This window comes from Argopecten irradians, chromosome 2 (assembly GCF_041381155.1).
Source record: "Argopecten irradians isolate NY chromosome 2, Ai_NY, whole genome shotgun sequence".
NCBI lineage: Eukaryota > Metazoa > Mollusca > Bivalvia > Pectinida > Pectinidae > Argopecten > Argopecten irradians.
In genome coordinates, this window is record NC_091135.1 from 51,214,061 (window position 1) to 51,358,239 (window position 144,179).

The following is a 144,179-nucleotide window of genomic DNA, read 5'->3' on the forward strand; positions in this document are numbered from 1 at the left end:
AAATTATTTAGATATCATTGCAAGATTTATAAAACGTTTTATAAATTCAAGTAACTATATAATGAAACCAACAGGTTTTTTCATACATACGACCCATTTGTGAATGGTCCACTCATCGATCCAGTCGGTCAGAAAAGCTTCGAAGGAAGGAGGCCCACAAATTTACTGGGAACCTGCGAAAAACCATCAATTTCCAAGACCGTCTTCTGGTCATTCTTTTTATTATTTCCAAAAACCAAAAATACCGTTTTGTTCAGAATTACTTTTGCTAATAATATGTAGAATCTCAGTTTGTCAACTATGAGCGTTTGTTCGCTAGGACGAATTAAACAGAAACTAGCGATGAAAATGTCGATTTTTGCCTGTTTGACTCAAAATATCTTACTCAAATGGATTTTTGAACAGTCAACATTTATCTCAGTCGATAGATCACGCCAGGATTTACCTAACTGTAAAATACCGTTTAAAAGTATCGGTCAATTTCCTTATTACTCAACTTGCGGTTATAAGCGTGTTGATAAGTAAAAGTTGTCGTGTTAACATTCGTTCCGAGGGAACGATAACTCTGTTATCGCACCTTACGTCTCTCATTTCATATATCATATGAAAGACCTTTATGTCATACTCTGTCAAAAGCTTTGCTTATATCACAAAAAATAAATCAAGTTCATTTCCCTAGTCCATATTGCTATCATTTTCATTATAGATAAACAATAGTTGATTAACAGTGGATCACCTGGTATGAAACCAGACTGATGCTTAGATAGTATAGAGGTGTCGATAAGATAAGATATTTGAATACTATTTTCTCCATTATTTTACTACAACAAGAGGTTATCGAGATAGGTCTATAATTTTGAACATCATTAGATGATCCATTCCCTTTATATATAGCATTTACATGTGATTGTTTCCAACTATTTGGAATTATTCCTGAATCCAGAGTTTTATTAAATAGAAGACTGAGAGGTAGAATAAGTGAGTTACACAGAAGACTGAGAGGTAGAATAAGTGAGTTACACAATTGTTTTACTATTTTAGTAATTATACCGTCTGGACCAGGGGGTTTATTTACATTAAGATTACTGATTTGGTCAGATACATCTTGTTGAGTGATTTGAAATTTAGTAACTGAGTGAAGTATATAGGGCTGTGCTAGCTGAGGTAATTCAAGGTTTGGTGAAGATGTAGAAATATTACTAAAATGATTATTCAGGATTTCTGCTTTATCAATAGGATTGTTAATGCTTTGGTTATCAGATTCAAGAGGTGAAATATAAGAGGATTTATTAGTGAAGTTAGTAATAGATTTTGCCATCTTCCACCATTTGTCTTGAGGAACTGAGTTTTCGTTTAGACAATTTTCAAGCATTTAATGTAGTTTTTTGGCCACACGAATCAAGTCAATTGTTTCATTCCTAAGATAACGAAATCGTTCCCAGTAGTGGGGGTATTAATTATTTTTAGCTTTTCTATGTATTCTATTGCGTTGTGTAATTTTTAATCTGATGGTATTATTCATCCAGGGCTTATCACTTGGGGTCACAGTAATAATTTTGGTAGGAATGAAACTGTTGACTTGTTCGGTGATTGAATCTATAAAAAACGAGTTAAATGTGTCAGGGTCTTGAAGTCATTATTAGGGAGAGCATTATTCATACTTTCAAAATCAGCTTCATCATATTTTAATAAAGTTTTTTTCATAAGTCACCTGTTTAAAAACAGTAAGAGAAATTTGAGCATGAACTGATGAATGGTCACTACAGAATGGTGGTGATACAAAAGGATTAGTTATAAGGTTGGGGTTGTTAGTAATATCGATGGAAGTGGCACTATTAGGTGTTATTCTTGTAGGTTTATTGATAATACTAGCAAAGTTTTGTTAAATAAGGAGTCTTGATAAATGATCATTTAGTGGTAAATTTAGCATATCAACATTGATATCACCTGTAAGTATAACATCTAGTGAAGTATCGGTAGCTCTCTAGTTAATGTATCATCAAGTTTACCCCAGTATTCAATATTACTATCAGGTCTATATAATTTATCAGAACCTCTTACCAGTGTAACTCTACATCATCTCCTTCCAAATCCCTTCTTCTCTTCAACACGACTGTATTTTTATAATAGACAATACATATATGTAACCCCACCCCCAGGCCAGTTGTTCTCTCCTTTCTGTAAGGAGCGACATTAAATGGTTCCATTTAAATGTCATTATCAAATATCATAGGATTTAAGTGAGATTCAGTTATACATACATTGTCATTATCTTCAAGCTCTTCTTCAATCAGAGAAACACTTTCTTTCTTTTCCCGCCTTACTATATTTCCTTTCTTCACTTCTAATTTGGATTCTCAATAGACAAGACGATCATCTTTGCCCTGTCGTCGTTTCAAAGCATATTGTTATAAACGTCCCTTGTGCCATACACGTGGTAAGTGAATAATAATTTTACTTTGCAAATACGTTAATTAGGCTAATGTAAATCATTGGAATATGTAATTCAATCTTTCTTGATAAGTGAATTATCTATTTTTCGTATAGTTTCCTCAATCGATCATTGTCGATCGAGTATCATAAGTTTGTATTATTTGGACGTGGTATGTAGTGTATAATAAATGTATTTGATATTAATATCAAACACCCCTTTAGTTTTACTCACCGTAACTTGATATTTGTATATGTTGTGGAGATGTGTGAAATGGTTCGATAATATGTAAACCTTTCCAATCTAAAAAAGAGTTTTGTAAGTGTGAGTGTAATCACTTTGAGTGCGTTCGATTGTGTATTAATTAGTGTTATTTGTATATTTCATAAGGACTGACTAGATTCTAAAACCCGGCAATAAAAAGATGTAAATGAAACCACTATTTCCTTGTCGTATGTCGGTGTCGGCTCTCCAAGAGAAACCCACTAAAAGCTCAATTTTACTAATATTTGCCTAAGGGTACCCTCTGAACATGCAAGCAATAACAAAACATACCTCACCATGTTATTTTGAAAGTTATGACCTTTTAAAAATTGGAAAACTGAAATTTGAAAAAAAAAAAAAAATACGTAAAAATGTTAGGATTTCTAAAATATTTATGCACGTTAATACACATACATATAGCTGGCCACGTTTAACAGTGCATTAGCAAACAGTTTTGGATAATAACAACCATTTTGCCTAAAGCATATGGTCATTTCAAAGCGAAAAAGGGAATTATTCTGAAATATTGTAACGGGGCAAGATTAGTGTGCCGCCAGCCTGGCTCCAACCGGCTAGCTGGACTTACTGGTCCGCCGTTCTCCCGACCGAGCTAAAGGGAACTTTCTCTAGCGCGAACATAGAAGGCGATCGTATCGCTGTTTACAATTAAACCCTGCTACAATATAGATATATATTATAATAAAAGATGCATTTACTTAAATGCTTTTTTTAGACATTGCTTAACCGGGAGCTTTGACATAAATCTTTCCGTAATATTGATGATTTGAAATAATAGGAGGGTAAACTGATCACATTCAATGTCATGGTAACATAATATCACCTAATATGCAAACATCTACAATCACGTGAGGCGCAATCCGATGATTTCAAAACCTGTTAGTCGTGTCGTGTTGTAATGACAACGAATCTAACACAACAGTATGCAAAATGTATCATTCATTTGACCCCACGGTCTGCCAACGGTTGTGCAATGAAGGCAAGTATAACAAAATAATCGGTAACAATGAAAAATGAATAATGCACCCTATAATAATATGTCCGGGATACCATAAAACTTGTTAATGAACACACCTAACATCATAACCTAATTCCCACTGGAGGTATTCATTACCATTTATAAGCAATTTAATGCATTCGTTTGGAATTGCTCTGACAAATATGGCAATCGTTGCACTGATAGACACGGTCACACGGTTGGGTGATGCGCACGGTTGACAAAGATCAATAATATTGTCGGTACCTTTCTCTTCGGCATCAGATCAGGTGGAAGAAGCTTAACAAGAAAGATGCGTGGTTCAACCTGATACCATCGGAAAGAAAAAAGCAGAAGAGTGTAAAGATGAGGCTGGAAGTGCCATTATCGGGTAAATATGTATATTTTATCTTCCTTATCGGAATATTCCTTGTCTAATTTATATTGATATGTGACTATATGGGAATAATCTGGCAAACATTATTACGTTAAACGTCGTATTGACAGCTACATGTAGAAAGAAGAGAAAGTGTAATATCCTTCTTCCAGTTGTCTTTCACGATCGTATAATATGGGCAGCAAGTACGATGATACCTGCACGGCAAGCTCATAGTGAACTAGATGACGTATTCTCTGAAACATGAAAAATATGTTAACCATACAAAAAGACAATTTCAGGAATTATTTGAAGTCGCACCAACATGTTTATACCAATTATTATCTAAAGTTACAATGCAGTTATCAGTATAAATGCTTTCCGCAGATTTGTTTTTTTTTATTTCGTACGATCAACATTTAAGAAACTCAGCAACTTCGATAAAATTCAAAGGTGCAGTGGTGTGATTGTACTACGTGTGCACATCGTGCTTCCACCACCCGCGCCCCGCACATAGGGTAACGAAAATGTTTTTCATTTCTCATCTCATGAACTATATGAACATAGGGTAACGAAAATGTTTTTCATTTCTCATGAACTATAAACAGCTAGCTATTGATTAATCAAACTCCAGAACATCATCTTGTTACTATATATTATTGATATAAAAGTCTGACTAAAACGTAGTGTAATTATGGAAAAACATGTCAGGTTTACGCTTACAGGTCTTGTCTTGTATGAGACCGATTAAGAACCTATGACGATCATGTACCAAATGATAGTACACATCTGGTACGATGCAGGTTAACAGATTCTACACTGGTATCGTGAGAGAAACCATGTAAATATCAGATGTAAAATAAACCAGTTCCATATCAACTACCGAAAACAATATCTAGGTGCAGAACCCTGCGCATTAGAAGAACTGATTATCACAACTGAAAACATAAGAAAAACATCATAATCTGAAATACAGGAACCAGTAACCAAAATCAGAAACACAAGAACAAATATTCATAACCAGAACTTCATAATCAGAAACGTAAGAAATAAATACTCAGAGCTAGTAATAGAGGGACCAGTTACGGGATCGGAAACATAGTAACCAGCAATCAAAACTAGAGATACAGGAATCAATATTCATTACCAAAACACCATAATCAGGAACATAAAAAACAAATATTTAGAACTAGAGACATAAGAACCAATAATTAGAAACAGAAAGATAATGACAACATAATGATATATAAAGAAAAATATGATAATCAACGTTTTAACATGATGTTTAACATAACATATTATTCACATATAAAGAAGCATAAACACCAAAAACAGCAAACACGACTTCTGCGACTTCAAAGCATTTTTGACTGTGATTTGATTCCGCGACTAATGTGATTTCTTCTCTGTTACACAATACGAATTATCATAACCTCGAGCGTCATAAAACGTACAAACATCGGTATAGCCTCTCAAAGCGTACAGAAACACAGCCTCTCAAAACAAACAAATATCCGCATAGCCTCTCAAAGCATGCAGACATTAATATAACTTCTCAAAACATACAGATATCCACACAACCTCTCATAAGATACAGACATTCCCACAGCCTCTCAAAACATACAGATATCCACATAGCCTCTCAAAGCATGCAGACATCCACAAAGCCTCAAATAACATACAGACATCTACACACCCTCCATAGCATACAGACATCCACACTGCCTTAAAAACATGCAGACATCTACACAGCCTCTCAAAGCATACAGATATCCAAACAACCTCTCATTAGATACAGACATTCCTACATCCTCTAAAAACATGCAGACATCCACACAGCCTCCCCATAACATACAGACATCCACACAGCCTTTCATAACATAGACATCCAAACAGCCCCTCATAACATATATACATCTACACAGCCTCTCAAAGCATACAGATATCCAAACAACCTCTCATTAGATACAGACATTCCTACATCCTCTAAAAACATACAGACATCCACAGGGCCTTTCATAATGTGGACATCCACACAGCCTCTTTCATACAGATATCTACACAGCCTTTCATAACATAGACATCTACACAGCCTCCTATAACATACAGACATCCACACAGCCTCTCAAATCATACAGACATCCACACAGCCTCCTATAACATACAGACATCTACACAGCCTCTCATAACATACAGACATCCACACAGCCTCCTATAACATACAGACATCTACACAGCCTCTCATAACATACAGACATCTACACAGCCTCCTTTAACATACAGACATCTACTCAGCCTCTCATAACATACAGACATCTACACAGCCTCCTATAACATACAGACATCTACACAGCCTCTCAAAACATATATACATCTACACCGCCTCTCAAAAACAGACAGACATCCACACAGCCTCCTATAACATACAGACATCCACACAGCCTCCTATAACATACAGACTTCTACACAGCCTCTCATAACATACAGACATCTACACAGCCTCTCATAACATACATACATCTACACAGCCTCCTATAACATACAGACATCTACACCGCCTCTCAAAACATTCAGACATCCACACAGCCTCTCAAAACATACATACATCTAAAAAGCCTCCTATAACATACAGACATCTACACCGCCTCTCAAAACATTCAGACATCTACACAGCCTCTCATAACATACAGACATCTACACAGCCTCCTATAACATACAGACATCTACACAGCCTCTCAAAACATATATACATCTACACAGCCTCCTATAACAAACAGACATCCACAGAGCCTCCTATAACATACAGACATCTACACAGCCTCACATAACATACAGACAACCACAAAGCCTCTCAAAACATACAGACATCCACACAGCCTCTCAAAACATTCAGACACCCACAAAACCTCCCACAACATTCAGACACCCACACTGCCATACATAACATACAGACAACCACAAAGCCTCTCAAAACATACAGACATCCACACAGCCTCTCAAAACATACAGACATCCACAAAACCTCCCAAAACATTCAGACACCCACACTGCCACACATAACATACAGACAACCACAAAGCCTCCTATAACATACAGACATCTACACAGCCTCTCATAACATACAGACATCTACACAGCCTCCTATAACATACAGACATCTACACAGCCTCCTATAACATACAGACATCTACACAGCCTCCTATAACATACAGACATCTACACCGCCTCTCAAAACATACAGACATCCACACAGCCTCCTATAACATACAGACATCTAGACAGCCTCTCATAACATACAGACATCTACACGTCCTCAAAAAACATACTGACATCCACACAGCCTTTCAAAATATGCAAACATCCACACAGCCTCCTATAACATACAGACATCTACACAGCCTCCATATCATACTGACATCCACACAGCCTCCTATAACATACAGATATCCACACAGCCTTTCAAATCATACAGACATCCACACAGCCTCTCATAACATACAGACATCCACAAAATCTCCCAAAACATTCAGACACCCACACTGCCACACATAACATGCAGACAACCACAAAGCCTCTCAAAACATACAGACATCCACACAGCTTCTCAAAACATAAATATACAGAAATTTAGAACGAATATGCATTGCCTTCTATACCTTTTGGTCGGGAACAAAATGGTCCCTATATGTCGTAGTGGAGTACTGCCTCAGAAAATCACTCAGGCACAGTTTTTTTTATATTTGTAGTTGTTTTCCAATTACATTTAGCGTATACATGCATTTTTATATTATATTTGTTCCAAGAGAAATATAACGACCACTTTTAATATATATTTGACAGTCGAATTCCTAATTTGTAGACTTGTCGAATACTTTTCCTTCGAAATGACCATCATATTTATATGTAAAAATGTCTCGCTGTGAATTTGATATTTTGTATGGTTTATTTTTATTGACTTGTAGCTATAGGTAGATGGTATCAAATAAGTAAGATAAAATGCATGCAGACATTTTAATAATGGTTTACACAATGATTTTTATGCTCCATTATTAGTAAAAGGCACGAATTGTAGCTCTAAAGACGACACCATCATCGGTGTTAACGTCTTTTGAGCTACGATATTACAGCTAACATACATCCCCACAGACTCAAAAAACACACAGTCATCCATACAGTCTCTCGAAACATAAAGACATCAACATAGCCTCTCAAATCATACAAACATCCACACATCCTCTCAAAACATACAGACACCCTCACAGCCCCTCAAAACATACAGATATCCACGCAGTCTCTCTTAACATACAGACATCCACACAGCCTCTCAAAACATAAAGACATCCACTCATAACATACAGATATCCACACAGTCCCTCATAACATACAGACATCCACACAGCCTCTCAAAACATATATACATCCACACAGTCTCTCAAAACTATCAAACATCCTCACAGTCTCTCAAAACATACATACATCCACACAGTCTCTCTTAACATACAGATATTCACACAGCCTCTCAAAATATACAGACATCGACATAGCCTCTCATAGCATATATATATCCACACAGCCTCTCAAAACAAAGACACCCACAAAACCTCTTAAAATGTTCAGATATTCACACAGCCTTTCTTATATACACACATCCACGCAATCTCTTATTACTTACAGACATCCTCATAGCCTTTTAAAATATACAGACATTCACACCGACCCTCAAAATATACAGATATTCTCACACAGCCTCTCATAACATACAGACATCCACAAAACCTCCCAAAACATTCAGACACCCACACTACCACACATAACATACAGACAACCACAAAGCCTCTCAAAACATACAGATATCCACACAGCCTCTCAAAACATTCAGACACCCACAAAACCTCCCACAACATTCAGACACCCACACTGCCATACATAACATACAGACAACCACAAAGCCTCAAAAAATACAGACATCCACACAGCCTCTCAAAACATACAGACATCCACAAAACCTCCCAAAACATTCAGACACCCACACTACCACACATAACATACAGACAACCACAAAGCCTCTCAAAACATACAGACATCCACACAGCTTCTCAAAATATAAATATACAGACATTTAGAAACGAATATGCATTGCCTTCTATACCTTTTCGGTCGGGAACAAAATGGTCCCTATATGTCGTAGTGGAGCACTGCCTCAGAAAATCACTCAGGCACAGTTTTTTTTTATGTTTGTATTTGGTTTTCCAATTACATTTAGCGTATACATGCATTTTTATATTATATTTGTTCCAAGAGAAATATAACGACCACTCTTAATATATATTTGACCGTCGAATTCCTAATTTGTAGACTTGTCGAATACTTTTCCTTCGAAAAGACCATCATATTTATATGTGAAAATGTCTCGCTTTGAATTTGATATTTTGTATGGTTTATTTTTATTGACTAGTAGCTATAGGTAGATGGTATCAAATAAGTAAGATAAAATGCATGCAGACATTTTAATAATGGTTTACACAATGATTTCTATGCTCCATTATTAGTAAAAGGCACGAATTGTAGCTCTAAAGACGACACCATCATCGGTGTTAACGTCTTTTGAGCTACGATATTACAGCTAACATACATCCCCACAGACTCAAAAAACACACAGTCATCCATACAGTCTCTCGAAACATAAAGACATCCACATAGCCTCTCAAATCATACAAACATCCACACATCCTCTCAAAACATACAGACACCCTCACAGCCCCTCAAAACATACAGATATCCACGCAGTCTCTCATAACATACAGACATCCACACAGCCTCTCAAAACATATATACATCCACACAGTCTCTCAAAACTATCAAACATCCTCACAGTCTCTCAAAACATACATACATCCACACAGTCTCTCTTAACATACAGATATTCACACAGCCTCTCAAAATATACAGATATTCACACAGCCTCTCAAAATATACAGACATCGACATAGCCTCTCATAGCATATATATATCCACACAGCCTCTCAAAACAAAGACACCCACAAAACCTCTTAAAATGTTCAGATATTCACACAGCCTTTCTTATATACACACATCCACGCAATCTCTTATTACTTACAGACATCCTCATAGCCTTTTAAAATATACAGACATTCACACCGACCCTCAAAATATACAGATATTCTCACAGCCTCTCATAACATACAGACATCCACAAAACCTCCAAAACATTCAGACACCCACACTACCACACATAACATACAGACAACCACAAAGCCTCCTATAACATACAGACATCCACACAGCCTCTCAAAACATTCAGACACCCACAAAACCTCCCACAACATTCAGACACCCACACTGCCATACATAACATACAGACAACCACAAAGCCTCTCAAAAAATACAGACATCCACACAGCCTCTCAAAACATACAGACATCCACAAAACCTCCCAAAACATTCAGACACCCACACTGCCACACATAACATACAGACAACCACAAAGCCTCTCAAAACATACAGACATCCACACAGCTTCTCAAAATATAAATATACAGACATTTAGAACGAATATGCATTGCCTTCTATACCTTCGGTCGGGAACAAAATGGTCCCTATATGTCGCAGTGGAGCACTGCCTCAGAAAATCACTCAGGCACAGTTTTTTTTTATGTTTGTATTTGGTTTCCAATTAAATTTAGCGTATACATGCATTTTTATATTCTATTTGTTCCAAGAGAAATATAACGGCCACTCTTAATATATATTTGACCGTCGAATTCCTAATTTGTAGACTTGTCGAATACTTTTCCTTCGAAAAGACCATCATATTTATATGTGAAAATGTCTCGCTTTGAATTTGATATTTTGTATGGTTTATTTTTATTGACTAGTAGCTATAGGTAGATGGTATCAAATAAGTAAGATAAAATGCATGCAGACATTTTAATAATGGTTTACACAATGATTTCTATGCTCCATTATTAGTAAAAGGCACGAATATTAGCTCTAAAGACGACACCATCATCGGTGTTAAATTCTTTTGAGCTACAATATTACAGCTTACATACATTTCCACAGACTCCAAAAACACACAGTCATCCATACACCTCTTAAAACATACAGACATCCACACAGCCTCTCAAAACATACAGACATCCTCACAGCCTCTCAAAACATACAGACATCCTCACAGCATCTCAAAACATTCAGACATCCACACAGTCTCTCAAAACATAAAGACATCCACACTGCCTCTCAAATCATACAGACATACACACAGCCTCTCAAATCATATAGACATACACACGGCCTCTCAAAACAGACAGACATCCACACAGCCCCCATAACATACAGACATCCACACAGCCTATCAAAACATTCAGACATCCACACAGTCTCTCAAAACTATCAGACATACACACAGCGTCTCAAATCATATAGACTTACACACAGCCTCTCAAATCATATAGACATTCACACACAGCAACACAGTGCACACAAGTGAGGTCTAAAATGGACATGGCTGTTTAAAGGACGCTTATCTTGTGAATCAAACCGAATCAAAAAGCTTGTACACGAAATCGTTAGTCAGTATATGACTTCACGTAGACATGTTAGTTTATTAATTATAACAGTTTGGGCGAAGAGAAATGATTTTTCCTCAGTGGAAAATGGTAATGACACTTTGTTATATATTATATTGGTCGGCACGAAGCTACTCATAACATGCAGATATCCACACAGCCTCCCCTAACATACAGACATCCACACAACCTCTCAAAACATACATACATCTACACCGTCTCTCAAAACATACAGACATCCTCACAGCCTCTCAAAACATTCAGACATCCACATAGTCTCTCAAAACATAAAGACATCCACACAGGCTCTTAAATCATACAGACATTCACACACCCTCTCAAAACATTCACACATCGTCACAGCCTATTAAAACATTGACATCCGCACGGTCTCAAAACATACAGCCATCCACACTGCATATCATAACATAAGACATCCACAAAGCCTCTCAAAACATACAGACATCCACACAGCCTCTCAAAACATACAGACATCCATACAACCACTCATAACATACAGACATCCACACGGCCACTCAAAGCATTCAGATATCCACATAATCTTTAAAACAATAAAGACATCCATACAGCCACTCAAAACATTAAGATATCCACACAGTCTCTCAAAACATACAGACATCCACACAGCCACTCAAAGCATTAAGATATCCATACAGTCTCTCAAAACAAAAATACATCTACACATTCTTTCAAATCATACAAACATTTACACAGTCTCCCAAAACATACAGTCATCCACACAGCCTATCAAAACATTCAGACATCCACACAGTCTCTAAAAACATACAGAAATCCACAGTGCCTCTCAAATCATACTGACTTCCACACAGCCTCTCAAATCATACAGACTTCCACAGAGCCTCTCAAATCATAAAGTCATCCACACAGGCTCTTAAATCATACAGACATTCACACATCCTTTCAAAACATACAGACATCCACACTGCCTCTCAAATCATACAGACTTCCACACAGCCTCCCAAATCATATAGACATACACACAGCCTCTCAAAACATACAGCCATTCACACACAGCAACATAGTGCACACAAGTGAGGTCTAAAATGGACATGGCTGTTTATAGGACGCTTATCTTGTGAATCAAACCGAATCAAAAATCTTGTACACGAAATCGTTAGTCAGTATATGACTTCACGTAGACATATAAGTTTATTAGTTATAACAGTCTGGATGCAAGAAAATGTTTCCTCGTCAATAGAAAATGGAAATGACACTTTGCTATGTATTTTATGACACTTTGCTATGTATTTTAAGATACTTCCATATATCAAGTAATATGCGTTTAACGTTGATAATGACATTTATTGTATAGCTACCCTTTAATGATGTCTCTGTTTGAGCTTTGTTTTACGTGTTACGTTGTCATTCGCAATAACCAGTTGTTTTTTTCTTCGATATTTTCTTCTGTGTTTTTAAAAAATATAATTATCACGTGTATAATTCACTATCCACAGTCGGTTGGCTGTCAATGCCAGTTGGTAATACATATGCTATAGGAATGGCGTTTTTTGGTTAACATTATCATCTGCTTGTTCAGTTCTTAGACCGACATCACGGACACCCTTACTGAAATTTTGGTGATTTGCAGTACTTTTTGACAGAATTTTACTAGATAAAGCCGTACTATGTATCAATATTGATTTATATCTTTACGTCTGACTGATATAAAACAAAATTGAAATTGAGCGAAATTCTCCCTTGTTCAAAATACATTATTTTTTTATTTACTCTGAAAGTCAGAGTATTCATGACTAATTAATGAAAGAACAAATCAATAACACAACTTCTCTTTTATGTCTTCGAGTATTGTAAAGTTCAATCCAGACGAATAGTTATGAATCTACCAATAAACAGGGATATTTACATTTTGCCATAGCGACTCCTATTACTCTAAGATTAATCGTGATCTGCATTATGAGCCAATAAATGCAGCCTAGACTTGGTGTAGTAATAACTACATAAATGGATGTGTTTACTAATACCATGTTAGTCCGCGCTGGAAAATTGACATTGTAGTTGACTGAACCAGTTTGGTTATAAAAAAAAATCTTTAAAATGTCTGGATAATTAAAAGTAAACTGAATAGCTATTAAAAAACATTGAAATTTTGTTATCTTTTCAATTTTTTATAAGGACTATTTTTTATTACGTTGAACTCGGCTGTTGAGGTTAAATGGATGAAGCTGGAAATTCAAATGTTCACTTGCATTTAAATTATGATTTACTTTGAACTAGAAAATCAAATGTAAATATAAAATAACGGGCGCTATGAATATTTATCTGCCACCCAGATATGCAAAAAGACAGGGATAAATGGTCATTATCAAATTAAAATATGTGATTGTCTAACATACTAGGTTTATCAATATAGAACAAAAGATAATATGTCAGCGGAGATAGATGTTCTTTACGATTAGATTATGATGATTATGGTGGTGGTGGTCGTGGTTGTCTACTAGTATAACAGTCATATGATATTCAACATTAAAAATATATATAAGCGATACATTCTAGATTACAGTGTTTAACCGATAATTCATATAAGGTCTGGTTTCACTACATTACGCAATGAATAAGGCTAACATATTATTGCTTATCGAGACAAACATGCTATATCTATATTTTCCTTTCCACTCGTATTTCTAGTCATAAAATACACACATGCCATATTAAATGAAATGGACAATTTTATAAGATAGTAAGATATCAAAAGATTAATGTATGTAAATGGTTGGTAATGGTAATTTTCTTTCAAAGTAATTCGTATCCATCCTGTCAATCATTAGGTAATGCAATACTAACACAGTTGATGAGTAAACACGTTATACAGCGACTAATTGAAATTCTACGGGTTGCAACAAACGAATGTCCTTAAAAAACACTAGAAAATCGTACTCGGTTAGATTGTCACTCTTTGTATGGTCAATGTCTATATAATATCATTGATTGAAATTAACATTTGAAATAATATTGACTTGAGTAATGTTTCAAATCGTCCTCACATCAAGGTTACTTTCCACGCATGGCTAATGAAGTTCTATCGTTTTCTCCTAGAGAAGAATCTTTTCACGAATCAATATATATGTAAATAAATGAAACCTTTATCGATTTATTTTGCGCAACTATAACATTAAATCACACCATTACTCTGCTTCTGTTTAATTCCCTGACAGAACATATACAGTATCAGAAATAGATATTGAAAAAATACATAAAACTGTGGATTGTGCAACTTTTATGACGTTAGACATTGTTCTTACTTAAATCGCATTTTTTAAATGATACTTTCTGTCTCAATGTTCTGGGATGGTGCGTTTATAGTTTCATTATTTAAACAATGCTTGTTATTATGTTGCTATAACAACTGTGAGTTGTAAGGTTTGAATATGTATAATACATGTGGATATTTTCCCATACGTCATCCAAGTGTTAAGCTGGTCTTAAATACATTCTGATATTTTTGCTCCAACCGTCATTTGTGTGCTCCAACCGTCACTTTTGTGTCAAGGCCATCAAACACGAACATGTAGTAGTATAATTTTATAATGCAGGTGAACCACTTGGTTCCATCCCGAGTGATAAAACGATAAAAATACAAACCACATACATATCGAGTACCAAAACCTTTATCATGATTTAGTCTATACACATTTTGTTTGTTTGTGTGATTAACATCCCATTAACAACCAGGGTCATTTAAGCACAGCCTCCCATATATGCGATGTGTAGCGTGTATGTAGTGTGCGTTGTGTGTTTTGGGAGGCTGCGGTATATTAGTTTGACTTCTTGCATAGTGGAACTCCTTAATATACTCTTTTATAGTGCTATATCACTGAAGCAAACTGCCAAAAACACCTTTCAACACACACCAGCCGGTCACATTATACTGACAACGGGCGAACCAGTCGTCCCACTTCCTGTATGTTTAGCACTAAGCAGGAAAGAAATGAATGCATATGTGGATATGAAGGTTAGGGATATTCTACCCGAAGTCACAAAATTCTACCCGAGGCTTGCCTGTGATCCCGAGAGTATAATATCACTACGAGGGATGTTCCGAAATTAATGTTACTTGTGCAATATTTCGTGGAAATCGTGCTAAATAGGCTTAAAACTACCTCGTGGCGATAGCGTGATATCTGAAGCGTGATATAGGTAAATGTCTCGCTCACAATAACACTGACCTTGGTGCAGTGTTCATTGTTTTGTAGCGCACTCATTACACTCTATACAAATATGGTTGGCAAGAGAGTTGAAAACGTAATTGAAATTAGGGCCTATATCAAAGGTAGGTCTCTACTTGGCTTAAAGTCGGTGGATATTCATCGTGAGGTGTGTGATATATATGGGAAGGGTCAAATGTCATATATGACTATTTGTAGGTGGGTTGCTCGATTTAAGTCGGGACACCAGCAGCTTAAAGATGCTGCCCACACAGGTCGCCCTGCAACAACAACAACAAAGCATAACATTGAACTAATTCGGCAAATCCTTGAAAAAGATGCAAGGTACACTGTCCGGCAGTTAGCTAAAATGACAGGCTTGTCTTTAGCACGTATTCATTGCATTTTAAAGAAACATCTTACGCTGGGCATGATCAATGTCAGGTGGATACCCCATTTACCGACTAACAACCAAAAGAGGTCCCGGGTTGACAAGGCCAAATCCTTATTGAAGAAATACCCATAATACAGCAAAAAGGCTATTGATAATTTGGTCACAGGTAATGAAACATGGGTGTATTTTTTTCGAATTTTTTGCTCTAATCGAATCTGGGCAAACAAAAACGCCAGGCGCCCTAGCATTGCTCAAAGAATATGCACCGTGAGGAAGGTTTTGTATGTCACATTATTTGATAACAAGGGTCCAATCATTCAAATCCCTGTTCCAAAAGGCAAAAATGTCACAGCGAAGTATTGTAGAGACGTTGTACTTCGAAAACTTAAGAAAGTCTACAAACGCCGCCGCCCACAGACAGGTTTGAAGTACCTCAGGCTCTTACATGGAAATGCGCCAGCGCACAAGGCGCGCATTGTAACGGAGTTTTTGAAGGCAGAAAAGGTTACTGTCCTCCCCCATCCTGCATATTCACCAGACTTGGCCCCCTGTGACTTTTTCTTGTTCCCCAAACTAAAATTTCACCTGTCTGGAACAAAATATAAATCAAGAAATGCCCTTTGCTCTGCCATTTACCAGTATCTTATGAGTATACCAATTCAAGAGTACGAAAACTGTTCCCAAAAGTGGATCGATCGGTTGAAACGATGCATAAATGCAGAGGGGGAGTACTTCGAGGGACAGGGCAAAGTAAAATGATCAGAATTACCTATATCAAAGAGAAATCAACAAAGTAACAATAATTTTGGAACACCCCTCGTATTCTTCATATCCACACATACAAGGTTTTTTTTCTACCTTGACAATATATTGTAATTTTGCAATTATGATATTCCGCTATTTTGAAATAAAATCGACAAAAACCGTCACTACGAATCAATATATGAAAATTGCGTGACATTTTCAACGCAAATCCCGTTGTTTGCATCTTTTAAAGTAAAACTGGCCTAGTTTCTGAAAAATATGTTCAAACTATGCCGGTAAAATAGTAACTTCGTTGACGCTTTGATGTCACGAGGCTGTATCATAGCCACGCAAAACCACCTCGGGCGACATGAGTGTATTGTCGGATACCAGCCAGTGTTGCACCTGTAGGTATGAAAGAAAAAAATAAAACCAGAAGTAGACATTGTTAACACAAGAGATACAGATCGTGGCGCGTTGATGTAGCCGAAGTCCTTACTAAATATATCTAATAAGCATGCCATACACATATTTCGAATGTATCAAGCACTCACACAGTTAATCAAAAATCCAAGGTAACTAACGCTTAAAAACAACTGATTTCGGTGTCGACTTTTTTCGTATTGTTTAAACTATTTCATTGTTATTTATATCCGTGATGGATATCTATATGGTTCTGTGTTAACCATGCTTCAACCAGTTTCATTACGATTTATTTATAAGAAAAAAATAATCGAGGACTTAATACGCAAAATAGTAATGGCGTGGACAATTCAAAACTACGCAAGTACATGTAGATACATATTTACAGGCACGTTATACACAGGTGTTTGAATTACTTATATGCCCCACATTGTTAATATTTATTAGATGGATTTTGTGAAACATATTCTATATACATATATTTAACTAGATAAACCAGTACAATCAAAGTCTTACTATCAATGAAATTATCAAATAATATAGTTTTATTATCAGTATAAGGATAATGATTAAATCGTTGGTTAATAATGACACTTTGTTTTGGTTCCAGGTTTACCATTCCCATCGATCAATTTTTTTAAACACAAAAACATTTAATACCCCAGACATGTTATACATCTTAAGGCTGCCATTGTTTGGGCCTTGGGGTCATCCTACAAAAATATAAACAAATGTCCCAAATTCACCCACCACTTACATGCATCTAATAAATCATTACATTCATATCATAAACATAGACATTTATCACAAAATAACATCATTTTCACTCAATCTTTCAAAGTCTATTGATAATTAACAGATAGATAAACAAATTGTTTAGCAACTGTTCTAGAATATCAGATCAGCAGATAAATGTAGTCTATATAAAAATCATCTAATGTTTCTCATTATATCAACAGTTTGTATATATCAGTAGAAGATATATTTATTAATTCTGTTTTAAACATTAAAATATTTGTTGGATGCCATGCCATGGTAAAGTTAATTCCTGCATGTTGTTTTGTTTTTTGGATACTTGTTTTATGTATTTTGTGCATTTTAATAGGTATTTTTTCAATGCGGTTATGTTTAAGTTTGTCTTCTTTTTTGACATCAAACATACACAGTATTTTGAGTAAATTATAGTAAAATTGATAGTCAAATTTTCTTTTATTTCCACATCTGCAAAACAAAATTATACCCTTTTTATGTCTAAATGCAAAGCTGACTGTGATGTATCAAAACCCCACTGTGTAATATTATCCCATATTGGTTCAACTTTTAGGCAATTCCAAAACATATGTTCAATTGTCTCTATCTCTTCATTACAAAGGTTGCATGTGTCATTTGGTAGTCTTTTTATCATTTTTAGTATGAGGTTGTTGAAAGTATTTTTTTTTTTTACAACAGTTAAATATAGATGTATATTCATCTATAAATTTTCATCTGAAACGGATCCCTTTTTCTCAAAGATCACTTAACTGTCACGTTGTTCTGGTATCCATTGTGTTATATTTATTTTAATGATCCTTTAGATCAAGGCCATTTTCAAAACATAACCTGATGTTGTGTTCCTTCTACGCATGGACAGGTCTCCCGTTCGATCAATACCTCAGATTGAAATACCCTGCCACGAACGTGTCTGTTTATAGAAAGACTAGAGTATATATTGTTAATATTTAATTCCTGTCATCAGTACCTTAGATACGAAATACACAACACTAGATAAATATTGTGTGACTGCGGATGATTTTAACGTAAAAAAAACATTTGTACTCACTTGAACGTAGATACATATACTTTAGGTATGATTTAAAGAGAAAACGTAGGTACGTCAACCTAGTGCTATGGCCATGATAATGCTTATTGCAGTGTGCGTCATTTGTTCAATGTCTCTTTAACACTGCATGCGTACGAAAATAGGGGAATTTCACATCACTCTACTGAACATCTATAAACTAAGTCAATCTCCTCTAATATTACAAATAATGCAATTATAATTCGTTATTTTCGTAAATGAGTGTGGTGTGTTCCAATCCGACCACATTTAAGTGAAAAGTACACCAATTATTTCCCATTGCTTTGTTTAAGTCGCTAGGCAGTATCAGGAATTTGATTTCATTCTCAGTCTTATTACTGGGACGAGGAGGCTGACTAAAGCTTAACATTGTGTCACATGACACATGTGTAAAACGATTTTATTTTAATTCAAATGTTACACCAATATTTTCATGGTATATTAGAAACATTTGTTGCAAGTATAAAGGTAAGATTTGTTTACATATTTTGCGAAAAAAAAATTCAAGGTTTACAGAGATCTTATTTCTTCATTTAATTAAATTTAGGTAAGGTAAATGAAAATAGCAAATAATCACAAAAAACAACAATAAAAAGTTAATTTTCACGTTTGTGTGGCTGATTCACATCTTATTATGGTTTGCAGCATTCCTTATCTTGCTAATGAATGCGACACTGGGAACGGCAATAGCTGACGACGAACAATGTGCAGAAAATGAAGTAAGTGATACAATATAATACCTCTTGTTAAGTAACTTTAACAATACTGTCCAAACCATCATGGATCACATTAGCACTATTGAACCCATCTCTTAATACTTATTACGTTTACTAACAAAACAAAAGTGATTATAATAAAAATACAATATTCTAGGACAAAATAAAAACAACAAAAACACTTGATATGATTATTGTGACCCACAAAAAATAATGAAACTAGGCATTCCCGTCATACTAGTTCGAGTTATCGAGGTTTAACTGTATTTAAAATCGCACTTAATCTAAACCAAAGGGAATAGCTAATATATAATATAAGATAAACCTGCTATAACAAATTCATAAACCTGTTATGATATGGTGCAATATAACAGAGTCAGTTTAACGATAGAAGGAAACTCACTATGGGTAGAGAAGTTAGGAGAGCATTTCTTATTCGAATCCCCCAATGACAAATTCACTGTTAATTTCAGTCCCTAAAACCAGTGTGGCGTACACTACAAAGAAGACGCATGTTTATTTTATAAATTGATGGTAAAGGGAAATGAACATTTGAAGGTCCTGTCAGAAGCTATTATACACATAATATGATCTAGATTTATTCCAATTAGGTCTATAGTTCAGACAAAGCGGTACGGTAGTATAATAACAATGTACACTACAATAGCCCTCACTTTGATAATGCTTAACCGCCGCGGGAGTATCAATAGACCGGAAACAGGTCACGGTCTAGATACTATTAAGCTGTTTAAAATGTGATATGTAATTATTTGACAAATACGTATACACAATTAAAAATATTAACTTCGAGAACCATCAGTTTAAATTTTAATATCTAGATAAATGTAAAACTTTCTAGATTTTGTTTCATAATACTAATTTTTAAAGAAAGTTTAACTTAATATTGTAACGGATTTATAATTCAGGCATACTGAAATATTAAGATTTTACATAAGGTTTTCGTTTACCTCTTTTAAAAATATTTTTTTCATATAATGCCTGTGATTTATATAGTAATCCATACTATTTACAGCCAGTTGTTTCATAGACCGCTTCGTGGCCCCTTCCAAATATCGATACTCACCTATGCACCAGAAAGTAACTATTAATTAATCTTAGTTATGATATTTTATGATTTATAATATTATTGTGAATGATCATTTTATTTTTACAGAAACTGTGTTTAACGACTGGAAAATGTGGAAATTGCGGTGAGTTCATATCTGTGTTTGCATATGTGCTAGTTTCCGTATACCATCATCGAAGTCATTATATCAGTTGCACATGGTATGCAGGCATGCTGATATTCAAATCTGAAGTTCTGCAGATGTAATATCTTAATGCTTTAAACAGTGTTGTCGTATGTAGCCATAATTTGAGAGATGTACATCAAGTTATATGTGCCTTAATTGTCCTACTGACGTATAAAGAAGAGCATTTGATATTTAATTCACCACAAAAATACCACCATTTGGGGAATTGCAATATTTTCAATGTATAGGTTTTACTTTTACAAGTACAAATAAGAGGTGAAAATGATTTATGGCAGTATTGCCGCAAATCATTGTACATCTATCTAAAGTGGAGTGAGATTAGCACTAATGGTCAGACCATGATGCCAAGTTGTCATCTACAATTTCGTTTCAACACTGTAATTGTAAATTTATTTCTGCAGGTGTGTTTCCATCAAAACACGAAATAAGAATTTTACATATTTTTCGGTTCATTTGAATGATTGTCAAAGCCTTATTTATTAAATTGATAGTTTTGAAAAGTTTATTGAAGAAAAAATAATCCGTCAAGATTTCCCCCAGTTATCGCACATATGACTTTAATGCGTTTAGTGTTTATTTCTCATTACTGTCAGTATGCTGATAGTTTACATATAGTTATTTACTGGTACTTATCGATGCTGGTGGTTCAAAATAGAAAGTGTTATTGATATTGTCCAATTTTGCCACTTGAAATATTCCTAGCCAAATTTTGCAATGATTAAAGTTAGTCACCTTTTTTCGTTTTATTTAAGGATAGAATCTTGCTTTGGTCGATTTCATGGGGTGATGAATTGAGTTCCTCTTGAAAAAAATGATTGTAGAAGTCCGTAATATTTGCTGGTTTTTTAACACCACTGTTTACATCTGGGTCTACTGAAGGTCTAGAAGGAAGCTATACCTCCTTTGGCAAAAGAAGGTCCAAAATATTTTCTTGCGCGAGGACCGGTGTTAAAAGATAACCAAGTTCATGAGCAAATGAAACAGGATTCTTAAATAGTTTCATTAAGACCAACTTCAGTGAGAAATGAAATATTAGTAAATGGTAACAAAAAGATGACATTAGCTTGATGTTTATTCCTGATACCATTATCTAATAAAGATGCGACTGATTGTTAACGATCTTGATCAATGACATATCTTTTATTTTTACTTGCAACAACAAAGGTATAAAGATACAGAATCGACAAATCTATGCCTTATCGGAGTTTTTCTCTTAAAAGTGATGACATTTTTAAATAAAATACATCTACTGACTTCTTATTGATTGATTTTATATTTTCATCAAATGGGTATACATTTTACTACATATGTGGATTATTTTTTCGAAGATATTGATGAAGTACGCCAACGACGCGAAGCCCGAGAGCCTGGAGGTAAGTTGTTTAATGGTTATGGAAAATTCTATGTCTAGGTTTTTAAATAATTTTTGCTATGGTCTAATTGTCCATCTATATTTGTATATCCTTTTTTGTCATTTTGCGTGAGAGAAAAGGAATCTATGTCCCGTCATATTTGATTTTTGTGACTGTTTATATGCAAAGAAAATGATAAAACATAAATGGAAAAGTTCATATATACATGTGTTTATAAGAGCTAAGTTCTTCTTTGTATTGAAATATATATGTATATATATATATATCATTAGTATTCTTGTCATGACACTGACGAATATATCATTATATATACTATTTTACTGATATATATATATATATATATTTAAATGTTAATTAATCACTGATTGATTCACGACGATTTACAGTTAAACGACCAGTGTTCGTCTCCTTTCCTGGACCGATGTTAGGGGAGGATTGACAACAGCATATCATATCAAGAAATAAATGTTATGTAAAGGAGAAACCATATTGGACTATGTCCGTTATCTAGTTTGCTAGACCACAATATCCTTACAAAGTCATACTTAGCCAAATATAATGCCTATTCCGACTGTTGCAGATGGAGGGATGCAACCTCTTATCGTACCGAGTTTGGTGTCTCAAAGGAATCCAGCAAAATTCAAACTCAATGATTTGATGACTGCCGTGGCCGAAACAGGTTTGACTGTTAAGTTAGATTGTCCACCGGACCGCACATTCGAAAGGAAGGTTACAATTGGTAAGTTGTCTTATATCATATCACTACTTTAAAGGGACAATTCAGACTAAGAGTAAATTAAAATTTCAATATATATCGGAAATACACCTGTACTAATGGAAATTAGATTCGTTGATTTTACTGTGATATGCCAGAAAAGCCCACTGTAGTGGGAAATGTTTAGCTTGTTGTCCGCCATTACACATTGTGGTCTGACGTATGCCGAGCCATGACCCCTTGCTTTAATTGTGTAGTAAAGATTTTTTTGTCTAGAACTACTCAAATCACTCTTACAGTAGTGTGATTACATTATTAGTTGCATGTTCTTGTCTAAACATAATTATCTTATCTTGAAGAATTTCACTACGACGGAAAAGCTGTCATTACCAGGGTCACGTTAATAGTTTGAGGTCACATATATCACACATATATCACACATTCAATAAGATCAAGAGCAAAATCTTGGGATGTTTTGTAAGAAATATTTATCAATAAATACATTGAAAATGTTAAAAGTCAATTTTGAAAATTCATTTTTTTCTAGATGGTCAAACCATTCCTCTGACACCGGATACATTGATAAATTTCGACCACACCATCGAGTTTGCATTAACGCAGGAAAGGCTTCTAACGCTATCTCCAATTTACATATGCAGAGGAATAACCGTACCTGGTAGTGTATTAGATTGAATGGCCCATCAAACTCGTTTATACTGATATGTGTATTTTGAAGTGAGTTTGTTGTATCTTAAGTTATAGATTGCGTTTATTCAGATATAAAGTAAATCAGCTAATTGCTCCGGCTGCACTGTAGACGAAATCAAATTTAAAATATTTGAAAATCTACAATCTTTTCGACAAATGAAATAGTATGACTCTTAACGAAAAAAACCCCAAGTAAAGTAATAGAAACTACCATTTCCCTCTACCGTAACCTGACATGACAATGGGACATCAGATTCTATAGGTCATAAACCCAATGTTTACTCATGTTATCTGCAGCCAAAAAGGAAAAAAAAGAGTAGGAAGGAATGAAGCTGAAAGACAGAACAGAGATAATTTCCTTGTCAAATGTGTAATAGTGCGTTACATTTGGCTTTAAAACAATAAAATTTAACGTAAACTTCATTTCTTGACGGTATACTCTTTCTTTTTGTTAGATGATAGAACATCACCCCAGAATTTTATGGTAGCTGTCGTCATTGTACCTTATTTGGCAAACGCAGCTTTCAGCGCAAATAATATAACTGTGGCACTAACGAAAATGGGAGAATCCTTCACCGTCAGAGTGGGCGATTTATTCAGGATTGACAAGCCAAAAATGCCGATCATCAGAGGTAAGATTTTAAAAAAATGTTGAAAAATGATACCATGGTGCCGGGTAACAACACATATATGTAATGTAAAATGTGTCCAATAATCAATATACGGTAAACCAACTATGTTCCTAGTTCTCGGAAATAAGTTTGTTTACAGTCCATTTGTTACTTTTGCTTTAAAATAACACAATATAATTTCCTACATATATATTTTTAGTTGACTCCATATATTCAATTTGAATATTTATGGTACAATTTGGACATTGCATGTGTTTTGAATAGTAAAACTTAACATATAGTTTCTGATATTGCTTTGTAATTAGTATTAAACATTTCCCCCAATCTTGATAAATCCGTTCCATAAGGATATTTTTCCACGTCGCGCTTAGAAATCATCTTTGTTTGAAAATTACAACTTGGTACATTTTGTACTGCGTATTTTTGGCAACAAGATAAACAGATTAATATGGAATAGAAATACGTATGTATACTTGTTACATGTTCATTGTTATGCAATCTGATATCTTATATTTTTCCCGTTATCGATATGTATTGGATGTCTGTTGTTTAGTTGGTTGATTAATGAACGTCTTATTAGTAGCAAGGGTCAAATAAGGACGTTCTTCCATGTATGCATTTTGTAGAGTGTAGGTAGTGTGCTGGTGCGTGTTTTGGAAGACTGTGGTATGTTCTTGTTGGTTTTTCTTGTATAGTAGAGTTCTTGCCCTTTTTATAGTGCTATATCATTGACACCAAGCACCACTCCTCGGAATGTCTACATTGTATGTGATGTTGACTATGAAAGGCATTGCAATCATATAAACATCATCATATTGTGATAAGTAATATTTGAGGTGTGCGGGTCTTTACCGAGTCCTTCGAATAAGTTTAATGGTTTAGTTTCCGTTAACTTTTGCCATATACATTTTGATATTCAATTGCAGTGGTATGCTTCCTATTATTGTAGAAATTGAAAATCAAATCAATGCAGAAATCAGTGAAATCAAGGAACTCATAGGCTCCACAGTACTGCGAGCTGTCGTGGAAAAATTATTCAACAGAGTCCGTGCCTATTTAGACGTCATGATCAATATCCCAGTAATCATTTCAACATCAGAGACGACAGGTGGTTTTGATATCCAAACATTCGTTGATGGTCAGCGGAAGTCGGTACTGGGGCGGACAATTAATTTAGGTCGGCTTAAAAGTCTGCTTGTCTTTAGAAAAAGTGATTTTACTGGGCTGATTGTACTAGAAGTAGCTGCCGGCTCTCCGGACATCAACGTTGTTGCGACGACAATAGTCATCGAGGTAATATCCATTGTTTTAAGTTATTTCTTTGGTCGTTACGTTATCCATATTAATCGTCGACTACTTTTTTCGGTTTTGCTTCTTAACTTTATCTAAATATAATACAAATATAATATAATCTATATATAGATATAAATTTGTATTAGGTATCAACGATCAGAACAGCTGTATATGTCAGAGATATAGTTTCCCCTGTTTTGATTAAAACAAACAACAGCTTAAGGAGATACATGACGAAATGACACCTTGGAATTATTATTAGCAATTCACTTCGATGACAACTGAATCAAGTCTGAGTCAGCTGAAACTGCTGATGTGTTTTTTATTCTTGTTGTACATATATATGCTTCCCTTTTAGAGGCTGGCTGCACAGCAAACAAAAATAGCAGGAACGACGTATAATGATCCAAGTCACAAACCCTGGTCAATCATATTATCACTAATTAATATGTTTCCAAAAGATGTCTTTCTTCTAAAATAAATTTATTAAACTTTGTTTTTCCTAGATAATATTTTCTTTTATGAAATACTTTAACAGTTACATTATCAATCACAAACGATAATTGATCCATGTCTTTAAAGGCATATTAGCTGCGATATAATCCCTTTCATATAAACTGTGACCAACAAACGAATTGTAATGTTGCTCTTCATTATCAGTAGTCACGTACCATTCTGGTATATTAAAGTTTAAAACATAACGAAAAAAAGTCAGATTTTTTCCGAAAAAACAATTATGAAAAACAATAGCATATGTAGCCTTCCATCATAATTTTTCATAATTACGACTGTCTGCAAAGGTTTTTTTTCAATGTTATTTTTTAATCCTGCAGCTTGACTACATCAATTACCCTCCATATTTCCAAGGAAAGAATCCAGTTTCACTTCGTCCACCCGCGGTCAATGTTTTTGAATTTACGGCAAGTGATGTTACGAGATTGTTTGAGGACAAAAACGGCGATGAGGTGTTTGCTGCCATATTGTACGCTGTGAATTCTAATGCAGGTGGGTTTTTGTAAGAGTTTTTTGTTAAATCGATCATAGCTTCAATATCGTAACGGACGAATTATATGGTATTTTAACATTCTTATCATTTTTAAAGGAGTTTGGCAGTTTCAAAATTTGGATGGATCCTGGGAGGACGTCCCAAAGCGAGATGTTCAACCAAAACACTCCGTGGACCTGAATGCTGTGATACTTCAACGTAATGGCAAGTTCAGGTTTACAGCTGCAGAAAAGTACGTGAAGACCGAAGTTTTAAATGACTATAGATGGATTGTTTGGCGTACAATACTATAAGGCTTTAGTGTAAGGTTCGCGTACAAAAAGGTCACAGAGTATAGAGTATAATACTCTTTCATATGTGGATATGAAGGATAGGGATAGTCTACCCGATGGTCACAAAATGTAATAAAACCCGAAGCTTGCCGAGGGTTTTGCAACATTTTGTGATCCCGAGGGTAGAATATCCTTATCCTTCATATCCACTTATGAAAGAGTATTTTTCTTTCATACCTCGACGTTTTATTGCAATTTTACAACTATAGTATCCCGCCATTTTAATTAAATAAATTCGAAGAAAATCACGACTGCAAGTCAATTTTCCATATATGAAAAATTACGTGTTATTTTCAACACAAATTTCGTGGTTTGCATCTTTTATAGTAAGACCAGTCACGTTTGTGAAAAAAAAATGTGTAAATTTTACTGAGGAATATAAATTTTGTTGACGCCGTGACGTCACGAGGCTTTATTGCATGGGTAGCCATGTAATACAGCCTCAGGCGACATGAGTGTATTGCCCTAGACCAGCCAGTATTACACCCGTAGGTATGAAAGAAAATGTGTCGAATGAATAAGAATATGCATGGTATATGCCTAAAACATGTAGCATTTGATTATTCCTTCAATAGAAATGATGGAATGCATATAAAAATGCATAAATATCATAATTATGCATAGATTCCCAACATGGTAGTATTTTAAATTTCAAACATATATCATTTATTTGAATTAACATAAATAATTTGAAATACAAACTTAATCAGTGAGTATAACATATAAATAGGTTTTGCCGTATTTGAATGCTTTTTTTGTTTTACCAATATTTTTCGTACATAAACCATACAATACAAAAAATCTTATTAAAAGTCGCATATTTCATACAAATAACATTAGCTGTTGTGAACTATTATCGCGACAAACAGAAAACATATTTTTTTTAATAATTAAAGTAAGGAAGTTTTAGAATTGTTTGTTTGATCGTTGTATATGCAACTATTATTATATTTACAAACAACTGCTGAAGTCATTATATTGTAAGGTATGACAATTATGTTTCATAATCAAAATAGAGGTACTGAATTGTTTACTACATTTTAAAATCGTTATAAGTATACTGCGAGTGACAGACATTCATAAATACTTTGTTTTTCAGCCTTACTCTAGAACAAGTGAAAGAGAACACCAACATATATTTCCTGGCTACTGACCTGTACATGTACAATCAACGGAAACCTGTCCTTCCGTTCCGGCAGACAATATCGATAAAACCATGCGATGAAACACAGGATAAAGCCACCGTATCGAACTCACCATCGGTAAAAATTTCTTACTAACCATGATAATAAACGGAACGTTTAGTATTGAAAACATAAATAGTTTATTTGTTGTAAGTTATATTTCACTGAAACCTTTAATAGAAGACGAAGCAGTTTCGTTCTAAAAGGAAATTAGACAAAATACAAACAGATAGAAATTAAAACTACTTACATGTTCATTGTAATTAAGACAATTTTCTCTCTTGTCTGACAGGAACTGTGTAATAACGGTCCACCTTCGGATCAGAGAGTTGCCGCATTGTCCATCTTCATCAGATGCCCAATAGATTGCAGTGGCAACTTGGGTTGTGGAAAGCCTTTGTCAATGGAACCATGTCCGGTCTGTCCAAATGGTAATCAAATATTTGTGTTGGCAATTTAATAGAGGTTAATGATGAACTTAGCTGCACGTTAAATCTACGATAGGTTTGATGTTTTATGAAGGACGCATGTTTTACCATACATGTATTCGAGATGAGAATATATTGGCAATATAATGTAATTATTGTTATGTTATTATAGAAATATGCCATTATGGGTTACTGTGTTCTAGTCTACACTACTTAACCCCGACTGATACATGATATTGCAAACTGTTTAAAGCCGAGTGCAGTATAATGCATGCTGTATACCACAATCGAGGGATCACGTTATTGTGTATATACTGGTAGCATTTCCCAACCTGAAATTCACTTGAAGATGATCCATATTTCATATTAAAAACGATAATTTCTTGTGTGTTGTTTATGTAACGTTCTATAATCTTTTATGGGAGCTTTTGTAACCTGAAACGAAGGATATCAGACAGTTTGTCTGTTTATTCTACATAATGTACCAACATGTTTATAAGAATAAAATACTTATTCTAATTATATAAGTATATCTATGTTTTTGACTCTATAAAACTCTTAGTTTTGGCAAAGCAATATAGCTATTTTTTATTCTAATTTTGTTTATATGTATATTACAGTGTATATGCAACTTTATCTAATTTATGTAAAATATTGCCTCCCGCACTCATTAGAAGTGTACATTATTCTTGTGAGTCTACTTGTTGTAAGAAATGTATTTTCAATCTCAGGGGAACTACAGAACAAATGCACTAAGAAGTGTTACCAGCCCGGAGATACTGTGTCTCGTGACGAAGGGAAAGACTGCGCCGGATATTGTAAAGATTTAGGAATGTACATGAATTACCCAGCACCTGACGGCCAGAAAATCTGTCTACGGTACGTCAATCCAGGATAACTGATTACTTTAGCTGTGGCATTCCTTTTTTTACAGTTCATTAGTTTTAACCGAAATATGTGTGCCATTAATATTTGGATTTGTAGCTTTCCATGTAATGTTAGAGTATTACTTTCAAAGTAAATAAACCAATAAATAATAATATATATATATATATATAAGTCAATATTAACCAAACTATATGCAAATATTAAATATTTAAATTAGTTAAAACACATTTTGAGTATAATTCTTTCAACATGTTTAAATAACTGTTATATTTTTTCAGGGCCAATCTGACTCCCGAGTTGGTGAGCCAATATGTCTGTCAAAAACTTTCGAACGGAGATATTAACAAGTGAGATTATATATGTTTACTATCACCATTGTGTAACATCCATTTTGTGTCTATTTAATTGACATATCAAAGGGACAATATAGAATATTACAAGTTATTATTTATACATAGCCACACAACAAAATAATGTTTCGATGTTTCTGTAATTTTTAATGATAAACAAAGAAAACTAAACCTTTATTGTGGGTCGTTTTAATAAAAAAATGTACACCAGATATATTGTATCTTGGAATCCATCAGAAGTTCAAGCTCTCTTAGCTATTGATTATATAAGAATATCTAGTATTGCAAGATGTATTCTAAATCGTCTACCATGTCGTTCATTTATCAATGAATAAAATACTTGAATGCAGCATAGTAACAGGTATTTTATCGTCTGTAAAAGATGTGGTATATGCTATGGTGGGAGTACTAGCAACACAGAAACAAAGGGAATGGATGTCTGTGGCGTTTGTAATGGTGACGATAGTTGTGACGTCAGTTGTGCGGGCGTTCCTAATGGACCAGAAATTACGGACAGCTGTGGCCAGTGTATGAACCCAACATCTGTGAATGTCGATACCAATTCTGGTAAAGAATACAGTTTTTTGTTATCCCAAAACGACAAGGGTAAATTACGCTTTTTCAATTTCATTTTCCAAATGTTTTATTGATAAAAATAATTTGAAATGTCAATAGGATAAGACATCCGTCTTCGCCTATCTTAGTTTATTGCCTGATATTGGTGATACAAGCAAATAAAGTAAATATGAAACATATACACCTGGTAATTTTTTATGATGATAGTGGGAGGTAACACCTTGATGAAGAAATATACAATGTTTTATTATATTTATTTCAGCTCTATGAATTGGTATTAATCTTTATCAATTAATGAAACAGCCGAATTTATTGTGATTCTAAATATATTTGATAGTATGTTTATTTGGTGATATTGGTTCTATTCGCCACAGCAGATACAGGCTATAATAATATTTGTAACACATTATCCAACCACTGAAGGGAATCAGGAACCAATCTCACAGAATAGACATTTATTTGGTTTGTGGAGTTACAACTATCTTCATAATTCAAGTGTTTATCCATAATCAATGTATTGGTATTTACTTCACTCATTTAGTTATTGATATTATGATAAGAACAAAAATGTATATATACACAGAGATACAATTAAAAATAAGGCTGAATATGTATCATATTAGTTGAATGTATGATAAAATGTAAGCACATAAAGTCTCATTTAGGCTGCCCATATCACAATCTTATTGTGGGTTTCGATCTGTTTCTTTACATATTTGATATATGCATGAAAAATGCAAGAAAATAGGACTTATTAGAAAAAAATGACAAGGGTTTTCCCAAACGTAAGGAGCTACCTTAATCGTTCTTGATCAACGCCTCTATTGTTTTCAAAACCTCCGTATTGCCTTTATATGCAGCTAGTATTTTACTTTTAAGTTTGCCCTGCTTTGATTACTTCACATAGGGGCACGCTTTCAGATTAACAAACAAATCAAGGCAACAGTATGAATAATGGCACGCTTTCAGATTAACAAACAAATCAAGGCAACAGTATGAATAATTTTAACGTTTCTATCTAGTCTAAGCCACTTCTAAGTCAATTTAATAATCTGTACGGCATTCAGTAACATATTTACCCTTTAACACTTTAACCTTTTTAATGTACGTAGTTACCTTAATTTTTTGGTATAAAAACAATAGCGAAAAACAAAATGTTGAACCAATTTGTTAGTAATGAATAATTCGGTACCTTAATGGGATCTATTTTATCAATCTCTATTTTTTGTTTAGATCTCGCCCTAAAAATCGGGAAATTGAAGCCTGAGAATGTTGTTGCGATTGGGGAAAGGATGTTCAAGATATCTGTATGCAACTTTGACTTAATGACAGAGCCGCCAATTTGCATGCTTAAATCAACAGATCATCAGGTACGGAAATTAATAGCTTTGTCTTTAAAGGTTATTTATACAAAAATGTAAAACATTTTAATTGTCACTGTTATTTAATGATCGTCTTTGGTTAATGTATTGTTGTATTGTCTCGCACTCTACTTGATTTATTTGATTAAATTTTTTTCAGCTTCAGTTACAAATAGAAATGACAAAACCTTCATTAAAGGCAGTGGCAGACTTGACTGGAGTGACACCTGGTACGTATAGGCTGGAATGTAGATTACTTGCCTCCAAATCACCTATAACATCATCAGAACAAAATGCCGTTAGAGTGTTTGCTCCGCCAACCGGATTATCCGTCACTCCGACAACAGCCAATACCAACACGAATGTTAATGTAAGTTAATAAGTTTGCTTTCTATCATATCACTTATGAAAGTATGCATTTGCTTTTTTTGGTTCAATACTGAAAATTACTAAAATTTGAATGACTGTTTTGACGGATAATAGTATCAGTTATATAATTTTCTTCAGGGGTGATACAGAGATATATTGGGTCAGTGGGAAATGTTGTTTTTGACAAGGCGAATCCAAGATCAATTTCAGCTTTTTAATTGATCCAAACGCTTGGCATATATAACGCATTTATCCTGCTGATGGCTGTTTTTAACTATTTAACCGATAGTCTAAAAGGCTGACAATTCTTCGTTCAACTTACAATTGTGTTGTGATTTGGAGTCAAACATTTGAAAGTGACATTCTAAGCTTTCAGTTAAGTACTAATAAATGACAGACTTCACAAAGCTCGAATTATCTCTCGCCTTGATTGTATTCGCTTTGCGAACACTACGCGCGCCTCTCAAACATATTTGTTGCGGCATCACGTTTGCTACGAGTGACGTAACAATCCACCGTGACTTCACAAAAACTAAAAAATTGTCGATAGTTTTCAAATTCAAAAATGTCATGTCCTTCTCGACCAATCAAAATAGACAAAAAAATGTTAATACTAAGAGAGAACCGGTATACACTAGGTTTGTGGTTATAATATAAAATAGACAGACTTAGTACAGTTAAGTGATTGGTATTGATTAGGTAACATTGTGTGGATCCAATCTGCAGTCCAACACCGGAACACTCAAATGTGCAGTGACATGCCTATTTGCTAAAGGTTCGAAGTTAGCCCACGTGCATTGTGCACGATATAACAGTATCGAGTTGCTGGTTATGGATGCTAGCTTTACCCAGGATGGATGTGTTAAATGCCATACCGCTTCCCACTTCAAGCGAGTAGTTGATCCTGGCAAACACAAATTAACGGCGGTGTTTGATAGACAGATGTTGTCATCATTTATTGCGTAAGTTTCATTGTTTTCTTTTTTAAACTTTTAACAATTACTGCAATAATACAAGAACAATGATTATTGATAATCATCACATGATATAATTATGTATAACTATTTAACGTGCCTCTCTTAATATGATCATTAATTGTGCGATTGGACTTCAGTCAATACATTTTGGAGGTTTATTCACGACTGTTTCATCGTCATACAGAAGACCACTAATTTGACTCGTCGCGGATCTGCTTGCTTTAAGGGAACGATATCAGATCCCCAAATTAGGGTGACTTTAATTTAATGATCCAGTGAGCGAGCTATTCAAATAATTGTATAGCTAAATGGAATTATGTTTTCATGAAACATTATATTATTTTGAATATTACGAACTGAAAATTAGATGCTATGCTAATAGGGACATACGCATTACATAAATGAAATGAAGGGATATCACTTTATGTAAATCCAATTTCAAAGGGAATTACTTTTCAGAAATATTCTGAATATTTGCATATTACAGAGTTATCTGCCCGCAAGATAGACATGTGGCTGTCTCTGTAATATGCAAAGACATAATAGGAGGGGGCGGTTTTACGTTTAATAAATAACTATAATTTAGATCATATGTTTCAATGGAATTTCACAATTTTTTTGTGTTTCTTTGGTCATTTTTTATACAGTTTGTAATATTTGAGAACTTTTTTTTGAGAATGTATATGTGCCATATATTAAGATATCATTTATTGTGCATCATAACTTTATTTTGAACGCCGTTATCCTTTTTAAAACTTATTTAACAATAAATGCATACCGACAGAGCATAAATGACATTCATTATTTGAACAATAAGTGGTGTTTAATCGTGTATATCTATGCCTAATTAACACAAAATTACATTAAATAATTTATTTCGCATTTGGTGCATGCGCAATTATTACTTCATTTCATATAAGATATTGTGCCACGGAATTTTTTCAGGATGCAATTAATTATTTTTCATTTTTAAAAACTTTAAGTGAAATTAATAGCTCAAACTTTTCAATGGTGGTAACGGTGTAAATTAAGTAACTTTTGTAAGTGAAGAAAATTACTATATCGTCTGCTCCTGTTTTTGATAGTGAAAAAAAACCATTTGTCCTTTTTAAAACTTATTTAACAATAAATGCATACAGGAAGTATTATGCAATTTTACTTCGTTTAAAATGTATCTGTGTTTTATAATAGCTTATCAACGGCAGAAATAATGTTGATCACACCTCCACCTGTAATTAGACAAGTGGTTGTCGAAGGATTTTGCAAACTAATACTGCATCTCGATCGATACGTTTTGGGATCTACTAATTCAGCTAAAGTGTTCAGTCCTGAAATAGGTTAGATTTTTTCCTACTATTTACCGCCCAAAGTTCGGTTAACAGCTAGTATTCAGCTCAACACAAGCTGACAATATTGATGGCATATAAGGACTTTTAAATTTTTTTAATGTATAATATTCACGCGTTATGATGTAGTAATGAAAAGTATAGTTCTAGAAAATGGTAAATTTTAGCATTTTTCTTTGATATTACCAATAGTGTATTTTTTAGACTGGAAAATGTAAAATGCAAAATTATAGTTGTCGCAATATGTTTATGTTGCATGCATAGATGTTACAGTAATATGGCAAAGCAAAGCGAAAACATCTAACGATGCTTCATCTTCTTTTTATTGAATAGAAAACAATCTGTATAGCAAATTTGAAGTGTTTTTGTCACACTTTTTTAGAAGGAAGGATTGAGTATCGGCGGAAAAAAGTAATTGTCCACCTCAAGGACAGTGTACTAAATATACTGGGGAATTCCGTTGATGTCCTTGCCGGTGCATTTAAACAGAAGACAAAGGAGACAGATAGTGCCACCGTCAATGAAGCTCAACAAATCACGATTCCATCACCACAGGTATATATGTTAAAGTTATATTTCATGCTAATTTCACTGTAACGATATGTCACTTAAACATTTGATATTTGAACATTGACATGCAACTTGATGATTTGGCTCCCCAAAAGTATATATCGGCCTATAAGAGAGCCGAAATCAAGGGATCATATATTCCTGGTTTTGGAAAAGGCGCCTTCAATCACCGCCATGTTCAGTAACTTCGTGTTTCGTCGTATTCCGAATCGTATCACGTGACTGACGTCGACACGACCTGCATGTGGTGAGCCAGGTAACTAGCGTAATCGCACATGTGTTTTTTTTATGTTTTCCTTCTGGCTAAAATGAGCAAATCATGCTGGTATATATACCACAGAATGAGTATTTGAAACATCCAATTCACACATTGCCGTAAAATACTGTGTGTATCAAACTTGTAATGTTCGTGCATTATTTTCTTTGTAGATACAGTCTTCTAAGGTCGACCACGTGTTTTGTTTATGAAACATTGTTGATATTTTCTCTTTGATTCATAACTCTCGTGTTATTTCGAGATTATCGCGACGATGTTCGGAAGAGTTCGAAATGATTCGGCATCTTTCGAGCCATTTTTTCACGTTTACACGAAAAAAAAAACATTTTTTTTTACTTTTATGATTAAAATTACTTTCAGTGCTACAAATTTATAAAAAGCGGTAAAATTGGAATGTTTAAAACTTAGACAGACGGAGAAAATTATATATAACACTTAAATAGTCTTTTCTTTGACAAAAATTCAAAAGATGTCAAGGCATACATTACAATATCTGTGTAATAAACTCAATCTATATCAAAACGCACCTGCGTTTTTTCGGTTTATTCACAATCGATCAATCTGTTATATTTTCACATTTTTTGTTAAAAGGATATGATTATATTTTATAATATTTAAGGATATTTTGATCACTTCAATCATATTCGTAGATATCGCTTGTAAGAAGGTCAAAATCCAATTTGCCCGCTATGACCTCACTTTCGGTTTTAACTAAACTTATACCAGTATTTCGTTCACTATTTGACCGATTTCTTTCATTTTTTTTATATGTTCTGTAGGATCAGAATTCGAAAGTGCAATGTTTGAACGAAAATTATTACAAAATAGTCCCCTTAAGTTCCAAAAAGCCTAGATATCGTTTATTAGGCATTTATCATGCTGAGATGAATGACTACCCAGTCTATTAATAAGAATGATCTTGACCTATATTCCTTTTGGTGAAAATGCCATCAAATTGTTCTAGACAATTTCTAGTTTATTTGTTTTCTTTTAGTCGGGGAGGGGATTGATTTAAAAGAAATGATTCAAACTCAAAATACATACTTGGATCACTGTTTCATTGATCTATTGATTATCCCTTTTGCAGAAACTACCAAGTCTTAAATTAGTGCCAAGCAAGCGAGGAAATCTAACGACTTGTGAAACAATGAGAATGATAGCTGTTATCAAGGGCGATGTGAGGTGTATGAACAACGATTTTAAATGGAATGTTACTGTAACAGGTATGAATAAAATACAATAGAATAACGCATATATTTTTGGAAGATATCAACGATCCCAAGTTGTAGATGATCAAGTTCATGAAATATGTTATCGAGTTGATTCTAATCATTAACTCATTAAATATCTTATTTATCTTACATGTATCTTATTTCACCTTTTCGTATTTCCGTCGGGTTACATTTGTTGTAAGTTTTCTGTTGAACAGTTTGTATCTTATGATTCAAATAAATCATTGTATGTACTGCTGAGCAAAATATCAGCTAAAATATAGCTTGAATGAATTACTGGATCGTCGGAATTAATTAGAATATGTAGGCGTGCAATTATCCCAACAGTCTATCATAACTTATTACGGATACCATAAGGATGTGGGACTTCCACCAAAGAACAAAAACTGGAAAAGGAAAAAAGAATAAACCAATTTAGAGTATCATTTTTTTAAATCCCACATTTTCGTTTGAACAAAATGATATTTCGTATGTTTGTTCGTTTGTTCCACACCATTCAGGACCTGGTGATCCAGGATTTACTTCAAAAGTCAGATTACTCACCGGATCCATCCTAAAAATAACAGCAAACGATGTAAGTTGAAAGTATCATATTTTTTAAATTTTGATTTACAACCTATTGATTCAATCAAGCATGTATATAGAATATGAGACATCGTCCACTCAACCTTACGAAATAGATTATAATGGACGTTATGTATTACAATCCGTGTGAGGATATGATAAACATGTGCAATAGACCAGACTCTTGGAATGCAGTTTTGCACGCTAACATGACTTTCAATCGACACCAATTGCACATGATAGATTGTAATATACTATCTTTAAACAATCACTACAGAGAAGTCAATGCTAATATTTACGGTCGAAAGAGTACTACCTAGAAATAGTAGATTAAGAGAAAGTTAGACAGGTAGAAGATTTATTAACCATGACATTTTGTTTGTCTTTCTCATAGCTGCAACCTGGGAGTGTCTACAAAATAATTGTCAGTGTTCCAAACTTGCCAGAAGTCGCTGATACTATTTTTCTCAGTCGCATTTCCGAACCAAAGGCTTTCTCTGTTAAACTAGTTTTACGTCGGAAACCAGATCCATTAAAGGGACTGGTATTAAAAGCAAAGGTGAAGACACTGTCATGTGATGTATCTATTCAACCTGTGGTAAGTATCAGTAATAACTTGCATTAAAATGCTTGGAATATAGTATTACCAATGTACATTATAATTCGCTCCAACACACCCAATCCCACTTCGGTGTAGGGAGGCGAAGGCGTTTGTCTAACAGACATTGATTTAAATCCCCCCCCATTTCTTATTTTAGACTTTAACCTGCATAGTTGTGTTTATTTGTGGTCAAGATAATTTCCACTGATATGAACACTCGCGAAGATTGATCTGTATAACCAGCGTATTGACGTTAAAAATAGACAATGCGCGAAAAATCTACTGGCAAATAAGAATAACAGAGAAAATCAATAGATCTTTTCCCCAGAAAATTTAGAACCTAACATACATGTAAGGTTGTCATATAAGTGTTTTGCATGGTTAATATATATGTTGATTTCCATAGGATTTATTCCAGTCATTGAGCTATTTAAAATTGTAGCAATTGTTTCCTCTAGACTTTTAGAATGACGGGATACGTTTGTTTAAATTGTGAAGGAGAAAAACAATTTGTTTATATGCCTACATACAAGACATTATTTTTTCAAAATAAATCGTCCTGTCAAAATAAAATTGCTAGTGAATTTGCGACTCGCATTGGGGTCATATTCTTACTGCAAATTGTGCTGTCTATCTTTTCTTTTCACCATGAGATTTTGTAGAATTAGCAGTTAGAATAGAACCAAATTGCGGATCGCTAAATTCATTCAGCAATTTTACTTTGGCAAGATGTGTTATACATCTTTGAAATGCTCGTGTATTTTCTTATTTGTTGCTGACACTTGCATTTGCTGCAGGGATAATGTTACGCTGTGACGATATTGCGAAGACAATTTTAGATATCTTGCACCATGTTCAAATTCATACACGTTATGTGCACTGATGGTAACAGGCGATACGACTCTTCATATGAACAATAATAATGCTTTAGCTGAGGAATGAAAAGAGTTGTGATACCTACTGAGGTTTGACTCTCTTAAGAATACATTGATTGTCTTCAAAGCGATACATAAACTAATTTGTAAATTCTGTGTAGGACCCGAGAGAAACAAAGTACGTGTTTACAGTATCCGATGCGGTGACTAAACGGGAAATTAAAAGCAGCACAGACGACAGTTCATCACAATTCACCATACCGAGACAAACCCTAGTTGGAGGACGAACATACATTTTTGCTATAAGAGGTAATTTTCTTTGCTTGTGTCATTTCCTATATCATAATAATCCTTCTACACACATTTGTATATTAACCGTCGAGTCAATATTTCAGTAAAATGTTCTGAATTCTTGGTTTTGTCGTAATATCATTATGCTATCTTTAACAAAGCGTAAGTAATTAAAATATCCAATAAAATATTTTGACAAAATATAGATTCACTAGATCACACTAAGATCCTACATTGAACATGACACCTAGGATCGTATAATTATCAGAGTAGTTAAAATCCTGTTTTCAGCCTTTCGTCTGATGTCCTATGTGTTTGTTTATATTTACCACATGTTTGATGTCATTTGTGATTTAGCATATAACGAAGATTCGGAAGCAACTGATAGCGTAGAAATAACAATACCTAAAGCGGAACTTAGACTGACTTTGAGCTACGACGCAATGGTAAAAAAGGGTAATCCATTTCAAATAGAAGCCAATTTAGATGATCCAAACAACAGTCCAAACGCTCCCACATTTATTTGGGAATGCACAACGGTACGTTATTATTCGACTAAATGGTGATTTAAAGATGCAATGGCGATATAAAGATGTCATGGTGATTAATAGTGTTTATGTATTATTATGCTTGTTGTACATCTGGCAGACATGTTGTTCTGCATTTGAAATGGAGCCTGTTAAGCCTAATTCAATTTAGCTGTAATGTGTCCTCCCAAATGAGTTGAAACACCAATTACCTTCCAAATATTGTCACAAAAACAACAAAGAATATACGTTTGATGAATGTAAGGATGATGTACTCCGTTATATTTAGTCCTTTTCCTATTTGCAAATGTCATGATATAAAACCTTACAACATAAAGTCATGTCAGCTTTGATGTCTCAGGAGAAAAATCGCCGTATTGTACTTTGCATCAAACGTGTTGTGAAACAATTGGAGCTTGGTAACTATAGTCATAATGCCGCGGAATGTTCTTATAGTAAATAAAATATAGTTGTACTTTAAAGTGGCCTAAAATGGATGTCGTCGAAACTGTCATAGAAAACCATATAACAATCGTTACGACGAACATCATTTACGTTACAGTCTACAGGAGGCTATAGATTTAGAATATTTTGAATGCGCTTAATTTTTATGTCAAAATGCAATCCCTTTAGGACAATACCAGCATAGCTTACCACTAGAATAGTTCTAGCAATGTATGCAACATGAATGAATATTTGTATAGATAAAAGGTCCATATATACAACATTATTTCGATTTCAGGTTCAAGGCCTACTGTGTCGGTCGAGTCTTTCTGATATTTTCGATAATGCCAATAACGTGGCAGTTGTTGCTGGAGATATCATGCCACTTGGGAAGTACGTATCAAATTGTTATTTCACTCCTAAAAGATCACCTTAAACAAGGCGTATTATATGAGCAAATATTTCAAAATCACATACAATTACAGTTGATTGTAAGCAAACATTTACATCCTAGTGTAATAGGGGTGCACTACATTTAAATTACTTTACCATTCAGGTGTGACCACTAAAACCCTATCCAGGTATCGGGCAAAGCCATTGGACACCTTAGTTAGATAGATACCTGTATCTGTAATTTTTCGTACTGGTATTGATATACCTTGTCTCACCAATAGTAGCTGTTGCTTTGCAGTCTTATTCAAACTTCAAATTCGTCTGATTTTTTTTTCATACATTATTAAGATTTAGTTAATATTTATATCTACGAGTAATAGTTCAGTTATTACTATATATTTCAATATTATAATTGAATTCCCTATTGCTAATTACTTTAATAAATGTCGAAGTGGGGAAAGAAAGACTAGAGACAATGTTCTTTAGATGGATGTTTATTATCAGGACGATAAAAAAGCTACAAAGACAGGCTGTTATTCACATTGTCTTTTGAATCGAAAACACTCAACCAACTCGAATGCGAATTTCACACACCATTCACCATTACCAGACTTCTATGGCGACAGTGTTGACTGGTTTTGCAACCGCCATACACCAGTTCCATCTAAAATGATTTGTTGGACCGCTTGCACTGACGTCCAGCGATAGCATGATAGAAAGGGTGAGATAGAAAGCCAGATGTGAGATGATGTTGACAGGTGTGAAAACATGTTCATGGAAATAAAACATAAAATCATCATTACACTTTCAACAATTTACAGATATTATTGCGAAAAACATAGACCAATTGGGGTTTTCATTCCGGTATCACGCAAGTAAGCAGAAACAAATGTTCATTGCGTCATTACGTCATGACGTTGGTCAGAACGACGTTATAATATATGCTTAACATATCCCTACACACGGTAGTTTAGTGTCAGTCCCGTGCAAATGGAAATATATAAATAAAGCACATAGGCTCCATATAATTAAATTGTTCAATAAGATTAGCATAGTTAATAATCTGATAAGCTTTAAATATAAATGTTTTCTAATTGGCATGTGCTGTCATTTTAATAATATTTATACCGGAGACTTTATCTCTGTTTAAACATATAGTTCTACACAAATATATATAATTAAATCATTATATACATTGTAATGTCATTTTGGGTAATCCATATAAAACAATTTATTTATATATATTGAAATCAAGCAAAAGCTGTATATATGTATACGTAGTATGTGCATATGGAGAGTCACATATAATTAATATTGTAAAGACATTTTAATCATAGATCTGTGTCATTATTCATTATTTTTGTTCAAGCAGTAATTTTAGATTATACACTTTATACGAGACTTCCTCTATGTCCTTGATCTACATGTACATGTAGTTGTAGAATATTCCCAAAGCAGTTGGTACAGTGATATACACATTATGGGGAAACAGGTATACCTGCATAAATGACATGTGTACTGTAAACTCGTCATGACCACCAGGCCTAGGGCCTTTTCTCCCTCTTTCCCCATCCTACCACCAAAGCTGACACTTTACCTGAGATGACATCCCAAGTGTCCATAATAGCATTAAAATAATTTGGTAGCATGCATTGGCAACCTCTGTACCTGTGTAACATAATAAGTACGGTAAAGACAACAAGTCCACTTGACCCCATGTGGTTTTGTTTCAAATAATAATTATAGTAAAAACCTTGTATATCTTATCAAAATACGCTTATTCTTTCAGTTGAAAATTAATGTCCTAATATTGATTTTTTTGTGTTTACATATTGTACTGTATCTTGGTTTTTTTCAAAACATGTATTTTATTTGATTAAGGAGGGGGAGAAGGGGTTATTTATATATTATTTTGTAACCCTTCATTTTTATGTACAGTAGGTGTGTTCCAAACAGGCTTCAAAACAATACTCCTGAACTACCTCTCTTATCCTCCACCCCAAGCCTACCTGTAGTATGTGTGTTTCGCCACACTAATTTTGGCCACAATCATTTATCATTTAACTAACACCCCGACTTAGGTATACGTACTAGTCCAACAGATGTGATATAGAAATGTTTTTTATACATATTATTTAGTATTACTATTTCTAGGTTTTGTTGTATGATAGCCCCGAAATATAAATTGTTCAAGCTTAAAATTTGAAGATGTTTATCAAATATGTCAAAATTGTAAATACTAAAATCAAATGAAAGACACTTGCTAAATAAAGGTATTAATGCTTAACTAGTGAAATCAGAGTGATAATAAAACTTTATGAACAAAATGAAAAGTAATTGTGAAAATATGAATTACTTATTTACTTATTTATTTATTTATTTAATTAATTGATTAAGTTTGTTTTTGTTAACTTTCTCTATTTAATAATTAATTTCACATATAGAGTACGCAATATACAAATGTAAGAACAGTAGGTAGCTTCTTAAAATAATAATTTCCAACACTCTCGCTGGTCTTGAGTAATAGCAGTTACCAAATACAATCTAAATTCTAGGCTACATGAAGCTACCAGAAATCCCCAGGTGAGAATTTCGGGTAGCCTTGGGTACTGCCCATTACCTATCTGGATGTAGTGCACTGCTAGTTTACCTGTAGCTTAATTGTAGTGCACTCTTAATTAACACTTATGGACTAACGCGATTTATGAAAACGGTCATACAAAAAGAACAATAGGAAAAAATGTAAAACCAGAATTATGAACATAGTAGTGGAAGTATACGAAAACGCATCAAAACAATATAATGTCGTCTTATACGTCAAATACCAAATTCAAGCCATATCCCTTGTGCCTATTCAAAATTATAGTTTGTTAGTGGCTTAGCCCTCAGTCCTAGCTTTAGATCCTACCAGGGTGATACAACGGCATACCAACCTCCCACCGACAGAAGTTTGTAACTAATAAATATCTTATTCATTTTGGTTACCTTTAATGTTTAATTTTGTTAAGATCCTGCTAGCAGTCGGGTGGATCTTTAAGAATTGCATACGTTCCATCGACCACAACAAGGGTATATATAACAGAATACTTTTCTTTAAACCCATCTTCCATTCGAACGATACGCATTACTTTCGTTTTACAGAATCATCGTAAGTGTTAAAGTTCGACTCGATGATCAACTGGCCACTGCCAACGCAACTGTGACTTGTGTACAGGGGAAACCACCAAAACTACGAATGCATGTCAAAGGTCGCCCCTTTGTTGGTGAAAATCTCCTCCTCGTCGCTATAATAAATAGTCAGGGTCCTGTCGATGTTGTTTACTCGTGCAGCGTTTCTGGTAAGTTATATGTAATCATCCGTCAATAACCCTAAGCTGCAATAAATAATTACAATGTAAGTTAGTTTATCTAACCTAAAACCATTTGAATGTTCAATGTCACTTATTTGTAAACTTTCTGTAAATAGTGCACTAAACATCAATTAAACAATTTCAAACATCTATAAGATATTGATATGCCAAGTGGGTCGTAATTTCTTTCCCAAATAGGTAGTGAAGTACTTGACAATACTAGAACACAACTGATTATAGCAGCGACATAACAAATCAAGTATAGTGTTTTCAAGACAGACCAGTTTTATTGAAACTTCTACTACTTTTATTTGTCGTTTAAACAAACATATACGTATTATCAAAATCCAGTTTGTTAGTGACAGTATGTGTAAGTATATTTTAATGATCATACCTACAGTAGTTTAAGATCATAGTCTCCGATTTGACTGAAAACACATTTATAATGACAACTGCTGGTGCGAAAAATAATTGCTACTTAACTAGAATGATTGCATCTATCACAAATTTGAGGCATGGAATTAGGGAATATTTAATTCTTTTCAGATTTAAGCACAAATTGTCCCCTGATTGGTCACAATTAACATTGTGGTCTGTATAATGTGTTATTACATCTCGCTCAATGTTTTGAAAACCTTAAATTGTTTAATTTTATTTACATATCAATGAAAGAAAATCTTTTTTTTGTATTTTGTCATGTTGAACTATAGGTGAATACTTGTTTCTTCAATTTTTTATCTTATGTGTGACATTGATAAGAAAAAAAATATATTTTAACGTCGTTGTTACTTTGGGTTTTACTAGCTCATCTGGGCCCGGTTGTTCAAAACTATCGTTAAGCTAACGTCATCGTTCAATTTTAATGACTCGCTAAGGTAGCAGTTCAAAGTTAGACCGAATGGCCATTAGTGAGATTTTTATTAAACAGAAAGACCCTGTTTTATTATATGCATAAAATATTAAAAAAATGTATATGTCCTAAAATTGGTGAATTCAATCTAGAGACTTATATGCAGACATCACATTTGCATGAAGAAATTCAACAAAATAGGTTCGAAATCAATGGTTTAATGGGTATCCGATGTGCGTCTAAGACGGAAAAACTCAATACTGTAGCAGCAGAAATTGAAAGCAACGTTACGAGGTAGGATTGCTCAAACCTTTAATGTTATACCTATGTCGAAATAGGCTCAGTTCTTCTATCACGACAACGATGCTTGGTTTTTAACTGTTTTCAAGAAAAATTTTTTTAGAGGGGAGTGTGTAAATTTGGGTTAAAGATGCTCCACCGCCGAAAAAGGATAAATGATATTCATCATTTGAACAATAATTTGTGTTTAATCGTGTATATATAGCCCAATTAACACAAACAATAACTTCAAATAATTTATTTCGCCTTTGGTACATGCGCAATAATTACTTCATTCCATATAATATATAGTGCCACGGAATTTTTTCGGGATGCAATTAATTATTTTTCATATTTTTAACTTGAAGTAAAATTAGAAGCTCAAACTTTTCAATGTTAGTAATGGTGTACAGTAAATTACTTTTGTAACTGAAGAAAAATACTTAATCGTCTGCTCTTGTTTTTGATAGTGAAAAAATACCATTTGTCAGCGGTGGAGCATCTTTAAAAATTCCAATATTTAACAATATAAAAAAAAACAATTTGGTTTTTACAAACTCACAAAACTACAAAAAACAGACCTGTCCAAAAATGTTATTCAAGGTTAAATAGCTATGTGTACATAATTAAACCGTGCACTTTATTTTGCTGTATTTTTCAAATCTACTGTACACTGCTATCTAACTATAGTGTAACGATGTCATTAGCTTAACGATAGTTTTCAACAAACGTGCCCGCGTCCGAAGGACCCGAGGTGAGCTTATGCCTTACCTCTGCGTACGGCGTCCGTCTATCGATCAGCAATTTACAAAATCCACTTCTTCATAAGTGCTAGTCGGAATTTAAAAAAAATAACTGGTAGCATCCGTATGGGATACTGAGTGCAAATCATACAAATGGGCTGATCCCCTTGGAGCCTGAAGGGCGGGGCCAAAAGTGTCATTTTGGCTATTTCCATATAAATTATTTCCGTGAAACTAACCATGAGATAATACTCATAATGCAATGGAAACATCCTTAAAGAGTGGGGATTTATAATTGTACTAATTATGGGGCTGACCCCCGGGGATAAAGGGTGGGGCCAAAAGAGTCAACTGGACAGAGGTAAATTCCATGAAGCGCGCTAGTGCTTCCTGTTGAAATTGCATCTTTTCAGTTGGTATTCACATGGTAACATTCTATGAATAACTTCTTTGAAAACTAGCATCGAATAACACTCATAGTCACAGGGACCTGGCACGAATTTTTTAACCAATATTATACATACATATATTATAGTATCAAGGGTATGAACTCGGCGGTCGAGAAAAACGGACCTATTTTTTTCAAACCGTTATTATTCTAATAAATGGGTTCTATACAACATTGACGGATAACTTATTTTAAAGAGAAATAATTTATCTTTCCATTGAATGCTTGATGAAGAAAATTGGCCAAGTATTGACGAAGTTATGGCTTGATGAATCGGGAAATTTACGAAAAATATGCTAGGTAGACATTTCCCTGTCCGGTCGAAATGTCGTCTCGGCTCTAATGGGTACCTCAAAAACCAAGCCAAAATCACAAAATCTACGCTTGTGGCGCTAAACACTACCCATAACTGTGTTCATCCACAATCTCCTTTGGAGGGTCCATGGCCCGTACGTTGTTGAAACTCCATTTAAACATCGTGTAGCTCACTTACTTTAACCGTCACCGCCATGTTCATTTGTTCTTCGGAACGCTTCTCGAGTTTACCGACAAGCACAACATAACATAATTTGCATAATGTAGTCACGATTGGAAAGTCGAGAAGCGTTCCGAGAGAAAAATGAACATGGCGGTGACGGTTAAAGTACGTGAGCTACACGATGTTTAAATGGAGTTTCAGCAGAGTACGGGCCATGACACCTCCAAAGGAGATTGTGGATGAACACAGTTATGGGTAGTGTTTAGCGCCACAAGCGTAGATTTTGTGATTTTGGCTTGGTTTTTGAGGTACCCATTAGAGCCGAGACGACATTTCGACCGGACAGGGAAATGTCTACCTAGCATATTTTTCGTAAATTTCCCGATTCATCAAGCCATAACTTCGTCAATACTTGGCCAATTTTGTTCATCAAGCACTCAATGGAAAGATAAATTATTTTTCTTTAGGGTAAGATATCAGTCAATGTTGTATAGAACCCATTTATTAAAATAATCATGGTTTTAAAAAAATAGGTCCGTTTTTCTCGACCGCCGAGTTCATACCCTTGATACTATAATATATATACATGTATACTGTTAGTTTAAAAAAAGTCGTGCCAGGTCCCTGTGGTTAAAACAGGGTCATATAGCAAAGATAGCATCATTATCTGGTTGGGTTTCAAATTTGAATAAACTGGGATTAATTTTGCTATTTTGATTGTAAGAGATTTTTTTACTTAAATACCAGGTGAGCGATACAGTCCTTCTGTGCCTCTTGTATGTATTTCACTGTAAGGGAAAACTCAAGATATGAATAACTGCATTTTGGTGTATGTATGATAGTTAACAAATAGTTATTGTTTTAGTCAAAGTTTTATCTATAGCCGTAGAAAGAATGCTAATTTAAGGTGGTTCGATACATTTAGGTCGAAGAAATTCCCCTCGTTTAATTTTCTTTGAAATTTGCTCACTGAAAGATTGGCCAATAAACTGTTTATTTAGGCTTTTATTTGAAATTTGACCGAGCGGTTTTGGAAATATTTTATTTTCAATAACCCTACTTTACCGTCTGTTTTTCTCAATACAATGTTACACACATATTTTCAAAGCTTTGTTATTGACTGAAATATTACAAACAACAACATTTACTATCTTTAATATGTAAATTTATACGGCTATCAATGACTAAATGAGGCCTTAAAAGGGCCAATTTTTGCATTTGAATTCAACTTTAATACCCAATTTCAAAAAAAATATGTCGTTTAATTTTCTTTATTTTTTGTCAGCGTAAGTAGACAGCTGTTTGGGTAACCATGAAAGAATATAAAAAAATTGACTGCGGGATTTTTGAGTAATTAGCCTTTCTGTACCCCTTACCCCTTAAATGTGACTTTTTTCACAATTGTATTAAAATAAAACCGATTGTTTGTATGCATGTTAAGGAAACAGAAACAAAAACAAAACTGCTTCAAAATAAAAGAAAAGTTCGTATGCATTCTTTCACATTTATTTTTATATTTCAGGAATATGTAATCGCTTTAGAAAGCCACTTTATGTAGATGACACATAAGGCATGTCCCTGTTTAAACATTAAAAGAAATAATACGAAAATGCACTTATTGTCAGTTTGTTGTTATACTGTTTTAATGTTTATTCATGGAACCCAATAACCTACTCACTGGTATGCTGTTCTTGGGTAACGTTACAAATGAAATCAACACGCATTCATTAGGCTCACAGATGATATTGTCATTATATCAGATTTTCAAAAGGAAGTCGCAAAGTGAATGAAAATGAAATTTTCCCGGTGGTCATAATGTTAATAATTGAATGATAGAATTTAAAGTATTTATCTCAATAACCATGGGATCGAACTGCACTGTTTGGATTGCGAAAATAGCGATCGACGAACTGAAAGATTTGAAATCAGTGACCTAGTTTGATGAAAGAGGTTGTTTGCGGCATACAACTACTATAACGAAAAAAATATGCATCATAAGACCAACGTGCCATACCAGAAACATATATACATCGAGATTGGTAACTTCGCCATTTTTACGATAGGCAGATGTACCTCTGTATGTCCCAGGGGCTTTTAGATAAACTCTTAAAAAGTTAAATGCAGCAGAATAACTTTGATATGTTACAACAGTTTAGTAATTTTCAGATGGTTTGAGTACGATTTTGGAAAGAAAAAATAATATTTTAACTTATATAACAAAATGCACTTCCGGTTTTGAATGCCCGATTTTCGAAAAACCAGGTAAAATTGCTCCTTTTCATACTTTCAAAAATCATATTAAATAACATCAATTGGCAAAACTGATCACATCAAACCATGATATAATGTTTAAACTTTGTGTTGATGCAAAAATATCATGTTTAAAAGAATACACATAAAAGTAGTTAGCCAAGGGAAAATGCCTATAAACTGGAGGTCCCTCTGCTTGTCAACATTGACGAAGAAGGAGTTTCCAATCTCTATGTATATATGTTTCTGGCCATACGAACTGAAAATATTGTAGCATTTTTTCTTATTTCTTCAAATTGATCTATTTGCAAGGTAAACCGTGATAACCGTTTGATGTCACTATAAGATTTATCATTAATAAAATATATGTTAAATGTTCATATAGACGAAGGGGTAAAAGGTGATTGTGAAGATTTCGATATGTCGGAAATCAGCCTGCGATTAGCCTTCGGTACAAGGATCAGACGGAGTATAGTGTTTAGGAATCCTGGTAACTACACTATAGACGCAATTGCAACATCGTCAAAAGACACTAGCCTTTGGGCGCTGGCAAGTGTTACAGTGAGAATACAGGATCGTCCAATAGCCAATGAATTTACGGTAGGTAAATCAATAGAATATTTTGCAGTTCTGTAACAAACATGTAAATAAATTAACGATCAATTAATCTTACTTTGTTACTCTTACAATATATTAAATAGATTAAACCGCCCACCGGTGACGCCATAACCACAGAGTTTATCATCTCCATGCTACCCAGCGATTCAGAGAATGAAGTTATGTATCAAATACGTTATAGACCGATCAGTGAGGACATGTGGAGGTCTGGAGGAATTGCTGTAGCAGATCCAATTGATCTCATGACTATTTTGCCTCATGGTAAACAAATAAATTTTTCGGTATCATAACATAGTATTAAGTGTTGAAAGTTGCGTTATGCACAATATGCTGAATTAGACATAATATATACTGCCGTTGAACCCTATTTGTGAACGGCGAAAGTACTATACCACTGTAACGAGTGTACATTGTATTGAATTGAAAAAGATAGTCGCGTCCCGTCATCATAAGGGGGCGATGAATGGTTGAACTTGAAGAAGGCGGAGTTAAAAAAATGATTGAAGTCTCGCTTGCTAAAGATCGAACTTCAGCTGTACGTTGTGAGTAAATTTCTAACCCGCCTACCTTTAGCGGCTATAAAAAACACATTTCTAACACATCTTCATAAAACGGCTACTTCCGCTGGAAAGAGCGATAATGTCCCTTTCAAAATCATCCCACACATCTATACAATAAATTCCTGTCACTAAGAATTACCAGCCCCTTTTTCAAAAACATTTCTCTAGATTTTTGACGATCATCTACCTAAAATTAGTAGTGTCTCCTGCTCGTAGAATATGCATGAGCAAAGCTAAAACTATGATTAAACGTATTGATCATAAACCTCAGTGATAACATATTTCATGTGTAATTCGGCTTATCTGCTTATTGAATTGAGAGTTTGAAATCATAACAACTTTATTTCATTTACATTAAACATAAATCTTTTAATCAATTTTGTAGCGCTAGACTTTCGTTGACAAAATTGTCCTATTTCATTTTAACAAATTAATTAATTATATATGTCATGATCATACAGATTCGTTTCATTCACAAAATAATATGTCACAAAACAAAATTATCGGCAATATATAAAGCTTATAAAACATTAAAATTTCATGACTAGTATAGCCCGGAATATAGTTCATGTGGATTTTACCTAATTGCGTTTAAATCATTATATTTCTTGGTCTATTTATCATGTAAAATATTTGGAGATGATAACATGCTGGCATTTCATAAAACATTCCATTTTTTTCCCCAAGTAAATGTTCGCGGTTTATCCGACTAATTAGTATTAAATATTATTTGATGAAGTTAAATACTTTCAAGACCTAGGCATGTGACAAAATTATAACCTTTCAGTATGATAGGCAAACCACCAGAGATGTAAGATTAAGTTTTCTATATATATACAGTACTACGAGTCGTTGATTATATGTATGTGTATCAGAACTTGAACTGCATGTAGGGGTATTTATCATGAGTTTCCTAACCTTCCCGAATTCATATTGTCGATAATGAAAACTCAGCCGAGTACTAGTTAAAGGGTTTGTGACTCAAAAACATTTTTATAAATTTTCTGATAGTTTGACCCCATTTTTTTAAATATCTGCAGTGGAAAACAATGACAGTGATATCCCTGCTTTGGGTTTTGCTCTGGACATGATCCCATACCAGTTTGACCCTTTGATAAACACTGATAATTCTCTTTCCACGGAGAAGGGGGATAACATCGCCAGATGTTTCAGATGCTGATCAAGAAAACCAAGAATGTAATCAAGAGGATCTGTTGACAAACACAGCATGGTTTGAAATACACCTATTATTATATTAATTCATTGGCATTAAAAGTAGATGTGGATGCCTTCATGGGTATTCATCACATAATTTCTTTTTAATAAGTGAATATATTCTGTAATGTATCTTACATAATTATTTTTTACATTAAAATCATCCATTGAGAACAATTTATTTCTCCTTTTATTACATTATAAATGCATTAACCAAAATGCATTTGTATGATTGATATCAGTGACTTACGACTTATATAATTATTACACTAATTTTACATACCTACATATTACAAATATGCATGTACCTCAATAAAATCTCTTTTCTTAATCAAAATAAATGAGAACAATGTGTAATACACTTAATTACTATGTCAATAAACAATTGAAGAATTCAGTAATTGAGGATTATATTCTTAACAACAGAGGAATGTATAATAATGACATTGGTTACAATTGTGAGACAAAGCTAATTACATGATTCAATTACCAAAAGTTATTTTTTCCATTTTATGTTGTGGATACATATTAAGTTATATTTTTTTTATCTTCAAAAGGTGTTCATTGTTCATGTGGTTTTTGTGATCAAATGGTTACGAAATCGGAATCTACGGTCTGCTGTCATGAGATAAATGATATCAATTCCATAGTTTTAAAAAAAACCATCTCTGTAAATTGTTTATATTGTTATTAATTTTTACCTATTGTTATATTTATTATTAACGAAATGTTATTTTTGTTGCAATATTTATATACGTTACATCAATCCTCTCCTCGATATAATGTATTTATATGACTACATGTATACAGCCAGATACTATTACTGATATTATTCAATTATCTATTTAATAATGTGTACTGTAGCATTCGTATGAGTAATTAAGTAGCAGACAATGGTGATGATAAATTGTCCTGAGGTTGTTACAAGCAAACACAGATTTGAAACAGGTCACCTTTTCAAACATAAATTAAATTGGCCGTGAAGTAATTTATTGCCTTCATAAAAAACTCCATTCACACAAATGATGATTTTCTGTCAGCTCAAACTTGACACTCATGTAATGCAACAATGTATTTTGAATACTCTTCTTTTCTGGAAAACGAAAGAACTTGTTTTTAAAAACTTATTTTATTTTAACTTATTTTATTTCTGTATTTGTTATAGCAGTTATAAGCTGCACATTGCACCAAACTGAATTTATAATGACAGTCTGTAATTATTTCAAGTGAAACACAGGATAAGATAACTGTAAGTTTAGATGTTTAGCTCTATTCGTGAACCAGTGACGTGTGCTTGCTGACAGCCTCGTTATCGCAATAATTTTTTGCATATCGGTCAGCTGCCCAGATGGTCCTATGTCTAGCCTGGTATCTCAGTGTGTGTATTTTCCATCCCCACGGAGTGGGGTGTTTCGGTGAACTTAAAGGGGGCCCAATATATAGACAACTTATCACGTTTTGTGTCACAAACCTTTTAATAAAGAAAATAACACCAACGATAATTTGATCAATCTTAGAATATTAAAATTGTTTATGTTGACATATAATCGGTTATCGCTTATACATGTATACATATGAAGGCCCGTCCATCTTCGGCACAAACACCAAATTGTAACAACCAAACCCACGTGTCCTTATATGTGGTCCCGCCCACCTAGTAAACGAACCAGCCAATGAGAAAACGTTTTGATTATCGACGCCGCGGAGTACTTGTCTTTGGTCATGTAAATTTGATACTTGTCGTAAATGTATTACACTTTCGGCGTCCACAGATGGGGTTCAACGGCAGTAATAGGTGTATTTTGTGTAGTCTATTACATTAAATCAGAGGGTATGCCTGTAATACGAGAGACATATTGACAATCCCTTCTTTCCATTTGTTTCTTGCATGATAATTGTTTCAAATCTGCATGTCTTCATTTGTCCTTCGACAACCTTTATTGTATTGGAAGGTTCCACTAGATAAGCTTAGTTTGATGTTTCAATAATGGCGAATACTTTTTGTTTGTTAATTTCTTCATGGTTTAAATAATATTTTGTACAGATAATTGTTTTCTGTGAAAATGATGTATTATGTTGATAATGTTGCATTGATTTTTTTAACATTTTAGGAGAATATCTTATCAATGTAAAGGTCTGTGTGGGTCAGATCTGCGCGGACAGGACATCTCAAGAATCTGTGATTGTAAATCCAATTGCATATCAAGAAGTAGAAGATTTATTATCAGACTTGGTAGACGAAGGTAAACGTTAAAGATGCTCCACCGTCAAAAGAGCATAAACGATACTCAAACGAACAGCGATCGTTGTTTACTCATGTAAATGTATGTCTAAATAAAATAGAAATAACTAAATATAAAATATCATTTGGCTGCCTCGGCAATCAGTAATTCATTCCATATAGGGCATAGTTTCATGTATTTATTTCGGGGCGTAATTAATTATTTTTAATATTTCTATCTTGAATAAAAGCTCAAACTTTTTTTTTCATTTTTTAAAATTCATTAATACATGTAAATAACAATACATTTCCCATTCGGGTATCTAGAACTCTCATTCAATTCCAATTTTTGTTTTCTTTTAGATCAAATTTACCTTACTCTTCTCTCTTACCTAATTACAGATGAATTAAGAATTTTGAGAACTAGCATGCATTTCAATCATTCGTCGCATCCACTCAATAAATATAGAAGGACACATACAATTATTCTTTGAAGGATATTTTATTATAATAATGATAATAAATATAGAAGGACACATAAAATCATTCTTTGAAGGATATTTTGGGAAATATATATTCAAACTTGTCAAATACGGTAATGATGTAAAGTAAAAAATATCTTTCGTCAGCAATGAGTCATCTTCAGATATATTGATTGGTCCTTTAATGTTACTCGTTTCTGACATTAATTTTGTTGGACCCATAGGGTGGCGTTTTTCTCCGGGTATATCCTTGTTTATTTCGTTCTTTTTATTTGTAATCTCCTACATTTGTAAATGAGCTTAGCCTAGCTTGCAAAAAATTCAAAAAAACAAAATGTCTATACAAGCTCTGTTCCCCTTCTCCAAATGGTCAAGCTGGCGAAATCTGTTTACATTTATACATCTCGTATACGCTTTAAAGAAATATATCTGTTGCTGACACTGGACCACGCCATTCCTGTCTATTACGGATTCTTTATAACATTGTGACAAACACGAAATACCGTTTTGTTCAGAATTACTTGAACTGTTAATATGTAAAGCCTCAGTTGTTCAGAATTATTACTTAATTCAGTAGGGTGAATTAATAAGAAGTCGACGATGAAAATAATAATTTTGGCACATATTTCCAAATATCTCCGTAACCAGATTGTTCCCAAATATACCACATAGTCAGGGACGTACAGAAGATCTCAAAGAGGTTTGCAAATGTTTCAAATTTCAGATTATGTGCTGGTTTTCTTCGTTCCCAAATCACTGTTATATGCTGCTAACTAAGAGTTCTTTAGCGTGTATTACATTAATAAGAGTTATCATTTCTTACTTCATTTCATTCCATATTCAGCCCTTCCAATTTTTGAGACATATGAAAATAGTTTATGAACAAATCGATTTGGCGGATGGCGACAATGTAAAACTATAGCCCCTCCTCCATCAGTTGGACTTATAATCGAAATGTCTTTCTTTAAGATATTTCCTTGACAAGACTACCTTTTTTCTATGCTCTATCTCTCTATAATCATGCATCCATTGCTTATTTTTAGATCTAGTTGAAACGGCCATTTTAGTATCGGAGACTGGTACAGAAATAAGCGCAGCAACGAATGTAAAAATGAACGAGGCAGTCTCTAAAATTAGCGGCAGTGCGTCTTTGTAAGTACATAATGCGTTCACAGTGTTGTTTTTGATATACATCACATATATAGTCCAGGAAAACTAAGGTTTGACCTCAAACAAATTGCAACAGAATTTTTTTTGCAACCATGCATTTACCTGAGGCATGAAAATCAACATATTAAAAGTATAGAAAAATCTCAGTGGTGGAAATATGCCGAATTTGCATATTTCAAAATGGCCACAAATATGAATAAAACACAAACAATTCACATAATGTTTTTAATTATAAGCAAGATTCTGTGGCAATATGAAAGGCTTTTTTTATTTTTTCTTGTCCAATAAACCTTAATAAAGTAAAAAAAAAATATTTCATCTGACCCCAGACTCATTTACATAAATCCAATATGGCGACCAAAATGGCTGCCTTTAACAGCTAAATTGCTAATTATGAAATAGACAGTTCTAAAAATGCACGTCATCTTCTAGTTGAATTATATACATCACAAATGCAGTACCACTGCTCAGAACTACTGACTGCATGTTCACTCATCAAGGTTTAAATCAATTGGAGTAGAATTTCCACAACTAGTGACCCTGCATTCCCCACAAATGTCTGAGCACAGAAGTCTGTGCTTTCGGCATGTGCATCTATTTGTACTGCATTGTTTTTTGGAGTTACATCTGAAGATTTCAAGGAGCTCCTGAGGTGCTGGTGGCTGATCTGTTTGTCTAGGAAGATACTGTCCCTCATCAATGCGCCATCCCCATTCGATAGGAGTCATGGTTTCCCCTAAAAGCCCTTTCCATTCCATAATTTGATAATATACCCGTAGACTGTGGTATTTCGCTGCTGCAGAAGTTGGTGGTAGGACATGTGGCTGTACGTGTGTCGTGCTTGAAGATATTTTCTCACAGAAACGCCTGTATCGAAGTGTATCCAAACTGATATCCGTATCGGCACCATACAAACACACCAAAGCCTTCTCGCCCGCTAGTTCTATCTGCCTCTTTTCAACTTGATCTGTTTGGTTGAAAACACTAGCCTGTTCCCGGAATAGCTGTTTGTCTTTTACATTCTTCAACGCAAGGCAAAGGCCTTTTCCGTCTGAGGTGGATCGCATCCTTTGTATCACAGCCTAATACAGCGTGCACAAACAAGATGAAGTGGCATACAACCATTCCCAGAGCACGCTTTGTCTTCTGGATGTTCCAAACTCGGTTTTTTCGAGAGTTTGCTTTACATTCAGGTGCAAAAATCACCATGTGGGATTGAAGGTCAACATGGTGAATGAGCAGGATCAACAAGTCGGTATCATCACCAACAAGAACGGTGTCTTTTGTTCCAGCAGACTCCACGACAGTTTGTACAATTAGTACATCGGCATCACCTTTGGCGTGATAGACAGTGCACCCAGCGTCTTGCAGCTTTTCACTAAGCAGATGAATGAACCGTTGTTTATTGTCCTGATTGGCGAGGAACTCCTCCTTTCTTGAGGTGATAACCATGTCACTAGAGAAGTTAACCTTCGGACCAACACTAGCTCCTGTCCGTCTGAGGTGGGTCGCATCCTTTGTTGATGGACCGTCTTCATATCCATCAAACACAACAACAGCATTTCTGTATTTTCGATTTACATAGTCAACATACAATGCACAAACACTGCTGTAGGTTGTCGCTCGTGGCCATGGAATACGGTGCAATAATGCACCCCCATCTAAAACATACTGAACATCATCCGGTGGTTCCTGTTGATCGAGCTTTGCCAGTTTCCATATTGCATCAGCCAGTGCTGGTTTATTCGCTTGCAGAGGAAGGGATGAGGACTCGAACAATGCTGCTGGATAGCTACACATTTCGTAGCTGAAGAGCGAAGGGAGTTCACCAATGCGGTCCCAGCAGTTACCAATCTCTGAAAAAGTAGTTGCGGGTCGACCTGAACAGATTCGTCACTTATCTTGATGGAAGATCTTGCTCCAAGTGTGATCGCCTGCTTTGACTTTTTAAATACATTGTCCTGCACATCCTTTCCAACCATGGATTCCAAGATCTCAGTACCCACACTATGTGATCTGTCTACATTAACTGAAGCTTCTGCTACAACACTATGTGCAACACTACGCAACGTCTGGTCTGAACTGAAGGGATTTCGATCTTGAAGGTAACCGAGGGGCCCGAGAGTATCCTTGACATCCCTCACCTGCCTAGCATTCGACATTTCTTTGTGCTGCTCGCTGGTTTCATATTTTATACCTGTGAGTTGCATGGCATCATTCATATCCACACGAGCAGGCATTGACATAAGCCACACGAGGCGTTGGGTTTCTGTCATACCTCTACCTCTGGTAAGCCCTCCACTGGTTTTTACACTCCTCATCAGGACCTGTTCTATGATAAGATCGGTCGACAAGCCAGCCCAATAACGATCGCTTCGACGAACAACATGAAATCCTTGTGTGAACTTGTCATAGAGCCCAGAGGCAGCAAAGTATGGTAACATGTCGTGAACCGATTGGAGATGCAACACCCAGTTTCCTGTTCTCTCGGCTTTCAAAAAACGTCGCAAAATGTCCACCATTTCCATATACTGCAGCCAGAGGGTAGCCGTGCGGCTTGACATTGAATTCTGCTCAGTTTTCATTTTATTCACAACTCTCTCCAGGACTTCTGAGGAACAAACTTCTTCCTTTGTTGTACTGCCAGACATCAAACCATCATAAAGTGCCCGTATCTCGCTTAGGTCTGGTTCTGCAATAGTTGAACAAGTTTCCTCATTCTCAGCAGTCTGGTTAAAGTATATCACAAGGTAGACATTTAGTCGCTCAATTTGGAAAAGGTAGTCAGAAAAGAACCCAATTTGTCAAATACATTTGCCACGGGAAGTACGTATCATATTTTTGAATTATCAATTGGTAAATGCAAAAGTTTTGTTCGATATCAATGAAACAAGTGCCATTCTGTTGGCCATTTTGTCTGCCATCCTGGAAATATGCTAATTAAGAAACCAAACAGATTACCTTAGTTAGCTGAAATAAAGATTTCATTAGTTATTGATGTATTTAATTCAATTGGACTGCAATAAAATTGCTAGACATCAAATAAAATACCAATGAATATAATATGATTGATTTTTAAGCACAGTTGGCGGCCATATTGGATTTATGCAAATTATATATACTTCCACCACTTGCACCTTTCTATACTTTTGATATGTTGTTCTAAGGACCTTAGAGAAATGCATAGCAGTGAAAAAAATTCTGTTGCAATTTGTTTGAGGTTGAGCCTATTTTTTGCTTAGATTTCCTGGACTAATATGATGTAATATCATAGAGAGGTATGATTATAGGCCGTTTATTAGCTTGTACATCATGATGGCAGTAATTGCAATTTGTAAGATTAAATGAAAAAATGTCCAAGTAAGTAAGTTTGCTTACGAAACGCGTTCTTGCGTCTTAATGTGCAAAATGTTATGGTCGTTGAATTTGTTAATCTTTTTCACATGGATCATTTATCATATAACTGGACCTGGAATTTTCTTTTTCGTTTCTTCTTATCCACAGTCAAACTTTGTACATAAGATAATATATTATCATATTTTATAAGATATATTATAAGATGATAGCATTACATACCTGATTATGGAATATTCAGATACAGAAATCTGAAATAAATTAGTTCTCTTTTGGCTGTTTCAATGAGCAGAGTACAATAGGTTAAAACTGTTAGTAGTATTAATAAGGTAGTGTTTTTGATGGTTTAACGCATTTACAATTGATTTTTCACAATAGACAACCATCAATTTTGATTAAAACCCAATTTACAACCGAGAAATCCCCCAACAACAGTAATGACAATCAGTATAGACATGTTTTCTTAGGTCAGGATGATATATTGTCATCATGCATCGTCCGTCGTCGTGCGCCGTGCTCCGTGCGACATCATCCGTGGGAAAACTTTTCATTTCAACGATATCTTCTCACAAACCAAAAGACCCAGGGTACTGATATTTGGCCTGCATCCTGTTTCGATGAAGGGCTACCGAGTTTGTTTAAATGAATGACTTTGACCTACATTCAAGGTAATCTTTAAATGATTTATCGTGAATAAATACGAGACCTAGAGACCTGATATTTGACTTTTGGCATGTTTACCTGACAGGCTACCACGTATATAAAGAATATTGAGCTTCAAGGTCAAATTCATAAAATATATCCAAAACTGGACTTCTTCTATTAAAGAGTATTGCCTTGTTTTTCACCACCTTCTTTAAGGTGTTGTATTTTGCCAATAGTCAGATGACCATTAAGGCCCTTGTGTCTCTTGGTTTTATTATAATCATTATTATTATTCATATGTCAAAGCTAGCTGAGAAACAAATGTAAAACGGTAACACGCCACATTTAAACAAATCTGCTCTATTTTCGTTTATACAATCTATCATTATTGTATCTGCGTGTCTTGTTGTTGAACATCCAACAAATCGTTGTTGTTAATAAATAGTTTATATGCAAAATAGAAAAAAAATCATATGTTTATGCTTGTTGTAGAGAGGCTTTCGAGGAATTTATGGAGGAAATAAAAGCGAGACTTATTCCTGCTATAAAGGTCATGAAACTAGAACAAACAACGAAGAAAATGGTGAAGAGGTCATTGCGCCTTATGGTTAAAAATAAGAGTCAGCAGACCGGAGAGAGTATGTATATTAAACTCACGAGTACTTAAACTAATCGATTGATACAAAACATGTAAGATAGCTTTTAGTTTCTTTCACAACATATACATTTTGAAGGTGAAATGTGATATTATATAATTCTTGATTATTGTTATATGATCATATACATCGATATTGCAATTACTTATCGTTAGGTTCATTTATACGGAAGCGTATAAAGCTCACGTAGGAAAACACTTTTCAGGATAACCGAAATGTTTTATTTACTATCTGGCGGCCGCCAAATAATTATATGACGGCCGCCACTTCATTTATCTGTCAACCGCCAAATAATTATATGGCGGCCGCCAATTAATTTATTGTTCAACCACCAAATAACTATATGGCGGTCGCCACTTAATTTATCTGTCAACCGCCAAATAATTATATCTCGGCTGCCACTTAAAATTCTGGTTTATAGTTATCTAGCGGCCGCCACTTTATTATTCCGGCCGCCGCCAAATAATTATTTGTCGGCTGCTAGATAATTTAGTGGCGGCCGCCAGATAACTAATATAGATGGAATTTCTAGATCTGAAAATATGCGTTCGGTCCTCTATTAAAAAATACACTGCAACGTCGGAATTTCTTTATAGATTCTAGGAGACGAAAAAGATCTACCGAGGATAACAATGTAATCGAAGCGCTCTCCGTGGCGGATGTAAGTGTAGTTTTGTAGATGAAGTATGCTTTCTATTTAAAATATCATAATACAAGAGGGGCATTCCCGAAATAGTTTTAATGAAAAGCTTTTATATTTTGCAGGCTAAAGAAAATGTACGTAATAGATTTGTTTTGTTATCATAATTTGTTTTAAATGAAAATCAATATTTGCATTTGTAATATTATTTATCTAATTTAGGGACGTATTGCAAATACTGTTTTGTCCTTATATGTCTTAGAATGCAATTTTAACTTTCAAAAGAATACATTTGGTCTTCAGGAAGAAATATGTCAAATCAAATCGTCAAGAACTTAACCTACAAAGTTTACTTCATATAAATACAGTATATTACATTAATCATATAACCCGCTTTTACTTCTGTGTCATAGACATTCACACTTTAGTCAAATATATATACAGGTGATACCTTCTTTTTAGGCTCAAACATTGTTAGATGGCCTAGTGACAGTATACAGTAATGATACTGCAGAGACTTTATCAAGAGAGGACAGTGATGATTTCGTAGATACACTCGAAACAATCTCAGCTAGGACATGTGCCAACGAGGCCATTTTCCCTGGTAATGACCCAATCTATCTTAATACAAATGATGTGCTTCTGATGGTCAATGAACTTGAAGCTGACAGTCGGGAGTTCAATATAACTACTCACAATATGACATGCACTGATTGTCCAGAGTTTACTCATCACAGCGCACAGGTTGGTAACATTATTTTTATTGTATTTTTACATGTTAACTTGAAGAGTATTTGATTTTATTGATTTAAAGAAAAATAAGAAAGCGGCATTATCATATTTACTTCATAACAATAAGACCGACCTTTTTAAGATTGAAAATATAAAAAGTCTTATTCCTTTAGTTTTCGCCATTTCGGTGTTTATATCCATTAGAGTTATACAATTATTTAACCTTAATACCATCTTTCCGTTTTACCTTTGTTTTGTTTTCCATATACGCATAATAATGTATTGGTAGTCTGCGATATCGATGTTGTGTTTTACCCATTATTTGTTTATAAATCTAGCTCAGCGGATTTTTTTACAAATACATATGAAATGTGCTATTTTGGTTACAAGCATGACACTTGGTATGCTTCTAGATAAATATATTATAGGTAAATTAAGATTAGGAGCTACATGAAATAATGTCTATTTTTAGCTTAAGGCGCCATTTAAGAATTTTCGCTAAAATAGAAAAATCGATATAACAGTTAGGATTGTCAAATTTCAGTTAAATGCTGCAAAAGAGGTTCCAAAATGCAGGAAATGATGCGTGTGATACGATAAATCCCAAATGATTAAATTTCAATCCAACCAGAATTCAAAATACCACCAAAAAGGTCAAATTAATTGCATTTCCCAAACTCAGTGTCCAACATTCAACATAACCTATTTTTCAATTCTTTAGTGGTTTATTGTTTTCGACATGGTCCCAGTACCATTCCACAATAAGCAAGAATTTTTTCGAATATTGGACGCATTTCCGGTTGTGCCATAGTCAAAATCGACGCCATATTGAATTTCCGCCAAAACTTAAAAAATACCATAGTCATTTATCGATTTTTTTATTAAGTTTTTATTTGGAATCGTTTTTATCACGCATAACGAGCATTATCTTAAAAATAACGAAGGTGGTCATTATTATATATATGTATACTTAGAAACATATGCGCCATTTTAAATTCATGGGTACACAACATCTGAAATAACCACGATTTCTTTAATATTATGTTTCACGAAACTGGCTACATCGTTTTTTAGTCTAGATCACACAAACTGTGCGATATGGTTACCTGCACATATTATTAATATGGCTGTACTGTGAAAATGCATCCAGAAATAATAAAGGAAACTTCGCAGTGCACAAAACGGTCATTTTCGTCCATTGCAATTGACCAGACTCATTAGCAAACCAATGCTATAATCAAGAGTGAACGAGGTGGTATTGAATTTGTACCAAATCCCTAATCTTTGAGGCTTTTGATTGTTGCAGGACCAGAATTAGTCATAATCACAACGGAATTCGGAACATCCATTAAGAACCACAACAAACATAAATAAACACAAATAACAAAAAAAGTCATCATAAAACTCGTTCATAGGTCGTGATCTTGTAAGACTCGACACAGGGACATAGCCGACTCGCTAATAGTAACACATTTCAGAATTCAGAATAATGACAATGGAAATTTAAAGGCAACCAACATTTTAGGCCTTCACTAAAGATCACCTCGTGGACACATCAAACGCAAATGCAGAGCCAGTAAGCCAAACTGGCTAAATTCAGTCAACCATCCGCAAGAGAGACATCTTCAACAAATTTGCAAATACATATGTATCCTGATTGAAGAAATAATCACTTTTCTTAAGACTTTATATCGCTTGCCGGTCAAACCTAGCTGAGAACCACGCCTGCCCACCATCACTCTCTCAACTTAAGTAAGGTTTGAAATCTGATCTTACTACCTCGAGACGTATGTGGAACCTATAGAAACAGATGATTTGACGGAGCAGTTATAGTAAACATTCTCAGATAAATTTGTGTCATAACTTTTCAAAACTACGCAGAATATGTTTTTCCAGTCCAGTCTTATCTGTACAAGAATTGCTCTCGCCCTGCAATCATATGGAAGGCAACGCGAGGATGATCCTCCATATGACAGACGTTGTTAACGAAGGGTATGAAAAATTCCCATTAAAAAAGTGGACATAGATGCTGTTGCCTTAGCAGTAGCAGTTATTACCAAATTCCGCTAGTGACCCTGATAAATCATTAACCTTTCCATTATTCTATGCCTACATCTGATGTGACGCTGTATCAGCCTTTAGTACACAAGGCACGAACACAGCTTGGGATACATGGAAGATATACTGAGAAGCAAATCAAATATTTCTAATTACATTATAACGGAGACAAGAGTTACCAAGTGAGGTTTTTAGTACATTAGAGAATTTTGCACTGCTCATGTATGCTAAAACTTATGCTAAAACCATAGGTGAGGCAATACTTGAAATTTTCATAAAGAAAGGCAGAACACTGGACACGATCCCGCCAAATACAGGTGCTTTTGAGCAGCACACGAAAAGTGCAACATATCAGGGAGTACGTTGTTGAGAAAATGCAATCAAAGCGACCATGGATTTACTGAGCCCTGACAAATGGGGATGGTCATTGAGATAGTTTGAAGCCGCTATGGACGACGGTACCGGTTTCATGCCAGAGTAAGGGTGTTAACTGTAATGTGTGAAACTGTGGACGAACTGAAGTATCATCATGTCGACATAATGTTAAATCGAATTAGGTCTTGTTGAATGTGAAACCTGCGAGTGGACTCCAGAGTAAGTGAAGAGAGATATATATCAACATTTAACACATAGACTGACAGAAAATGTTTGCATTGTAGTATTTGGAAGCGTGGTTGGTATTCTGCGGTCGCCTTTCACCCTTCAAATTCCACAAGGATTCGTATTTCTGTGACAGGACTGCTTAAAATCCTTACCCCAATAACAAACCCAAACGCAAACCCTTTTACGACCGTTAGTTTTTGTTCGTGAAGTCGAATTAAGTTGAATTAAGCCTCATTACTACAATCAGATTCCAACTATACATTTTTTTTAAAATGTGGAACATGCAACTTGTGAAGTCAGCTTAGTTTTAACAGACAGACTGGCATTAAATGCTTAAATTATTGTATTTGGATACTTACTTGGTGATCTGCTGTCGCCTTTTACCCTTCATATACCACAATGATTCCCGTAAATTTCTATGAAAAATCTGCTAAAAATCCTTACTACCGTCATGCATATGAAATAATATCTGATATATTTCCGTCGAAAATTGAAACCAGGAGTTTCTTTGGTGAGGTTGATGACCCTAACTGAGTGTCTTAGTCCACCCTTTGTTTAAACTCGGACATGATCCATATCGGTCAATGATATTTGATGAATATTCCAATCAAAATTAAAGATATAATTCTTGTGAATATATTATACAATCGGTCTTTATCAATTCATAAATTGAAATGTAAATTGGTCCTATATTGCGTTTTGCTGACTCAGCATTTTGTTGTTTTGGTGGCAATTATGCAAATTGTTACTTGATAACATATTTTCGGTTTAAACTAATACGTTATTCTACCATTGTTTGGTATTTTTAGTGAAAATGAAAATAAGAAGGTTCATATATAAAAAGGAAATTGATATTTTTAGTTTTTGTAGCGAACATTCTGAAAAATGGCCACCATACTTGTCAAGTAATTTTTTTAAGTGGCTCCTTATCAGAAATCACTTAGAACATGTTTCTTGACATATATGCCAAGTTTCATGTTTTTAACCATAATAGCACAATTGTGTCACCAAACCGCCAGGCTAATCATCTGCACTTTGTTTTTTTCAGATAAATTACAGTCCTATTGCACATTACTTGTCGGAATGGAACTGCACCGATTCTCTGACATGTAATTCTGCATGCTTTGTAACCGGCGTAATGTACAAAGACTTTTTGTTTGGTGGAATGGATACCATAGATCAACTTATATATGACAGCTCGGATCATGTCAGCGACATATATTTTGCGAAAGCATACAATCCCGTTGAATTTACCGAGGTTAACCCACCATCTTCCGAAAATGGCGTGAATTTCTTAATCCCGCTGTATGTAAACTCCACTGAACTGACGATGTATGCGTTTGAGGTAATACCAGCTTAGCACTACTGTTGTGCATTTTATAAAATGGTTATGTATAATGTTAAAAGGAGCTATACTATACACTATTACATCCCGTCTATGTCTCAACATTAACGGGAAGTGCAACCAGTAATAACAGGAGATCACTCAGCTGAGGCGACTAAAACCTTTATTACTAGATATAACAATCTTTCAAAATGATCTTGTAATTGGTCTAAAATTATATTTGTTTTGAAAAGTTTTAAACCAATGCTAATATCTTGTGTCGGAAGACCACAGTTTACTAACAAAGATAGATATCCAATTATTTCTTTCGCCTTTGATTTGCATTATTAGCAGGGTGATAATTCATTTATTGTCAGAATGTTTATGATTTCCGTGTTTTGTTTTTTGTTTGTTTGTTTGTTTGTTTGTTTTATTTGTTTAGCTTTTCAGGTCATGTTTATATGTATTGATTTGATTGCTAATCAGTGTGATCATATTAGAGTAATCGATTTTAGTTTCGTTTAGATAGTTGTTTGCTAACAATAGTATTGGAGTGTATATAAAAACCATATAAAATGGGTGCATAGTATGCCATTTACATCTAGGTATCATGGGTACTGCATTTTTGAACAGAACATTGATATCCTAAACCCCTAATAATATGTTTATAGATAGCATGCAAGACAGTTTGTTTCAAAATTTCCCGTACATTGATTAGTAGAGATAGCAACATTACCTATATCACCTGTCTCTGTCACCATGTAGACATTTTGTTTTGACTGCGCATCCAATAGAGTGTGTTTTAGCAGAAACACATATTAGAGACATTGCCAACCCCAACATGTTAACGAAGTCTCAAGTGACCTATTCTCATTGCCTTTTGTCCGTCGTCGTCCGTCGTGCGTCATGCGTCATATATCTGTAAACAATTTACGAGTTTGACTTATTCTCCAAAACTGCTGAAGCGATTTCAATGAAATTGAGCACAAACCTTCTAAGGCATAAGGCCAATCAAAGTTGTGAATTATATGATCCACATCCCCCAGGGGACTGTGGGTGGGGCCAAAAGGGGCAAAATCGACTAAAATTTCTAAAACACTTCTTCTCCGTTCAGATGAGGTAGAATCAATGACTCATCATAGAAAGAAAAGTTTTGATGTTCTTTACACAAATTGTGAATATTATGGCCCTAGGGTCTCTCGTTTCCCCCTAGGGAGGGGGTTAAATTTACTATAATTTATATTGGGAAAACGCATATTTGAGCATTATTTGGTCATTTTTAATAGGAATTGAGTTAAATGTTGCCACACTTATCAGTATAAGATGACCATTGGATCCTTTTAACAAATTGTCCATGACTGACCCCCAGGGGCCTTAGGGGCGGGCTCAAAAGGTGTCAAATAGGTTTAGAAAATCTTCTTCTGAAATTCTGGAAATTGTAGAATCAAATACTCTTCATAGATGGAGAGGTCCTAAGGTCCTTTTCAACAACTGTGAATTATATGACCCTGGGGTCTCACGTTTCCCCCTGGGGAGGGGGTGAAGTTTAAATAATATCTTAATTCAAATACTAATAAATCAAAATGCACTTCCGGCTTTGAATGTCTGAATTACCAAAGACCAGGTAAAGTTGCTTGAAAGAATACGCTTAGAATAGTTAACAAAGGGAAAATGTCTATTAACCGGAGATATATCTGCCGTCAACAAAGACAAAAAAGGAGTCTCCAATATATGTGTATATCTTTTCAGTGGCTTTTGTTCCTAAATAGATGTAATGAGACAATCAAACATATACAACAACGTATAACTATTGTAACTCGAAATGAACTTTATATTACCAGTATTTCCACTATAATATCGGTGTAATACTCAAAAGGATAGGGATTAAAAAAAGACATTTATTTATTTTAATATCAAATATGTAAGACACTGTTTTCTTTATTTAGTGCAACATGTGGACGAATAGAACTTGGTCTCCGGATCCTTGTATGCTGAACGGAGCATATCTGATCGAGAGTGTCCCTTACGTATTATGTTTGTGTTCCCAGTTTGGATATGTCAGGTAAGAACGATGTCCATCCAATTGACACAAATAACAAATTACTGCATCATCCGTATATGCAGTTTCGGATGTTTAATCATCTTCTCAGCGCAGATGTTCCGAAACAGATTGCAGAGCTTGATAATCATCTAATTGGTAACTTGATGCTTATGCACACATCCTTAACCTGTCTAGGGGCCGCTTAATGAATGTTGAAGTTAAAACAATGATACAAAAGGTTTTAAACAACATTAAATAGAGATTGATAAAAAGGGAATACACAATATAGACAATACAATGTTAGTATCTTATACAAGGCCCACAATATAGAAAATACAGGGTTAGTATCTTATAATATATATAATACAGGAATAGTATCTTGGCAAGTATCTTAAACTGGGTTGGTATTTCACAATATAGAGAATACAGCGTTAGTATCTTACAACATAGAAAATGCATAGTTGGTGTCTTACAATAAAGAAAATACAGGGGTTTTATCTTACAATATATGGAATATATTAGTAGTATATCTCTAAATGGAATATAAAGGTTTGGTATCTTATAATATAGAGAGCACAGGGTTGATATCTTACAATAGAGAAAAAAACATGATTAATATCTTACAATATAAACATAGCAGGGTTAGTATCTTATACTTTAGAGGCCACAAGGTTAATATCTTATACTTTAGAGGCCACAAGGTTAGTATCTTATGCTATAGAGAACACATGGTTAGTATCTTATAATATTAAGAATACAGGGTAAGTATATGATACTCTAGAGAACACAGGGTTAGTATCTTATACTATAGAGAACGCAGAGTAAGTATCGTATACTATAGAAACCACAGGTTTAATATCTTATACTACATAGAACACATGGTTAGTATCTTATACTACATAGAACACAGGGTTAATATCTTATACTATAGATAACACAGGGTAAGTATCTTATACTACAGATAACATAGGATTAGTATCTTATACTATAGATAACACAGGGTTAGTATCTTATACTATAGAGAACACAGGGTTAGTATCTTATACTATAGAGAACACAGGGTTAGTATCTTACACTATAGAGAACACAGGGTTAGTATCTTATACTATAGAGAACACAGGGTTAGTTTATTATACTATAGAGAACACAGGGTTAGTATCTTATACTATAGTACTATAGAGAACGCAGGGTTAGTATCCTATACTATAGAGAACACAGGGTTAGTATTTTATACTATAGATAACACAGGGTTAGTATCTTATACTATAGAGAACACAGGGTTAGTATCTTATACTATAGAGAACACAGGGTTAGTATCTTATATCATAGAGAACACAGTGTTAGTATCTTATACTATAGAGAATACGGGGTTAGTATCTTACACTATAGAGACCACAGGGTTAGAATCTTATACTATAGAGACCACAGGGTTAGTATCTTATACTATAGAGAACACAGTGTTAGTATATTATACTATAGAGAACACAGGGTTAGTATATTACACTATAGAGAACACAGGAGTAGTGTCTTACACTATAGAGAACACCGGGTTAGTATCTTACACTATAGAGAACAAAGGTTTAGTATCTTATGCTAAATAGAAAACAGGGTTAGTTTCTTATACTATAGAAACCACAGGGTTAGTATCTTATACTATAGAGACCACAGGGTTATTATCTTATACTATAGAGAACACAGGGTTAGTTTATTATAATATATAGAACACAGGGTAAGTATATTATTCTATAAAAAACACAGGGTTAGTATCTTATACTATAGATAACACAGGGTTACTATTTTATACTATACAAAACACAGGGTTAGTATCTTATACTACAGATAACACAGGGTTAGTATTTTATACTATACAAAACACAGGGTTAGGATCTTATACTATATAGAACACAGGGTTAGTATCTTATACTATAGATAACACATGGTTAGTATTTTATACTATAGAGAACAAAGGGTTAGTATCTTATACTATATATAACACAGGGTTAGTATCTTATACTATAGAGACCACTGGGTTAGTATCTTATACTATAGAGAACACAGGGTTAGTATCGTATACTATAGAGAACACAGGGTTAGTATCTTATACTATAGAGAACACGGGGTTAGTATATTATACTATAGAGAACACAGGGTTAGTATCTTATACTATAGTACTATAGAGAACACAGGGTTAGTATCTTATACTATAGAGTTTGGTTTGATTAGTTTTACGTCCTATTAACAGCCAGGGTCATTTAAGGACGTGCCAGGTTTGTTGGTGGAGGAAAGCCGGAGTACCCGGAGAAAAACCACCGACCAGCGGTCAGTACCTGGCAACTGCCCCACATGGGATTCGAACTCGCGACCCAGAGGTGGAGGGCATGTGGTAATATGTCGGTACATCTTAACCACTCGGCCACCGCGGACCCATACTATAGAGAACGCAGGGTTAGTATCCTATACTATAGAGAACACAGGGTTAGTATTTTATACTATAGAGAACACAGTGTTAGTTTATCATACTATAGAGAACACAGGGTCAATATCTTATACTATAGTACTATAGAGAACACAGGGTTAATATCTTATATTATAGGGAATACAGGGTTAGTATCTTAAACTATAGGGATCACAGAGTTAGTATCTGATAACAAATGTTTGTTTTTGTGCGTGGGATAACTATGTTTTGTCAAGTCATCTCAGCTTTCCGTACACCAATATAAGCTCGGGTGTCAAATTAGAAAAGATTCTGCATGCTGTGGAACAAATCACGTGAACCGTATTGGATAAAAAAACTTCGTATTGACGGAAGTCCTTTTTGGTCAGTAAGACAACTGAAACATTTTTTTTGGTATTTTTGCATGGTTAGTTAAGCGAGCGTTGAGAGTAAGCTACTAACTGTCAAGGCTGTTGCAGTTATTGTGTTTATACAGGTTGATAAACAAAAACAAAAATTTGTCTTGCTTTCAAATATCCTCGCATAAAAGCTAGCCGCTCGAGAACGAAGAAGGGAAAAAATAATGAACATACCGCAACAAAACGTAGAACATGTATCCTAGGTATGACTTCTTATTTGTAACCGAACTGGCCAAGAATTACTACATTGGTTTTTAGTAATAAATGAACGTAAAGTTAATCATGAAAATGTTTATTTTATTCATTATATGGATAATAAGTAATAAGATATATTGACACATTTGTTTTAAACTAAATACATTATTCAAGTATATTCACCACATTATATTTGTTTTCCTACTCAAGTATTACAATGAATCATCTTGAAGAAAGTACAACCACTGCGGATAGTGTCACCACAGAAAACGAAACATCTACTTACGGAAGTGTAAGTACCACCGTAGGAATAGAACGCTCTACTTCAGGGAGTGAAAGTTCCACCTCCGGAAGTGAAAGCTCTACCTCAAGGAGTGAAACTGCATCCTCGGGAAGCGGGAGCGAGAGTGCTACCTCGGAAAGTGTAAGCTTTACTTCGGGGAGTGACAGTGCCACCTCGGGAAGTGAAAGCTCTACTTCAGTGAGTAAAAGTTCTACCTCAGAAAGTGAAAGCTCTACTTCAAGAAGCGAACGTGCCACCTCGGGAAGTGAAAGCTCTACTTCAGGGAGTGAAAGTGTCACCTCGGGAAGTGAAAGCTCTACTTCAGGAAGCGAGAGTGCTACCTCGAGAAGTGAAAGCTCTACTTCAGAAAGTGAAAGTGCCACCTCGGGAAGTGAAAGCTCTACTTCAGGGAGTGAAAGTGCCACCTCAGGAAGTGAAAGCTCTACTTCAGGGAGTGAAAGTGCCACCTCAGAAAGTGAAAGCTCGACTTCAAGAAGCGAACGTGCCACCTCGGGAAGCGTAAGCTCTACTTCAAGGAGTGAAAGTGTCACCTCGGGAAGTGAAAGCTCTACTTCAGGGAGTGAAAGTGCCACCTCGGGAAGTGAAAGCTCTACTTCAGGGAGTGAAAGTGCCACCTCGGGAAGTGAAAGCTCTACTTCAGGGAGTGAAAGTGCCACTTCTGGTAGTTACAATTCTACTTCGGGGAATGACGATGCCACCCCTACGAGTAGCTCAACTGTTCCAACAACAACAACAACAACTGCACCACCTGTTTCAACGCAATCTAAAGGTAAACTAAATCTTTACTGTTTACTGGTATGTTCGCCAAGGTATTTGCTGTTCATCCTTGGAAAAGTCTTTTATGACAATTATAAATATAGATAAAATTTGATTGTTTTAAATGATAATTTACTTTCTAAAAATCAATATAGCAGTTTAAGCACAGATTGGTTTCTTTCGTTGTATAATTGTGTTCTCTCCAGACGGCCTGGAACATTTAAATAGTGTTATGTCTCAATATAAACACGATAACATGATTTGGAATTAATATATTTTAAAATCAAATGTAAAATAATAACTAAACATTTATTGCAAATAAGTAACCTAAATTTAATGTCCTTTATTTTGACATATATTTTAGTAACACATTAATTAGTAGAAGTTATTGTGTTTTTTATTGAAAATATTAAAATGCCTATCGCATCGATAAGATAACAGAATTATTTCAAAAGAAGTTAATTTCGTCTAATAAGTTATACTATCAATCATTTTCAAATGTGAATTGGAAGAGGAGGGGTATATTCTACCCGAGGGTCACAAACTGTAGTAATACCCGAGGATTGACGAGGGTTTTGCAACGTTTTGTGATCCACAAATGAAAGGGTATTTTTCCTATCGTACATCGATGTTATTATTAAAGATTTCCCCCGTTTTGATGTTTTTGAAGAAAATCACATAGGGCTGGAAAGTCTCGTAATGGAGTCACTTCCGATACACGCGCTGGATAGAAACAACCCCACGTGTTTCATTGCCACAACATTAAAACGATGTAAATGTGCTCGATTTCATCGATTATTTTGACGATCAGAGTGCGGTAAACATTATTTTCATTTGATATTCTCTATATTATTTAGAGACCAGCTTGACATCATACAAGTGATTAATAAATAATTTCATAAACGCATCCATATCGGGTTTTTTGGCCTTGCTCACATCTGCACCACAGGTGCTCGATTGCGAAAAGTTTTATGAAAAAATGGGTATTTTCATAAATATTTTCGCAATCGGGCCCCGATGATTTGTACTGTGCATATTCAATCCGATGTAGACAATAGTAATATATCATTTGTGTGCCATATCTTACAATTTACACATTTAATTCAATTTTATCAGATACATGTATTACTTTTACTTTAATATCTTACCATATAAACACGTAATTTTTTGTGATTGTACTTTGTACTGGGGGCTGCTGCTATGGTTTACATTCGTGTGTGAAGCAAATAACATGTGATTATACTATGTACTGGGGGCTGCTGCTATGGGTTACATTCGTGTGTGAAGCAAATTACATGTGATTGATGATAGTTTCAATCTTTATATAAGTAGGTTTTCATGTATATATTCATACTTTGCTATTCCCAGTTGTTGTAACTACCATCTTGCAGACATTTCAAATATCCTATAAATAAAAGAAGGTAAAAATATAGAATTCTTTAATAATATGGAAACTGAATGTACACATATCCTTATGCATTTTTGCATATTACCTTTCATTTCAAAATAATATATAGTGAATAACTTAAGATTGTATCTAACGGACATAGATACTAAGTTAAATGTATTTGCTATAATAATATTTACAACAACCCAGAGCAGGGAGAAAATAACATTTAAGCATAGATAACATAATGCTAATATAAATAACAAGTTGCACAGATTAAGAAGACGAGAATAAGGGAGAAAATACAAAAACGAAAGACATAAAAAAGAAAGAAGAAAAGAGTAACTTGCAAGATGAGTGAAAGAAAGAGAAAAAAACAATAAGAGCAGAAAAAACAAAGAAAAAACCCGAAAAAATTAAGCACAGAACATTTTATACCTGGTACTCTCTCATATATACCGGATATACATTATTATTCATACACTTTTTTTCTGAAGTTTCATGTGTTCAGGTTTATATATATACATATATTTCTGTCATTTACATGTTTCGATAAAATGTCCTCTTTGACAGGCCCCATGGCAATGCCATAAGAACCAGAAACCATGAATTTATTCTCTACCTTGGTTTAACTGCTTTATTTTCTAAGTAACAGCAAGAATTTTCTCTTCATTTACTGGCTACATTTTGTTTACTTTTCCATCAAGTCCTTAATCAAGTTTTAATGATGTTGAAAACAATTTTACTACAAAAATATGACTAATTATGGTAAAGACATCTTTGAAAGTATGATTTCATTTTAATAAATCACTTAATGTATCAATTATGATGGATATTAGACATACATGTGTCTTTTAAGACTAAATATATTATCATTGGCGATTCAATGCTGCAATATTGAAATTCATTCTTTCAAATATTGCTGTCATGAACATTATTTTATTGTTTCATTAATCAATGTTGAAGGATTTGTTATAAGCTTCAGAAATTCATTTTTATCTGTCCATATTTTGTGATCTGACAATGTCTTTTTTAAATTAGCTTTAAGATTTATTCTTCAAAACAAATAACGAATGTTGTCTCACAGGAGTTTGAAAAGTTGTATATAAAATGTTATGGTGCTTTAACATACATATATACATATACAGCTAAGCTTATTTCCGCAATATTTAGTATACATGTACGTAAATGTACAGGGATGTATACTTGATAGCAAAATATGGGCTTGTAACTTTCAACAATCTGTTGATTTTTACACCACTGTATGTATGTATACCAGTAGGTTCCATTCATGGGGTAGGCCTAGGTTAATAGACTCATACACTGAAAACACCAGAAAGAAATTTACTCCAGTGATATTGAAAATATTATTAAGTAATAGATTTTTCAAATAGTAAATTTATAATGGGTATTTGTTTTCAAGGGCATTTGAAATTTCTAGATTAATTTCTTTGATGAGAGCAAAGGCAAAATAATTTTTAAATAATAACAGAATTACTATAATTTTTCAACTTTAATATTCACTTTAAGTATATTGTTTGTGCTGTGATTTTTTTCTAAATTAACCTGAAATGCACTAAAGTATTATAACTGTATATACAATATAGTAAAGGAAATACAACAAAAACCTGTAGATGCAAATATATATGGTGCATTATTTGTTTGGGCCTGCAGGTAGGGCGTTAGAATTGTACCTGCTGCCCCTATTGCATGATCGTAACAGGCGACTAAATTTAGGATCTTATCTTTTCTTTTCTTCCTAACGGACTTTATCTTTCCTAATGCCTCCCTTGGCACCGCCTTACTTTTGGCCTTGAGTTGAGCGTTCGCCCCTGTCAGGAAGGCTCTGGGTTCTGTCCCCTGGCCGAGACACATCAAAGTCTATAAAAGTGGTAATTTCTGCTCCTGCTTAGCGCTCAGTATACAGGGAGTGGGACGACTGGTTCGCCCGTTGTCAGTCTAATGTGACCGGATGGAGTGTGTTGCTTGGTGTCTTCGGCGGCATGCTTCAGTGATATAGCACTATAAAAAGGGCAACAGTTCCACTATACAAGAAGACACAACATAAATATACCGCAGTCTCCCAAAACACGCACCTCGCACAACATACACGCAACACACCGCATGCATGGGAGGCCGTCCTTACATGACCATAGCTGTTAATAGGACGTTAATTAATCAAACAAACAAACAAAACAGCATTATTTCTTATACATAAATTATGAAGTAATTCGTACGTGCACAACTAGCAAGGAATTAGGAAATGACTAGCGAAATGTAGAAATCCCTTTTCTCCTCAGTTTTTTATGTGTTATTCAGAAACTCTTAATAAATTTATTTTTAGCTCTTGGCTTTATAGTTCAGTAATAATAAACATGTTATTTTCAATGTGATGCTATGTAAGATATAAATGGATTAGAAATACATATACTTCAGTATCTTAAGTCATCTATTCTACATAAATATTATGTCATATTTACACAACACAGTTAATACAATTTCAATGTATATGAAGGTTAATTAACATAATACAAACAATTTATTTAAGCTTTAAAACACTTTTTTGGCAGTGTCATGATCTCTAATATTTGTATATGATGTTGATATTTTATAGCGAGTTTACCAATATTATATATATATAAATTATTTGATTATTTTCATTATACCATTTTACTGATTCCATTCTATGGAAAATATCACATACAGTTGAGAGAAATTATTTTTAGTAGCTGGCACACAAATGTACACTGTACATGATTGTATGTCTCCAGATGTAAAATATCCCGAAAACCCAAGACAATTAAGGAAAAGGGATCGTTCTTTTCGTGCAAAAGCGTATATTGTATCCAAATTCTTATTAGAAAAAATGATTTCAAAGTTCATGGATCAAACTTAAACTGACGCAGGCATAAGCATTATAATGTGCTGCCCGAGCCATGTGGGGTTTTTTTGTATCGAAAATCACGTCATATCTTGGATAATCTCGTGTCCGGCTTTCCAATCCTATTGCAAATCAATTCTCCAAATTTAAATTGAACGTAAATCACACATTTTAATGCCCTTAACAATAACGCTATCATGATTTATGAAATCGGCGTACATTTTATAGAGAAAGCCTTCTTAAGTGTTGTGACGTCACGTGGTTGTATTGCATGAGTAGCCATGTAACAAAGGTTCAGACAACGAGTAAACGGCGGGAGATAAGCCTATATTTATAGTACAACCATAGGTATGAGAGAATAAATTTAGGTCAATAGAATAACATATAAAATCAAACTAAATCCAAAGTATAAATTATCATTGATAGTGATATTTATTTTATTTCATTAACATATTTGTATCGTCACCAAATGTTAAAGACATTAATAATTGCTATTAATTTGCAGAAGTGAGATTTGTAGTCCAAGGAGATCTAAACACGCATATTCAAAACAGTTCCAAGTCGGAGTTTGAGGCCATGTTGTTGGAACAAATAGCCACCAATCTAGGAATACCACTTAGCCGGATAAAGAATTTTGAAGTAATCCAAGGTAATATTCCATGAGTCTATTTATCTAGAATGCAAAAGGAAAAATAGTTTATATTAAGCATAGTAGTTATATGATAACGAACACATCATATTCGTCGCTTTACAATATGGACGAAGTGGAATAACTTTTTGACCTTCGGAATAATTCTATGATAGGATAGTCTACATGAACACACATGTGCCTAATGTTAGGAAAATTCTGGAGTCAAAGTGCAAAAGATAATTAGTATAACTATTGAAAGTGAGAAATAAACAAATGTAATTGATACATATCATTATAAAATTTCAAAATTGCAGCATATTCAAACGGGTTGCATATACATGAAAAAACCTTCGTGTATCTTATAATAAATGTTTTTGCATTAAAGCATGACAAAACATACCAATATAGAATCATACATGTAATGATATACATATATTATTTAGATAGCGTTTGAAGACGTCTGACCTACATTTGAACACGTAGTCATAAGTGATCTTACCCTTGTTTCGTTTTAATGCAATCTCAGGGAAGCATCATAGATGTGATATATGATGATGTGGATAGATGATTATATCACGAATAACCATTGCTCTGGTAATACTTCAATATAACTCAAATATATTTCGATACTTCATGAATAATTACTAGTACTCGCATTAAGCAAGACGTCTTTGAAACTAAGATGCTGTTATTTTAATTTTAAAAGGCTTTTGTGTAACCATATTTTCATTGTTTATTTTGAACAGTAAACTCTGCAAGACGAAAAAGATCTACTCGTAAGTTCACAAGACGAAAACTTATAACGCACAATCATTACAAATGGTGTATAACCTCAGTTTGACTTTGAGTAAATGTTACAATCATATATCAGTGCAAACAGGTGATATTATTATTTTAGCACCGTACATTATTGTTCTAACAAGTACAAGCGACACGTTATTATTTCTTGTTATTGCAAAATTAAATTGCAATCAATTTTCTAAGAAAATTATACTGAATATATCGATAATCGACTGACTTAGCCAATACTGTTTCGGATACAGAATATATTAATTAGCGACATTGTGTTACACTGTTTTGTTGTAATATTTCAGCCTCTTTCGTCGTGAGGTTCGTTATCACAGCCCCCACAGAGAGTTCAGTCATTTCTATAGACGATCTGGTATCTCAATTGGAAAATGAAATACTTGCCACTAACTTCACTTTGACTGATGCGAACGGAAACCCACTCACTTTAGATTCAACATCATTCAGTTCAAGAGTATACGTTGAATCCGAACCAGGTATGTCATAACAATACCAACGCTTTATTAATACAGGGTGTTTCAGAAAAAATGTTCCGAATATAAACTATCGTTACTTTTTCATAAAAAAATCATAAATTCACGAATTAAGACATTATAGACCGCAAATGATACCACCATTTGCTGGAATACAATCATTTACAGCCAGGATATAATAATAAAACATTATGACGTAATTAATGACATTACCTAAAACAATGATAAATGGTTTTCATCAAGGTACATTCGATCATAAATTGTACATTATTGCGGTAAAATAATCATTTTACGATGGAACTGCATCAGAGGTGAATTCAGAGCAGATAAATGTACCTAAATGTAACTCAGAAACAAACAAAAGTTTTTGAGACCAATAAAGGCAACATTCAGGCAAATTACTGACCAATGTCCAGATGACGTTATTCATACAAATGACGTTATTTACAAAAACTTTTGAAATTACTTTAGTTTGTTTAATGTGGCATTTAAACTGCATGTGTAACAATATACACATACCATTCAAATTGTATGGATATCCATGTTTAAATGGTTTACAATTTTTTTCAGGATCATTCTGGGTTTGGGTTTTATTAGGCCTCGTTTTCAGACGATAACTTGAGAAAAAATTTCTTCAAAGGATGTTGATCCAGTTTCCAGAGAATAACTTGAGAAACATTAACGAATTTTAATCAAATTTTACACAGTGGTAGCGTATGAGAACAAACATCTTGGGATTGAATTTGGGGTCAAAATGTCAACTGGAATATTCACTGTTACTAAAAATAGATTTTTTCACAAAATATTAGTTTCCAGACAATAATTTGAGAAAACATCAACGTATTCTTAATACAGCTTAGGATTGGATTTGGGATCAAAAAGTCAACTACAAAGGTCACTGTTACTAAAAATAGATTGTTTCACAAATTTTAGTTTCCGGATGATCAGTTGAGAACACATCAGCGGAGTATTTGTTCAAACTTCATACAATGGTTACATAGGGGATAACATAGTTTTGGATTGCATTGGGGGTCAAAATGTCAACTAGAAAGGTCACTGTTTCTAAAAATAGATTTTTTTTACAAAGTAATAGTTTCCAGACAATAACTTGAGAAAACTGCAACGTATTTTGATCAAATTTCACACAATGAAAGTATAGCAGAAAATACAGCATATGATTTAATTTTGGATCAAAAGGTCAACTACACACAAAGGTCACTGTTACTAAAAATAGATTGTTTCACAAATTTTAGTTTCCGAATGATAAGTTGAGAACACATCAACGGAATATTTTCAAACTTCATACAAAAAGCAAAATAGGGATAACATAGTTTGTGTATGAATTTGGGGTCAAAGTGTTACTGTTGCTAAAATATAGTTTGTTTCACAAATGTTCGTTTCCGGAGGATAACTTGATAACAGAATTTGTTAAAACTTCATACAATATTAGCATAACTAAGCAATAATAACTGGCCTTAGATTGGGAAAATGTAATTGACGGCAGGGGACGTGTGTTGCTTGTAACATTTGCTGTAAGCTTGTTAAACATTACAATCGGGACATGTGTTCTGAAACACCTTGTATGTAGCATAGATTCAAAATTCAATATAGAAATCTAATCTTTGTCGAAGCTTTGGGTAAATACTGTAAACCAACTTGTTTTCACGGCAACCTTATTGCGCGTTTTCATGCTCAATGACATTTCCATGGCTATCGAATTTTCACGACTTAACTGTATGTCTCACAATTGTAGTTATTTTTTTGCAGCAAGTGATAAAACCAATGATCAACATTTCAAAACATAGACTGTTTTAAGTAGGCAATATGTTAAAGGCGTCTTAGTCTATCAAAGTTATCATAATTGGTTTTTGTCTATACTTGATTTGATCTGTTCACTTTCCACAGAAAAAACAGATAAACACGACATAGTGATTATTGTGGTGGGGACAGTAGTTGGTATCCTGTGTCTGATTTTTATCATCGTCCTCATCCTGGTGGTGATGAAAAAGAAGAAGAGGGGCCTTGTATATGACGAACCTAGTCCATCCATCACACCAACGCCTTCGTATAGCGATGACAAACACGCAATGAAATCCTGTAAGTTTAAATAAATAAATCTGTGTAACAATCCGTGTTTTTTTTAGTTATGTTACATTTAACGTTATATAAAATAATAATAACTCTTGCGTATGTCTGCCTGCTAATAGATTCGATATGAAAGCGTAAGTGTACTGTCACTAGGTTACGTGATACAGTTTGCGCTTGTACGTGAGGGCAAACATAGCACACAAAACTCACACATCAAACATTAAACATGATAAGCAGAAGTGAATTACACCAATTTTGCTTGGAACCGAATTTCACCTGTAAACACACACTTTATTATTTGCTAAGTAAATATAATATACAATGTTGGCGCAAATACAATGGACAAACTAATACTTATAAAACCGCTTACAGAAATATTATAATAAAGCCTTTCATCTTCTTTATAGATATCCATGGCGTCTCGGCTAGTCCTCTTCCAGAGAAACCCGGAGCAGCGGGAAGCAGAAGCCCGGCTATTTCTGATCGGGCATCAACTAGCTCAAGTACAAACAAGCCAAGGTCTGATGCATCACTTTCTCGGGAAGGCAAGTTATTCAAATTATACAGGTCGTGGTTAAACCTCGTTTGACTAGAATTCATAACAGTTGAAGACTTGTTTTGGCCGCTTAGATAGAATAATTAATTGAATGATTTAATGTCATATCAGCAGCTAAAGTAATTTAAAGGAAAGTGATGTTAATTAGTAGAGAAAAGCTGGAGTACAGGATAACAAAATACCGACCAGTGGTCAGTACCGGAAAACGGTGACACAATAAACAAATACCCGGATTGATTCAACCTGTCGAGAACAACAGTCATTTCTATTCCGTTTTACACCTGATGGTATGCTGATCAATGTGAATTATATGTCACCAGTATATCATCGCGAATAATCGAGGCTGTGAATGTATGATACCATTGCAAGGTATTCAAGAACATTTCATGTGTAAACAAGTATTTTATTGATCAACTCTCATGTACTTGTTCCTTTTTAGGTTCCGCAGTGTCGCATGGAAACCGCAATGGCGCTCCAAGTAAAGACATGCCTCCTATTGGATAGCGATACTAGGGAACCGAAAGCGGAAACGGATGTTGTTTGAAGTCAACAACGATTAACAATTTTAAATGCATCTTCAAATATTCTAAACTACTGGTTGTATAAATGTGAAATCCAATCGAAGTAAACTATCGTTATAATAAACGGATTATAATTTGTTATTTGAAATTAAGATAAGGTTTTCATTGAGTGTAAAATGCGAATATTTGATTTGTAGCCTGAAGAAGGAAATATATCAATCTGAATAATTTGAAAAAATACAAACAACCAAAACAAAAGCATTTAATAATGTATTTGTTACAAAAGTATGTTGACTTAAAACAAAGAAAACAACTTGTAAACAAAAAAGCAACGAACATGGACTTGATAATCAAAAACTAAGTTTGTAATTCAGAAATTGTTACTGGACGAAACTCGGCTTTGGAATTCATCAAACGAGAAACTCATGCTTATACTATAAGTTAGTCTTAGCACAATATGATTATTGATAGAAGTCTAGTACTGTGATACTTATACCAGCAATGTTTTAGCAATATGATGTTTTTAAAGAAAAAATTTAGCTGTCGGCTAAGACCACTTAAAGCTTTTGTTTTAAGATCTTTTTCTCGCACGATTCCAGTCAGCAAGAATTTTTTAATTACATGCGTAGTAATTAAAGATGCTACACTGCCGATGAATGGTAATTATTTATATATTGAAAACAGGACCAGGTAAATTAGTATTTTTTCTACAGTTGCAAAAGTCACTTGCATTACACCATTACCACTAATCAAAAGTTAGAGCTTCTTATTTTATTTCAATATGAAAGTATTTAAACCAATCAATATCATCCCGAAGATAATCCATGACAATGTACCCTATATGGAATAAGCTACTGATTGCTCAGACAACAAAACCAAAACAAATTATTTTTGTTAATTAGACATATATATACACGATTAAACATCAATTATGCTCCGTCGGCGGTGGAACATCTTTAAATTACTTTTTTTCATTTTCTTTGGAACTTATATCATTAGTGATCATATATTTCATTCATAGTGTATTTTTAATCAATTATAATTTAAGGCAACTATTTTAATACTATGTAATTCCATATTTCTTTTTATATTGAGACATCCGCTAGATATTGGTATATGGAAAAGATGTACTTTGAAAAAAATCACTTTCACGAATAAAATAGAAAACAGCGAAATATTGAAAAACAATACCTGCAAAGCATTAACGGATCTTTTTTATTAAGAACTGCCGCTTATCATACTAAAGCATTTTCATTTATTGTTGAAAAAGTACTGATTGTTAGATTTTCTTTTAGTTGTACTGTTAATCTATACTGTTCTTCTAGCTCCTTATGCTCAGCTACAAAACTGAAACATTCGTAGTATCGACTGATTTTAATACTTATTTGAAATAAAGAATTTGTATAACAAAATAAAAATATATACGTATTTTATAAAAAAAATAACTTAGTATTTATTCTGAAATCATAGAAAGGTGCATTTCATTTCGGCTGATTTGTAACTGACACATATGTAGATAAACCAAATAGATGGTGGTAACCCTGCAACAATTGTAACCATTTATATTTCACAATTACATGTCACAACTGTGTGAATTTCAAGTAAGAAATGTCACAAAAATTGGTGGTTTTTTCGTTAATAATATTTTAACGTAATATCAAAAGGGAACATGGGTGAATAAATGCTTCATTTTTCTGCAATTTGGTGTTTGTCTCCTATGTTATATTTAATGAAAGCTCGCCAAGAGGTTTAAATACTACTTTGAAATCGGATTTGTTTATTTAGCAGTAATTGGAAAGATAAATTATTTCCCTTTAAGGTAAGATATGCGTCATTGGTGTGTGAAGCCTGTTTATTAAGAAGATCACAAACTTAAAAAAAAATCCGTCGTGTTCATACCCTTCAAACTAAAATAGATGTATATAAATGTATATGCTGTTGATTAAAAAATTCGTGCCATGTCAAGTTAATGAACTGTTTGTCGAAAGTCAATCAAAACTTATTTGCATGCTTGCGAGTGCGATTTGTCTCCCCTTAGACTTGCAAGCACCAGGCACAAGCTTTTAAAGTTATAAATAAAGTTGCATTGTATCTTATCTTAATTGACACTAGTTTCGACTGAAATTAAGCTGTGAGAATAATAGTAACGAAATAATATTGATTTGACCAATAGAACAAACAAAACTGTTTACATAAATCAAAGTCATTATCAAAATTTAAACGTAGCAGGTAATTTCAGTTTTTTTCTTTACATGGCTTTATATTTTTTCCGGATTGTTTTGAATGTGTGGCATTTCAGTAAAGATGGCCTGACGTCATAGAACGTGAACATTCTGGTTGGGCCGAAAAGATACAAACACAGTATGGCGATTGATAATACCATGTATATGTTGTTTGAATACTTTTGTATCTTGCACGTACAATAGTGAAATCGTTTAATTCATACTGTAGATTGTTTTATTATTTTTTTTAATTTTCAGTTGTTTTTAATCCATGGGCTGCTATATGAAGTCTCAAATTGAAGTGATATTACTTTTGAATAATTTGAATACATTTTAGGTAGACTACATTTAGATTTATAATTACCTTTCGTAGCTCTGTAAATGCCGAGCACGACACATTGCGCGCGGTTTCGAGAATCCTAAAATACCCAAAGATTTGTTTTAAAGTATGATAAAAAGTAACTATCAACTGACTCATTTGTATGTCATAAACTCAATTTCATATTTTTGACGAAAAAATTATCCAGAATGCGTACATTTGTGACTCTGAAAAAAGACGAAATTCGGGATCTCAGCAGTACTGTACATTTGATATTGGCTGCCGTGCGCTTGGGGAAATCAATCACACATCGTAAGGTTTTTTTACCAAGAGAGACTTAGAAAACAGTAATCGCTTATTAAAATATCAGTATGGTATTTAAGGGAACTTGCTGTTGAATTTGTAATTTCAAGCTGATATTAGCAATATTTTGTCAGTATCCTTTACCAAGGTTAACGTATTGTCGCTGGCTTGTTTTGCACGACAGAGTCAGACCGCACGTCGTCGACATCGTTACTGACTTTCTGCTACAGAATAACGTCTATATACTCCCTTGGCCTACACCACTCCCTGGCATAAAAGTATCATCTGTAGAACACGTTTGAAACGAATTGGAACGCAGTCTTCATCTTGTAAAACTGCAAACGGTGGTCACACACGCTATTGATCGTGTACAGTCACATTTGACACTGATGAAATTAACGACGCTCTTTTGGTTTTTATCCTTTACAAAATATGTTCTGAATTTTTATTTCATGCAACATTATCAACATTTTCTCTTAATATACATTCCAAGGCAATAAAATACAGGTTTATCTTTCTTTACATAGAGATGAACATATTTTGATAATCAACGTCATTTCGGAATATCGATTGATGATGGGCATCTAGGTCGTTTTTGCGCTTAAAACAAATACATTTTTTTTTGTCAGACAAGCGCTTTTTATTCACCATCACTGTAAGTTCCTCTGATAAGATAATTTTATACAAATTGAATGCATTACATATAAACGGGCACATTTAAACGGTTTTCTTGGCATTGAATCAAAATTCTAAACTGTTATCCCGTGAAAGCGTACTAAAATGTATATCCGGGTTTGGTGATAGTTTATCTCGAATGCATTGGGGAATCTTAATCATCTTAAAGGTCTTCTCGAGTGCCTTTTAATGGAAGCCCCTTGGTAGAGTTGGATTTAATTTGTTTTTGATGAATTATGAAGAGCTCATACCCCCCGAAAAATGATAACCGAATTTTAATTTTTGATGAAATTCGAATGAATTTTGAACTGATACAATCATACCATCCGTGTATGATTTCACTATCAAGTAAGTTTATGCAAAGAATTGATTCCTGGTTCAATGGCTACATTGTGTGTAAATATGTATAACTTGTATACTTGTTTTGAGTTCAAAGATAAACTTTGGTGCTTTCTGTTTGTGCCGTCAGCCGGGATCGAATTCGCGACCTCCGACTTACTGGTCTGCCGCTCTTCTGACCGCGTTAAAATGAAAATATCCCCCTAGCAAGAACTCATCCATATTCATCATATACAACTGAATCCTTCTACATATTAGATTATTTTTGTTAAATGACATCATCATGAAGATTTTTTTCTTCCCATTATTAATTATAATAAACACAATTCAAGAATACAAAATCACAATATATTAAGTGGTTTCAATTCGAACAAAGCGTAACTAGAGCGGACTCGTACAACACACAACAAGAATTACTACGAAACCCGATAAAAATTACTATATGATAATCTTAACTGATCACCAAGCCATTGATTGGCTGGCTTAACTTCATTGATGAACATTTTTAATACCAATTCAGTAGATTACATTCCATGCTATTCGCCGAAATATAAATATATAAATACCCAAAGTACATGTTTTATGTATATTTAAAGTACTGTTAGGATAGGTAGGCTTAACCGACATTTGGTTTATCGAAAAGTTAATGATAATATTTAGTAGGATTCTCAGTTTAAAATGTTCTTGTTTCTATGAAGGATAGTGGAATTCTACCCGAGGGTCCCGAAATGTTTTACATTTTGTGATTCCGAAGGTAGAATATCCGTATCTTCCTCTCTTACCTCGACGTTTTGTTACAATTTTACAACTATGATATTCCGCCATTTTGAAATAAATGAAAATGCAAGTGCAAGTTTATTTTCCATACATGAAAATTGCGTAATACCATTGGTTGCATATTTTATAGTAAAACTAGCATACTTTATGAAAAACCATTACCGAGATAGTAGGTATTTTGTTAACGCCATGACGTCACGAAGTTGCATTGCATGGGGCCATCAAGTATTACACCCGTAGTTATAAGAGAATGATACTTTCACCACACTTCCATCCAATTGCATACATTTAATTTTACGTAGACCTACATTATTTCATGACCAGCTCAGTCATGTTCACTTAGTGTATTTCGTTGACTTTTATGAATAGGTAGACTGTTACAGACAAACTTCAATTAAAGTATTTTAAAGTCTGGTTTTTAATTATCTTAATGGACGACTAATTTATTATTGATGACAGATCCATCATAAAACATAAAGATAAAGTATAAATACGTGTGTGGCTTTCCTTCATTTCTCTATGGTCATACTGTACAAATGAATCTCTTCTTGTTTGTGGTATGCTATAGCTATAACATTTAGCACGTTTGGTAGATTTCTGATTGTAAAACCAAACTCAGATTATGCAACATTTTGACAAGCTATTGCATATTACCTTGGTTTATAGTTATATATAGCACAGACTGAGCGATCGACGCACTGTTTAAGGTTGGAGAATTTATGTAATCTGACATTTATACGGCTAGATCAAAAACAATATCAGACCTGCAGTTTTATTGGTTTTGTTAGTTTATAAATACATCAGCTTAACTCTCAGTTTTTATTCATCTCATTCTAGCTGCACGTGTCAGTGATAGGTTATATTTTTACTTTTTCTCCCTCTTCTCCAGTAGTCACCTGGAAGTATATACACTATTCCCTACTGTCTCCCTCGTTTCCAGTAGTCAACTGGACGTAAATACACTATTTACTACTGTCTCCCTATTCTCCAGTAGTCACCTGGAAGTTAATACACTATTCCCTATTGTCTCCCTTTTCTGCAGTAGTCACCTGAAGTAAATACACTATTCCCTACTGTCTCCCTTTTCTCCAGTAGCCGACTAGAAGTATATACACTATTCCCCACGCTCTCCCTCTTCTCCAGTAGACGACTGGAAGAAAGTACACTATTCACTACTGTCTCCTTCTTCTCCAGTAGTAGACTGGAAGTATATACACTATTCCCTACTGTCTCCCTCGTTTCCAGTAGTCAACTGGACGTAAAAACACTATTTCCTACTGTCTCCCTATTCTCCAGTAGTCACCTGGAAGTATATACACTATTCCCTATTGTCTCCCTTTTCTGCAGTAGTCACCTGAAGTAAATACACTATTCCCTACTGTCTCCCTTTTCTCCAGTAGCCGACTGGAAGTATATACACTATTCCCTACGGTCTCCCTCTTCTCCAGTAGACGACTGGAAGAAAGTACACTATTCCCTACTGTCTCCCTCTTCTCCAGTAGTCGACTGGAAGTATATACACTATTCCCTACTGTCTCCCTTTTCTGCAGTAGTCACCTAGAAGTAAATACACTATTCCCTACTGTCTCCCTCTTCTCCAGTAGCCGACTGGAAGTAAATACACTATTCCCTACTGTCTCCCTCTTCTCCAGTAGTCACCTGGAAGTATATACACTATTCCCTACTGTCTCCCTCTTCTCCAGTAGCCGACTGGAAGTATATACACTATTCCCTACTGTCTCCCTCTTCTCCAGTAGCCGACTGGAAGTATATACACTATTCCCTACTGTCTCCCTCTTCTCCAGTAGCCGACTGGAAGTACATGTATATACACTATTCCCTACTGCCTCCCTCTTCTCCAGTAGTCACCTGGAAGTATATACACTATTCCCTACTGTTTCCCTCTTCTCCAGTAGCCGACTGGAAGTATATACACTATTCCCTACTGTCTCCCTCTTCTCCAGTAGCCGACTGGAAGTACATGTATATACACTATTCCCTACTGCCTCCCTCTTCTCCAGTAGTCACCTGGAAGTATATACACTATTCCCTACTGTCTCCCTCTTCTCCAGTAGCCGACTGGAAGTATATACACTATTCCCTACTGCCTCCCTCTTCTCCAGTAGTCACCTTGAAGTAAATACACTATTCCCTACTGTCTCCCTCTTCTCCAGTAGTCACCTTGAAGTAAATACACTATTCCCTACTGTTAAATACACTATTCCCTACTGTCTCCCTCTTCTCCAGTAGTCACCTTGAAGTATATACACTATTCCCTACTGTCTCCCTCTTCTCCAGTAGCCGACTGGAAGTAAATACACTATTTCCTACTGCCTCCCTCTTCTCCAGTAGCCGACTGGAAGTAAATACACCCGACTGTCTCCCTCTTCTCCAGTAGCCGACTGCAAGTATATACACTATTCCCTACTGTCTCCCTCTTCTCCAATAGTCACCTTGAAGTAAATACACTATTCCCTACTGTCTCCCTCTTCTCCAGTAGTCACCTTGAAGTAAATACACTATTCCCTACTGCCTCCCTCTTCTCCAGTAGTCACCTAGAAGTAAATACACTATTCCCTACTGTCTCCCTCTTCTCCAGTAGTCACCTGAGAGTAAATACACTATTCCCTACTGTCTCCCTCTTCTCCAATAGCCGACGTGAAGTAAATACACTATTCCCTACTGCCCCCCTCTTCTCTAGTAGCCGACTTGAAGTAAATACACTATTCCCTACTGTCTCCCTCTTCTCCAGTAGCCGACTGGAAGTAAATACACTATTTCCTACTGCCTCCCTCTTCTCCAGTAGCCGACTGGAAGTAAATACACCCGACTGTCTCCCTCTTCTCCAGTAGCCGACTGCAAGTATATACACTATTCCCTACTGTCTCCCTCTTCTCCAATAGTCACCTTGAAGTAAATACACTATTCCCTACTGTCTCCCTCTTCTCCAGTAGTCACCTTGAAGTAAATACACTATTCCCTACTGCCTCCCTCTTCTCCAGTAGTCACCTAGAAGTAAATACACTATTCCCTACTGTCTCCCTCTTCTCCAGTAGTCACCTGAGAGTAAATACACTATTCCCTACTGTCTCCCTCTTCTCCAATAGCCGACGTGAAGTAAATACACTATTCCCTACTGCCCCCCTCTTCTCCAGTAGTCACCTAGAAGTAAATACACTATTCCCTACTGCCTCCCTCTTCTCCAGTAGTCACCTTGAAGTAAATACACTAGTCCTTACTGTCTCCCTCTTCTCTAGTAGCCGACTTGAAGTAAATACACTATTCCCTACTGTCTCCCTCTTCTCCAGTAGCCGACTGGAAGTAAATACACTATTTCCTACTGTCTCCCTCTTCTCCAGTAGCCGACTGGAAGTAAATACACCCGACTGTCTCCCTCCTCTCCAGTAGCCGACTGGAAGTATATACACTACTGTCTCCCTCTTCTACAGTAGTCACCTTGAAGTAAATACACTATTCCCTACTGTCTCCCTCTTCTCCAGTAGTCACCTTGAAGTAAATACACTATTCCCTACTGCCTCCCTCTTCTCCAGTAGTCACCTTGAAGTAAATACACTATTCCCTACTGTCTCCCTCTTCTGCAGTAGTCGATGAATGAATACCCATAATTGTTATGTTGATGCCAATTCGTCCTTTAGTATTAGTTATATTCTGGTCACACGAAATCCTATTCAACTTGCCTTATCTTCATGATAATATAAACACACATAGTTAGAAAACTTAATGTTGCCGGTTGATATCTGATAGTATAACGGATTGCCTTAGGATATCTGCCTAACTTGTTCAACTTAATATGACCTGTAAATTGATTATATCTTCTATAAATTGTTATTTTAGGATAACGTGTTAATACAAAATACACTAAAATAGACAAAACATTTGAGGATCGCCAACCAGATTCCACTTATGTGTAAACAAACTGCCGAATGCTTGTATTTCACTTTTCGCAAGGGGTGTTAGTACAACAAAACCATAATCAGGTTCAACAGGAAGTTTACTTTGAAAGATCTGTGTCTGTTTAATGCTTGAAGGATTACAAAAAGGAATATGCGATCAGTTCCAACTTCCGCTAATATAAATATGGCGAAAGGTCGCGAATGGGATACGTTCATCAGATAAATTATATCAATGCCCTAACCGGCTTGTAAACTATCTAGCAAGTAAAGACATTTCTACAACTATATTGGCTGAGATATTAAGGGTTCAATACAAATCTAAACACTGGAACATATGGCAACGAAAATCTTGTAGGCGGTTACGTGTACAATATAGTTAGGTTCGACCGGGCAAGAATCACATTTCAAGCGGTGCGATATTCGAAAAGATAAGATGATCAAATAGAATGAGATGGGAACAACGGTTGACTAGAGTTAAGATCTGTTCGCTATTTCCTATTTTCAACTTAAAACGTTATTGCTATGGTCAACTGTAACTTTTCTCATTCAAAAGCCTCGCAGATAAATGGACAAACGCAATTTCAGCCATGCCAAATGAACACTGCTATCCTAAGACGACCGTTGAACACCTGGCAATGCTATACCGGGTATTAGGAGCACGTGTCTGAATACACTTTGTAGTGATACTTCACGAATATTTGCTATCAGGATAGTTTTACAGAAAGCGAAATGTTCATTATTGTGTTTAGTTGTAATCTTGTAATCAAGGAAAGCATTTATTACTTTATAGTAATTAACCAGATACACATATATGTACTATATTTTACACGAATTTATAATAGTTACTACTCTCGCATAATATGTATTATGCAGGTGCAATTCACTGTCCTTGTTATATTTGATTATGTTGACGTAACATGCTTTTTTTAATGAAGGGTATTAAAATGACATTACAGAATTGTTTAAATCGTTATACTCTTTGTGTAGCCCATGCACGTGCATTTTTGATAAAAAAAGTTGTTGCGAATGTTAAAGGTAGGTTTCGCCCAATGAAATATAAAGTTTACGAAATTGAAATTTAACCTGTACATAGATATAATCTTCAGATCATGTTCGATGCATACAGTGAAGAATATGGGTGGTTAGTTACCTAGTTTGACCAGGAAAATGCTCCTCTAAAAATAGAGCGAAGTTAAGCTTAAGATAGAACATGACGATTTTTTTCCAAAACGAGGCCGTATCATAGAAGTGACAACAACAACAAATCGAAATACGATGGATTGTTTATACATGTCATATACACTTCAAGTTACTTACATACGTTCGCTAGCTTAGCACATCAAACATATATGTAGTTAGTCTGCCGCTGTATGTGCGCTGGCACATGTGTACCACGTGCAACACAGTCCAAACAGAATCCGGGCTAGTTCCGCTTTTGATGTGGCTTCTGTTTCTTTTATTGCTACATGCCATCTCTGAGTTTCATTCCCTACATATATATCCTAGGGTGCTACCGATTCCATTCTAATATCCTACTCTTTGATGCCGATTCTGTTACATTTTTTTCTCACACGCTTTCGTTCAGCCAATTTGTTTACTTTTAGTGCGTAACAATACGCATGCGCGAAACTTCGACAACCCATTCCATCGCAGCTTCATTTGCATACAATCCTGTCAGCCTGACGATCGTAATAAATCAAGGATTTCCTTCAATTTTGTATTCAAGACACATTTGTTCCATCTCATACACACTAAGAAATTAAATTGAGGTATTTTTGATGTTTTTTTCACATTTTCTTCCGTTTATCGGATTTTACAAAAAAATCTTTATTTGGTTGGGCGAAACCTACCTTTAATAGAGAGATGTACATAATAATAAAGGTCAATATTTATATTTAGATTAAATGATTAAAAGTCTGGCGTGATTGTTACAGTAATGCAGGTGCAGGATCGCACTAATTATGTGACGCCATTGCAACTTGTAATCCATGGATTTTTGAATCCTTTACATACACGTCAATTTTAAGATAATGTGATTTGAAACACGAAATATATATGATTCTTAAACTTCGTTGCGTTAGATTTGATTATTTATACTAGAATTTGAACGATTCTAAACTGCCATTTACCATTTATCAGTACTTTTAGATTCTCGATAACTAGAATAGGCAGATACAATCATTTAACAGGAAACACTTAGGATTTAAAACATTTTTCGTATCCTATGATTGCCTCCTAATTAGTGTTCCTGTCAGAATAATGTCCCTGCCACAAAATCTGCGTGTAAAATTAGACACACGAATGTTGGCATATCTACGGATGGTGATGAGTGACGAGAAGATAGTTAGATTCGACTATAGTTCACCCTAGTGACGACTTGTCAAGGTCATGTCGACAATTATATTGCAGCTATATACTATTGTAAGAAAATTTCTTCTATCAGATAATGCTGATACAGTTGTGTCGACAACATTGCGATCAATGCTTATCGTTATAACAACCAATGCTAATCGATATGGATTAGAAAATCAGTTTGTACCTGCATGTTGTGCCTATTACGGCGTGTGAAGGTTCCAACGGCTTGGATGTAATTTTTTTTTATCTTTGATCGAAACCCCCTATTGATTGGCAAAGTCTTTATCTGTTTTATCTTGTTATTTTTCCGTTTTTGTGTGTATTAGCATATCTGAATGGTAAAGAAATCAGTTTTGTTGTGCATGTGCTTTTAAATTTCATTTATATAGAGATGGAACAGTGTTTTGATTGCGTTAAAGGTGGTATGAACGCAATGGGATACAGACATATTCAATGTAGCGCGTTAGCGCTACATGTAGAATATGTCTGTATCCCATTGCGTTCATACCACCTTTAACGCAATCAAAACACTGTTCAATCTTTATATTTACATAAATAAGTCTACTTTTACGTCAAATTTAAAACGGCGATGGTTGCTAAGTTGGGTAACTACGGTAGTCAGGATGACCGAAGATATAGTTCCGATTGTTGAATGTTATAGGTGCAGTTTGATTTGAAATATAACAATGACACCTTGAATTATTTTTTAATTATTTTTTTTTTCAATTTGATAATGTATCAACAATGTTCATTTCGAATAAAAATTGAGATAACCGAGGCGGAACAACTACCGGTATCGTTGTCAGGGTAGTGATGCGGCTCGAAGTGGAGCGAGCCGCCATATTTGATTTTTAACCGAGGACAGTATCTGTGAAATAGCCTGTTGATCAAATGGTATGACTGTAATGTATGTATCGGTCTACGTACGCGATATAGACTAAAATCTTCATAGTCACGACTTTTATTTTATAGTACGGAACGGATGACAGACAAGTGTTTGCATGGTGTGTGACTGACGTAACTATGGATTTCCTCGAACATTCCTGAGGAAAGCCCCCGGTTGTAGCCTCGACCAGCGATTCATTTTGTTGTTTATTACCGTTACAATGCTTGAACACATTTATTCTGTTTTGATGTCAAATACATTTTAATTGGATCTAATAACAACTCTTTAATATTATTTTGAATCCGACAACGAGGAAACTTTGTTTACACTTCATGCAGTAGGCCAACCGAGTAGGCTAATGACGAGCATGATATTGTCTGTGCCGCCTAAGGATCAGTCTTGAGACAAATAGAAGACCGAAATCGTTTTTTAGTTTATTATTATTTCAAAGCAAATCTGTCATCTATGAAAAGGTAAAATGTACATTAAGTAATTAAAGTTTATTTAGATTACCATATGACGCAAAATCTTACCGAAGCGTGAACTAGAAGTAGTCCGATCCTACTCTGGGTTTGTATTCATACGTCGTTGCGTTTACGCTAATTTGAACGCAACTCCCCTCCCATTGACATATAGGGGCATATGTAAATATAAAATCATAACCAACAAAACATTGACTCTGTATTTAGGTGTTACTAACAGTATATTTTTGGGCGGAGAGATATTACGATGTGTTATGTGGCGGCTAGCTTCCCTGAATGTGACGAGGAACAACCGATCACCAATAAATATAAATATTGAGTTAAATTTATAAAATAAACAAGTTCACCAGAACCTGTATTGCTATATTTTTTTATGTTTATCTAAATTCCCGTCAATTATATGTTGAAAATTCAAATGACATTCACTAATGCTCGCGTCTTTTCAAAATTTGAAAATGAACTATTTTGAGCTTGACTTGTTGGGGAACCTCTATGTAATATATGACTCACGAACACGTTGGTGTTTACGGCCTCCATACCTACCAGATTAGACCTAACTGCGAAACTACTATCATCGAATATTCATTTTAGTGTAGATTTAATTCGTATCTCAAGTCATACGCCCGCTTAACTACATGTATTCGTCTGATTGTCAGTGATTTTGATAATAAGTGTCAAATCAATATACAAAATTTTTAAATAGTTACACAAATTCAGTTTTATTTTATTTCTTTGGCATTACAAATAGGTAGGAGTGTATGGATGCGTGAATATTTTTTTTCCTTTTGCTAGGTAATTGATATTTTCGACTGTTACCAATTGCAAGTGTTATAACAAAAAGACAATTTTATTACATCGATACAGCCAATTTAATTATTAATCATTTTGTGTAAACCACACAAACATACCAAAATTGTAGCTATAGTAAGTTGTGAGACGATCTATTATTTGTGACAGAATTATTTCATAATTTTAGAAACTTGAACATAAGTGTACATTTGAAAATACTATTGTGAGTTATCTGCTGACAGTAAAAATCAAAGAGTTTTCAAACACGTGATCGATTACGATAACACCATACACTTTTAATTATATAACATAAAATGCTATTTTTGTAATTAATGTGCCATTATTGGCTTATTTATCTCGTGTTTGCCTCATTGTATGTTAAGAGCGGACGTTTTTTATAGATTATCTAACTTTCACCCGATCCTTTTGTCTTTTTGACAAGACAATATGATGATAATTTCTAAACATCATACAGAAAATTTGGTTTTATTATTTATTATCTTGATAAACAAAATGGCCAACTTACTTTTTTGATATCTTTATTAACATTTGTATGTCACAAAACTAAATGAATCCATCTTAACATCCACACATTTATACCTGACATGACATTCAGTTTAAATGTGATTGTATTGCAATCATTTAGTGTCAACATCGTATTCTATTGTATAGTATTTTGAATACATAAATAATATATCTAAGCTACTTAATTCAAAGAAAAACCATCGTCATAACACAAACTCACGAGTGAAGAACATCCACAAGTATGGTTTTAGAGAGGTAAGAAAATGGAAAATAATGCATTCATTCACTGGATGCGTTTGAAGACGATGATTATTCAGCAAGCTAACTTGATTACATATCAGAGGAAAACGGGTGGCCTACGCTTCAGTCCATTATGTAAGTAGTGTTAATAAACCATATGAAATGCCTGAAAACGTACTAAGCGAGAACAATGTTACACACGAATAGACATGTATGTTAGCGTTTATGTGACCCAACAATAATAGCGCTTAATACAATGTAAGTTTAATCTGAAGCTGTTGCTTATTATCATTGATCATTAGAGTGTGATCGCATTGCAGGGTGATTGGTAAGTTTCATATATATACTGAGCGCCGATGAAAACGCAACACTTTTTAATTGAATATTTTTCAATTAAAATTTTTGTTCATATCAAACAAATTAATAATGTAAAACTTTGAGCGCCTTACCTATGTATACAATAATGATTCGCATGACTGAACTTGCTCTCGGGCCGTGAAGCGGTCGATTGTTGAAAAAGAACCTGCACGTGCACTCTGTATCAATGTGCGCTTGGTCTACTCATTACACGTGTACAGTCCTTGTGGATTGGAAGACTTTTTTTTCTCCACATTCAGATTTTGAAAATGACGTTTAGTTTGGAAAACGATGCCACGACTTTCGGATACCCAGCGTCACGAAGTTAGGGGTATGTTGGCAGGCGGACTTCTGCGGCGTGACATTGCGCGTATAATTGGATGTTTACCTTCTACTATTGTGAGACTTCATCAGTGGTATGTTCAAACGGATTCCCTCAATGATAGACAGCGCCCTGGAAGGCAACGACTGACGTCGGATCGACAGGACCGTTACATCCGGGTCACCCATCTCCGTGACCGCTTTCAAACTGTCTCCCAAACGGCCAGCACAACAATAGGTATCAATGTAAGACGAATTTCGGTTTCTACTGTCCGCCGACGTTTGCGTAGCGCCGGTTTGAAAGCCTGTAGACCCTTCCGTGGGAACATGTTGACACAACGTCGACGTCAAAATCGCCTGACGTGGACTCGGAGTCATTGACGTTGGTTCATGCGCCAATGGAGACGCGTACTGTTTACGGATGAATCCCGATTCCATCTCCGTAATAGTGACAGTAGTATTTGGCGTGTGGAGACGACAGGGAGAGCGTCCGCGAATGTAACCGTTGGGGTGGTGGCCTGACAGTGTCATGGTGTGGGGAGGGATATCCTTCGACCGCAGGACGCCGCCCCTTGTTATCGTGGACGGTAATCTGACGGCCTGGCGTTACATCGACGAAGTCCTACAAACTATCGTTGTACCGTTCTTTCGTAATATTCCCGACGTCGACATTCTACAGCAAGACAATGCTTGTGCGCACTCAGCAAGGCTGACCACAGACTTCCTTAATCAACAGAACATTCAAACACTGCTCTGGACTGCCTTCTCCCCTGACCTCGGTCCGATTGAACACTTGTGGGACCAGTTAGGTCAAACTGTGAAAAACTGTCAGCCACAACCGCAAAATCGACGTGAACTTTAAATTCAGCCAGTTAGAATTCAGCTTCTGTTTCGGTCCATGCCACGTAGGCGTCGTGCTTGTGCGGAGCCAAATGGTAGCCACATCAGATATTGAAAGTGTGAAAATGAATTTGGGTGGTAGCGTTGAAACGTTTGTCTCATACCAATTCACGGGCAATCTTTGACTAACTCACTGGTAGGAAACGACTCTCGAAATGTATACCTTTGTAATGAAATAAAAAAAAAAATCTGTGAAATTTTTGTTACCATTAAATTTTGCATATTTTAACAGTGTTGCGTTTTCATCGGCGCTCAATATAGTACCATAATATCGCCCTGTTAACTTAAGTCGACAACGCGTGATCGTGACAGAGCAAGATCGCAGGTATCTCTGCGTCTATCACGGGTATGTAGTGGTATAAATGATCAATATGCAGAACTCTAAGCAGTGCTGCAACTTGATCTAATAATATACACACAGTAACCGATGAAAGAGTCAATAAAAATGCTAAGAAATAAAAAGCAATATGTCAAATTATATTATTGGGTTTATACAAAGTGTCTTCTTTTCATCATGAAAAGACATATGTTCACTTATAGCAATGCACTCTAAGAATTTATTTTCATTATACGACTGGCAAATTTTATTAGGGGTGTTTAACGCAAGTAAACACCATAATTAGCCGCTAACGATTTACACATTAGAGTGTACCTTCGCTTTCCATACATCAATCATTCAACTTCTGTGTAAGACGAAGCAATTCAGCGGTTGTTGTGTAAGCCGTGTAGAAAGAAATCAGATACATTAAAGCCATATGGCTGTATTCTACAAAGAAACATAAACAGTATCTGGTTAAAATGTTCAGAAAAAAATTTGTTTGATAATCTATTACCTGTCAAAATCGTCTCCAAAAGAAATTACTGGAATTCAGCTAACGTGTTTTTTTTGAAAACAAGCATAGGTAAGAGAAAATGATGTAGGTTACCATTTTCTTTTGACTTCATGAATCCATATCCCAAATACTGACACTTGTTAAATGCAACACATTATATTATGATAATGTGGTGAAGGCAGATATCGAATCATCTTGATTAACGGATGTGTCTATGAAGAATAAACGTTCTAATTACGTTTGGATAAATTGCAGATACAATACACGTATTAATGTGCAAAATGGAGTTTGTGTTTCACATCTCAGAGCTATTTGGCTTCCCATCCACAAAATTTATCGTAACCCGAAACTATCATTGCAGCATTTTGATGTATAGCATTGGTTATCAAGGCAAATTCAATCTCTTATGGAAACATTATATCTGGCAAAACTTCTACAAGATTAATTATTTCTTTAAAATGTTTTCAACATAAAACTGGACATCTTTAATAAATGTATCGTCATTATTGTGCTATGCATTTTCGAACCTTAAATACAATCTGTCTGCATACAATTTAATCTTCAATTTATTTAAAAACAAAGATCGATTCCAAGACATACACAGGTGGCGGGATTCAGGGCAGCATTAAGTATGTCAGGAATTCTAGGAATGTTTAGAAGGCAAGTGTCATTGCGGTAGTTTGAGTGTTTACCATTACCATGGTAATGCGGTCACACTCCCTGTGCTATAACGGGGGTGTAATCTCTACACACCTCCCGACCTGTAATTGCTGCTCGACCGGGGTCAATCTACATCCTAATTGATTTCTTATTTTAGACAAGTACTTGGCAGGCGACCTATAGCGCAATACTTCAATGTTCTGTACGATAGCATTCTTTTCCGTGGTATCGGAAATTACTTGTGTATATGAAGAAAACAATTGCTTCTATGATGTTGGAAATATTACAAGGCATATTATAATATAATAAATCGATAACTTCAGTCTGAATGGAAACCAAAATACTTTTATACTACAATACAATACACAACATATGAAAACAACATAATATTATCATCATTCATCTTAAACAAACTTTTTGACAGCCCTTTGCCCTGCAGGTAGGGCGTTAGAATTGTACCTGCTGCCCCTATTGCATGATCGTAAAAGGCGACTAAATTTAGGATCTTATATTTTTTCTTCTTCCTAGCTGACTTTGTTTCCTAATGCCTCCCTTGGCACTGCCTCACTTTTGGCTTTGATTTGAGCGTTCGCCCCTGTGAGGAAGGCTCTGGGTTCTTCCCGCTGGCCGAGACACACAAAAGTCTATAAAAGTTGTAGTTTCTGCTTCTGCTAAGCGCTGAGCATGCAGGAAGTGGGATGACTGGTTTGCCCGTTGTCAGTATAATGTGACCGGGTTGGGTGTGTTGCTTGGTGTCTTCGGCAGCATGCTTCAGTGATATAGCACTATAAAAGGGGCAACAGTTCCACTATACAAGAAGACACAACATGAACATACCACAGTCTCCAACAACACGCACCTCGCACTTCACAAACGCTACACACTGCATACAAGGGAGTCCGTCCTTACATGACCCTGGCGTTATTTTGGACGCTAAAATAATCAGACTAACACAACCTTTTTTCCAATGGCAGTGTTTAACTAAGTTAGCAGTTACGACGTAACTTCAATTATATTTTTCTCCATTTTCGATACCAAACAAATGCTAATAAGTTTATATTCTAATTGAAAGCAACATTTTCTTCAACAATTATTTCGACGGCAAATTAAAAACTGAAAATAAAAACACGTGTCTCAAAATGTCCTGTGTAATGACATTAAAATGTGTTTCCCTTTCTTTTTTTAGTCTTGCTGACTTCTAAATATGTGGGGGTCTTTGAATGGAAATGCTATTACATAGTGTAGATATACTCATATCATATAACACCACCAATGCATAATTATTGGAACAAATCCCAAGTTAAATTTATAAAGGCCTATTGTATCTGCTCTATAGTGTCAATATCGTAATAGACAGCGAGTATGGTGCAGTAACTACAGAACAATAGCATGATGCAAACAAGACGAGAAACAACACCTACAATGTGACCATAAAACGAACAACGAGGACAAAATAATAGTATCATGTACTAAAACAACAAATACATGTCTATTAGGACAACAAACAAAATAATAACAACCACATTGGCTACTATTCTACACTTTATCTCATACATCGAGTATTGTTTCCAAATCATATAGTGTCAATGTATTTAAGGATTGATTGTCAATTTTGTTGCTTGCATTGACTGATGAAGAAAGTTAATCTCGTGCAAATGAAGTGAACTGCGAAGCAGTTCATGTAACATTTGCACGAGATTAACTTTCTTCATCAGTCAATGCAAGCAACAAAATTGATAATCAATCCTTATATTTACATTAACCAATTTAAAAATTCCGCTGTTGAAAAAAGTCAAATTATATGTGTTCGGTATAAGATTATTATACAATTTTGCAACATTGTACCAGTTATCGTACATGTATGTACAGCTACGGAACAGCCGCCAGTCAGTTCTTCTCGTCACCAAGGCAACACAAAATGTAGTTCCGAAAATAACTTCATTCTTTGTGCGTTGTTACGATAAAAAACGGCGATTTTGAAATATTGTTTTTATATTCAAGAACTAATGGCTTAAATTTTATCATAAAACATTATTATGTAGCTTCAAATACAAAAACTGCTGCGCAGTACTAGCAGTGCAGTCAATGTGTAATCCGGTCGCTCGATTGAGCAGGGGTCCGGTTTCGAAGAAAATGACGATTGTGGTGAAAATGCTGAATGGTTGGTATCTAAACATAATCAAACCTTTTAAAACTCAATTATAATTGTTATGGAATTAACTGAATGTTGTATTTCCGTCTGATAATTATTTGTAGCTGACATTTAAATATGTATTAACTAAACCTGTTGTGAAATCCAACCCCTGTGTCTATAGTATGTGATGCAGTCCAATAATCATGCTTCCGGGGCTCAATAAAACGTGTTAAAATGCGGGACTTAGTCGCAGATCACTGGAAGACTTCTGTGTTATTCTTGAAATGTGATAACTTCTCTGTCTACTGGAGTTTGGGGATTAAAATTCGGTATAAAGTAAGTAGAGAAACATCGATTTGAAATGTTGGCGGTTTCCAACGACCCTCCAATGCCGTGGATTTTGACACTCACAGAATCGTTTCGTTAGGCTTAATGTCACTGAAATTAGCCTGTTTGCTATTTGAGCGTATTTTCATGGAATCTATCATTTCTAAGCTTACATGTATGACACCGTTTCACATATATTGTACACATTAAACTATTTGCGTTCGATTATGCCTACTAGGCTATGCGATGAGTGGTGAACCTCACTGCGTTCGGTCCTAACGTGACGCTAACCCAAATTACACTTTTTGAAGATAACATTGTTAAAATTTTCTTACGTGTGCTTGAATTAAGATATTTCTCTAAACATTAAACAAATAAATGCTTTTAGTTTTAATTTCATGCTTTGTTTACTTGTCAGCAGTGCATATATTTATAGGCCTAAATAGAGAGCTTTGAAGCATCCCCGGTTCAGGCTATGCTCAGCATTTTTTTACCTGGGCTTGAGCCTAATTCAGTGTTTCATCAAAATACGTGTAAAATATCTCTAGGCGACTATAATATTATATTACTGACAATTTCTAATATCACTTTATCAAGCATTCCTGTCTGTGTTTCTAAATGTACAACGATAGGCCACATCGCAGAAAGTCCGTTCAAAACTGAAGCGGCGTAAAACTACAATGTAGGTCAAAATGTAAACAATGTCAAAATGTATTCTCACGCCGGTCAGAGGTCAGCACGTGACCAAGCATCTTCATTGGGAAATGAAGTGATCGGAGTTTACTAGTTTCATTGAGGCGGAGCGAAGTGAAAATGTAAATATTGATTGTTTAACACTCCCCCCGCAAGTAAAACACAATATCGAGTGCAATGTCAATGGTAATAACCGTTTCTATACCTCAATCATATACCAAACTAGTACCAGACGTAGATGTTGGTGTCCATGTGGTAATTACTTCCCCAGTGTCGGCCTCCACTACTAGTGCGGTATGCCATTCATACATATACTAATACTTACATCTAAACAATTAACAGGAGCTATGTAGGTCGGTTCATAATTCACATCCATTCACGTGGTCAGTGTTCGTGTACTCACCACAAGATCATGAGTGGTCGTTAGTATTCTAATGATTTCCAGTAGCAAGTACTCACAATTACAACATTAAAACCTTGCCGTAATTATAATATTACGTACGGACACACTATAAATCGATAATCTTATCGTAAATAATATCTAGATTTCCAAAATAAACAATTAATGTAAGTAATTAATAATATTGCTATTATTATATTTCACATCCGATGCTTCATTTTGCTAAACCGCATTCATAGCAGATGTGTTTCATTGTTGTGTTTTTCTTTCTATTTTTTAACCTTTAAATGCATTTTAGAATATATTTGGTTCTGTATTTCACCTAATCCGTTTCTTGAGTGCTAAAACCTATCTTCATATACAGAAAGCTGCTATTCAACCGAAAAGTCGATTTTTATAGTACCAATCTATACATCGAAACTGATACTGCATATGAAGTGATATCAGTGATATGATGTCAGTCGTTACTCTGTCCATTCCGCCGAATAACCTGGGCCTGTTTTACCCATATGAACTACATATTGTCTCTAGTGTTGTATAATCGTTGGTCAAGTTACATTGTATGAACATTTTCGATTGGTACTGATCAAATGGTAATGAATTTTCGCACTTCGAATTTATTTGTCAGAATTGTCATTTTAACTCATTTTATTTGTCGGGATTCTCATTTGAACTCATTTTATTTCTCCGAATCATCATTTAAACGCCTTTTATATGTCAGAATTGGCATTTGAACGCCTTTTAAAACCATGTAACAAACATTTACAAGTGATTTCTTTCTCTCAGAACCCGCACCGGCCTACTTGAAACACACGCATTGTTATTCCTTCAGTCGAGTGTTTCACTCGAGGTCCTAATATCAGTTCCTATTATAAGTGTTATTCATATTACTGAAGACAAAGCATATTATAATGTTTAGCAGATGGAAAAGAATGGTTAATTTTAAATCAAGATTGCAAATTCCGAAATGATCATCAACTAACCAAAACAATAAACAGATTCTATGTTAAGTAATTTGGGAAGTTTGGTAATATTTACTTTAAATTAAGGCCCCATTAACACTCAAATACAATACTTAGCGGCCCCTATAGATACAGAACTGTATTTCAGGTTTTATTCCTAGAGAACATACCACATCACCAAAGCTGCTAATCAAAAGAATGAACGCACCGTCCCTATAGAGTGACGTCATAAATTAACGTTTTAATTGGGGATTTCATGTTGAGATTTAATCCTACTTTATTTATCAGATCTGAATTTTGATGATCCTCCAAGAATACCCATACAGCTGTCAAGTTTGTTTGATGATGTGCAAAATGACTTAAATTGTATCGAAAGTGGTACAAACGTTCAACTAGTATTATCAGTGGGCGATATCTCTTTCATTTGAATTAGATGAGAATATGCTTTTGAAAGTAAATGTTTCTTACCTCAACGTAAAATATCACACCGGTTTATCACCTAATCTCAAACCTGTCTAAAGCTGTTTCCATCTGCACGACGGTTATTTTAGGAGTAAAAATGCGTCAATTAAAATAAAATCAACACGGGGGAAGTAATTTAATTGATGGTAGACCTGCTGTTTGATCTCAGGAAGCCTGACTGCATTGAGTACGATTCCTTGTTAACTTGTGTGTAAGTAAAGCAACACGGACACCGTGTGATAAGGCTTAGATAGCGTGGATTTATCGTGTAAATATTCAGGCAGGCGAAAGTGAAAAGCAATGTATACGTATGTCGCCTTGTATTGATGATAGCGTGTCATTAACATGCAAGCATTGATCACTCGGACGCTGCTTTGCCATTTGCTCAACTAACCATACCTATTCATGATATTTGTCTTTTACTTGCTGAAGCATTTTAAGAATTACATGAAATAAAATGCATTGAATTGCCTTGCTTGTAGAGGGTGAGAACCGTTGTTGTTATTGCACTCGTCTTTAAACTAGTAGTTGCTTCAGTACAGGTTGACATGTAAAAATAAAAGACCACAAAGAAATCATCCTCGAGAGAAACACGTGGTGGTAAGGAAAACTGTCTCAAGTATCCAAACGCGAAATTGAAACAACTATATGTCCTGTTTAAAGACACAGTTCCATAAAGCCAAGTTACAACAGGGACACAGTAATATACACTAGCACTGTACAAAGAGAAGCAAACATAGAACTAAGATTTGTTATAATTAGCATCAATATGCAAGATATTTAGATTTTAATATGGACCAAATAAGTTGTTTGTTCTAATCTAATGTTTAATATCATTAATGCGCTCAAGTGAGGCAGCATCACTAATTGATACATTCTTATTACATTAGTTTTAACAAATATGTGCGATCAAAACAGCGTATGAAATTACGTTAGGATTATAACACAAGACTACACAGACTAAAAAGGTAGTCCTTGACACAATATAAAATGATCTAAGAGGTTCTTTGATTAGGCTTACAGTCCAACCATCCTACTACTAACTACCGCTCCGAAATGGCTTTTATCACATAATCCGCCTGATATCCAGTGATTTCGCCCGTGTAATATTTTTGCATATGTCACTAGTGTAATATGACCCGGAGCGATTTTCATTGGTTGGAACTTCTGGAACTTCATTGAAGAAGTCACACAGAAACAATAAAAAGACGTCAGTCAGGAGAAATGACGTGACGTCAGGATTATGAGGACGGCGGGACAAAATGGAACTCGTCTCGAAGTTTTAAGTTTAGCTCGCCAAAATAAAAACTTCTTAGGCTCGTTTCACAAAATCTCATGAAATGAACACTTATGTTACATCCTATATATAATATAGACAAGGCACCTCGCACAACATACACGCAACATACCGCATACATGGGAGGCCGTCCTTACATGACCATAGCTGTTAATAGGACGTTAATAAATCAAACAAACAAACAAACAAATCAAGAACGGAAGCTCCACTCCTAACCACTATCAAAGCACACTGTCATAACCATATTTTGTAAAATCTGGAAGAAAATGAAAGAAACATCAGTTTGTTATTCTCGAAAATAGCAATTAATTTTCGTTAATGAGTTCTCAAAGTTTCAACAAGGTACGAGGTTATATCTTCACAGGTTTTCTGAAACCTGTTAACCATTAAACGATGGGAGTAGTTTCAGTAAGGAGTCAAAATCTCAATTTACTTGGATGTTGTCAAGGATAATGTACTTGTTGAACATGCATTTTCAATAAAGCGGAAGTATTACAGAAAGCTAAGCAAAAAAACACAACTGTATAATCTAGAAGTTATATATTAGCATGTAATTATTTCATCAAAGAAGGACGCTTTTATTTGGAATGTACTAAATGTATCTAATTTTAACTAGATAGCCATTTCTTTACGTGCCCTTCTTGCATGACAATTATCGTTTCAAAATTTCTATGAGATAGATTTGCTATATTTTACTTATGATATTGTATGATGTATGCGTCACAGTATGCTAAAAAATAGATAATATATAAAAAATGAATTTATTATTTCAAACTGTCAAATATAGAAAGGGGGCAATGTATTTCGGTTTGTTTTCCTGAGATTATGAAGCCATTGCCTTATAATAACAGTTACCGCCTGATCTTGAATCGAGCGCCCATTTTGAGATACAACTCAACTGAAACTATTGCCAGAGTAGTAGTGACTCTATTGATTCGGGACATTGTAGAACCCTATATAGTTTACTCAACTCCCCTTTATTGCAGAGTTATGTATACCAAATTTTATTAAAATCTGTAAAGTAGTTTAGGAGGAGTTCTTCGGAGGACAATGTTGTGTCTACAGACAGGCAGACAGACAGACGGACAACCCGATCCCAGTATCCTCCCTTTACCTTTGTCGCGAGGGTATGTATAGTGTATTAGACATCGGGATCGATATACGCTCTGACGTTATTAACGGTAACGTTTGTTTGCAGGGACGGCCTCCCATGTATGTGGTTTGCAGCGTGTATGTAATGCGCGGTGAGTGTTTCGGGAGACTGCGGTATGTTTTTATTATGTCTTCTATAGTGGAACTTTTGACCTTTTAAACTGCTATATCTTTGAAGCATACCGCTGATTGTTTGCTTGTTTGTTTGATTAAATTAACGTCCTATCCACAGCCAGGGTCATGTAAGGATGGCTTCCCATGCATGCGGTGTGTAACGTGTGTGAAGTGCGAGGTGCTTGTTTTGAGAGACTTCGGTATGTTTGTGTTGTGTCTTCTTGATTAGTGGAAGACTTGCCCTTTTTTATAATGCTATATCACTGAAGCATACAGCTGAAGACACCAAGCAACACATTTTACTCATAACGGGCGAACCAGTTGTCCCATTCCCTGTATTCTGAGCGCTAAGCAAGACAGAAACTGCCACTTTTATAGACTTTGGTGTGTCTTGGCCAGGGGACAGAACCCAAAGCCTACCTCACAGGGGCGAACGCTCAACAGAAGGCCAAATATGAGGCGGTGTAAAGGGACACGCTAGGAAGACCGAAGTCATTTGGGAAGAAAAGAAAACATTATAATATCCTAAATTTAGTCGCCTTTGACCATCATGCAATAAGTGCAGCAGGCACAATTCTTACGTCCTACCTGCACCGAAGATATGTTTATGTTTCTAAAGATAATTTTCAATTATTGATTATGATTAAGAATATATGTGATTTACTTCGACATGATTGACATTTATATTAGAAAACGACAACAATTTGTATTGATTAACATATTATGTAATCGTGTTTGTTTGATGTGTCTTGATAAAGGGGCAGATCGCCCCGGTAATTGGACATTGTTTTTGTCCAAACGGTTGGAAATACTTCTTTGTCCCATGTTTACCATTTGGAGTAATTCGTATCCTAGACTTACGTTTGATGGGATCCCGTGTTGTCTGTGACCTGTTGATATTACTTCTTTGACCCTTATTGATTAACATATTAACAATAAAACAAAAGGTAGATCAAAGTCATTCGTTTATACGACCTTAAACAATGTTTAAATGTTAGGCAACTTTTATCTAAGATTTTGTCATATATTCCTTAGAGCATACAGATCACCAGCTAAATAAAAAGTGTATAATTTGTGAATGGCTGTAAACAGATGTTAAGGTACAGTGTAATGATATGTCGGTTACGGTTGGCATGTCAGGTAAATAGAGTATATTGCGGTGTTCAGATCTTATCTATAGACGCATTGATTTCATTACAGAGAACCAGTGTTTTCGTAATGATCAAATCAATATTGACATGGAGTATTCTTTCGTGTTTTTTAATTAATCACTACATTGAATAACAAGATGCCAATGATTAGGAAATGAGATATGAAAAATCTGAACCAAATATCAATTGTTATGAGAACCCAATAACCTTTTTAGATAACTTTTCCCAGTAGGTCAGACAAATACAGCGGCTTATTGATGTTGTACGCATCAGGAAACAAACATATGAATTCGACCATACATCATTTCCTTAATCAACTTCAAAGACAATGCGTAAAATTGTTGCTGTGTTATATTTTAACAAATTAACAAAATAATTAATATTATTAGAGTCATTTTTGGCTGTAGAGAATCACATTTGGCAATGATTGACATGGTTGAATTTCACGCAAAAATGACATTTTATGTCTTTAAAATGTAGGTAATGGTTGTATAAGAATTCTTCAGAATATAAACAGGTTTCTGGCTAGATATATTGAATCAAGTGTTTTGTTCCAAAAGCAAAATAAATCCCCTTAAATATGTAATTATGATAAGAACATGATAAAGACGACTGTTTGATTTTTTGGTGGGTTTTTTTTTTCATTGATAATATACAAAGCATATTCTTTTAACACTGTCTGTACATATTATTTGAGTATATAGCATTCTTATGCTCTATCTGGTATTAGATAAGTTACCTTTTCAATACAATGCTTATCAATATTTCTAAAACTGTAATCATCTAAGCACAGTAAAAAGACAGTAAAGGCGTGAATTGAAATAGGAAAGCGATAACTGCTGATTCGCCAGCTGTGCAAGACATCTGTGGAGGATTACAAGGAGAAGAGTCACCATGGGAACTGGAATAATGCAGAAACGATACGAAAATGTTGATATTTCACATGGCACATCACGTAATGATGTAAGCTAACTAATCTTTAAGAACCAACCCAAGCATCTCCGAATTCTTTACCCTCCATAGATATAATGCAGTATATACCAGACGTTTTTATCAAACATAAGACTACGCATTAAGGAGTGCTCTAGATCCAAAACATGATAAAACTTGCATTAGCCGATTTATTCACAAAGCCCCTACTTTCTTACTATAGTAGTTGATAACATTCGTTTGTACGGTTGGAATTCCTGGTGACATATGCTGGTATATCTCTGAACATTCAGTTCATGAAACGCTTTGTATATATATTATGACATTCAAATATTCATTAAAAGTACAGGTATTTATGTGGCAAGATATCTTAACATTCAGAGTAGAGAAGGAAAAGTATTCACCTTGTTAGAATATTCAATTTGACTCGATATGATTCGTGCAGTATTTCCTAAATCACTAATGGTAGTTGTGAGATCACAATTTCGTTATACCTACATTCAAAGTCGTATACTAACTCAAATGAGGTATGTGATTATGAGCTTGTTTCAAAGTGTTTTATCACAAAATATCAAATTGCACTAGCCAGATAATGTCATGAATCTATTTGCACTCACAGATAAAGCCTATCATTGGCAGTTGAAGAAGGATGCTTCAAAGAGGTGATATCTTCAAAGTTAATTATAAGTCATCTTCAGCTTTCATGAATTATATCAAGCAAAATAAACTTACGTATTTTATTTCAACAATAGGGTGTTGTCTTGATATCGGGATGTTTTCTGCTTAAGGTATCAAAGACAAACTTTGATAATATAGTTTGATTTGTTCGAAATCATTCCAGTCGATGAGAGGTATAGTCTTCATAAGTGTTTGTGTTATTTTTACAATTATGCAAATGCTTGAGGCAAAATTCCATCTCACTTCGGAATACGTATAGTATTGTATCTAATACGTATTTCAGATTAATTCTTCTCTTTGTTCCATGCTCGTTTTAAATTACCGATGAATCAAGGTAAAATAATGTAATCTAGAAATCAAGAAATTAACTTCATATGTCTAGTACATACACGATCTACTTTGTTAATCTAATCAATCGGAATCATTATCATGCCTATCTCAATTTCTTTATATGACACTGAAGGCACACAAAACAAGTGTATGAATTTGATTTTGAAATTGCAATATGTGTTAAGCTTACCATACCTTCTAATACTAGATACCATGCAGTGAGGATGCAGCGTAACATATGAGAGATATATTTCGTTATATCTGATTGCTATAGATGGCTCTAAAGATAAGATAAACGGCAATACCCACGAGAAAATACATCGCAGCTGCCGCAAAAATGTCTCGTCCGACATCATCGTGTATACATTCTCCATACGACAGCTATAGATATCCACTTGAAACTCTTTACTTGTCAAATCATCTTATGTGATATTAAAAGGTAAACATGATGAGGCGATTTTAAATTTAAATACATGATACCTAACGCCTGTAGAAAAATAGATCTTTGAATTTGAACGGCATGGCACAAGTAGTTTATTGCTCTTTTATCCAAGATAGTACATACATCTCAATGAATATCATACGTGCAAACTACTACCTGTGGAATCTCGTGCATTCGTTTATCTTACTTTTTGGTTCATGTGATTCTAGATTTATATATTGTTCTTAAACCTGTTCCTGGTTTTCTTTTTTCTCATCTGAAACATTTTATAATAGTGTCCTATATGTTAAAATAGTAACATATTCCAACATATTCATAACATTCGTAACATATTCCAATCAACATAAAATACAAAACCGTATATACCCACCAACTCTCTGTGTGATAGCGGTCTATATCTGTAGTAAAATGACAACAATGGAAACATTAAGACTCCATTAAGAAGAAAAGTATAATCAGACACATGTATACTTTAGAGTGATACACCATTGACGTACTTTGTCAAATCACTCCAATTGGGAAAATGATATTGACAAATGACAAACCAGTGACCGTCTCATCAATATGTTGAGCGCTGATGGTAACAGTGTATTAAGGTCAAGTGATAGGACCTAGGCATTGTCAATCTGGTCGTCTCAAAAGAGCCATAAAGTTTGACGAAGTTAACAGAAACACAGGATACTGAACGAACTGAAAGGATAATCAAAGTACTGTAAGTACTGACCTGAAAACGCATTGATGTAACAAAAATTTAGTTCAAAGAAGGCAAATATGTCATTAGTAACATTTTAGGGTGTGTATTTTCTTGCAAGTCCTATATCTGTATCTAGTTGGGTTACCGCGGTATTTATCTTCCAAGTGATCATTTAATTAATTTTGAATAAATTGTTAAGATTGCAGACAACCATTCCTCCTCATATCAAAAGATGAATGTAAAAATTATGAGAAGATTTTAAGAAAATGCTAGAAAATTTCTTTTAGATTTGAACTTTGAGCCTATCTTGAATTTCAACAGTTGTAACTAATATTTACAGTCAGTGTCATGAGCTTTTCTATAATGTTTGAATTTAATTGTCTGAATAACAAAATAAAGTAAAATTTTGTAGTTATTATTATTTGATAATTGATCTTGAGGACAAGGCCATTGAGAAATACAGCTAATAACAATCTGTAGTAAAATGACAACAATGGAAACATTAAGACTCCATTAAGAAGAAAAGTATAATCAGACACATGGATATCCCTTGATGGCATTTTTACAAAGCTCATGGCTTATGCTGCAAATGGTGTTTACATACCTCATTTATGTGGAACTATGTGCAATGCATATAATATACAAGTATTTTTTTCGATGAACTATGTGGTAAAGATATATTACAGGAGGAAAGGGCAAAAGGCAATTAATTAATTAATTATCAAGAAAAGAAATGAAATGACAAAAACTAAGGGTCAAATGTCCATTTCAAGAATTGGTTACTGCACCAAAATCAAAACCGTATTGTGTTAAATTATGTTTATTCAAAAATACTTTAATTCAAACATGAAATAACATCACAATACATTATTTTTTTCTATGTCTCTTCTATATACACACAATGTATTCAGGCATATTAGTAAGTAATGAGCAGTTCTTGATACTATGCTGCAATATTGAAGAAAGGTCATATCAAAGTCAGATTCAGTATGATACTGTCTCTATATAATACATAAAATGGACAAAAAATAAAAATTCTCAACAGCATATTAAAATCAGTGTGTTATTTGTATACATTAATATATACAGTGGACCCTCGATAATCTGGACACCTTCGTTCCCAGCCTTAACGGTCCAGATTACATATTTTCCGGACTGCCGAATTTCGTGTACCCAAGTCAATTTTGAAATTGTCATGAACAAGTTACTCCCCTTGACCTTGTAATCAATGATGGGTTTTACGTTTATGTACTAAATAATTACTTTGTTTGTTATGTTTTAAAGGATTTTTCCCCATTTAATTATGTTAAGGATATGAAATTAACGTACATGTAATCACACATTATTGGCAACTTGTTGTTAATGTCACATTATTGGCAACTTGTTGTTAATGTCACGTTACTTACAACTGTTTGTACATGTATTGGTAACAAGATCAGAAACAGTTTTAAAAACATTTGATAGAAGCATCAACTAATGGGAACAACCAATGGGCTATGTCACCAGAAGTGTTAATTGTATGTCATTTCAGTGAATACCGTGTGAAACACACTTCATAAAGTCAATAAGTAAAACTGTTTATGTTCTTGTTGTAGCAAATAAATGATTTTCATTCCATATACTTGTATGGTTACATTGCCAAATTGTAAGTACAAGAATTTCTAACAAAGAGTATCATGACAGCCAATTACTAAAGTAAATGAGCCGTATGTGTCACAGATGTAAATCATTGAAATATACATTGTAGTAATGATATTCAGGCTTGATGAAGGGTAAATGAATTATCAGTTTATATTATAAATGTAGGATATTTCTATATATATCTAAATGTAAAGTTACTCGACACTCGCTAATTGTCATCACTTGATGTTTTGCAACATTACAGTCAATGGGACAGAATTGTTGTTGTTGTTTGGTGTCTTTGGCGGCATGCTCCAGTGATATAGCACTATAAAAAGGGCAAAAGTTCCACTATACAAGAAGACACAACATGAATATACCGCAGTCTCCCGAAACACGTACCTCGCACAACATACACACAACACACCGCATACATGGGATGCCGTCCTTACATGACCATAGCTGTTAATAGGACGTTAATTAATCAAACAAACTGATGATGACCGTCTGTCAGAACATATATAGTGTGTTTGATTCAAGCCAAGAAAGACTCTGTTTTGTTTGTTTGAATTTTACAACTAAACAAAAAGTGAGTCAGTCTGTGAAGTTAAAAGTTTAAACACCGTCTATCTCTCGGCAGATTGATAACAATCGACAGTATGTCAAATTGTGACAACTCTTCGCAAAAGTTGCAAATATACTGGATTTACTTTTTTGTATTTTGGTGTTTTAATTGACATTATGAAGCAATGCGAATGCGTAGCGCCAATCCATACGCCTGTTGTCCAGAGCTACATGTATGTTGTCACAGCTAGTTTAATATATGCCTGATAGTCATCCTTAGAATCAGTTCACTGCTTCCAAAGTAATCCTGATAATATCCAGTCTTCAACAATTATGGATCTGCTTTGGATGACTAGCCAATGAGTCCTGTAATTATGAAATTTAACATATACATAGATCAATATTCCTAATGTGTTATAAAAAGTTACAGGAATCATCTAACAATGACAAAAGGAAGAAATTGGACTCATGTATACAAGTACTTTGAGTTAAATATTAGCATCATAATTAAGTTGTCTCCTATACCTGATACACGCGCACATTGATAAAATACAATGTTTATACTGTTAGCAAAACTTACTTTAAACAAAATACTGTAATATTGAGCAAGTGTAAATTTACCATGTATAATATATTACAGTGCACAGGTTATTGTTTATTTTGGTAAGTTTTATTATACATATTTTCTGAATCAATGAAGTTATATATGTAGTGACTGTTTAATCGATGTTTTAAGTTCATACCGCCAATTTCGAAACCCCAGATATTAATTGTCTTAATTAAATCTAGCATTACAATTCTTGTATTTATTTAAAGAAACTATGTATTCACATGTGTATTACACACATATGTACATATTGTGAATGGATCTATATCATGCATTGTTTAGTCTACAAATAAACACATGCTTTGTGATGTTTATAAACATATTGACAATCAGTTAAATTTACTCTGTGCATTATTATTAAATTTTTTGTCATCGCACATTAGAAAATAATACCAAAAATGAATCTTGTAAACTGCTAATTTAACAACAAAGTATTTCAAATTTAAAGTGATATTCAATTTTGTTCGTTGCTTTGTAATAAAATAAACGTAGATTATGTGGATGTGAGCAGAAACACACACTACTCCCATAATATGAGAGTCGACTGGTCAGCGGTTTTTTTATCGGACGTTATTTTGCTGACTGTCGACTCTCATTTCCGAAGGCCTATTTCTTTGATGTAGCTTCCGACCTCAGATGAAAGCGGAAGGAAAAGTGCAATCATTACAATATTTCTTGCTCTAACAGTGATAACATTGATGTGTACTTACAGTGAAAGTATTAATTATCCCATTTTTCTAGGAAAACCATAACTTGAGGCCTCATAAAATAGTATTTTAGCGGATTAGATATGATGAATCCCTTCCGTAACATTTTGACCTAAGTTTAAATATAGCGGCTGGTTACTACAAAAAACGGAATGTGAATTCAAGCGGGCAGAATGCAAGTAAAAGTAAAGGCAGATCAAGCGTTTTGGGGACTTTGCAATTCGTTTTTTCTATTTACCGGCCGGATCGCTTTCGTCATGAAGTTTTGTCTGGGTCAAGTTTACGTTAGGAGATGTAAATATTTGTTTAAGATGAATTTTACGGCTGATTTTGTCAAAATACTTGTTGATTTATGAAAAAGAGGTAGGTATTTGACATTGATGACGATTTGAATATGATTTAAACGTTTCATATTGTCACAATCCAAACTTTGAAAATGTTACCCTCAGCATTGGGTAAATGGCCTATCGGACGTTAGAGGTTAGACACGACGTAATGTTCCAAAAGTGTCTCGTCGTGCTATACCTATAACATTGTTGGAGTACAATACACACATACTCTTGATGTTGTAAGTTCACTTCATGTGCCGATGTCTATCAAATAGTTCATATAATAATATATCGACCCATATGCATGATAGGCAAAGAAGCAAAACGAAATGAAACTTTCGATTTTAACTGCTTCTGTCTCCAAATACGAAAAGAATTCCGTAGTTTACTAGCAAGATGGCTTGCAACATGCAGTGTTCAAATAATCTCGGTGTTTTTCAGATATGATAATGCATTTATTACGCTGGATAATTAAATGAAAAATATCTCTTGACTTGCAAGTTTACATAACACTTATAACACAGGCAACTCCAAGTCGGCTTTGCATGTCTAGAGTCAAGAAGTTTTATTTAGAGTCGCATACATGACGAACATAGTAACATTAGCACTGTAGTGCTATTCTTGCGACATCTTTGTTTACATTGGGCCATTTACACTATTACTGAGTGTCACGATATATCATTGTATCTGTATCCATGTTTTATATATTCCCTCGTTAATGAAATGATACGTTAGTTGACAATCCATGCGAAATGATAAGGAACCAGCGTAACTCAGAATTTATCGTGTTTGTTAGCTTCTGCATAGATCATCCATACGCTTGATGCGTACGTAGTTAACAAGCGTCTGTTTGAGTGAGACTTGGTTAAATTCAGTGGGCCTTCGTAATGACATGATCGCAATACGAACGTACCTGTTCTCCAAAATGACTATCAATATAATACATGTGATCACAAACAACTTTTGTGTCCTTCTTATGTCACGATGAATTCAAAAATTGTCATTATATAATAGATTATAGATGTTTATATCAAAGTACCATTACTTACATACCAAAATCCTGATAATTCCTTCATTTAGTGTTACGCAAACCTGAAGTTTACATTACATATATGCAAATGACTAAGAGAATTAGGCCACCGATCGCTACCACTGATGCAAATTATCCTCATTATTTTTCAATTATAGACGTTCATGCTTTATTTTTTGTAGACATGTTTGACACTATTCTATTGAAGGAAATAACATTGAAGTTGTTAATTGCAATTAAACTGCACTATGGCAGCACATTTGTTCTAGAAAGAGGAAAAGAGAAAAAAAATCGCATGCAAATGAGAGGTCAATCGCATTTAAATTAGTTGTGTCATCCTGACCGTAGCAAAACTGCAAAAGCAAGCTTTTTCAGTAAAAACACAAATCAATGACAATTCTAATATTTTGTAGCAGGAACAATAAATGAAATCGAGGAATCAGTGAGAACTACATCTATAGAAAATAACATCAGCGAAATTTATTCAATAACATCCACCACCAATGGTAAAGAACGCTTGAATATCAAGGACAGCCAATGTTGTAAAACCTTCTGTTGTTTTCGTCTTGTGTAATGCGTTTATGAGTGTTAGTGTTAGTTCTAGACAGAAATGTTGTTATGATCTGTTACTTTGTTACCCCATCAGCTCAGCAAAATTATGACATTTTGCAAAACTTATTTAATCTCATCCATTCTCTTTCGAAAATGCAACCATATGTTTTCCATTGTAACACGTGTATTCTTGTTACAATATGCATAGCCGATGTGTTCCCATAATTCATATTCAAATACCTGAATTTAAGAATAAGTGGATGTAACTGAGACGGTACAAGATGAACTAAACATATTGGAAAGAGGACTAAATGAACTTGACAGGAATGTGTTGATCGATAAAAATGAGTTTATATGTCCTCTAGAAATATCTGAATAAAACATCAGTTGTTTGTTTTGCATAGCAAGCGAAATCATTTGCAGTCAAGTGTTGTAATTAACCAGTTTCTGGTTTAAGAAGCTGCGTACTAAATGTTTAAAACTTTTCAAGAGAATAATCATATAAGCTTTACGTACTTAAGAAGAAAAGACATTCCAAATGTGAAGATGTTTTGATTGGAAATGCCGTACATTTTTATTCTAGTTAATTATTATGAACCCAACGACCAAGATCCATAGCGATATAGACGTACAACGTTCTGTCTGATATGAACCTCAGAGCAAAATTGATAAAATGCCAGTTCACCCTCTCTGATAAACACATACCTGGCTATATTGTCTGGGAAGGTATCGTTTAACAATGAAGTATCAGTCTTGGTCATTGAACTTAATTACTATACACGCCACTTTCATTTAAAATAAAAAAAAGTATATATATATATATCGGAACCTTTTAATCTCGTTTGACATGTTACCAATCCATATTGTGTGAATACTAAATTTAATTCATCGTGATTTGCCGAAACGTATTTGTTGTGTGGTTGGTGGCGGTGCCAGAAATGGGGCATTCACCGGTAAATTGGTAACGCATATACCAGATGGTATATGTCCTCAATGGTAATCATAATACAAAAGAGTACCATGAGGAAGGGTGCAAATATGGAGGTTGCTGAATGGCAATATAAACGTTGTAGTATACAATACACCACTAGGAAAGGTGTCCAGCGTAACGATAATGTCATTCTAAACATGGAGGTTGATCAAGCAGACCGATGAACCTAGAGAAGAAACATTGAGTCGATCGAAATAATAATCTCTGCGAGAAATGTTTTTTGTCGTATATGTTTGGCATTGAGAACTTACTTAATAGTTCCTGTCAAGATACAACGTCTTGGTATTTAACCGCAAAATCAAATAAAAGTTTTGTTTCATTTTGTGTTAAACAAATTGTCCCTAAGATGTGGGCAATGGTTCTGTTATTTAATATATTTTCAACAAAATTAACCTTCATAAATGTTAGCTTTATGATGTAAATTCTAGCCAACAAATACTTCACTGAGCAGATAAGGAGAATGGAAAGCTGTGGAAAATGTACATTTGTATACTGTTCTGTGTGATCCTGTCTTTATAGGCAAGCACACAGTTGTTAAAGTCGGTCAGGTAAACTTGTTATCGATGTTATTTTCCGACACGAATCCGACAGCCGATCCACCGCAGGAATCCAATTTGCAGACCTACCTCGACGAGATAAGTTATGACACTTTATTCAATTTTGACATCCAAAGTTTTGGAATTACTTTAACTCATATAGTGATAGAATTGCAATGTATTTTTCATTTTAGATACATTTGGTATATGGCATCGCCTCAAGTTCCTACTTTTACGTAAGTCTTCAGTTGAACACGGAAATGAAAAAAACATAATTGTTCTGATTATCTTACGTATTAAACATAGATATGTTATTTCTTCTCTAATCACTCTCGATAATGTGTATAAATCAGTTATTATTTGGCTATAATTGGTATATGATAAATATAGTAATAAACTTAAATGTCTTATGGAAACCCCACCCAGACATCATAACGGAGGTATGTGATTATTAAGTAGACTGCATATAATACCATGCTATCTATAATGATGAACATTTAAGTTTGTCGCTACGAATTATTTTAAATATTCATTTATTCCTGCATACTTCTAGTAATTACAGTTATCAGGTATTTTTTTCAAATCCAACATTTATCATGTAAATCAATATTAACAATTAGTGCCACAATAGTGAAGTATATATGTGGAAGCATTCTACAAATATTCAAATCAATAATATGTAATTTGCTAATTAAAATAAATCAATTGATTTTATAATTGACAAAAAATTATCATTCTCATCATTGAATTAATTGTAAGGACCAATTTACAGGTAACATTACAACAAGATGGACATGCGTTCATACATATTCTGTATTACGAAACCAACACAGCGTGCAAATACTGCAATCCTTCCGCTAAGGTGCGAATTTTGTAGGCACAATAGACAATTTAATTTTCTAATTGTATTGTTAGTATAACGTATAAAGCTACAGTCGCTGTGTTCTTATCAATGGTTAACATAGAAACTTTCTATTTCATTGTCAATGAGGTAAGGTGAAATATTTGTGTCAATTTTATCATTGAATGATTTTTAAAGCTACTAAATCTGGCATTTGGAGGGCCGATTAAAATTGAACCTTCATTTTGCCGCTGTTTTACTAGAGCTGAAACCATACTGAAGGTTCGTTTCATCGGTAGTCATAAAGATAAGCCAAATGGTATATGCTTCCTCTGAAATTCTATATCATTCATATTCCATTTAATTAGCACTGTCTGTAGCCCACACAAGGCTATTTTGCGGACCAGGAAACCATTTTGTAGTCGAGAATAAACCGGTCATAATTGCTGTTCATCCTCTTTCACCTATGTTTTGTTCTGTCAGTATAATTTTAAAACTAGTGTATATGATGTATGCTTCTGACTGCTTGTAACAGTACAGATTACCACATTTACCTGATTACATTCTAAACAATTAACGCCGAATGAATGTGTACTGCTAGCAGGCGCGTGATGAATATCAGGTCAAGTGTCTATGGAAATGTAGTCATTGATGTTTAAAGGTAGTTATTTTCTTGCACGAAGTCCTACTAAGAGTTGGCAGACTACACAGATGAATGTAAATAGGTATTCTTAAGACGTTCATTCTGAAGTTGGGATGTTTATTTTCCATCAGAATAAGTTGGTTCTATCCTCAAAACTATTTTGATAAACGGCGATAAGGTATTCCAAACAAAAAATGGTTATCTCTTTACCGTGGCTCCATAGCAACTATGGACTAACCTACTCGGGGGAACGGCTAGACATTCTACTTCAGAAGCTGTCCTCCTTTACATATATGATAATGAATAATTATATTTCAGATTTCATGAATTATTTTTAATTAGTGGTGTGTAATTTATATTGGTAAATGTAGATATAGGTTCTATGGAATCGCTAGTTTAAATACATCATATCTCAAGATAAAGGGCATATTTTTTTTACTAAATTGTCCATATTGAAATCACTTTTGTCACTGACTAACAGTTTGCTTTGTATTATTATCAGTTAGGTATATGCTATGTGGAGTCATGGGAAGACAGCGATTGACCTAAATTGCGCTTTACTTTTTTCTTATTAAAAAAATATGTAAATAATAGAATAATGTTTGCTCCTTTGCATCAAAACGTGGAATTATGCATTATCTTTTCGCTTGCTATCGCCTTCATAAATCCATAAGTAAAGTAATCATTTTCCTGATATACCTAATCATTTTCGCTTGGATATATTCGCTGTGCTGGTGTAAAATATCGTGACCATAAATAGTTGACTCTTGTAACAAATAGACATACACTTTATTTCATCTAATGTATAAAGAATAAAATAGGAATATAATAACTCTAATTGATCGTTTGAGTTTGAATACCAATTCCAGTCCGTAAGATATGGCCTCATATATATAATAATCCAATATTTAAACCATGCCGCCATTTTCATACTTTATCGGGCGAAAAAGAACAGACTCGTAGAATCAAGGTGCAGAAATCTGCAAACTTTTTACAGTGATAAGAAACACTTGCCAAAACACACAGACATCCGATAAGCAGAGACAATATTTATAGTCAATACGGAATGTGTCTGGATATGATATGCATGATAGGCAACGTAAAGGTGAAGAAATTGCGATACGTAATTTTAAGATTAAATGCATAGCTACTGCCATAACTCTCTCAAGTCACTTAATTAAAATCCATTTTATCCGTTTTTCTTAATCATTGAAAAAAGAAGGAGACTTCGTGTATAACTTTAATTTTGTTTTTGATATACCTTGTCGATTTTGTATTTCTGGTTTAAGACCCGAGAACGTTACTTGCAATCAATGCGATAGCCTTCGCTTTTTCCTTGACGTTGTATGCTTTCCTCATTGGGGATTGGAAACGTTTGAAATTAATCATATGGACATAATACAACCTATTCTCCTTCGGGCAATCCTTTTAAGGAAGAAATCAATTTCCAATTTTCTGGCGGCCCCCCCCCCCCTCCCTTGGAGCAGAGGGACGGACAAAAAGGGATAAAAATTGCTCAAATTTCAAATATCTTCCGGCCCTTTACAAAAATTATGAATTTCATGGCCCTATGGTCTCAGATTTTCTCCTGGGGAGGGGGGTCAAATATACAATAGTTTATATACGAAAGACACAATTATGAACATTATTTTCAAAGGAAATAAGTCAACCTGGGTTCGAATTACTTCCCTAATATAGCATTTTAACACCATCTCCATATTGGTCCTGGCCGACCCCCAAGGACCAGAGGGGCCAAAAGGGGTCTAAATGGCTAAAATTTCAAAAAAATTCATTAAAATTCACAGATATGATGGAACAAAATAATCTTCATAGATTTATAAAAGCACTGACTGATTTCAAGGGCCAATATATGGCGATTATATGTCTTTGTTTCATTCTGTATCCTAACTCAGGTGACCGTTAAAGCCCATGGGCCTCTTGTTTCTATTTCGTCATTCCAAATTTTACGCAAATGATCTTTATCTTAATCGCCTTTTACTAGGAAGAGGGAAAATATTAACCATATTTCCTTATCAACCTACTCTGTGGTTTATGTTACGTCTCTATTGATACTATAGATCATTTTGTAGGTAGGCAAGAATCGACACAGCTTTCACTGAAATGTTATATCTAGACTGGGATTTCTTTACTGGAAAGTGAAGCTATCGCAAGTGAGATGTCAAATATCGGTAATCGCAACTGTTTCCTGTCTAAATTATATATATATATATATATATTACATTTAATGTTTCCGGCCATTCACCGAGGTTTACTGTGCCACTGACCTACATATGCTTACATCACTGGACATTCACCTATTCCTGTGGTTCATTGAATGAAAATAGTCCCAAATGACCAGCAATCCATCTAACGTATAGTAACATTTGCTACATGGCCTACTCTGCTTGTTGGCATGCAAGTATAGTCAACTTTACACTACAACTAGGAAACAGAAAAAAAAGAAACAAATTTTAAAGTAATTAATCAAAAATAAAAAAAATAGTTGGGAATCAAAAATAGGCTAAAAAGTATGTAACATGTGAAATTAAAAATAGAAATGGTTGACGATAAAATGAACATTTTTAACCATAGTGATCGGAACTTTGATGTAGGTAGCTAAGGAACCGACACTTTGGCACTGCACGTAGTATTTCAGGTAGCAAGACGGTCGACGATCCGATATAAATGTGTATTATGTGTTATATCTTATCAAATAAAATATTTCCTCGGAATAAACATCCTGAAGCAACGCATTTTAATTAGCAGGTCGGTGTATTTCTTATCAACATATAAATCAATGTATAAATACAACCATTATCAAATCTTCCTCTGTAGAATCCCTTTCATTGGCACTAAGCATAACGAACGTTGGTCCTTCGTGGACTTTGTCTCAGCGACTATTGATCTCTATAAGTCATTTCTGAGGCTAACACGCTTAAAACTTCCATCAATTTATGTTTTAATTAGGCAATGGATGATCTTTCCATCTCAATAATGACATAAGCCAAAGGAAATCTGTAGAGCATTCCGCTTGGATTTCGAAATTGCTCACCATTTATGATTTGAAAACGTCAAAATGTGCTTAATACTTGGTCGCATTGTGGTTCTTTTACAGCCGGTTCCCACAGCATTATAGCGAAGGAAGTAACAGGAATTAGGCGGTGAAAAACGACTTGACGGCTAGAATATACGTTTTTACACTTGGCCCAAAAATCGAAGCACGGATTACAAAAGGAAGAGCCAGTGCGTTACCGTTGGCTGATCGATTGTTTAAATAGGGTCAACCAATAAAGCTAGAATCATTTAAGTACGACATTAAGTTTGTGAAATGTGTTGCGAGTGTGGATGTCAATATATTTTTGTGTATTAGTGATTCGTGCAGGTTTTTGAGTGTTGTCTCACTGAAGCATACGCCGGGCTATTTGACCACCCAATCTTCATGAGAAGGCTATATACCGGTATCTGTATGTCGGATAATTGCACTGTAGATGGTGTAGATAAACAAACATATCAATATCGTTGTGGCAATCTTGACAAAATGATCCTCACACTTAATTAATCTTGATCACATAATGGTGTTGGGAAATCGAAATTTCGGGAAACGTGGCGAAAGTGCAGAAATCAAATCCGATCAGGAATTTACCATAACATACCAATTGAATGTTAGAACATTGCCCTGATGTCATCCAACAACATATTATCTTATTGAGGAAACAGAATATTCCGTACACATTATAGATAAGATAAATGAGCTAATCCTTCTAAATGTACAGAAATAAACTTCGAATTGAAAATCTGTAAACGATCCGACACACGTGTCTTGATTTGAACCACTGACATATATACATTGTTTCGACAGTCTCTAAATTCTTCAGGCGAGTTCTAAATTTAGTATGTCTGATGTATTGGAGAGATCATCGTTATATTCCTGTAAATCACTTATGCCACCGTCCCCGCCGATGCCACCTTCTAGACGGCTGGTATTCACGGCTGCCATGGTGTAACTTAACACTGTCTGGCTGGTTATAGTAACCTGGTACACATACAACCAGCTCTATCAATAGATGAACGATTTCGATACTTTTAACGAAATTTTTCAAATTATAAAAAAATCTGTTTTATAAAAACTACTGCTGACAGGAAAAATGACTCCTGCTTAGCGCTCAGCATGCGGAGAGTGTGACGACTGGTTCGCCCAATGTCAGTATAATGTGATCGGGTGGGGTGTGTTGCTTGGTGTCTTCGGCGGCATGCTTCAGTGATACAGCAATATAAAAGGGGCAACAGTTCCACTATATAAGAAGACACAACATGAATATACCACAGTCTCCCAAAACACGCACCTCGCACAACATACACGCAACACACCGCATACATGGGAGACCGTCTTTACATGACCATAGCTGTTAATAGGACGTTAATTAATCAAACAAACAAAAAAGTACCCATTTGTGATTTGTTATATCAGCGAAAGAGAGCATCTACTTGTCTACACCAATTACATACACAATTATTGATACCTTACGTAAATTTTCCTGGGGGATATGAATAGAAATAAAATATATGTATTCGCCAAAGAATAACGTTATGTTGAGCTTGAAATGATTTTGGGAGTTATTGGCATTGCATAAACAATTGTACTTTAAAATGATTATCACGATGCTGTAAAGCAATTGCTTTTGTGTTACCATCCTATTTCCGATTAAGACTAAAACTTTACTCAAGGTATCCCCGGAAAAGATAACTCATTATTTTAGGTTTTTCACCACTTTCTGTTCAAATCATTATTTTGCTTTGTATTGATAACACATCACATGAAACAAATTCAACTTCGACTCCTTCTTGCTTTACTCCTAAAACATTTTAGTTTAGTACTGTTTTGGATGTGCATGTAAAATACGCTCGCTTGTGAAAAGATGGGCACTATTAAGGCATTATATTTTTACGAACATGGATATGTTATTGAAAAAAAAAAAAATTCATTAACACATATTCTTAATATACGTTAAATGAATTGCATAGTTGAAGAAATTCTGCCCAAAAATTGACTTACAACTTAACAAATTAAAACCATTTTTAATTTCTTCAAAATTTGAAATGTGAAAAACTTGTTATCACGAGGCTATGGAGGATGATATGTATTCGATGTGAGATACGGTTCCCATGTGAGAACACACGTCTAATGTAATCCCAAAATCACGGTGTTGTTATCAGTTTACTATAACCCGACTGAATTCACTGCCAAGATCCACAAAATATCGAGTCTATTTATAGATCTCACGCGTATCTTTTAGATTTTGAAGACCTTTCCATCTTAATAAAAATATCTTCTCGCCATTAAGTTAAGCTTTGTAAACATGGCATCATTTAAACGATAAAAATCATTTTTATCTTTTATGAGAAAACACTGTTTCAACCAAATCGGCTTTTTTTAGTTCTAACTACAGAAACTTTTGCAGAGATTATTTTATAGTGATGTTTAAATAAAACATTATTGTACTTTATTAAAAAATGTTAATAACGGTATTTAAAGGTCACATTAGAAATCAATAGAGATCTTTCCTATACAATCATTTATCACTCACATGTGAAGCCAACAACTGTGGATTTTCTCAGTCAGTCGGCATTTCAGTCATACGTAGGATATTATCATAAACATTCCACGGTATATATGGAAGAGATCATTATTTCATTTACAACAACAGGTACGTTTGCCTTCTCCGCTGGCCATTCATGAGCCAAACGAATTGTGGCTCACCTGTAATTACGACTAACTGTTTGTCCTAAATTCCGACGAGCACTTGCGCTCACAAATTTTCAGATGGTCGTCGACACATAGGTTTCGGATCCGGGAGCGGTTTGGTAATTACACTAGTACTTAACGCTTAACGTCCGTTGGCGTTTTGAGCACAAATCATTGAAAATAACTGTTGGTGTAAATTACTGTACTGAAACAGTGGAAACATAATATTCTAAGCATTTCAAATGTTTGTCGTACCTAACATTGTTTTGAAGAAATTATCGGGTAAACATGTTTTCTTGTTCCTGCAGACTTGCTGTGATGTCGAGCACTTTCAAATAGACAAGATACATATAGACGCTAGTTCAATGTATACAACTTTTAGCTGAGTTGTATATAGTTATCGAGAACCCATGAGTGAGTACTAAAGTGTAGTTTCAATATTGTGATTGGTGATTTTGGTTTTATTAGTTTAACGTCATATTAGCAGCCAAGGTCATGTAAGGACGTGCCAGATTTGTTGGTGGAGGAAAGCCGGAGTACCCAGTGAAAACAAGCGTTCAGTACCTGACAACTACCTCATATAGGATTCGAACCCTTCCCCAAGAGGTGGAGGGTTTGTTCAATATTGTGATTCCAGATAGTACGCTGGTTTTGTGAAGTACAACCTGTGCTGTGAATAGTTTATTAATATTTAAAGCACCTTGTTAAAAAAAGAAATGAAAGACATTGAATTTACATGCATAATTGTGTATTGAATAAAGTAGAAGATTGTTACTTTTTATATAACATAACCTTCAACAACTATTATAACTATGATCTTATGAAACTAGAAATATATCTGGAGCGTTCAACTTCTACGTGTAATTTCCTATTTTCCTCCGTGGTGACCTTGCATTCCTGCTATACTTAATTCCCTTTGTTTTGTAAATACGTAACTATTTCGGATAAGTAATAGATTTGGCTGGAACCTTAGGCAAAACATGGTCGACCGTAGAAAAGATCTTCGTGACCTTGATCATGTTTTCACCAGACGCTTGTGTGATTATCTAACATGTGAAGGGTGAAGAGTATATTCCGGAAACACGTTTATTTAGCATTTGTTATTGAGTTGTATTGGCACTTCGAAATCAGTTTCTTAATTAATCGTCTTTGGTTAACCAAACGTATCTGTGCTGTAGGTTTAGAAATAAGAAAATCATAATATATGCACGAGTTTAAATGAAACTATGAAGTTAAACTATATATTTACACAAATTCATCTCATACATAGCAACATAGGCCGTAATTATCGTTATTGGCATTCGCCATCAAAACTATCTGACCTTCTGGTCTAATAATTTACCCTTATAACACATCAATGGAGACGATGGTCATTTACATAAAATATAAAGTTATAGACGTAGACCGTCTAATGATATATATTGGTTTTTTTCAGATGATTTTCTAATGCGTATGATTGTATAGTTAAAGAAATAATACTAGTTTATGTTAAAGGATATGACCTCAGTTTTCTTTTTATTTGTGTGTTTGTGTTTTGCGTACAACCTTCCAAATCAGTGAAGGACTTTCTAGGTTTGGTGCCAAGAAAATCTGTAAGTCTGCATTGCATAATCACAAAGAAAACACGGGCACAATTACAAAAGTTATTGAATGAGTCTACAATGGTGAAATATTTAAAAGGAAACATTGGGTATATTTATAGGCATGGCGATTACTTACATGTCGAGATTCTGTAAATAGCATCGTATTATATTAAATGAAAAAGGTCAAGGTAACACACATATATACATATTCACTATAGTATAGCATTTTATAACATCAATATTGTTTTAAGACGTAATTGTGAACAAGATTATTAGGAAAGACCAATTTGTTAATGTGCATTACTTTAATCTGCGTATGTTTCCCACTCAATATAGGAATGAACCGACTATAGAAACCAGGGGAGGGATGTACTTTCGACGGGAGAAGAAACGTAAAGGGTGACTATATGGTTGTTTATATGTTCTTGTAAATTCTATGTGTCAAATGAATGGCTTTCGGAAACACCAAGCGTCGTCACAATGCGCTAATGATAGGGCCAATGAGCGTGTAGTTGTATATATAGTATGTACTTCCACTCGGGTGTAAACCAATTAGCATTCTATACACTTGTAAAGCTATGCCATATTTCGGCTGCATAGCATTTTTGTGGAAAGACTTCGGCAGCCGTTCCCAGCCTCTAAATCCTCTGGCTATTTTGAAGTTTTTCATTTCGTTTGTTTGAAATGTGATTAAAGCAAGCACATATTCTTGAGTCTTTGAATATGCTCAAAATTGCAAAGTTGTGGATACGTTAGATGGTCATTTTTCAGTTATTTTTGTATTATTATTTATTGATATTGTGTTTACGGGTCACGCCGCACCTCCATAGACTTATAGTCTCTTTTCTGAGAATAATTGTCATTCCCTTATTTGTGAATGTCTTTATCATCATTTAACTGATTTGAGATTAACTATTTGAGATTCTTGTATAGTTTTTTTTATCCCCCCCATTTCATGCATATAACATATTTACAAATAAATGGGACATTAACACAATTTTGACTGAATATAAACATTACATTGCTATCACACAAAAAAACAAACATCCAAAAAACCCATCAGAAACATAACATAGCATGCTGAGTAAGTACGTAAAAAAGAAAATAAAAGTAAAAAGAGAAAAAAAATATTGATATATTTTGGTGAAGATGAATTTACTAATTATTTTATATTTGATAAATTAGTTTTGCGGGCTTTTTGAATCTTCAAAGAAAATAGATTGTATGTACTTGTACGTGTATTTTGATTTGTTATTTATGAACAGCTAATAATAACAATAATAATATTGGTAAGGGGGGTAACCAAGATAGACTTTAATAAAGAGCCATAAATTCAGAAAAAAAGAACAATAACAATGATAATACAGACTACACAAATAAATCGGAACCCAAAGATATAAGTATACGTAGACAACATATTGTTTGCAAAGCTAGAGATATCTACTAAACTAAAAACCTAGAACCAGTTTGAAAATTCAATACTAAGCACATGCATATAGATAGAAATCATGAAATGAAGAAGGTTTGCCAGCTTTCCCATAAATTCTTAAAGTGATCAATACTAATACTTTTTTAATATCATTGCAAGTAAGCTTATTACCTTTTCTGGATGAAACATAGATAAGGTATTTTGTATGAAGTATTAACGAATCTAGAGAAAAGTAAGTTTGATAATTGTTGTTTTCCCAAATCTTGATATAAGATCTAGTTCTACATTTTCATCGATTGCATTTTAATCTATCTAATAAGATGTTGCCAAAATGTTTTAATTTCATCACATTCTCAAATTAAATGTACGATACTTTCAGTTTCTATTTTACATCAATTACATTTGTTGCAGTTCTTTACTTCGGTGTTTTTTAAGTACATATTGAAGGCGAGAATGCTATGTTGCAGCCTATATTAGAACCATTGTATTGTAGTGTCTTGTGTTATTTTGATTTTTGTGTATATTGGGTTCCAATTTTCTATTTGAGAAATCGGGATTAAAAAGCCATTTCAATTCTGCAGTGATTACATTTTGTGCCTCTGTGATTATATCTTTTGGTTATAATATAAGGCTTAAGAATAATAATCACATTCAAGACGTTTGCTTCATGACAAACACGTGTGGTATGTATTTACTTTTTCTATAATATATGTTATGCTATAGCTTATAATACTACCAACTAGGGGGACATGCAATCTTTATTTGACTTCGTTCGTCTTTTGCCATAGTTCAAAGTAAATATGTTTACCTTTTTCTAAATCACGAAGATATGTGTTGGAAGAGAACATTGTTTATGCAAAAAGGAATATTTCCCTTCCAGGTTCATTCCATAGCAAAACTAAGTATTCGTTTTAATGTTCTTTGGAACTAAACATCGTCGAAGTAATTATTCCTGGAGCTATTAAAAGAATGGCACACCCTGAAATAAGTAGACTATTTAGATATAAATGTAGACGCAGTTGTATGTGTTATGTAATTATTTACATGCATCAAATACACAAGCCGCTTTCCACTGACGGTAACGTTAAAAGTATCTTTTGTGAATACTGTCAACATTTATACAAACATACAAAAACGTGTTCGTACCTCGCCCATAATGGATACTATAAAGGTTTTACACCAAGGTTAATTTACTTACAATAGTTTGTATGTATTTTTTCTCTGGAACGAATATAAAACCAATCATATGGGTTACTAGCATGTTTGGAATTTGACTCAATCGTGCAGCTGTTTCGTCCTATAAAGTATGGAGGGAGGACGTTATAATTATGTCGGTTGTCACTATATTGTTATGAATCTTAAAAGGTAACTAAATGTAAGCGCTTATAGTTTTTTTTTTCTTCCTGATGACACCCATGGAATGCTGCACTTGAACTCTGAGACACATCTTAGTCTTTAAAGTCATAGTTTCTTGTATTTTGCACAAGCGTAGAGTGCGATTGCCTGGTCGTTGTCTTTTGGCATCATGCTAATGTATGGCACCACCCTGAAGTCCCCTTTGCATCATAACGTACAAAGCGATTAAATTTGGAATATCATTATTTTTTCTTCTTCCTAATTATCCTTCTTCATTTCCTCTCCCTCGACACCGTCTCATTCCTCGCCTTGAGCTGAACGCTTGCCATTTGAGGAAGGACCTATGTTCTATCTCTGCCCCCTGTCCAAGATACACTACAGTCTATAAAACTGGCAGTTTCTGTTCCTGCTTAGCGCTCAGAATAAAGGTAGTAGGAAGACTGGTTTGCCCATTGTCAGTATAATGTGACTGGATGAATGTGTAAGTTCTGTAATACTAGCAGCATCAAAAAATGATATAAGAGATCCACTTTATCATTACAAAGAGTCACAATATACCATGAACATACTGGATTCTTCCAGATCACGCACGTATCCTGCCCTCTGCCCCGGGCAGGACCCTGAGCCTACCTCGTAGACGCGAACGCTCAATTCAATGCCAAAAGTAAGGCGGCGCTATTCTTTGTTTGTGTGTTTTAAATTAAATTTATATCATATTAACAGCCATGGCCATGTAAAGACGGCCTCCCATGTATGTGGTGTGATGCTTATATGAAGTGCGTAGTGCGTGTTTTGGGAGACTGCGGTATATTCGTGTTGTGGCATCTTGTATAGTGGAACTATTACCCTTTTAAAGTGTTATATCACTGAAGCATGCTGGCGAACACACCAGGCAACATATCCTTCCCGGTCACAAGTATACTGACAACGGGCAAACCAGTGTTTTTCTTCCATTTATGCTGAACACTAAGCAGGAGCAACGGAAGCATTTACAAGAACAAAGCCAGGTAGGTAGACGAGAAAACGATAAGATCCGAAATTTAGCTGATGGTCACAAAATGTTATAAAACACTCGGCAAGCCTGGGGATTTTGTGATCCCGAGGGTAGCATATCCCTATCCTTCATATCCATGTATGAAAGAGTATTTTTCTCTCATACCTTGACGTTTTAGTGCAATTTTACAACTATGAATTTCCGCCATTTTGAAATAAATTCGAAAAAATAAGTCAATTATTCATACATGAAAAGATGCGTGATATTTTCAACGAAAATCCCGTTGTTTGTATCTTTTAAAGTAATTCCATCCTACGTTCTGGAAAAAAATGTTAAAATCATACCTAAAAATGGGAAGTCATGCAATACATTCTCAGCCGACATGAGAATGATATAATAAATATAATGCCCTACTTAATTGGCCAAATCAATCAACAACTGTCACATTCCACAATATGGCCCCTTGAGCGTTTACAACTTACCCATCGAAAATTTTTGATGTAAGAAACGTAGAAAAATGTAACTTCTTTCGCAATCGATGTAAAATTAATAATTTCCACATTGCAATTTATGCCACAGCAACAAACATATTACATATTATAAAGACGTGTATATTATATGCTTTTAATGACATGGACGTAAAACCAATATTGAGAGCAAACCAGTCCATGCTATAATTCAATGAATACTATACTCGGGCATTTATGTGGTTCATTATTTTAAAATTCAAACGTAAATAACTTTACATCATTTTAGAACTCGCGTGTGGTTTAAAGACTAAACGATTATTTCAGAATTTGTTTTTTCAATGCTCGAAAATTCTGAGCGGTAAACGGAAATTTCCAGTACAATACGATTATATTCAGTATTTACTACTACAGACAATTCACTAGGCATTTTTATTTCTTTTAAATTTGAATCTAGGCAAAATACCCGTCTCATTTGTAGGTAAATGGTTTTAAGCAAACAGGATGTAATTTGCAAGTAGATAGCAGTTTTAGACACACTAAAAATACCGATTTAAGAGCGCGTTATCAGTGATAGTTAATTTGTGCATCTGAGGGCAGTGGTTTGAGTGCTGTTGGATTATCGTAAAAGTTTCATTTGATAAATGTCAGGGTAACTCACGTAGCGAAAACATATTGATAATACTTCAGGAAGGAGAAACATCTTAGATTAGTTCTACTGGCGTACAAAGCTTATCTTTGAAACCATTGGATTCTAAACAAATAAATATTAATTTTTCTCTATCGGTGCAGACAGAGAAACAGTCTTTAAGTAGCAAAATTGATTCCAGACGGATTTCGAAGCAGATAACGTGAGAATAAATCACTGAAACTAAATGTGTCAAGAGTTTTAATGATGCAAAAACTCAAATGCAACCAATGCACGAAGGTTAGGTAATTATCTCTTTCAGCCAAACATCAGCTGGCAGATTTCATCACGGCGTCGTCCAAGTTAAATGCAAGCTCTACCAGTACATTCTTCGAGTGAAAGAGGTGAAGATATATGGTGTCGATACAGCTTTGAGAGATAGCTCACGACTAAATACTTAGGTAAATGTCAGAACGACTTAATGCTTTTACAGTTGGTGTTTACAGCTAAACAGACCAGACTTCAGCAATTAATTGGCAGCAAAGATGAGAGGGGGGAAAAAGCAATAAAAACAATTCAGTAATATCGTTTCTGCTTCTCATGTTAAAAGTTGAAAAAATGGTTCAATTCATTGGTCTATTTTTTTTCTTAAATTCCATAATCTTCATATCGATGATCGGCAAACAGGTTAATTACAATAAGGTATGTGTGTCATTGCAATAAGATGAACGGCTTAACAGCTGTTGACTGAAAATTTATGTACATGATTACGAAAGATGAGGTAAAAGAGCAGCAAAGTTTCAAATTAGCATTTTAACGTATTAATCAATTATCATTACTGAATATCATAAATGTACGTATTTCAGCCGGAATTTTATTTTAGCGCTTTTCTAAGGAACAAAATCAATTTGTCAATTTCTGTTATCATCAGACTGAAGAGTGGAGATTTTCTTACAATTAATTGAACATTGCAGACACGATGCGACAGACGCAGAACATGTTGGACCGGCGGAGGAATTTACACGCACCAAAGACATGTAAAGTAAACAAATTGCTTTGCATCTAACATAGGTCTCGGGCTCTGAGTTCAAATCGTACTATAACTGCGACATAAAGTCAGTGATGCCGAAGATTCTTAGTGCGGTTTTTTTATGGAAGGTGCCTATAGTGCCACGCGCCTGTAACCCATGCACTCTGCGTTATCTTTGGTGCTAGTGAAAAATTTCGATATCGCTGAGGCACAACTGGACTTCTTCCAAATAAAACAACGTTCCTCTCTTTATTCGTAATATTTAGGTTTAATATTTGGGTGCATTGAGACTATAGGAATTTCTATTTTTGGGGTATCATTCTCTGGTTTGGGGTATCATTCTCTGGTTTGGGGTATCATTCTCTGGTTTGGGGTATCATTCTCTGGTTTCTCACTAGAATAAAAGATGACAAGAATCTATTAAATAGGACAGCGTTGCGTGTTCATAAATCCATCTTGAACTTTTATAGAAACAAAATACGTTGCGTGTATGAATATCGGCGTGTTTTAGGAGACTGTGGTGTCTTTTAGTAATAGTGGAACTATTGCTCATTCTGTAATGCTATCTCACTGTTACCTGACCCACCCGGTCAAATAAAGATTTGTACAAAATAAACATGATCATAATATTGTAAGAATTGCTCCGCTTCTAATGCTTTATATATATATCAAACTTACTTTGATGATATTTTCTCTCTTATCTTCTCTTATTAAGTTAATTTGGCCTGCTTTTCGCCGCATGTCTTGCCTTTGTTTGGGCACGAAGGCTTTTGATCAACTGCTGCGTGAAAGTTCTCACACCAAAGGAACGCTATCCATTACACTGACTGGGTTGACTTTCTGCTCTACTATTTGACAATATTCTTCGAGATAGCACCAGATTACATAGGCAATATTTTCTGTTATCAAAATTTAATAATTGAAACACTCAGATCAATGAACAAAAGCAATATCAGCGGATAAAAAAGAAACTTCCGTATATTCAAAACGTGATTAGCTTGGTTGAATTGTTATTTCTCATTTGTTGCAATACCTGTTATTATATCTTCCCTAAAATGAGAAATTATGTTAAGAAATGAGTTGCAAAAATCTTAATAAAATAAAGTTAGTATAAAGATTATTACTTGAAATTACGTATTGTACCTCGATTTGATATTTGTTGTTGTATTGTACTTAGCCTAATCATTTTTGAACAACTGGGTCCAGAAGTATTAATTATTGGTTGTTTTAAGGCTTTAATAAACGTACACGTCGAGTTAGTAGCTTTTAGAATTAGCTTTAATGTAACATATTTCAGTATATAAGATTATAGATTTTTACGGAAGTTATTCAACTCAGTAATTTTACCGTCTAAAAAAATATGTTTATTTATAATACAATTTCGAATCGAAATCAGAAAACAAGTTTCGACTGGACATAATGGACAATTAATTCTCTATATTCTAAGAGCTTGTATAGTAAAAGTTTTTTAGGTTGTGTGATTTTTTTTCCATTCATGAAGTCGTTGTGGACATTTGGGTTGCCGTGTCTAAATCCGTAGATATCGATCCCATATGTTTACAGCTTTATTCGCACTTATGAACGTGATGTGAACATTATATACACGATGATATAACAAGCTGATATAACACCATTGACTTAAGTTACATATACAGTACATCTCCACTCCTACCACACGTTCCTCCATTAACCATCTGTGACAACACTTCAATCAGCGTTGCTCATTCCCAAAAACACGAACAAACAGGAAGTTTGTGTAAATCATACGTTTTCCACACTAGCTTTACCGTTTTTGTTTTACAAAATAGGAATACCTCAAATGTTGTTATGAATTCCCGCTTTCTCCGTTTTAGATACATTCTGTATCATTTGCGAACATAAATATTGATTATTAATTAGGTTGTTGGCAATTACACGACTCGTTTCTTGTCCAAAAGCAAATTTTAACTGCCAAACATTTAAATGATCCGACTGCTGTTGCCAAACCGGAAGAGGGTTTAGCGTATCTGCACCGGAAGTGGGTGAGAAATTTCTGATTCTCCATTCTGTGTAGTGTAGAATTAGAACTGGAGAGATAATTTGTGATGATTTTGGCAGGGAGTCACTCAGGCTGATTTCATACTTTTGAACGTTAGTTATCTGTCAAGGTCTTCGTTTTGCATGATTTAACTTTACTTACATTTAATCTTTGGTGTAAATTTGTAAATAAGTTTCAGATAAGAAAAGTCACTGGTGTGTACAAAGCGTCAGATTGTTATTTAACCTATTTCAGCAGAAAACTGCTACGACGAGTATGCTGATAAGAATATCCCAATGACTTTTGTGTTAGGTCATCTATAAAATGCCAGGAATGTAACCTTTTATCAAGATCGTTACTAAAAATATCAATGATTTTTATAATTGGAATTGAAAAGGTCGTATGAATAATTATCTATAATATAAATCACATAGCTTAGAATATCTTGTATAATTGTAACTATTATGATTGACTTATTTGTGCTAACTTAACCGCACAAATCGTAATAGAAGAACACGTTTAGAACGTCCGATTAGGATTTTGAAATCGTTTGTCTTTCATTTTGTGATACAGCTAAAATATATGGTCCTGCAAGTACGGCGTTTACATATATAGAAAAGACAGTTTTCAGGATATTATCTTTTCTCTTCCCCCTAACTAACTTTTTTTCTATATCTAACGTCTTCCTTGACACCATTTAACTTTTGGCCTTTTGTTGAGCGCTCGCTCTTGTGAGGTAGGCACTCTGAGTTCTGTCCCCTGGCCGAGACACACCAAAGTCTATAAAAGTGGAAGTTTCTGTTCCTGCTTGGCGTTCAGCATACAGGAAGTTGGACGACTTGTTCGCCATTGTCAGTATAAAAATACTACCTGTATTAGATATGACCCCTCGTAAAATCGGCTTCGTGTTGGGTGACAGTGATATCCACGGTGTGACACTAGGCACTGTCACCCTCTTATGCAGGTAGTATTTATTTTATTATACCAAACGTCTAGTAATAAAACTAGTTTGCAAGTATTTGCAATCTATAGAAACATTTTATTTATTTTAGCAAAAGTCGAAAACTCACCGTCGGCAAGAAAATAACATATCAGCTTCCATACTGCACTCGGTAGCGCATATTGCCTTTGCATTGTAAAAATAATACTCACAACAAGCATTCAGAGAAATATTCATGTTGTCTTATCTCCTGCGTTTGTTAAAATCTTAACGTTCTTGTAAATCTCAACGAATTTTGGTCGTCTGTTTACAACATTAGCAACGTCAAGAAGACGCTTATAATCGCATGTCCTCCGTTCACCTAATCAGCGACGGGATAAATAATTACCAATAATTAGCGCTTTTACGATATGAGAAATTTGTAAACGAAAAGGTCAGTACTTAATTTGAAAAAAAAGAAAGATATGGATTAAAGATGATTGTGAGATGGTGTCAAGGAAGACGTTAGATATAGAAAAAAAGTTAGATAGGGCGAAGAGAAAAGATAATATCCTGAATATTGTCTTTACTATATACACCCTTAATTAAAGACTAATTTCGCAAAACTATTACTAAATAGCTCCAGATAAATTTTGAAGCGTCGCTCCAAAAAACAAACATGGCGTCGAAAAAAGAAACGTGTGCGCATCTTTTTCGGGCGGTTGATATATTGCATTGCCAAAATACACTATCACCCCTTGCTAGGGGGTTGCTACGAACGTGTCTATTGTCTCCTATTGTTACAATGCTAACTGCCGAGTGATAGTGTGGAATACTAAATATCTCTCGACCAATCAGAATGCAGGATTCTCACTTGAGGTATAATAATATCATTTATAACCGGTTGGGGTGTGTAGTTAGGTATCTCCGGCGGCATGCTTTAGTGATATAGCATTATCAAACAAGAGATCCCAGAGGGATCTTGGCGCCCACCAAAGAATGATCTATGTCTGACAATGGAAAGAGGGATCTTTTCCCTGCTTTTCAAACTTGTTCAAACACACTACATATAAAATTTGAAACAGATCGCTATAGTACTTTCTAAGACATAGTGGTAACAAACTTCAACAATGAAATCTAAGATGGCGGCCGGTTTGCCATCTTGTTTACCAATCAGTGCCGAAAGGCATTATGGATCAGTCCTTAAATGTACTATGCACAACTAGGGTACAAGGGGAAACTATGCATGGAATTTGAGAAAGATCCCTTCAGTACTTTTTGAGAAATATTGATAACAAACTTTAACTATCAAAATCCAAGATGGCCGTCAGTCGGTCATCTTGTTTCCGATCGGTCCCAAAATGCAATATGCACAATTAGGGTCCTAGGGGAACCTGTATATGAAATTTGAGAAAGATCCCTTTAGCACTTTTTGAGAAATAGTGGTAACAAACTTTAACCAGTAAAATCCAAGATGGCCGCCTGTCGACCATCTTGTTGACCAGTCGGTCCCAAAATGCAATATGCACAACTAAGGTCCTAGGGGAACCGACATATGAAATTTGAGAAAGATCCCTTCAGTACTTTTTGAGAAATAGCAGTAACAAACTTTAACTATCAAAATCCAAGATGACCGCCTGTCGGCCATCTTGTTCACCGATCGGTACCAAAATGCAATATGCACAATTAGGGTCCTAGGGGAACCTGTATATGAAATTTGAGAAAGATCCCTTTAGCACTTTTTGAGAAATAGTGGTAACAAACTTTAACCATTAAAATCCAAGATGGCTGCCTGTCGGCCATCTTGTTGACCAGTCGGTCCCAAAATGCAATATGCACAACAAGGGTCCTAGGGGAACCGACATATGAGATTTGAGAAAGATCCCTTCTGTACTTTTTGAGAAATAGCAGTAACAAACTTTAACTATCAAAATCCAAGATGACCGCCTATCGGCCATCTTGTTCACCGATCGGTCCCAAAATGCAACATGCACAACTAGGGCCCTAGGGGAACCAATATATGAAATTTGAGAAAGATCCCTTCAATACTTTTTGAAAAATAGCGGTAACAAACTTTAACTATCAAAATCCAAGATGGCCGCCTCTCCGCCATCTTGTTCATCGATCGGTCCCAAAATGTAATATGCACTACTAGGGTCCTAGGGGAACCTACATATGAAATTTGAGAAAGATCCCTTCAGCACTTTTTGAGAAATAGCGGTAACAAACTTTAACTATCAAAATCAAAGATGGCCGCCTGTCGGCCATCTTGTTGACGATCGGTCCCAAAATGCAATATGCACAACGAGGGTCCTAAGGGAACCGACATATGAAATTTGAGAAAGATCCCTTCAGTACTTTCTGAGAAATAGCGGTAACAAGAATTGTTAACGGACGGACGGACGGAAGGACAGACGGAAGGACGGACGGACGGACGACGGACCACGGACGAAAGGCGATTTGAATAGCCCACCATCTGATGATGGTGGGCTAAAAAGCTAGAGTTCCACTATACAAGAAGTCACAACATTAATATACCGCAGCCTCCAAAACACGCACCATACACTTCATACAGGCCATACCCTGAATACAAGGGAGGCCGTCCTTACATAATCCTGGCTGTTAATAGGACGTTAATTTAATTAAACTTTCTCTTCTTCTTTGTGATGCGTTTTAAAATTAAATCAATATATTAGAACACACTGATCATTATAAATTATGTCTATGAAAAATGAATATGAATAAACTGAGAACACATCGCCCAGAATGTGTATGTTTTATTTTTCACAATACTACTTGTTACATGTAATAGAGCGTCATTTTGGTTATTGCTTTACAGTACACAATATCATGTGTTTTCCATTCGGTCACCTATTCTCGTAGACTCTTTGTATAACTACTGTACATTATACACATCCCTGTAAAGGCATCAACAAATCACTAATTTATAACGACTTCTTTCCTTGCACAATGTTCAACCCATCATTCATGAGACGTAAATCAACAGAAACACGACCACAAATGCGAGAGTATTAGAAAGCAGAGACATGTAGAAGCAATTGCGATTTAGGGCCAATGCTATATGTTCCCAACTAACGTTATTCTCTGGAGAATTATTATCATTTTTCTTACCTACGTCTTTCACTGATATTGCCTGATCTTCTGTTTTGTCTAACGTTAGTTCATTTTCCGTGTGTATTCCTGAGCCACCTGTCTGTGTCAAATCAGGCTTGGACATTATCGGATTTTGTGACCTCCCATTAGCCCGAATCATTAGTTTCAAAAACTTGTAAACCACTCCATCTTTTTTATTTGTTTTGTTCGCAGCAATATGGGAGATCAGAACAGTGACACACGTTTGAAAGGCTCCCATGAAATACTGGCATTTTGTTAGCATTGACAAATAGCAAAATTCCAGAGACGTGACTGGAAGCTGATGATCCAACTGATCAATCACCAATGAGAACGCCAAAAACAATGTAACAACGAATGATAGCTTTTCACCAGAAGTATGTGGAATTAGGAACGAAAAACATATCAAATAGGATAAGACAAATGCAGGTATAATCAAATGTATGACGTAATATTGTGAACGACGCTGTAGCATAAATGAGAACCTACAATCAGCTGAATTATCGGAACGATTTAATTCTTGGTGACAGTAAGACCTTGTCTTCTTGATCATCCATTCTGTATTTATTTGGTAATTCATTGGGAGGATATCTACCACATCTTTCGTCACTTTGTTGATTTGTTTAACGGAATGTCTATACCACCTGGACACTAGTAAGCTGCAATGTTGGTGATCAAATGGGAAACGATGTACACGAATAGCACAGGAAACTGTGTAAATTCCCCCAGGCGCCCATGCCACCATTCCGTCACTATAAAGAACGAGTCGTGTTTTGTCTGTCATAATCTGATTTTCTATCGAGATAGAGTTATAAATGACAAGATCGGGCATCCACACCATAGCTGGTTCGACCCTCACACTAGATATATGGGAAAACTTCGACGTATTCCATACTAAGAACTCATTGTGCCATGAAATGTTAAACCACGCGCGAATTTTAAAAGACTGTTCTCTTTCGTTTACTTCCACTATAGCATTTAGTATTGTAGAGATATGAATGACTATGTTCTGTTCCTGGTTGTACACCGGTCGTGCATGTCGGTTGTGGTTTTGGAACAGAACATCAAGTAATTGGTGTTCGGTGTCATTTGGAATCGAATTGACGTATTCTAGTTGGATAATAAAAATCACCAGCCATATTCCGATTGTTAAAAACAGCATCTCTCCAATTATAGCGTTTCTTCTCAAGGCGTCTGTTTCAGGTGGACCCCAGCTATGCAGTCTGTTCAAACTATAGTTGTTATCCCCTTCCTAATTTGCTTTTGCGTTTGGTGTTTCAACACAAATCCTGACAATTCGATAAAATGTCATCAAAAAAGTTGTTCGTATTTTATAAGGCACAGTTTATAGTTATGTGTCATGATTTAAAAGGTTTTTACAAAGTCTTGATATCAATACAAACACTCCCCGTGTATCGCTCATAAAATGTCTACAATAGGGACCAAATTATCCATTGTTAATGCATTACACTGCCTTTTGAAGAGTTTTGTCAATTTATTTTGCAGTTGTGTATCTGTTTGATAAAGTTACCATGTCTGTGTAAGTGGCGTGACAATTGAACCCCATCACAAATATTTAAACATACCCAATGATAACTAGCAGCGGCTTTAAAGTGCACCAGCATGATGAACTTTTAGACTGTCCACACTTCAAGTCAGAGCAACACAGCGACCCGGTCACATTTAACGACAAACCAGCATATATCATTTAACAATAAGTACAAGTCAGCACATCCTGGATATTCCAGGGGTTCCGATCACTTACGATATCTACACCCCTGTGCTATCTCATAGTAAAACTGGAGGCAACAGAGTAAAACAGGTAATTTAGTCATTTGATGTACATCAAAAGAGCCGCATAACGGTACACTGTGATTGGTCAAATGTTTCCGCTGAGCAGCCACCAATTTCACTATGAGATAGTCCAGGGGTGTAGAGATCGTAAGTGATCGGAAACCCTGGAGTATCGAGGCTGAAGTCAGCATTGTAGTGACATAAGTGGGGAAACTATATCAAACGCCTTACAAAGTTCGTAATGCATTGTCTAGATAGTGCAATGCTAGCTACGTTTATCACACAAATGCTTAGAAAATTACCAATGTCAAAACAGAAGAAATACTTGTTAAGGTTGTGTTTTCATAATTGTAATGTGACGCATGAACATATCATTAACACCATTGCATTTAAATCGTGAGGATGTCAATTAATAATGCGTGTATAATACAGTTTGCTTTACCTTTACCAATGGATCGTGGTCGTATGGTCGATAACGTACCAAGGAATACGACCATCAGCCTCCAACCAGTTCTATGTCACGAGGTCAGCTGTGTGTAAAGACATGTAGGTTTTGCGTTCTTCTGTTCTGCGACTTTTGGATGATTTAAACCTTTCACCTCTTTATAAAACATACCAGCCTTTATCACTTTGAACATAACATAATGCATAATAAACTATATCAATCACAAAGGTATAGTGAAGTTTGAGAGGCGTGTAACAAACTCAACTTATGATCAATCAAACTTTACGCTATGAAATTACATATGATGTGTACTTAGAAATAATGGATATACCATGCTTTCTGTTTCACTAGTCGTCTCTCTTACATATACTTAAATATAAAGTGCAGAAAAACTACATTCAATGTGTCATGGTTTTGAAGGCTGTGTGTTAATGACAAATTGGCCCGCTGGTGACCTTTACAAATAACACTTTGAAGACTGGCTTTATCATCATACATTCACCACCAGACAACAATGCATGTAGACAACAAGTCTATATAAATAACAGATGTATATCTTTTGACTTTATAGATGTTAAGGTTAAATGCACATATTATATAGGTGACAACAACATATTAAGGACAATTTAAACACTTTTTTACACATATGTTCGTTTAACACACTTTTCAAACCCTGATCGACAAATCCAGTCTTATGTTCTATATATATTTTAACATCCTTTTGATGCCGCCGCACCAATTTGATAGTACAAATATAGCTCAGACCTATATGCTGTTTACACAAATAAAACATTCCAATGTATAACTATCCAGTACCTGAAACAAATCATAGACAATATGATGTACTAGACGAAACACTATAAAACTTACACCGGAAAATAAACTAGACCTGTTGGCCAAACATTCACCACAGGAATGTACTAATTTAGGCTATATTCAACCTACACTGGGCGAGACTTTTCATTGTGAGACTATAAATATCAACGCTCTGTCTACAGTATCATTATACATAAGTTCAATGTAATAGATGCAACACGAACTAGCAGTAAGCCATGCCCTGTTACGACTACGAGTTCTGTTTTACAAATTACTCTAAAGAAATTGGGACCTCCGAGCCAATTATCTGAGCAAAGGTACACCGAATTTTGGGTAGTCATTTGGTCATACGACGCGAAATCGTGATGGTATGCAACTCAAATATGTAATCACAAAAAACATGCCAATTTTGTGTTCTGCTTTCTTAACCATTTAATAGTGGGATTAGAATTGCAAATTAGTCTGTATCTAAATAGTTCACTGATGTTATATAAAGACAATTATTATTAACAACCTTGAGTGAGGAAAACAATATACCGGTGCTCTCTTTTATCTTATATGTCTTGGTACATGAATCCGATAAATCTCCACTTGATAAAGTAATTAAAATGGATAGTGCTTTGCACCATAATACCATTTCTGCATATGGGAAATAAAAGAATACGATGAATAAAAACGTATGATAAAGAAAAATTTCACTGTTGACGTGGTAATACTATAATGGTAATTACAAAAATACCAATTACTGTTATACTAATTACACATGAGAAGGTATAACCAATATACTGACAGATGCCTTTGATATTGGTATACTTTTCGCTTTTATCCATACGTTTTACTATCGAAATGAAAGGCGGTACAACTCATTGAGGATATTTCATGTGGATCTGATGGTAAACATTCTATGTCAGAGCGTACTTTTACGAGAATATTTGTAACATTAATATATAGGTAGAGATAACGAAAGGCATTCTATATTTCGGTTATGTTATTTTGTGATGTGTTGCAAAGTGAAAAAGCTGTATTAAGATAATGCTATCACATAAGCTTAAGTAACTGGAAATAGTTTTGTTTTTATTATAAAAAATGGTCGCATCCATGGTAAGATAATCAGTCATCACAAACGGATACAAAGATTCAGCAAAAATACTACAATAACCGTCTTAGTATATGTATGTTATTAATTGAATCATCGAACAGGACTGAGTACTAGACAGAAAGGGGAACGATTTTTTTTCATATAGGGTCTTTTATCTGGTAAAAGGTTATCGTCATAATAGGTGTGAAAGTAAAGATGAAACATGTAATGTGGTTTGCTGAGTAGAATATGGAGATAAATTGTGTATTTTATCGAGAGAAGAAAAAACCCAACATTTTTAAATAGGTGTCGTCTTAGTATTTATGACTAGCCACAAAATGCATCGAAGCATCCACGAAACTGTTTGGTCAATGTTTTATAACAGAAAGCAATGTAAACCTACCTGGTGGATAATTATTGATAATTATTTCTTCACCGTGTTCTACATGATTAATAATATACATCTTCTGGCAAGCTCTATTGAAATCAGCATTTACAAAGCGAAACATTCTGAATACAAAATTACGGCTCTTGGAACGGTGTTTGTAATTAGAACCATTGAATGTAGAGTGTGCATCTCCAGAGGCCTCCAGCTTGCTGAGTCGTTAATATCGCTATATGTTACAACACCCCTTGGTTCATTTTATAGTAGCGTTGATGCTACGTTTCTTTATTATGGGTGATTAAGCAATTAAATGTTGGGTAAATACGGAATTCGTTTAAACCCATATACTCACCTATTCACCATCCAGCACGCGAAATTAAATCCGTGTTTATTTTAGAGTGCAAATTACCGTTTGATGAAATGCGTAGACGCCTGTTTAATCAGGAATTAATTGCTCTAATCACATCAGACATTATCAGAGATCACTGCGCCGCATTTAATTATGTACGCTACCCTCATTCCGTATTACTGCGCAGTTTAAAACTTATTTTCTGTTCTGCAGAATAATATATATATCTTGTCATTTGTTTTGTACCTCTAGTTTGGGAATGCTTTCGATTTATTTTCGTCATACCCATTAGTAGTAAGCGTAACCGTGTTGATTGCCTCAAGGACGGTGCGATTGATAATTGACTATCAGAGTTTTCTGGTGTTCTTATACAATGTTTTAACAAAACTAAATACATGAAATACAACGTTGACTTTTTGGACAAATCAGCAATTCCTATTTACGATATTGCTTAGGAATTGCTATTTCGATATTGCGGGCCCTGCAGGTAGGGCGTTAGAATTGTGCCTGCTGCTCCTATTGCATGATCGTAAAAGGCGACTTAATTTAGGATCTTATCTTTTCTCTTCTTCCTAACTGACTTTATCTTTCCTAATGCCTCCCTTGGCACCGCCTCACGTTTGGCCTTGAGTTGAGCGTTCGCCCCCTGCGAGGAAGGCTCCGGGTTCTGTCCCCTGGTCGAGACATACCAAAATCTATAAAAGTGGTAGTTTCTGCTCCTGCTTAGCGCTCAGCATACAGGGAGTGGGACGACTGGTTCGCCCGTTGTCAGTATAATGTGACCGGGTGGGGTGTGTTGCTTGGTGTCTTCGGCGGCATGCTTCAGTGATATAGCTCTATAAAAAGGGCAACAGTTCCACTATACAAGAACACACAACATCAATATACCACAGTCTCCCAATACACGCACCTCGAACAACATACACGCAGCACACCACATTCATGGGAGGCCGTCCATACATGACCATAGCTGTTAATAGGACGTTAATTTATCAAACAAACAAACAACTTACGATATTGCAAAATAGAAAGTGGTCACACGTGCCAGTTTCTTTATATTCTAAACTCTACGAGCATTTGATTTTTGGGACATTTTTCATGTTAAAATATTAAGAACCTCCAACCCTAAAGCTGCATTTGTTGAATCACGAAACTATTTGTATAACACTGATAAACAGTGTTATAAAAATATCGACAATCTGCATTGTAAACAGTATTAAAGTAACCTAGCAGATGGAAATGTCTTAAATCATTTACTGCTAGTTACTATTTAAGTCTTTATCTGTTGTTCTGTTGGCATCATATTTTACCTTTCCTGTTGACCTTGGGATTCCGATGGACTCGTATCATATCATCATAATCAAAGCACGTTCATTCCTTTAAAAAATATCGTGATATATTTATCCTCGGTCATACATACCAACACTATCTCGTATCCGTGAAGTGCAATCAAGCGTATTGATAATGCAATGGTAGATGCCATGTATACGACCTCAGCATGTACCGAGAATGTCACACAAAAAGTTCCTACGTCATCGTTATCTGTGCACGTGGCTTCCACGTTTCGGGTCTAATGTCAGGTGAGTGCTTCAATTAATTAATCCCTGGTGGAAAGTACACCATTTTTTATGAATGGTTTCAGCGTGTTAAGGATAGATATTTGGTGAGTTCATCTAGAAACTGCTGTACAGACATGATTATTTAAAGCTAATTATTATCATTAAAGTTGTATTTCCTGTAATTTTCACCATCACAAACTGTCGTAAAACATACAATGTTTGAATATGCATGGATGGTAATATATGATGGTTCAGATCCATTAAAGCACCAATAATGCAATTGACATAGCGGTAAATGACGAATGAAATATCACACGTTTTGAAAGAACCGCCACAGCCAACGCCATGTTTCAAACTTTCGGGTAATATCGGAAAACCGAGTTGCTTCACGTGACCGACCCGAACAGATCGGAATAGATCGGACCAACTCGGATACTTCCGAGCTATTTTTAAAGTTGTACACGTTAAAAATCAATATTTTAATTTAATTGTTTAATAACTTTGCGAATACGAACTTTACAAAAATCGGTAAATATCGAAAGTTTAAAACTTAGAGAGGCGGACAAAAATATGTAGAACACTTTAAATACTTTTTCTATGCCAAAAATACAAGTCACAGACTATACAACATTAAGCTTAATCAA

The 144,179-nt window shown here is 34.8% G+C and overlaps 1 protein-coding gene across 1 annotated transcript; it reads left to right on the top strand.

The window, feature by feature from the left end:
• Positions 1-3,958: 3,958 nt before the first annotated feature.
• Positions 3,959-82,428, top strand: LOC138315848 (uncharacterized). The gene is made up of 43 exons (XM_069257149.1): positions 3,959-4,080; positions 19,903-19,976; positions 21,148-21,184; positions 22,576-22,620; positions 23,201-23,359; positions 23,883-24,011; positions 24,499-24,675; positions 25,625-25,968; positions 26,802-26,973; positions 27,071-27,206; positions 28,406-28,568; positions 28,783-28,921; positions 29,650-29,797; positions 30,085-30,153; positions 30,539-30,723; positions 31,966-32,102; positions 32,254-32,463; positions 33,162-33,424; positions 34,631-34,776; positions 35,168-35,340; positions 36,720-36,855; positions 37,365-37,438; positions 37,823-38,026; positions 39,066-39,213; positions 39,553-39,734; positions 40,465-40,559; positions 43,701-43,897; positions 49,343-49,557; positions 49,659-49,836; positions 53,462-53,593; positions 55,097-55,205; positions 59,715-59,860; positions 60,475-60,539; positions 60,981-61,262; positions 64,960-65,256; positions 67,182-67,297; positions 70,535-71,397; positions 76,158-76,301; positions 77,030-77,059; positions 77,378-77,566; positions 79,469-79,660; positions 80,059-80,196; positions 80,647-82,428. The coding sequence occupies exons 1-43, from the start codon at positions 4,056-4,058 to the stop codon at positions 80,709-80,711; spliced, it is 7,128 nt and encodes a 2,375-aa protein (XP_069113250.1). The 5' UTR covers positions 3,959-4,055; the 3' UTR covers positions 80,712-82,428.
• The last annotated feature ends 61,751 nt before the right edge of the window (positions 82,429-144,179 follow it).

Excerpts from the sequence above, each read along its gene's own strand:
- LOC138315848 (XM_069257149.1), top strand. The coding sequence starts at position 4,056 with ATGAGGCTGGAAGTGCCATTATCGG. Across the intron at positions 30,154-30,538 it reads TCGAACGGAGATATTAACAA|ATGTGGTATATGCTATGGTG; the intron begins GTGAGATTATAT and ends CGTCTGTAAAAG. Across the intron at positions 60,540-60,980 it reads AAGCGCTCTCCGTGGCGGAT|GCTCAAACATTGTTAGATGG; the intron begins GTAAGTGTAGTT and ends CCTTCTTTTTAG.